The 137,500-nt window shown below is 44.6% G+C and overlaps 2 protein-coding genes and 1 pseudogene across 3 annotated transcripts in view; 2 read left to right on the top strand and 1 right to left on the bottom strand.

Moving 5' to 3' along the window:
- The window catches only part of LOC311232480 (uncharacterized protein), an 8,252-nt gene extending 5,709 nt beyond the window's left edge, over positions 1-2,543 (top strand). The window contains exons 4-5 of the mRNA XM_084319292.1: positions 1,184-1,397; positions 1,755-2,543. Of these exons, the coding sequence (XP_084175418.1) occupies positions 1,184-1,397; positions 1,755-1,992 (452 nt within the window). The 3' untranslated portion in view covers positions 1,993-2,543. The remainder of the gene's footprint in view (positions 1-1,183; positions 1,398-1,754) is intronic.
- Positions 2,544-70,300: 67,757 nt separating this feature from the next.
- On the bottom strand, positions 70,301-93,859 carry ndufs7 (NADH:ubiquinone oxidoreductase core subunit S7). The gene is made up of 8 exons (XM_084318773.1): positions 93,808-93,859; positions 92,663-92,702; positions 87,557-87,622; positions 86,191-86,311; positions 83,113-83,292; positions 80,318-80,364; positions 72,711-72,799; positions 70,301-70,582 (listed from the first exon to the last, which is right to left on the bottom strand). Exons 1-8 carry the CDS (start codon positions 93,821-93,823, stop codon positions 70,485-70,487), a joined length of 657 nt encoding a protein of 218 aa, XP_084174899.1. The 5' UTR covers positions 93,824-93,859; the 3' UTR covers positions 70,301-70,484.
- A 792-nt stretch (positions 93,860-94,651) lies between these two features.
- On the top strand, positions 94,652-121,203 carry LOC311231856 (solute carrier family 35 member D2-like protein; annotated as a pseudogene). Its single transcript, XR_014621064.1, has 12 exons — positions 94,652-94,884; positions 96,377-96,410; positions 96,701-96,787; positions 103,239-103,306; positions 103,799-103,870; positions 103,970-104,037; positions 106,432-106,533; positions 113,366-113,458; positions 114,155-114,222; positions 115,364-115,442; positions 120,944-121,026; positions 121,122-121,203. The product of XR_014621064.1 is annotated as a solute carrier family 35 member D2-like protein (transcript).
- The last annotated feature ends 16,297 nt before the right edge of the window (positions 121,204-137,500 follow it).

Below are 137,500 nucleotides of genomic sequence, written 5' to 3'. Positions count from 1 at the left end.
TAAACGCACATCCTTTAAGGCGCTGCCCGTCCTGATAGCTACGCTTGAAACTTAAACACACATCCAATTCCACTCAACGGTCTCTCTCTCGTATTTGTAGAAACGTTGCTTTACTACAGTGAGTGAAATGAGCTCACGGACAGCTCTGTACATAATGGTCAGGCCAGAGAAATAGCAATAAACTACTGCGCATGCTCTAAAGCTTCCGGCTTTACGAAGGACTACATGGAAAAAAGGGGCTGATGTCGGACAATTCCAGTGGTAGGTTATCACTCCTAGTACATCATTACGTGGAGGGTGTGATCATTTACTTCTTGTAGCTCTTGTTACCCGGGGAGAGAGTGGGAAGCTGATCGAGAGACGATCGAGGTATCAGGGAATTTGAATGACCCGCTCATTGTAGTTCTTTAAATTGAGTGAGGGTAGAGCTATGTCATTATGACACAACCACGCTACTAAACCAGCACATTCAGGGCCCAGTGTTCCTGAGCAGAGATCCCTTTGGCCGGCCACAGAGTTACGTTTGAGTTATTGAGTTATGCCTCAATCTGGTAAATAAGTTGAATGCTGGTGGAAGCCCCCTTTAAACCTTCTGGGCTCAAATAATAATAAAAGAAAAAGAAAATGTCAAATAAAAAAAAAAGCTTAGGAGGAGATTTGGCTCGTCTAGCGGCCGTGTCTTGGAATGCTTCAGTGTCTCGTCTGCCCTTCTTACTCCTTCAACCTCGAGGCAGTGGAGATCTTACTTGGACTCTCGGGGAGGACGATCGTTTCCCTCTTTTATAAATACAGTGGCTTTAAGCGAAACCTATAATAATGACTAGTCTCCATGGCGATGTCCTAATTGCCTCTTGAGTATTTTAATCATATCCCAACCGTTGCAACCTGAAGGAGAGGGCAAGCGCTAAAAATATCTCAAAAAGCCTGCCGAGACTTTTCTCCTGTGGTGTCTGAGGGCTCTCGGAGTTAATGAAAGTAACGCTGTGGCACGTCACGAGCCAGATGTATTTGGGTCACATGTCGTTTAATTGCCGGGTTGCTGTATGCAAATGAGGATATTAAAAAAAATAAAACGATGCTGTTGGACAAGTGAGGCGTGGGAGCGAGAAGTTAAGAGTTGTTTGTGGAAAGATGGCACGAATTCAAAAGGCTAACAGACTCACGACTCTGTCTCCCCTCTCAGCGATGCTTACGGGTGCAGTGTGCCAGTTCTGCACCGGCTCCTTGGATCCAGTCGGGCCGTTTCCCCAGAGACGGGCGCTTCAGCAGCTGTTCGTCACGGCGTCCTTGGAGCAGCTGTTCCTCTACGTGCTCAACCTCCTCGTCTTGACCACCTTCCTGCCACACGACCAGCTGAGGGTGGTGCCCGTGCTGGTCGCGGCTTTCATCGTCGCCAGGTAAGCCCACGGGGCATGTGAGAAGAGTTGAAAGAGTTGAACCCTTTCACTGCCATACCACAGTAGGTTAACCCTTTACTAGCACACTACATTGGAGGGTTAACCTTCTGCAGTGTGGCAGTGAAAGGGTTAAAAGTAACCTGTTGTCACGTGGCAGTGAAAGAGTTGAACCCTTTCACTGCCACACGACCGAAGGTTAACCCTTTACCATCACACAACCGACGGCGATGCTCCATCATTAGCATCATTAGCTCCGCGGATTTTAAAGGGCTAACCTTCTGTATTGTCACAGTGAAAGGGTTAACCGGCTGTCGTGTGGCAGTGAAAGAGTTTAATGGTGAACTTCTGTCTCTTCAGGTTGGTCTACTGGCTCTGCCTCTACGCGTGCAGCTCCTGGCGAGGCTTTGGATCGGGGCTGACCGTCTTCCCGCTCCTCGCCATGGTGGCGTTCAATCTGTACTGTCTGTACGACCAGGGCCTGAGACGGCTGCTGTTTGGCTCAGACGACACGCTCTATAATCAGGCCACCCCCTCCTCCTGGCCGAGTGGCACGTCGGATAATGCCTCCGCCACAGACATCCTGGACACGCAGTGAGGAGAAGAGGCGCTGCCCTTTATTCCTTCAAGAGAGAGAGAGAGAGGGAGGGCGGGAGAGAGAGAGAGAGAGAGAGAGAGAGGGAGGGCGGGAGAGAGAGAGAGAGAGAAAGGGAGAAAGAGAGAGATCTTTCCAGAAATAGCCCATTCCTGTGGTCTGCAGTTTGAGCAGCTACACAGACTGCCGCTAACCTCCAAGGCTACGACGGCTTAAGTTGTATTTTGCTCCTCGTATACAGAACTCTTTTATTTTTTTTAATGTGGATTCATGCTTATTATCTGAAACGCGAAAAGCCTTTTCTCCCACTAGCTTGCGGAGGAGGCCTTTGAACGGCGTTCTAGTCTTAAAGCGGTCGTCCTTTTAAGCTCTTCCAGTGCCTATATTTAATGTTTTGTACCGTACTTAAAAGCTCTGCTATATTTGGATGCATTTGGTTTGATCTACAAAAGCCACTTCAAGCTGCTTTGAAATCTTTTCAAGGAAAGCTGTATTTTTAACTGTCCAAACGTTTGTAAATGATGAAGGAAGAATAAAAATCCATTTGTACAACATTCATATTTTTTCTTATTTCTTTTTCTTTCTTTCTTTTAATCATCAATACATCTCAGCTCCCAGTACAGTTGTTTCTCTCGCCTTCATTGAGAAGTTAGTGGTGGGGTTACGTCATGGTGTACTCGCTGTCTATTCAGTAACTTGGGACTCCATGCCATGTGATGCTGGCTACTGATCCGTGGCTGCTCTTCTGATCAGCTGTCGTCCACTATCGCCACCTCTCTGAGCTCTTCACTGTTGTTGTTGTTGTTGCTGCTCACATCGTTGATGACCCCCATGCGACGCATGTACCGCCTGATCGCCGCTAACACGAGCACACACGTCAGCAGGGAACTCCCCATCAGCAGTGAACTCCCCATCAGCAGTGAACTCCCCATCAGCAGGGAACTCCCCATCAGCAGGGAACTCCCCATCAGCAGTGAACTCCCCATCAGCAGTGAACTCCCCATCAGCAGTGAACTCAGCAGTGAACTCCCCATCAGCAGGGAACTCCCCATCAGCAGGGAACTCCCCATCAGCAGTGAACTCCCCATCAGCAGGGAACTCCCCATCAGCAGTGAACTCCCCATCAGCAGGGAACTCCCCATCAGCAGGGAACTCCCCATCAGCAGGGAACTCCCCATCAGCAGGGAACTCCCCATCAGCAGGGAACTCCCCATCAGCAGGGAACTCCCCATCAGCAGTGAACTCCCCATCAGCAGGGAACTCCCCATCAGCAGGGAACTCCCCATCAGCAGGGAACTCCCCATCAGCAGTGAACTCCCCATCAGCAGTGAACTCCCCATCAGCAGGGAACTCCCCATCAGCAGGGAACTCCCCATCAGCAGGGAACTCCCCATCAGCAGGGAACTCCCCATCAGCAGGGAACTCCCCATCAGCAGTGAACTCCCCATCAGCAGTGAACTCTCCATCAGCCATGATAACCACATTGCCCCCCTAGCGTACGGCTTGGAGTGGTTGCGTTCCCAAGGGTACGTGGGCTTGCTACAGGTCCCTTGGTGAGAGTCCAAGTTGGAATAAGGAGGGCAATCTAGACAGTCTGTGCTCCACTTACCAGAGCGGGAGTGGCAGCTGGTGTGGCAAGGCACGCACCGTCGAAAGGCTTTAGTTCCGTTCCCCTCTGATTGGTAGTAATGTGGCGGACAGGAGACCAGGCAGACACTCTTGAACACGTACTCTGGAGAAAGAGCATTCCACTCTTCATTTGAGTGGTTTCCACACATTTACATTTTACATTTGACTTTGTCATTTAGCTCAGTGGTTCCCAACCTTTTTTGAGCACTGTACCCCCAAAGCATTTCAAGCCAACCTAAAGTACCCCCTACTACGCAATCAATCGTGGTGATCCCCAGGATATATAATTAATAGTCTCTATATTGTGGCAGACTGGCTGTGTGTGTGTGTGTCAGTGAGTGGATGACCTGGATAAAGTCACATGGTCACACAGGTTGGCAGTTTATTGAAGTAAAGTTTTAGTTCTGAGGTCTGACATCATCACCTCATTCCCATTGTAACATTAAGTTAACAAAGCACTGAAGACTCAAAACTAAGATAACATAAGATAAGATGAGATGAGATACGATGCGATATGATACAATCAGATGAAATATTCCTTTATTGATCCCCTTGGGTAAATGTGGGTGTCATAGCAGCATGGGGGAGGGGAGGTATAGGTATGGGCAGGGTAATAGCCGAAAGACATAAATATAGGCAATAGAATTAGATCTGAATATAAAAAGATGTAAATGGGATGGTTTCATGCTATTATTCGAAAGCATGTCGCCACAGAGGAAACACATTGGCTGTGGTTGCTCTGTAGTTGTGACAGTAAATCCAGAAAGCACATAATGTTCACCAAACTGACGATTCTTCACTTTCGCCGTTTTCTTTTTCTTCTGAATGGGTTCTCCTGATTCAGCAGTATCACCTGTGCTGCTGTTGCTGGATGAACCAGCTCGACTCAGCCATTGATCCATAATGTTAACAGACATTTTGAAAGAGGCTTGATATTTTGCTAACTAGCTACACTACAATGATGATGCTCGGTGTAACACCTGACAGTCCGGTGGGAAGCTGAACATTGCGCGATAGAACAAGTATAGCCAATAATAATATTATATCCATCAAATTATTACTTAATTTGAATTCCCCCAATTTTGGCATGCATTATTCTTTATTTGGGTACAGTTTTCCTGTACATACATTTTTTTCTTTTTTTACAGTAGGAAAGCAGGAGGTCTATTGGTTCATAATTTCGAACAGTTATATTTCTCTTTTATGCTCAGGCCGTCCGTTGCTAAGATGGTTCAATAATGATTCTGACATACCATGGGTGAATATGGAGAAGCACATTGTATTTCCATATACACTCAAATATATCCTCTTTTCTGGTCTATCCCAAAGCTTTTGCCGTACTAAATTCGGCCCAATTATAGCACATTCAATTTTATGTTTGGAAATATATTGCCGAAATGGGACAGTGGGACACAAAATGGCACATAGATACCCCTATTTTTGATAACAACTTCTTACTGTTGGGATGGAAACCAGCTACATTTCCCAATTGGCAAAGACAAGGTATTCACAAACTATCTGACATATACAGTGAATACGGTCTCAGATCCTTTCAAGAGCTCAAACAAATCTATAATGTCCCTAGTACATCCTTCTTTTTTTATTTACAGTTGCGCACTGCAATGCACACTTATGGTGTCCCATGGAATCAGCCTTTACCAGGTCACCCCTTAATGAATATAGTGAGTGGCATAAATGTTAAAAATGGTTTTGTTTCTGGGTTATATAATAAAATACAAGGACAACTAAACAGAACTACAGGTAATACCACTGTCTGGAACATAGATTTAAAGGATTACAACGCCTGCATAAATTGGCAGAATGTATGGGATAATATTCCGTTAACCTCTCGTAATTATAATAATCAATTAACTCATTACAAACTGGTACAAAGATTTTATCTGTCACCCAGGAAACTCTGTCAAATCAAAATTTTACAAAGTCCTCTATGTGCTTTATGTCCACAAAAAGTCATCGGAACATACATACATATGATGTGGGAATGTCCAGGAGTACTAGCTTTTTGGGCCAAGGTTGCATTATTTCTCACTAATATAACGGAGATAAACTTACCTTGTTTGCCACACATTATATTATTAAACGATGATTCATCTCTAAAAATCACAACTGCAAGCAGGCAGGCTACACATATGACTATACTGACGGACAATCTATATACTGAAAAGACACTTTTTTATGCCACTGTGGGAATTAATATGAAATGTTGATGTTAATGTCTCTTTCCTCTGAACTTGTTTAAAGAAAAAATATGAAAAAAAAAGTTGGTAAAATTAAATAATTTTTTTTTTTCTTTTCATGTACTCCCTGGGGACCACCCACGTACCCCCGGTTGGGAAACACTGATTTAGCTGCTGCTTTTATCCAAAGCAGCAGGACGGTAACAACTCTTTCAGCTAAGTAACATCAAACAGTGTTGAAACTTGGGTGCTGCAGTCTCTACAGTCTTGATGCTGCAGTCTCTACAGTCTCTACAGTCTCTACAGTCTCTACAGTCTCTACAGTCTCTACAGTCTCTACAGTCTCTACAGTCTCTACAGTCTCTACAGTCTCTACAGTCTCTACAGTCTCTACAGTCTCTACAGTCTCTACAGTCTCTACAGTCTTGATGCTACAGTCTCTACAGTCTCTACAGTCTTGTTACGACCCCGGTGAGTCTAAGGGTAAAGGGCTGTAACATAACAGTTGGTTGATAGAAATGATGGACCACGTTTGTAAACAACAATGATATTTATTGGTAAATGCAAAGGAAGCACATGTAGCTCAGGGGTGAGCCCAGGCCAAAACAACAAACAAACACCACTATACTCCAAATAAACACAATCTAATCTATGGTAAAAGAGATTACATTACCTAAACTACTCTTACCTAACCAAAACAGGAGAAAACAATGTCCAAAGGAAATGGCAGCTCACCCCATCTGTGCTTCCTGAGAAAGAGAGAAAAACACATTAATTATACAGAAACAAAAGCAGAATACATACAAAAACAAACTATAACTTAACAATGCTCTCTCTGCGGCCATACAATCACAAAGGCACTTTCACTATTACAAAGGCCTATAAACAAAAAGGGATATTATCAAAGTACAATGCCACAAAATAACACTAGGCCTCATGCCAGAGAGAGAGAAAGACTGAAGGGAGAAAGCCATGTTTTAACAGGTGTGGGGTGATCCATGATTGGGGGGTGTGGATTGAGTGTTGGAGTCTGGAAAGCCAACCACCAATCACTGCTGTGTTGCAATAATGGAAGGATTGGCCTGGCAGGGACCAATGGGGAAGGGAACAATGGCTGGAGGGAGGAAACAAAATGGAGAACACACACACATGGAGACACACACTGGGGAATATATACATTGGGATGTAACACCCCCATACATAAGACAAAAAACATGCCTACATAAACTACCAACTAAACATGTTTTTTTTTTCTTCTTTAACAACGAGATAACATCCCCGAGATAACATGCACTCCAAAACAAAGAGCTATGAAAAAACTAGCAGCAACACAAAACGAGTCCACAGCAACATAGACCGAGTAGACAGAAAAAATAGATCAAGTCGACAGCAATATACAGTAGAACGAGTCGACAGCAACAGACAACGAGTCGACAGCAACAGAGATTTCAACTACGAGACAGAGCATCCGCCAACACATTATCAGACCCCTTCTTATGCTTTATGCTGAGGTTATAATTTTGCACTATGAGCGCCCAACGCATGAGGCGCTGATTGTGGTTGTACATCCGCGACAGAAAAACCAATGGGTTGTGGTCGGTGTATACTACCACTGGTAATACGCTCGAACCGACATACACCTCAAACCAGGTCATCGAGATAGGCATTACAATTTGGAACACCAGCCAGGACTAGGGTCACCAGTCGCTGGAAAGTGGCCGGGGCATTACGCATTCCAAAAGGCATTACAGTATATTGCAAAAAATTGTCAGGAGTAACAAACGCAGAGATTTCCGAGGCACGGGGGGTCAAAGGGACCTGCCAGTAACCCTTTAACAAATCTAGTTTGCTAACATAGGTGGCAGATCCAAGGTTGTCAATACAATCTTCCATGCAGGGCAGTGGGAAGGAATCAGGCACGGTGACAGCATTTACCTTTCGGAAATCAGTACAAAATCTAGGAGTTCCATCCGATTTGGGAGCTAACAAGCAAGGTGAACTCCAGGGACTGCAACTTGGCTTGGCTAAACCATGTTTTAACAAATAGTCAACCTCCTGTTGCATCATGGCCCTCTTGGTGAGGTTAACACGGTATGCATGTTGCTTGATAGGCACAGCATTGTTAACTTTAATATCATGGGCCAATACAGAAGTACAGGAGGGAACATCACCAAACAGAGCCATGTAGGCCTGAATCAAATCTGTGATGTCCTCTCGCTGCTCCTCAGGTAAGTGTGCTAAGTGAGTGGGCAGGTTCAATAACATCTCAGTGTTGGACAATCTAGCACCCTGATGGGCTGCATTGCGCAACTCCAAGCCATCTACGTCCTCACCACTAACGTCAGGAGAGTCCGGAACTATTGGAGTTGAGGCAACAGCAGAGACGGCCAGTCCGGCTGTCTGGTCTGAGGTCTTCACCTGCACACTATCTCTGGAAAAATATGGTTTAAGCATATTGATGTGGCAAACACGAGAGTGACGTTTACGATCAGGGGTGCGAACCACATAGTCCGTATCACTTATCTTCTTGTCTATTGCATACGGTTCACCGACCGCTGGTATAGGACAGAGGGGAGCAGGTGGAATTACCTGGTTTGGCTTTCCGGTGATCTGACAAGTACTACAGGTACGACAGTACTGTGCTACATCGGACTTCAAACCGGGCCAAAAGAAATGTTTAAGTATTCTGTTGTATGTTTTAGTGACTCCCAAGTGTCCAGACCAAGGGTGGTCATGGGCCAAGAACAGTACATGCTGACGATAAACTGCAGGGACAACAATATGATAAACAGTGCTCCAGTCTGGTACCTGATCTGGTAGCCCTATCTCCGATTGTGCATGCTCTGCCAGTCTAGTACCATGGGACCTCCATGTACGCATCAAAACTCCTTCATCCACAAAATAAGAATGCAACTCTCTCCTCTGTTCTGTTTCAAGAGAAGAGAAACATTTTGCAAGAGAAGGGTCAGCCTTCTGGGCAGTAATTAGCATTTCACGAGTAACGGGTAACTTCAAAGCGTCGGAACTAGTTACAGTTGTCTGTGGGGGTACCTTACTATGAGTCGGTGGTTTGTCAGCGGTATCAGAAGTTGGAGCCAGCAACTCCTCCCTGACAAAGGCTGAAGCAAAAACAGAGTCAGACAAATTAATTTCATCACCTCTCTTTTTCAATTGAGCCCGAGTGACAACACTTGCAGAAAAAACTTCAGGGAAGTTCTGTGACAAGTCATCAGGCAGAGAATCTGTGTCTGGGTGATCCAACACTTCCAGCACAGCGTTCACCTGTCCTCCAGCTAAATCATTTCCCATGATAAAGGAAATGCCTTTAACTGGCAAGGAAGGTCTCACCCCTATTTTAAAGAAACCAGTGACCAAATCAGATTGTACATGAATACAGTGTAACGGGGCTGGCACGAAACCCATCTCAATACCTTGAACTAGGACACTAGAACCACAGGAAGATTTCTCAGACAGAGGTAGTACATCAGAGAGGATAAAGGATTGTGAGGCTCCAGTATCTCGTAAGATCTGAACTGTACACTGATCTTTTGGATCCCCTGTCAAGGAAACTAAACCCTTGGAAGTAAATGGCCTGAAACAAGGATCGAGAACATCCTGATCATTGTGCATCGGTTGATCGGAATCAGGTGCCATTTTAATCAGACCAACCCCTTTGGGTTGTCTAAAGTTCTGAGAGGACGGTTGCTGCTTACGTTTCAATGTTAAACAGTCAGAAATAACATGACCAGATTTATGACAGTAGTAACATGTCCGCTCCTCTTTTGAGCGTGGAGGTGACATTCTTGGTCGGGGGTGTGTGAATTCTGAATGGTTGGGGACAGAAGGTCTCTGAGAGAAATCATGGGGGGGAAACGAGTCACGCCTATCAACAAACACAGTTTTATGGGTTAGCGCAAACTCATCAGCTAATACAGCAGCTTGCTGCAGAGTGGACACTTTCTGCTCACTCAGGTAAATTACAATACGCTCTGGCAAACGATTCTTAAACTCTTCTAATAGAATGAGTTCTCTGAGAGAGTTAAGATCTGAGGCCTTGCTTGCTGCACACCATTTATCAAAGAGAGTTCCCTTCTCTCTAGCAAACTCTACAAAGGTCTGGTTGACAGCTCTCTTGTGACTGCGAAACCTCTGCCTATAAGCTTCGGGCACAAGCTCATATGCACGAAGGATGGCAGCCTTCACAGTATCATACAATAGACTATCTTCTAGGGAAAGTGTTGAACAAACCTCTTGGGCTTTACCAGTCAATTTGCATTGAAGCAACAAAGGCCAGACCTCTCTTGGCCAGCGCAATGAAGCAGCAATACGCTCAAACACATTAAAATAAGTATCAACTTCTGTCTCTCGGAACGGAGGCACCAAAGCAATGTGTTTACTTATATCAAAAGTGTGTGATGAATAAGCTGTGGAGGAGGACATACCCGGGCCTTGTGGAGGAGTCGGTGTAGCAGAGTTGGATCCACTCCTTAGGACTTCCAGCTCCAACCTCCGCAGTCTGAGCTCTTTTTCCACTTCATGCTCAAGCTCCAACCTACGAATGTTAACAGCCCTTTCATTTTCTGCCTCAAGCTCCATTCTACGAAGCCGATACTCCGCCTCACGTGCTTGTGCCTTCTCCTGAGCCTCCATCTGGAGACGTGCTATTCTAACCTTGACCTGGGCCCCTTCTCGAGACCCAGTTGACACAGGAGAGGTCAAGTGAAAATGTGGCAATGTGACGTTCACACCTGCCTTTTCAGCACCCTGGGCTTGCTCCTCAGAAGGCGGTGCTTCTGTAGGTTCACCAGGAGGACTTGCATGTTCATCAGAGACCGCAGGTAAAACAAGCGTCCCCTGCTCCAACAGCTTATCTACCACAAGACACCTGATATCCTGCTTAAGATGCTTTTGTTGAACCGAGAGTTGAAAATGTGTGGCAATCTCCACTAAGTCTGCTTTGCGGCAGCTATCTAGCGCTTCCCAAGTAGGATTGCTCAAGAATTTCCCCAGATCAAAAGTACTAACTGCCATTATTATCTTTTTACACAAATGCCATTTTTACACACAAATTAATAACTATACAAGTGTAAACAAACACAGTTCACCAAATCCATCAACCAACAATTGAACACGGGTTACAAGATCCCGGACGAGCCCCCATTTATGTTACGACCCCGGTGAGTCTAAGGGTAAAGGGCTGTAACATAACAGTTGGTTGATAGAAATGATGGACCACGTTTGTAAACAACAATGATATTTATTGGTAAATGCAAAGGAAGCACATGTAGCTCAGGGGTGAGCCCAGGCCAAAACAACAAACAAACACCACTATACTCCAAATAAACACAATCTAATCTATGGTAAAAGAGATTACATTACCTAAACTACTCTTACCTAACCAAAACAGGAGAAAACAATGTCCAAAGGAAATGGCAGCTCACCCCATCTGTGCTTCCTGAGAAAGAGAGAAAAACACATTAATTATACAGAAACAAAAGCAGAATACATACAAAAACAAACTATAACTTAACAATGCTCTCTCTGCGGCCATACAATCACAAAGGCACTTTCACTATTACAAAGGCCTATAAACAAAAAGGGATATTATCAAAGTACAATGACACAAAATAACACTAGGCCTCATGCCAGAGAGAGAGAAAGACTGAAGGGAGAAAGCCATGTTTTAACAGGTGTGGGGTGATCCATGATTGGGGGGTGTGGATTGAGTGTTGGAGTCTGGAAAGCCAACCACCAATCACTGCTGTGTTGCAATAATGGAAGGATTGGCCTGGCAGGGACCAATGGGGAAGGGAACAATGGCTGGAGGGAGGAAACAAAATGGAGAACACACACACATGGAGACACACACTGGGGAATATATACATTGGGATGTAACAAGTCTCTACAGTCTTGATGCTACAGTCTCTACAGTCTCTACAGTCTCTACAGTCTCTACAGTCTCTACAGTCTCTACAGTCTCTACAGTCTCTACAGTCTCTACAGTCTCTACAGTCTCTACAGTCTCTACAGTCTCTACAGTCTCTACAGTCTCTACAGTCTCTACAGTCTCTACAGTCTTGATGCTACAGTCTTGATGCTACAGTCTTGATGCTACAGTCTTGATGCTACAGTCTTGATGCTACAGTCTTGAGTGCATCGTAGTCATCAATCATCAAACCTTTATTTAACCAGAAAATAAAACCCCATTGAGACCGAGGTCTCTTCTTCAAGGGTGATCTGGCCAAGAAGGTGAGCATGAATGATGACAAAACATACATAACAAGACACAATACACTAGGGCTGACCTCCGAGATTCGATTTTAATTCGAAGCTTCGAGATACAAAAAAAAATATATATATATATATATATATATATAAAAAAAATGTAATACAATTTATTTTGTAAATTTCTTTTACTCCCATGCCCATCGAAACGAAGCTTCGAAGTATTTAAGACAGCCCTACAATACACATACAGTAGTAGACTACCATACAACCGATATTTTAAATGAAAAGTGTAATTCAGTTTAAAAAAATACAAGCACAATAAAACAATAGCAATCAACCACCTTTATTTTATTCAACATCAAAGCAGGGGCAGCGGGTGGAAAGGCTTTCCGATAGTTCTAGTTTAAAACAACACAAGGAGATCGGAGAGGCCAGTTTGAGACGTGTCTGGAGGTTCTTCCAGGCCCAAGGACCACAATAAAATAGGCTTCTTTTACATGCCTCAGTCCACAGCCAGAGGGCGCTGTGTACTGTGTTGGTTAAAAGGCCAACGCTTTAAAGTATAGGAATACGTGGCGGTGTTTGCAGGGCTAAAACCATATTATATATTATAGCTATGGATATAATACTATGGCCCATTTGACATCGAGTATCGTTCAATTTGTGAAAAAGAAACAAAAGATTTCATCCATACATTCCCGTTTTATACCGTGGTGAATATGAGTATAGTTTTAGAGTAATCCTGTCTAATCCCAGAAAACGACGCTATGCAGCAATACGTGCATTTCACAAAAAAACTTGCCGTTTCTCGCCTGTATACGCTACTATTTCGTTTTTTTATGCCATGATCGTCACCAACGGAATACGTTACACAGTACATTACACACATACGCTCCGATCGCAATGAAGGAATTATTGGATCAACGCAAGATTGATACCATATAGCCCTTACCTTGACTAGGATGTACCCCAAAAAGAATATTCCAATTATCTGATCGCCATTCCAAGTATTGATGTCGATCGTGTCCATAACATAATCCACCAAAGAACACGAATCGGGAGTGTTTGATTCTTATAAATCCATGCGTTATAACCGCTCGTCATGCCTGACTAGGAAAAGTCTGCCCAGACCTATATAATGGACGCACACCCGAATACAGAGAGTTTCAAATGATGTGCAGGTATTGGACTTTTGTGATCTCAGACCCGTTCCCAATGATAACACCAGGCTCCCTGGATGGATAATGAATGGAAATATCGAATAAAAGAAATAACAATGAAAACACGACTTTTCTCGGGTTTGCTGCTCAAGCGTCGGCGAGGTAACCCGACTTATCTCGGGTCTGGCCCTGAATGAGTTAAAGCACATCCAGGTGCTGGATCTGAGGTTGAGCGAGTTTTGAATTAATTCAAGCTTGGAACTGATGTACCATGGAAGTTTTCCAAGAACAGCCTTGTATATAAAAACATACCAGTGCTGCAACCTACGTGTAGCCAGTGAAGTGCATGGACCTCAGTGAATGTATTCCCAGTGTCAGAAATATTGTGTCTATTACTAGGCTTGCTTAAATTGTGATGAAACAAAGGAGAATATCAATTACGATTTTTCTTTTCATCTTTCACAGTGAATAACACCATGGTAAAAATGACCAGACATGAAAGATCATGTGTACAAAAAACCAACGGAAATTAATGAAGGGAAGATGATTAAACAGAAGGTTTTGTAGATACAGTACTGAATTCTCCCATCCGGACCAATGCAATTTGAAATATTATTATAGAATATAGAATAGCAGGCTTATAAATGACCTTATTGTGCCAAATCTTATATTTCAAATGCTCGAGTTCAATTTTGATTTAGTATCACCAGGCGTGCATAAGAACAGATAATGAAATCTACTGTATGTACAGTAGCTTTTTTATTTTTGCCAGGGTGCCACCATTTTGAAACAAATTTCAAATCTGATTGTTGCTACATGCTAGAAATAGGGGAGACAAACGAACTGCGCTCCCATATATGCCAATAACGATATGTTTTGTGGTTTATTATCCTGAGTAATAAGAGATATTAAAATATCTCCCCATAATATCTTCCCGAAGCCCCATAGAGGCCTTTGGGAAGTGTCGTTTGGAAAAATTCCAACGCTCATCGAAAGCTCTTGGTGTCCTCTTCAAAATGATAATGATAATTCCAGGCGTTAAATTTTTCCAAAATGGTCGACTTTCCCGACCAAAACAATAGAAAAATGGAAACGGAAATCTATCTAATAACACTTTAACCTATTGGTAAACTAACGTATTGATGATAATATACATTATAACTGCTGTTGTGACATGGTTATGATGTTTATACTTGAATACGATACTTTTGTCAGACAGTCTAGACAGATTGATTTATGACGTGATGTCATTTGCGGTCCGCCGATGGACCGCACGGGTGGAAGAGGTTAAGAGCCACTTTGAGTGCCACGCTATTTCCCCATCTTTGTACTTAGTGTGCCAGCGCTGTAAAGTATAGGGAATTTCACTGTGCATTGCGGTGTTTGCAGGGCTATATCTGCAAATCGCTTTACAACTTATGCCTCACACATTCCCACACCGACGGCGGAGGCGACCACGTGAGGTGCCAACCTGCTCATCGGGAGCAGTTAGGGGTTAAGTGTCTTGCTCGAGGACACTTCGACCTGCTGCCTCTACCTCCTGAGCCCGGTTGCTGTAAACAAGCAGCAGGACTTGTAATACGGTAATAGCTATTTGTTTTCAGTGATGACATAAGTACCCGTATGTTTTATACTGCTGTCCAAATGGCAAGATGTGATTATTGTGGCAACACCTAAAACCGGTGGAGCTCACTGCTACTCTGTCAACACACTCTTTAACCCTTTCACTGCCACACGACAGAAGGTTAACCCTTTACTATCACATAAAACCGACGGTCAGTTAACCGTATGTAGTTTGATAGTAAAGGGTTAACATTCTGTAGTGTGGTAGTGAAAGGGTTAACCCTTTGTCGTGTGGCAGTGAAAGGGTTAACCTTCTGTATTGTCACAGTGAAAGGGTTAACCATTTGGTAGTCCGGCAGCGTGGCTACATGGGTAGAGCTCCGGACTCATGATCGGAAGATCACTGGTTCGAGCCCCGGTCAAGGCTGCTGTCGGAAAGTGGTGTTGTTGTCCAGCAGGGGGCACTCTGTCCTCTGGACTTGTCAGTAATATTGCCTTCGGATGAGACGCCTAAGAGTATAGGGGGTTCCCCGACATTCCTGGACAAATTCCCAATCAGGTCTCTGACATCAAGGCCACCTAATCATCCCTTCCCCTTAATTGACTGATATCAATCCCTGTCTCCTGAGCCGTTCAGCCATTGTGTGTAGTGTGCCGGGTGCCAGTGTATGGCCTAGCCCAAGGTTGGGTGCTACCAGTGGTGGTGAAGGAGGCAATGTCCACCCTATATTGTAAAGCGATTTGAGTGTCTAGAAAAGCGCTATATAAATGCAAGTAATTATTATTAATTATTAGTGCGGTAGTGAAAGGGTCAAAAGGCCTACATAATAAAAGGCCAAATAATATCAAACTAATACTAGAAAGCATCCTTGCGTTACAAAACATAGATACGATGAGGAGGAGGAGTACAGAGCTGTGGTGGAGAGCTTCACAGAGTGGAGCAATGAAAACCACCTACAGCTCAACATCAGCAAGACGAAGGAGATGGTGGTGGACCATCGGCGGAGCAGGAGGAAGCCCCCAACTCCCATCATCATCCAGGGAGGTGGAAACGGTGGAGAACTACAAATTCCTGGGTGTTCTCATGAACAACAAACTGGACTGGACGGACAACACGAGGCCCTCTACAGGAAGGGACAGAGCAGACTGTTCTTCCTGAGAGGGCTCAGGTCTTTTAATGTCTGCAGCAAACTGCTGCAGATGTTCTACCAGTCTGTGGTTGCTGGTGCCCTCTTCTTCGCTGTGGTATGCTGGGGGGGCAACAACAACACAGACAAAATAAACAAACTGGTCAAAAAAGCAAGCTCTGTGGTGGGAGCGGACCTGGACCGTCTGGAGGTGGTGGCAGAGGGGAGGACGAGGAGGAAGCTGTATGCTATCCTTGAGAACCCCTGCCACCCCCTCTATGATGAGCTGACCGCAATGCGGTCCACGTTTAGCCACAGACTCATCCCCCCCCCCGACATACCACAAAGCGCTTTGGGCAGTCATTTGTGCCGGTGGCAATCAGGCTCCACAACCAGGCAGGGCCAGGACGCGTCTATGCTTTTACCAACGCGTTCGTGTTTCTGGGTTCCCGTTTTGCGCTCTGATTGGCCACTGACCTACGCTAGTACGCCCCCCTCGTAAGTAGAGAGTTGGCGCTGCACTCAACCAATTCATTCAACAGGAAGCGATTTGCGAGTACAATACACCATCACGCCAGAGTGGATAAAGAAATGCTCCAGAAATGAATATGCCTAGGGAAAGGCTTAACGAGTCAGCGCGAGAGCGCACACACAAAAGCACACACGCATGATATCTGATTTATTAATGCCAAATAATGGACGGCGACCGCAATTGGCACTTGAAAAGTGTAAATGTTGGATTAGTCTGTAACAATTCATGACAGCTTGTATAGCTCAACTGGTTAGTGCCCTGCCTGTGGACCATATGGTCCCCGGTTTGGATCTCTTGCTTACTTTTTTATTTTCTTCGTAACGTTAAATAATCTATCCACTCTGGTGTCCCAAAAAGGACAATAACACCACCTTATGCATACTGCACCTTATGTGAATACTGTGATACTGTGAATACTGTATATTTCAGTTGGTTAGATAGTCAATTCTATTGACTTATTTCGTTTACACTGCTTGTGTTGTTTTCACTACCTGTGTACCCCCCCATGCTACTATGATGCCTGAATTACCCCAAGGGGATCAATAAAGGAATATCTTATCTTATCAACCAGAGTGGATAAATTAATTAACGTTACAGAAAAAAAATAAGTATCCAAGAGATTCAAACCGGGGTCCATATGGTCCACAGGCAGGGGACTAACCAGTTGAGCTATACAAGTTGTCATGAATTGTTATTATAAAATACAATATTATAAAATCCTATCAGGAAGCGTGCCTCAAAGCATTTACCGGCATTTCTAAGCACTTTAAACTTACCAGAACTTTAGCGCACATAAAGGAAACAGCTGTTCCTGGAGGCAGTACTGAGATACGCATTTGCATTTCAGCGTCCTGCTACGCTCATAGCGAGGGGGGCGTACTAGCGTAGGTCAGTGGCCAATCAGAGCGCAAAACGGGAACCCGGAAACACGAACGCATTGGTAAAAGCATAGACAGCCGTGGAGTGGAGGAGCTGGGTTGTGGACTGTAACAAATTAATTTAATTATTTAACAACACATTCATGATTGGACTTGTTTCTTTTTCTTTTTCACCACTTTTTAGCTCTATTTTAGTCCTATTTTAGCTATTTTTATCCCTGTGTACTTGTCCATCTTGTTTTTAACACATACTAATAAGTGTATGTTATGTATGTTATGTATTAACTGTTTTTTAAATAGCTGTTTTTAAATTGCTGTTATGCTGTTTATGCTGTAAAGGACATCTGAATCTCCCCTCTGGGATAAATAAAGGTTTTCAATTCAATTCAATATAACACTAGATGGCTCCAGGCGGAGTCTCCCGCGGCCATCTTGCGAGGGTGGACCACTGCTTTAAGGTGATGATCTGCACAAACAAAAATACTCTTAACTCTTAATCTTTATTTTAATTTTTTTGTAATCTCTCTTTCTCCGATTTTTCTCTGTTTTCTCCCCGTCCCAATTTAGTCGTTGTGCCAATTCCCCCCCCCTCCCCTACCTGGTTGTTGTGCGCATGTTCTCCTACTGGTCGGTACAAGGGAACCCTGAAGTATCCGCACGCCTCCTCCTACAGGTGCGGCGACAGCCAGTGGCTCTCTTCTCACCTGGCAGCGAGGGCTCTAATTGGTGAAGTGTAACGTGTGGGAGGTCACGCTGCCTTCCTCAAGTCCTGCCTCCGCTGAGCAGGCGCCCAGACCTGACCTGTAGGCGTCACTGTCCACAACGCCAGTTTCCCACCCACGGCTCCCCTCCCCCTAACTCAGCCAAACGAGTTAGTATAGCGATCAGCCCAAGCCAAGGCAATGCTGACTCCGGGAGTCGAGACCGCAGCCTCTTGCATTGGTGACGAGCGCAATCTCCGCTACGCCACCTTACCGCAACTCGCTGAAATCTTGATGGATTTACAAACGGTTTGGTTTATTACAAACGATATTAACGTGGCTATGATTCTTGCTTGGAAAAAATAAATCTTTTCATATGAAAGTCCATTATAAGTATGCAGTCTGATAACTACATCTCTGACGTTCTTAACGCAAGATGGCCGCCATGTGGCAACGTCGGTCTCCGTTGGCCAGCAGTGGGGAATGAATGAATGAATGAATGAATGAATGGATGAATGAATGAATGAATGAATGAATGGATGAATGAATGAATGAATGAATGAATGAATGAATGAATGAATGAATGAATGAATGAATGAATGAATGGACGAATGGATGAATGAATGAATGAATGAATGAATGAATGAATGGATGCATGGATGAATGAATGAATGAATGAATGAATGAATGAATGAATGAATGAATGGATGGATGAATGAATGAATGAATGAATGAATAAATGAATGATTTTATTTTTTATTTTTTTATTTTTACAAAGCATCAAAACTAAAAAAATGTAATTACCGAAAAGGTGTAGGCTGAAGCCCAGCCTTATAATTGCCTACCCTTTTTAGTACATTACATTACACTATTTACATTACATTAATGTATTTACATTAGGCCTACATTACACTATTTACACACAAAAATAAAATACTAAAAAGAAACACAATTCAGTATATCATTTAGCAAAGGTTACAAACGTTTTATAGTTTTATGTACAAAACGTATACACATTTATTTATGTAAAAAAAGAAAAAATTTATACTTTTTCTTTTTATATATATATATGTTTTTCTTTTTCCCTTTGTCACTATTTGAACACAGCTATGTTTTAGATGAAATATAACTAGGATAATAATGAGGTTTTATATTTATGTATCACCTTATATTTGAATAATCTTTTTAAAGTATGTAGCGAACTACACATTTTTACTTCTTTGTCAAAGCTATTCCATAATTTTGCCTCTTTAATATATAGATATATATACATCAACTTTTTATATTTGTCCTTGCATTTGCGATATTGAATACACAAGTTCCCCTAAGTCTATATCGGCTCTCTCTAGTCTGGAACAACTCCTGAATGCCACTTGGAAGTGAGTGCTTATGTGCTTTGTACATTATTATTGCAGTGCTATCGACAATATCTTCCAATTTTAAGGCATTTGATTTAATAAATAGTGCGTTTGTCGGTTCATAGTAATCTGCTTGATTCACAATTATTTTCTTTTTTTTATCTACTTTTTTCTCCCCCTTTTTCTGTATTTTTCTCCCATCCCAATTTAGTCGTTATGCCAATTACCTTCCCTCCCTTCCTGGTTGTTGCGTGCATTTGCCCCCCACTTGCCGGTCTAGGGAGGGTTGATAGATACTATCACATGTCCCCTCCGATACATGTGGAGTCAGCCAGCCGCTTCTTTTCACCTGACAGCGAGGACTCTCACTGGGGGAGCGTAACGTGTGGGAGGCTCACACTACTTCCCCCAGTTCCCTTCCTCGCTGAGCAGGCGCCCCGACCGACCTGTAGGAGTCGCTGTTTACAACGACCAGGATACACACCCCGCCGGCTTCCCACCCGCTAACACTGCCAATTGTGTTAGTATGGGCGACCGACCAAGCCGGAGGTACCGCTGACAGCTGGATTCGATACCAGTGTCTCTGCGGTGGTAGGCAGGCACTTAGTCCGCTGCGCTACCCAGCCGCCCTTGATTCACAATTCTTATGGCTTTCTTCTGCATTATGAAGATTTGGTTAGTGTTTGTTTATGTGTGTTTCCATACCTCCACACAGTAGGTTATGTTTGGAACTATGAGCGAACAGTACAACAAATGGAGTGAGTTCTTGTTTAAGATATATTAAATTTTATATAATATTGCAATGGTTTTGGATACTTTTCTTTTTAAATTTTTTTTCATGTGATTTCCAGTTTAATTTATCATCAATTCTCACTCCCAAAAATGTATTTTCATACACACGTTCAATTTCAACATCATCAATCATTAGTTTCACCTGATTATTAGTTTTTCGATTGCCAAAAATCATATAGTTTGTTTTGTTTAGATTCAGTGACAACTTATTTATGTTAAACCACTTTTTTAGTGATCTCAGTTCCTTCTCCACTACATTCAGGAGCTGTTCCAAATTGTTTCCAGAGCAATACAAACTTGTGTCGTCCAGGCGGTCGGGTGGCGTAGCGGTCAGCTGCAGGGGTGGTAGTGCAATACCCGTGGTACGCTCGGCTGAGCGCACCACTCTCTGTAGGGCCTTCTTGTCCTGTGCCGTGCTGTTTCCATACCAGGCAGTGATGTTTCCAGTCAAGATGCTCTCTACAGCTCCAGAGTAGAAGGACTGGAGTATCTTCCCAGATACTCTGAACTTCCTTAACTGTCTCAGGTGGTAGAGGCGCTGTTTCGCCTTCTTTACTACTGAGTCTATGTGTGTTGTCCATGTCAGGTCCTCTGAGATGTGGACCCCCAGGTACTTAAAGCTGCTCACCCTGTCCCCGGTGGCCCCGTTTATCCTCAGTGGTGTGTGTGTCTCCTGCTGTCCTCTCCTATAATCCACGATCAGCTCCTTGGTTTTACCAATGTTCAGGAGCAGGCTGTTGTTGTGCTTAGTTGTGCTTAGTATCACATAGTTCAATATTCAATATTTGATCACCAAACCCCCCCCAAAAGCATAAAAAGGCCCCTCCCACCCAAAAATTTTCAATGTCCCAATGTTCAGGAGCAGGCTGTTGTTGTGCTTAGTTGTGCTTAGTATCACATAGTTCAATATTCAATATTTGATCACCAAACCCCCCCCAAAAGCATAAAAAGGCCCCTCCCACCCAAAAAGGGCCCCCAAAAATAGCACAGGCCCAGTGCCCTTTTCAGCCTTTGAGCACCTGCCCCTCTAAAGTCCTGTGCACGTCCCTGCGTCCTACGCCAACTACACTGGCTTCCCATTAAACACAGCATAGACTACAAGATCCTCCTCCATACATTCAAGGCCATCCACAACCTCGCCCCTCCATACCTGTCCGACCTCCTCCACATCAACATTCCCACCCAGTCCCTCAGGTCTGCCTCCTCCATCAACCTGACCGTCCCCCCAGCCCGTCTGTCCCCATGGGGTCAAGAGCCTTCAGCCTTTTAATTGTTGTACGGCGACCTTGAGTGTCTTGAAAGGCGCCTTATAAATAAAATGTATTATTATTATTATTATTATTATTATTATTATTATTATAAAGACATATGGTCAGGCACTCTACTACTGGCCCCTGAGCAGCTAACACTGGAGCGGTTAAAGCTGAGGTGCCTTGCTCAAGGGCACAGCTAGCAGGCACGTGCACACATAGAGCCCAATGGGTGCACAAGCACCTGCCCGTTTGTGCCTCATAAAAAAGTGCCCTTTTTATGCCAATTATTTTTACCATATTTTCTTTTTTACCTCCATATAGAGAGAGTGATCTGCAATCTGCTTGGGTTGGGGGTGCAATTCCTAACAGGCTCAACCATATGGATAAAAGTTCCCATATTATGTGCAAACTAAAAACAGATATTACATTACATTACACAAACTACAAACATATATTACATTACATTACACAAACTAAAAACAGATATTACATTACATTACACAAACTACAAACAGATATTACATTACATTACACAAACTAATGCACCACCTTTGGCTGATAGTTCAGTTCAGTAATTTTTTATTTCTGGCTTTCGACACATAACAACGGTCATTCCATAAATCACCACACTTTTACCAGCTGCTATTGCAGCATTGTCCAATTGTCCGAAAAGGGCTAGGGAGAAGCACTAGGCTTGTCGGGCCCTACCCCTGAAGACTTACGCTTAAAAAAAAAATCTTTTTTTTTACATACATACATAGTAGATACATATAGTACACATTTCAGTGCACACATATAGTACACATTACAGTACACATTACAGTATAGTATACCTGCAGTATATAATAGTATATATAATAGTATATAGTACATAATAGTGTATACAGCACATATATAATTTGATGTGAGATATAAAGTACATGATATATACAATACAATATAGTACCATAATATAATAGTACATACTGCAAATATAGTTCAATATAATATACAAATGAATTATAATATGATTATATAATGTGATATGATATAGCGCACAATACAGTATCATACGTATTTATTATTATTATTAATTGTTTTAAATATGCCATTAAAGCTCTTCTTCCCTTCTGTAATAGATTTTTTTAGTCTAGATTTGAATTGATTTATGTTTTCACAGTATTTTTGCTCATCCTGTAGCCCATTCCACAGGGTGGCTCCGTAAGAGGAGATACACATTATTTTCAGGTTGGTTTTCATCACAGGTTTTTTGAAGTTCAATGGTCCTCTGAGGTTGTATCCCCCCTCTTTATCCAGAAATGTGCTTCTTACATTTACCGGTAATTGATTATTTCTTGCTTTGTACATAACTTGCAGAGTTTTAAAGTTTACCATATCAATGAACCTCAAAATGTGTGACTGTAGAAACAGTGTGTGTGTGGTCCCGATATCCTGCATTGTTTATTACTCTTATTGCTCTTTTTTGTAGGATAGTCAATGTATTTATGGTTGTTTTGTATGTGTTGCCCCGTACCTCTGTGCAGTAATGCAGGTAAGGCCAGATCACTGCACAGTACAGAGTGTGCAATGAGTTGGGATGGAATACATGTCTCACCTTACTAATAATTCAGATGCTCTTTGCCATCTTAGCCCTCACATATTCTATATGGGGTTTCCAGCCGAGTTTATTGTCTAAAATCACTCCTAGGAATTTATTTGCATATACTATTTCTATTATATTATTATCTATTATGGCTGATAGTAATTTATTAATTTCTTAGGATTTATTTTGGTCTAATACATGTTTAAGGTTCTTAGATGGATCCCCTGCTGCCTCCTCCTCCTCTTCCTCCTCCTTCTCATCCTCATCTTCCTCCTCCTACTCTTCCTCCTCTCCCTCTTCCTCCTCCTCCTAATCCTCCTCTTCCTCCTCCTCCTCCTCCTGCTCCTAATCCTCCTCTTCCTGCTCCTAATCCTCCTCTTCATAATCCTGCTCTTCCTCCTCCTCCTCCTCGTCCTCCTCCTCATCCTCCTCCTCATCCTCCTAATCCTCATATTCCTAATCCTCCTCATCCTCCTCCTCCTCTTCCTCATTCTCCTCATCCTCTTCCTCCTCCTCTTCCTCCTCCTCCTCCTCCTCCTCCTGCTCCTCCTCCTCCTGCTCATCCAGCTCCTCCTCCTCCTCCTCCTCCTCCTCCTCCTCCTTCTCCTCCTAATCCTCCTCCTCCTCCTCCTCCTGCTCCTGCTCCTCCTCCTCCTGCTCCTCCTCATCCTCCTGCTCCTCCTCCTCATCCGTCTCTTCCTCCTCCTCCTCCTCCTCCTCCTCCTCCTCCTCCTCCTGCTCCTCCTCCTCCTCCTCCTCCTCCTCCTCCTCCTCCTCCACGGGGAGCAGCGTACTGGCTCATGTAAAATGGCAGGCCATGCATTATGCAGCAGCTTAGGCCTCTGCGCTGGGTCTTCATGTCCTCGGCTACAGTCCACTTGTCGCTGCTCTGGTCGTAGCGCTCCACCTTGGAGAGGTCGGTGGAGCCATTGCGGCCTCCGACCACGAAGAGCAGGTCGTCCAGCACCGCGATGCCAAAGTATCTGCGGGGGGTGAGCATGTCGGGCAGGGCGCTCCAGGAGTCAGTCAAGGGGCTGTAGGCCTCCGCGCTACGCAGGACGTGTCCACGGTCCTCCCCTCCCACCTGAGGACAGGACACATGAGAGGAATGTTTTAGTGTGTGGCTCAGGCAGGCAGACACTGTATTAATCCATTTAGGGAAATGAGGGCATCACAGAAGCATTGAAAGTCAAATGATATATCTATACAAATATCTAGTATAAAGCATTTGTCTCCGTGTGCACCTACTGCATAGATGTGTCCTCTGTATACAGCCACTCCCACTTCGTAACGCCTGCTGCTCATGGGGGCGATCAGAGTCCACTGGTCGGTGTCTGGGCTGTAGCACTCAGCTGTGAGCAGACACCCCGTCCTGTTGATGCCACCACAGATGTAAACCTGTAATAAGAAAGAATATTCTAATTTAAAGACATTTCTGATTTCTGATCTAACGTTCCTTGTGTTCATCTAGCACCCTGTGTCCCTCAGTTCCACCCACCTTGCCCTGGAGGGCTGCTGCCCCGGCGCGGCACCTGTGCTCCAGCATGGGTGAGATCAGTGTCCACTGGTCGGTTTCAGGCTCGTAGCGCTCGGCGGTGTTCAGTAACACGTGTCCGTCCCACCCTCCCATGGCGTAGATACAGCCGTCCAACACGACCACGCTGAGGTAACTGCGGCGTGAGTGCATGGGAGCCGCCTGCAGCCAGCTGCGAGTGACGGGGTTGAACCTGCGCACACTGCTGAGAGGCTCTCTGGGGCTCCAGCCGCCGACGCAGTAGACCAGACCGTGGAGATAAACGGTGCCATGGCCCCACCGGGGACTCTCCCCCTCAACGCTCACGTCCATCCATCCACCGGCTCGGATATCGTAAGCCTCCATGGTCATGCTGCCACCACCCAGGCCTCCGATGGCCAATAGGACCTCCTGGGGCAGGCGTGGGCGGGTCAGGGGGTTTGGGAGCCTGTCGGAGCCAGGGGGGTTCAGGACGCTGAGGATGAGGGGCCTGCAGTCATGGCTGTCCCTCACCACAGGGTTGTTCTGGACGTTGTTCCTGAAGTAGTCAGGCCTCATCAAGCCCATGCGAACCTGGGAAGAGACAAGCAGACAGCGGGTACAACTTAGACATCGGTTGTAGACGGTTTCTGTTGCTAGGGAACAGTTTGGACCCAAATGTTTGACAACCACTGTACTAGGGAACCTAGTGTTGTTTTAATGTAATGCACAGTAATACAATTCGTTTTTTTTAAATTTTTTATAAATGTTTTTATTTAATTTTCATACATAAAACAGAACATAACAGTACAACAATAATAATAATAATAATAATAATAATAATAATAATAATAATAATAATAATAATAATAATAATAATAATAATAATAATAATAATAATAATAATAATAATAATAATAATAATAATAATAATAATAATAATAACAATGACAACAGCGACGACAACAATAATAACAGTAACATGAATCATAATGACCTTGGCAAGAGACAGACAAACAAGGAAAAGTAAAATAATAAAAAAAAAAATAAAAAAAATGTGGCTCAGGCAATAGCAACCATGTTTGCGTATCCATAATACAATTAGTTACCTTGGGCAGCAGCAAAGGGATGTGTGTTTTACGCTCCTCACGGGAGTGGTCGATCCAACGGAGGACGGCCTCGAACACCGTCTCCTCGCTCTTCACGTTCAGTTCATCCCTCTCGATGATGTCCACCAGTTGCTGCAGGGACAGCTCCACAAACTCCTGTGAGACGTGCAACATCTCCTCAAAGTGGCACATGATGCAGAGATGGGCCTTGCGCCTCAGGTCAGGGCAGCAGTAGATGTCCGTGAACCTCCAGATGCCGACACAGTTTTCCAGAGACAGCTGGCCCTCTAGGAAGTCAGAGCATGCTCCTACTATGCCAGTGACGCGAAGCTGGTCTGCAGCCACCAGAAGCTCTTCCACGTTCTCTGCTGTCACCAGCACAAAGCGTGTGTAGGAGTACTCTATGATGAGCTGCATCATACCCGGGGACACCCCAGGGATAGTGTGGACTGCTTTCTCTGAGTCGCTCCAGCGAGTGAAGAGGGCTCTGTGGGACGCAGAGTATAGAGATATCTGATGAGTAAACAGTAAGCAACATTCTGTCCTGTGTAGTAATATATTTTCACTGTAGAAGTATAGGGTCTTAGCACAGTAGAAGTATAGTATCTTTTTAGGGTAGAAGTACAGTATAGTATCTGTTTACAGTAGAAGTACAGTATAGTATATGTTTACAGTAGAAGTACAGTATATTATATGTTTACAGTAGAAATACAGTATAGTATATGTTTACTGTAACTGAGGGGTACAATTCCCTGACTGTATTAATCAAGTATTGGTATCATTAAACCACTACCGTGTATGTACATTACTGGCCAATACCGTACACAGGTATATGATGAGAACTTCTCCACAATAACACGGTTTCCACACAAATACTTGTTTAGAATATTTATTACATAAAAGAATACAGAATATACTTTAATCTAGATGCGCTTATAAGGCAAGAATGTGCGTAGGCAAGTCAATACTGAATATTAGGAATTATCTAGGGAATAATGGTAGGGAGGTTACTACCGGTTGTAAGCCAGCAGGGGGAGGCAATGCTCTATACAAAGTCAATGGTTCCACAGGGCTTCAGCAAGGCACCTGCAGACGGTATATTACTCCCTGCAGCAGCGGATGAAAGGGCAGTTGTAATTCCAGTGTGCGCGCCGCGCAGGTGAAGCCGTGGAGTCTCTGCTCCGACAGAGACGGGCTCGAGTGATGTCCTCACGGGCATGTGTAGATCCCACAGCAGTGGGTGTAGACGGTTCTTCTCCTGGTCCAACAGCCTGGTCAAGCAATGAAGAATAATAGTAATCCTGCCGGAAAGTGGCTCTGCAATCACCGGTGTAAATCCTCCGTGGTGCGCGATGGTTCACAGTTGAACTTGACGTTACTACTATCCTATTTGCACGCGGCTATAAGTGCTCTATGTAGACGCACAATTACTCACTCCACGTGGTCTTTGACTCGTAATGAAGGCTTTTACTAGCAAGTAGCGAACGATACGTTGAACAAACGTATTAGGATATAAAACACGACTCTATTTGAGGCAATACGAGTCCTACTCTACCGCACGTTGCATAGTGTGGTCAGGCGTCACTTGGATAACTGGAACTGAACGAGACTGAACGGGACAAGGGACTAAGAGGAATTCTACATTTCTTGCGCCCTATTTATATGCACGGTGGACAAATAGTGCCGCTCTGCTTTCGGTAGCCGTATTCCTGCGCGGAGCTGGGGCTAGTAAGGGCATGTCCCGTCGGTAGCTTTCAAGTCGGCTCTAGGGGGTAAGTCACTGGCGCCTGGTGGCACGCCATCCAATAGGAGAATGAAATATTATGGGCTATAGTAACTACTAGGTTAAAGGGACATTCCGTGTATATGTACAAAGAATACACAAGGGATATCAAACGATATACAAATATTATGCAATATATATCAATCAATAAATACATATATTCGGTTTAATCTGACCCTTTGTAACAGCCGCCCCCTAATTAGTCCCACCTAATTAGCTAAGCAGAGACAGATTAACCGCACTGTCCACTACTCAATGTCCGTTGTGAGGGTAGGCAGGTCACAAAGTCAGGGGTCATGGTCGTCATTAAGCGAGTCGGGGAGCCTTGGCGACTCTATCAGCCTCGCCACGGGTCGGTTGTAGGTCCGCCCGTGGCCGAGCACTTCCGCCACTCTGACCTTTCCGTCGGCACCAGTGGTCACTTTGCTTACGCGGCCGGCCGGCCACGCAGCTCGGGGTAGTGACTGGTCTATGGTCATGACGACTGGACGGGATGAAGGGGGGCTTAGGAGGAAGCGGGCCTGAGACTGCTTTGATCTGTGCTTGGCTGTGCTTTCTCCTCCTCCGTCTGTTTCTCTTGTTTGCTCTGTACCCCATCTGAGGAGGGGCCGGTCCCGGCCGCCCCGTCAAGGAGTCGCTTGGGGTGCTGGGTTCGAGGTCAGCTACGTCTGGAGCGCAGCTGAGGGGGGTGGAGTTCCGAACTCCCTCTGGTGCCCACGGTTCTCTCACGGGCCTCTCGCTTAATGTCAATAGCCTCTGCTGTACAGGGGAGAGGCCGGTGTCGCTCGCCTCTGTGTGTAGGCAGCGTGTGGACGTGGGTTGACTGTCAAGTCCGTAGAGGGGGCCCTGGAGCGTCCATCCCAGTCGGGTCTGAACCGCGACTGGGCATCCTTTGGGTCCGACGTGGGCCGCCTCAATTGGGAGAATGAGGTCCGCGTGGTCGGAGCCGATGAGCAGGGTCGGTGTGGCGCCGTCGATAAGCGGTATAGGTAGTTGACGTAGGTGCACATACTTAGCCATCAGCTGTGGGATGGGGTAGGTGTACTGAGACAGGCCTATGTCGTGGCTAGTGAAGACGTTAGTTATACTATACTGCTTCTCGGGCTGGTCCACCGCTGCTATCTTGAAGGAGACCTTTTCACCCGTTATGGTCTTCTGGTCCCTTCTGATGGTGCGTATGGTCATTGTATCTTTGACACCTCGCAGGCCCAACTGGGCTGCTGCGGAAGCGAGGAGGAGAGTATTTTCAGACCCATCGTCCAGGACGGCGTAAGTGTCCAGGACCTTGTCCTCGTAGCTCAGGAGCACCCTGACCACTTTGAGGAGCACACGGGGGGTCCCGCTATGCTGGTCAATGTGGAGCACTCCTGTGGGTTGGTTGCCTTGGACCTTCTGGTGGGCTCCGCACCGTGCTGCGCGGTAAGCGGCGCCCGCCTGGGCCGCCCCTGCGTGGTAAGCGGCGCCCGCCTGGGCCGCCTCACGCCACTGGTCCACTTGGACGGGGTTCAGTGTCTTATATTCGGCGCACTGTGCCAGCCAGTGTCCGCCGTCGCAGTAGGTACAGTAGGGAGCGGTCTGGTGGCTCTTCGGTACTGGTGCCACCGCCTCGGCATGGTACATCACCGCGACGGGCCCACTCTGTTGTCCTGGCTGACGCCTGTTGATGTCATGCAGGACCTCCAGGTGGGTGCCACCGCACCTGCTGCACTTCTTCTTCAAGCGGCACTCAGCTGCTAGGTGGCTGCGCGCGCAGCGGAAGCAGCGGCGGTGGTCCTTGACCCACTGACTCACATCATCCGTGGTCAGCTTCTTGAAATCTTCGCACTGATACAGCCGATGTTCTCCCTCACAGTACTGGCACTCAATCTTCCACTGGTCCTCTTTCGTCGAGGGGGTGTTGTGGTTCTTGTGTGGTACTGATTCGGCTTGGTGCATAACGGTCACCAACCGGCGGTTATCCGTTTGTCCCCGAGGTCCGAGTCTTGGGCTTGGTCCACTCCATACGAACGTGTCGAGTCGTAGGCTACTGACCTCCCTGGCGAGGAACTCAGATAGGTCTAGGAGGGATGCCTCTGGACCGTTGGGGTCGCGGTAGTCTCTCTGCCGCCTGAAGCGCTCTTGTCGGGCGGGAGGGAGCTTCTCTAATATCCTCTCTACGTTAGAGTTAGCGTACAGTTCGTAGATACCCTTTTCCTTTTGGGACCCCAGCATCCCTACCAGGGACTGTACCTTGATAGACAGGTCATCTAGCGCTCTGTTGTCTCTGGCTGGGGGGAGACGGTCAATGTCTCTTATCTCCTGTATCACATAGTCCCATACGCGTCCATAACGTTGGTCGAGTGCTGCTAGAGCCGCTGTGTATGGGGTAGTAGAGTTGGCATAGGCCAGCGCTATATTGTGCGCTCGGGGCACCTTGAGGTGCTTCAGTAGGGTAGCATACTTGTGGCGTTCATCAGCTACATCAACCATCATGGTCTCTAAGCACATCCGTAGTTCCGTGTACTGTGCTCGGTTCTCATGGGTGAAGTCTGGAAACGTCGGTGCGCCAAGGTACGATGCCATGGATGACTGGCACATCGGTGAGCGTTGGGGAAGAGGCCTCCTAGGCGAGTCTCCCTGTGCGTGTCGTCTTGGGCTGGTACTTGGTGGGTACTGAAGGTCGGGTACCCAGGTGCTGTCCCTCGGGGCTGGCGGTGCGTCAAACTCACCCGTGAGTTGAGTCGGGGGTTTGTAGCGCAGGGCCTCAGGGCTGACTTCTGGGCTGTACTGGACCTCCTGGTCCAGAGTACGTTGCTGCTGGTCGGGGCTGTACTGGGCCTCCTGGGCCAGAGTACGTTGCTGCTGGTCGGCTTGACATTCCTCCTCTTCCTCCTCCTCTTCCTCTGCTAAGACCTGGAGTCTTCTGTTCAGTCTCTCGGCGTGGTCCGGTTCTTCCCGGTTGCTGGGTCTCGTATGGACCGGCTGGGGAGGGGGTTCGGAGACGTGGACAGGATCCTCCTGTTGGCGGGGTCCCGGGTCGCTTCATCGGGTAGGGGAATGTGTCCTAGACCCATGTCTTGACGATCTCTGAGAGCTCCGTGTGGAGTGAGGGGGTGTCGCCATGGCAACCAGTTTGTCCATCAGCTCCGCCTGCAGCCGGTCGCGCTCTGCCTCGCGCTGGGCATGGGCTGCGTCGCGCGCTGCTTCGCGCTGGGCATTGGCGACGTCGCGCTGCGCATTGGCGCTGGCCTGGGCAGCGTCGCGCTGTGCGTTGGCGGCGTCGCGCTGGGCATTTGCGACGTCGCGCTGTGCATTGGCGGCGGCGTGCTGTGCATTGGCGGCGGCGTGCTGTGCATCGGCGCGGCTTCTCTCAATGTTCTCTTCTGTCTGGAGGCGTCTGGTCTCCAGTCTTATGCGGTCGTCTTCACTCCTTTGTTGCGCCTGGAAGCGCTCTCGCTCGCCTGCAAAATGTTCGCGCTCGCGCGTCTGTTGCGCTTGAAGTCGATCGCGTTTGGTGGAGGCTGCCAGGGTGGCGATGAGTGCTTGCGCCAGCATCTTGTCCGCCGCGCTGGGGGAAGACGGCGTTCGGGGCGATCGGCTCCCGGCAGTACTTGTTGGAGACCCGTTCTCCTGTTGCGTACCGAGGAGATCCATCTCCTGGGTGCGCGTCTCTTCTTGTGGTGGGTCGGGTTCCATCCCGGGAGGGCTTTCTTTATCCTGGAGCTCTCCGGGGACTACCTTGTCGACGTTGTCGGGGGATAAAGTCGTGTCAGTTCCCTCCTGGTCCCCACCGTGAGCTTGGTCAGTTACATTAGAACCCACTAGGGCCTCTGTGGTCGGGGTATCCTGGTTGATGGAGTCGGACATAATTTTACTATCCGCTTTAGTTATTTTATCCGTATCTAATTTCCCTTTAAAGCTAGGTATTGGACTGACAGCGTATGCCTCTAGATAGGGAGGTGGCTGCCGTCTGCGCTGCGGGCGATCTAGCTTAGGAGAACCGTTTGTGGAGTGTTCGTCATCGGCCATGTCAATATTAATATTATATTAATATTACGCTAATTATTATCCGGGGCTCGAAGGACCAATTGTAACTGAGGGGTACAATTCCCTGACTGTATTAATCAAGTATTGGTATCATTAAACCACTACCGTGTATGTACATTACTGGCCAATACCGTACACAGGTATATGATGAGAACTTCTCCACAATAACACGGTTTCCACACAAATACTCGTTTAGAATATTTATTACATAAAAGAATACAGAATATACTTTAATCTAGATGCGCTTATAAGGCAAGAATGTGCGTAGGCAAGTCAATACTGAATATTAGGAATTATCTAGGGAATAATGGTAGGGAGGTTACTACCGGTTGTAAGCCAGCAGGGGGAGGCAATGCTCTATACAAAGTCAATGGTTCCACAGGGCTTCAGCAAGGCACCTGCAGACGGTATATTACTCCCTGCAGCAGCGGATGAAAGGGCAGTTGTAATTCCAGTGTGCGCGCCGCGCAGGTGAAGCCGTGGAGTCTCTGCTCCGACAGAGACGGGCTCGAGTGATGTCCTCACGGGCATGTGTAGATCCCACAGCAGTGGGTGTAGACGGTTCTTCTCCTGGTCCAACAGCCTGGTCAAGCAATGAAGAATAATAGTAATCCTGCCGGAAAGTGGCTCTGCAATCACCGGTGTAAATCCTCCGTGGTGCGCGATGGTTCACAGTTGAACTTGACGTTACTACTATCCTATTTGCACGCGGCTATAAGTGCTCTATGTAGACGCACAATTACTCACTCCACGTGGTCTTTGACTCGTAATGAAGGCTTTTACTAGCAAGTAGCGAACGATACGTTGAACAAACGTATTAGGATATAAAACACGACTCTATTTGAGGCAATACGAGTCCTACTCTACCGCACGTTGCATAGTGTGGTCAGGCGTCACTTGGATAACTGGAACTGAACGAGACTGAACGGGACAAGGGACTAAGAGGAATTCTACATTTCTTGCGCCCTATTTATATGCACGGTGGACAAATAGTGCCGCTCTGCTTTCGGTAGCCGTATTCCTGCGCGGAGCTGGGGCTAGTAAGGGCATGTCCCGTCGGTAGCTTTCAAGTCGGCTCTAGGGGGTAAGTCACTGGCGCCTGGTGGCACGCCATCCAATAGGAGAATGAAATATTATGGGCTATAGTAACTACTAGGTTAAAGGGACATTCCGTGTATATGTACAAAGAATACACAAGGGATATCAAACGATATACAAATATTATGCAATATATATCAATCAATAAATACATATATTCGGTTTAATCTGACCCTTTGTAACATTTACAGTAGAAGTACAGTATCATATCTGTTTACAGTAGAAGTGCAGTATATTATATGTTACAGTATAAGTACAGTATAGTATATGTTTACAGTATAAGTACAGTATATTATATGTTTACAGTCGAAGTACAGTATACTATATGTTTACAGTATAAGTACAGTATTGTATATTTTACAGTAGAAGTGCAGTATAGTATATGTTTACAGTATAAGTACAGTATATTATATGTTTACAGTAGAAGTACAGTATAATATATGTTTACAGTATAAGTACAGTATTGTATATGTTTACATTAGAAGTACAGTATAGTATCTGTTTACAGTAGAAGTGCAGTATAGTATATGTTTACAGTAGAAGTACAGTATAGTATTTGTTTACAGTAGAAGTACAGTATATTATCTGTTTACAGTAGAAGTACAGTATATTATATTTTTACAGTATACGTACAGTATAGTATATTTTTACAGTATAAGTACAGTATATTATCTTTTTACAGTATATATACAGTATATTATCTGTTTACAGTAGAAGTACAGTATAGTATATGTTTACAGTAGAAGTACTGTATATTATCGGTGTACAGTAAAAAGTACAGTATGGTATCTGTTTACTAACCAAGCTAACCTGAACCAAGCTAACCTAAACCAAGCTAAGCTGAAGCAAGCTAACCTGAACCAAGCTAAACTGAACCAAGCTAACCTGAACCAAGCTAACCTGAACCAAGCTAACCTAAACCAAGCTAAGCTGAACCAAGCTAACCTGAACCAAGCTAACCTGAAACAAGCTAAGCTGAACAAGCTAACCTGAACCAAGCTTACCTGAAATAGTCGCTGCAGTCACACAGGAGGGCCTTGTGGGCATTCAACTCAGTGCTGTTGACTTTAATAACCACATCACAGAGCCTTCCCTCCAGACGCAGCTCATTAAGGATTGTACAGGACATTGTTTCCTTTTCCATGTGGGGATTTTAAATTGTATCTACAGAATATATTCAAGCTTACAGACAAATAGCCAGGAACAACAAGTGAGATCTTCACTTGTCTTCTGAGATCTGAGAATTGTTGAATATATACTCTACACAAATGTTCTAGAATGTTTGATTATGACATCATACTGTGACATCACAAATGTTCTAGAATGTTCTATTATGACATCATACGGTGCCATCACGAATGTTCTAGAATGTTTGATTATGACATCATACTGTGACATCACAAATGTTCTAGAATGTTCTATTATGACATCACAAATGTTCTAGAATGTTCTATTATGACATCATACTGTGACATCCAGTGATGGGAATATTTTTCAGTAACGAGTAAACGGATTACTCTTCCAATCTTAATAACGCTGTTACCGTTACTGCCAAAAAATGCGGTGCGTTACTATGATTGAAGCTGTTTTTTTTCAGATCAGACAGATCTCTGCGCTGAGAAGCAATACTTTTTTCCTTGGTTAGTGGGCAGTGCACGATTGGCTGAGGTTGAGTAAAATGTCATGGTAAGCCAATCAGAGGTAGAGGTGGGCGGGTGTTCGAAATAATCCAGAGGCTGACACACAGTGACAACACAAGCGAGCAGTCAACGACAGACAGTCCATGAGCATTTTTTGTTCACTCTTGTGTTAGTTGTGTTGCAGCGCAGGGCACTACAGTAGTGGAGGCTACAGCCTTATCAACAGTGCTGCACTTCCTGGTTTAATAGCACAGTCTTCAGGTGCTCAGATATATATATGTATGTCATGCATGTCTTAAATGTCACGATTAGATTAGTTTAGATGATTAGATTAGATTCTTATATCTGTATGTTGTGTATGTCATAAATGTCATGAATTGAAAATGGGGGACCCTGATGTAAACAAGACGAAAGTCTCTCTGGTCCGCATCCCCTTAACAATTGTGTGTATTGAGCTGTACTGTACTGTACCCATTCTGCAATCTGTTCATTAAAATGTTCAATCAATCAGTATATATTTGTTATTTATTTTTGGTATAGTGCTTAACAAGCATAATTTAATCTTGCCCAGTTGTGGCCTGTTGAGGGGCAATACATATCAAAAGTTCCAAAACATCTATTGTGTTTGTATTTGTATGATCCACTATATAAACATAGTAATTATAATATCTACATACATGACATTTGATTGGAGGCTAGTCTCACTTTGTCCCACAGCAACATTCAAATAGTTTAGATTTGTGTATGTTGTTTATGTAAAAATTGTACTTGAAAGTAACACAATAGTTACTTTCTGAAGTAACTAGTTACTTTTATAATTTGTAACTGAGTAAGTAATTTAGTTACTTTTTGGAAGAAGTAACTAGTAACTGTAACTAGTTACTTTTTAAAAGTAACTTGCCCAACACTGGTGACATCACAACGGAACATGTTTGAGTACCATTTGAATAATTTAAATAATATGTTGACATTAAAAAAAGAACAAATAAAATGGAAAAAGAAACTACATAAAACAATGATACACATTATAATAAAATATTTAAGTAAAATGTATAGAAATAAAGAAAAATAAGACAATGAAATAAAGATAATAATTCATTTAAAAGCTATTTTAAAGAGGTACGTTTTGAGCAGTGCCAACCGAGTCTGCTGTCCTAACAGACTTGGGGTCTGTAGGGTAAGCACTTATTCCCTCCGCCCTGAACATTTATGGAGATGTATGGGCCTTTTAAGTCAGTGGTAAAAGTGTCTTTCAATGATAAGTGAGCTCCTGCACTGATTATTAGGACTGGAGTATCTTCCCAGATACTCTGAACTTCCTTAACTGTCTCAGGTGGTAGAGGCGCTGCTTCGCCTTCTTTACGACTGAGTCTATGTGTGTTGTCCATGTCAGTTCCTCTGAGATGTGGACCCCCAGGTACTTAAAGCTGCTCACCCTGTCCCCGGTGGCCCCGTTTATCCTCAGTGGTGTGTGTGTCTCCTGCTGTCCTCTCCTATAATCCACGATCAGCTCCTTGGTTTTACCAATGTTCAGGAGCAGGCTGTTGTTGTGCTTAGTTGTGCTTAGTATCACATAGTTCAATATTCAATATTTGATCACCAAACCCCCCCCAAAAGCATAAAAAGGCCCCTCCCACCCAAAAATGTTCAATGTCCCAATGTTCAGGAGCAGGCTGTTGTTGTGCTTAGTTGTGCTTAGTATCACATAGTTCAATATTCAATATTTGATCACCAAACCCCCCCCCAAAAGCATAAAAAGGCCCCTCCCACCCAAAAAGGGCCCCCAAAAATAGCACAGGCCCAGTGCCCTTTTCAGCCTTTGAGCACCTGCCCCTCTAAAGTCCTGTGCACGTCCCTGGGTCAGGTGGCGTAGCGGAGATTGCGCTCGTCACCAATGCAAGAGGCTGCGGTCTCGACTCCCGGAGTCAGCATTGCGTGCGGCTTGGGCCGGTCATCATACTAACTCGTTTGGCTGAGTTAGGGGGAGGGAAGTCGTGGGTGGTAATCTGGCGTTGTGGACAGCCTACAGGTCAGGTCTGGGCGCCTGCTCAGCGAAAGGCAGGAAATGGTGAAGGCAGCGTGACCTCCCACGCGTTACGCTTCACCAATGAGAGTCCTCGCTGCCAGGTGAAAAAAGAGCCACTGGCTGTCTCCACATGTGTCGGAGGAAGCATGTGGTGGACTTCAGGGTTCCCTTGTACCGACCAGTAGGAGGAACATGCGCACAACAACCAGGTAGGGGAGGGGGGGAATTGGCATAACAACTAAATTGGGATGGGGAGAAAAATAGACAAATCAGGCGGAGAAAAAGATAAAAAAAAAATTTAACTTGTGTCGTCGGCATTACGATGTTAGATGCTAATATGAAAAACGCCGTGATTTAATGTTCTATACCTTATCTTGACTTTATTTGGCTGCTATCTATTTTATGCTGGTTTTATATTTATTTTATGTCTGCACTGCTCTTGATCCTTTTGTCTTTTTTTACTGCTGTGAAGCACTTTGAGCTGCAATTCTTGTATGAAAGGTGCTGTACAAATAAAGTTTATTATTATTATTATTATTATTATTATTATTATTATTATTATTATTATTATTATTATTATTATTATTATTATTATTATTATTATTATTATTATTATTATATTATTATTATTATTATTATTAAATGGACTGTGTGTTGGTCTGTTCTGCTGTTCAGAGAGTTGGTCTGTTCTGCTGTTCAGAGAGTTGGTCTGTTCTGCTGTACGCTTCAGAGAGTTGGTCTGTTCTGCTGTACGCTTCAGAGAGTTGGTCTGTTCTGCTGTACGCTTCAGAGAGTTGGTCTGTTCTGCTGTACTGTTCAGAGAGTTGGTCTGTTCTGCTGTACGCTTCAGAGAGTTGGTCTGTTCTGTTGTACCGTTCAGAGAGTTGGTCTGTTCTGTTGTACGCTTCAGAGAGTTGGTCTGTTCTGTTGTACGGTTCAGAGAGTTGGTCTGTTCTGCTGTTCAGAGAGATGATCTGTTCTGCTGTACGGTTCAGAGAGTTGGTCTGTTCTGCTGTACGGTTCAGAGAGTTGGTCTGTTCTGCTGTACGGTTCAGAGAGTTGATCTGTTCTGCTGTTCAGAGAGATGGTCTGTTCTGCTAAACGGTTCAGAGAGTTGGTCTGTTCTGCTGTACGCTTCAGAGATTTGGTCTGTTCTGCTGTACGCTTCAGAGAGTTGGTCTGTTCTGCTGTACGCTTCAGAGAGTTGGTCTGTTCTGCTGTACGGTTCAGAGAGTTGGTCTGTTCTGCTGTACGCTTCAGAGAGTTGGTCTGTTCTGCTGTTCAGAGAGATGATCTGTTCTGCTGTACGCTTCAGAGAGTTGGTCTGTTCTGCTGTACGCTTCAGAGAGTTGGTCTGTTCTGCTGTACGCTTCAGAGAGTTGGTCTGTTCTGCTGTACGCTTCAGAGAGTTGGTCTGTTCTGCTGTACGCTTCAGAGAGTGGGTCAAAACAGACATGAGGAGGTTGGAGGTTTTCCACAGCGGATGTCTCAGACGAACACGCCATATGTTTCCCACAAAATGTCCCGACCACCAACTGTACAAGGACACCGGTCGCCAGAAAACATGGCCAGAGAAATCACACAGACGTTATGAGATGGCTGGTGGCCATGTGCTGAGGACGGAGCGGGACCGGAACCCCGAGAGCTGCCTGAAGACGGGATGCCACCGAGCCCTGGGAGGCCCAGAGCCACCTGGCGCAGAACTGTGCCCAAGGAGCAGGACAAGATAAACCTGTCGTGGGGAGAGAGAGAGAGAGAGAGAGAGAGAGAGAGAGAGAGAGAGAGAGAGAGAGAGAGAGAGAGAGAGAGAGAGAGAGAGAGAGAGAGAGAGAGAGAGAGAGAGAGAGAGGAGCAACATACTACCAAGGAAGGACAACATGCCACGTCCCATAGGGGATGAAGAGGAGGAAGTCATTATTCTATCATCAGGCTGCTCAATGTGGACTCTATGTAACTAACCCATCCATTCTACATCCACATGCACACACTCACTTTAAACATTCACTTTTTTTTATTTATTTTTTTATTCTTTTTGAGCATTTTTACAGCTTTATTGGTCACGCAGGACCGACAGAGGAGAGGGCGAACGGGAGGAGAGGTGGGGAGGACATCGAACCCTGGCCGGCCGCGTAGGTGCGCGAGGCACTATGGTATGCGCCACGAGGGCGCCCCTAAACATTCACCTTTAACATATTCTATCTATTTATAAGATTTGCACTACCTCTTCTACCTCATTTTTGCATTTTGTTTTCTATATTGTATATTTTGTATAGTGTTTGGTCTTTATTCTTTTACTCTTTACTGTACGAAGCACAATCTCAGGAGGCTCATACAGAACCAAGCATTTCACTGTAACGTACATGTGTCACAATCAGACTCCCGTCTTCACCCAAAGACTCATAAACAATCCTCTGCTGCCATCCTGTGGCCTGTCGGCGGTACTACAGGCGACCACCCTTTGTTTATCTGTAGTTATGAGTCTGTTGTCTGTCATCGCTAATCTACTCCCTGCTATCTGTCCTGTGTGCTCCCCAGTATGTTGTATTGTGATCCAGTCTAGTGTTGTCTCAGTGTGTGTTAGTATTCATGTGTTCTAGTCTAGTCCAGTGTTCCCAGTGTGTGTGTTAGTATTCATGTGTTCTAGTCTAGTCCAGTGTTCTCAGTGTGTGTTAGTATTCATGTGTTCTAGTCTGTCAGCCCCCAGCTGTCGCTCATCATCATTACCTCCTGTATATATATACGTGCCGCCTCCTGTTTACGTTTGTTGCGTCATTGATTCTGTTTACGCCGTTATCCTGCCGTGCTACCTCGTGTACCTTCCGTGAAGCTCCCTGTATTCCCTGTCGTGTTCACGTCCTGCCGTTCGCCGATTTATCCCTATGCCTTGTCTAGTAAGTGTATGTTAGTGTTCACGTTTTGATGCTCCTTTGGTTCGTTCTCAGTTCGGTTTTCCCTCCAGCCAGCCCGGCTGTGCCGCTACTACTTTGTGCCCTGTAACGTGTATCATTGTTTAGTTTACTACTACTTTGTGCCCTGTAACGTGTATCATTGTTTACTACTACTTTGTGCCCTGTAACGTGTATCATTGTTTACTACTACTTTGTGCCCTGTAACGTGTATCATTGTTTACTACTACTTTGTGCCATAGCTGTCAACCCTACCGTTTTTCCCGGGATTCTCCTGTTTTTTCGACCCTCTTCACGCCCTTTTCACGGTTCACGGATTGGCACGTATTTTGTACTTATTAATTTTTACAAAATGGCTGCAATTCTCCTCCGTGACGACAGGTGGCAGCAGTGTAGATTAGACCGTTATCACAGGAAGTCAGACCGTTGCGACCCGAAGAAGAATAACAGCGACGCGACCGGATAAAGCTCAGAGCTCAGGGGAGAGAGTAGACTGATGCACCGAGGGTGTCTAATCAACTTAGCCAGTGTCTCTTGATTGCCCACTCTGTGCCTTTTGTCTCTGGAACAAAAGGTTTGCAAATCTTCTGTGGATAAAACAATACAAAGTTACTGTATGTGATGCAGGAATGTGTAAATGTGTTGGTTGGTGAACAGCCGTTTGCTCTGCGCCTCCACTGTCCCCTCCTGCCATTCCTCCACGGAGAGCATGCCTTCACTGACGCCCAATTTCCTGAATGCGATTTATACATATAAATTGATCCGTTTTAAAAGTTGTCGTGAATTGTCATGGTATGACAAATACAGTTACTGGTAACTCGCAGGCATTGCAGAGATATTGAGGAAAAACACAAAATCGCATTGGCTTTTTTTCTATCTCATTTTTCTCTGTAGACACACACAGTTCCAAAAATGATATTCCCACTGCTAAATTAATGACCATAGGTATTTTTTATAGCTTTTTCAGGAACATGGCATGTCTTTTTTTATCATGCATATCCTGTTACCTATATTTTTTGCATTTTGCACAATCAATGCGGGCGTGACCACCTGCATTTCACTGTATGTGACAAATAAACCTCTTGATTCTTCTTGAGTTGTCGTATTAATATGTAGCCTACAGTGATGAAGGTATAAAGACACTGGTAATACATTGATTGATTGCTAACTTTAACAGATGGGTACAATACAGTATTGTGCAATACACAATTGTTAAGGGGATGCAGACCAGAGAAGGACTTCTTCCCCCATTTTCAATTCATCATAACATTTATGTATGAATTGTAAGATTTCAATAAATATGAACATGTTAATGCTACTACTACATAAACTGAATTTATACTGAATTTGTCTTACACTTAATGCAGGGATGTTCACAGCATTTCACTTTCAACCAGGTATCTGATTAATTTAATGTAGCAACTAGTTCACCCAGTCCTTGGTGGTTGCCTAGTGGAGATTTAGGATTCACTGACTGTAGACTGTAAGAAAAAAAGCTGCAAGAAAACTAAATGTCTGGCATCTATGGTTTCCAAATACTGTCAAATTACAGTAAAATCAAATGCATTTACAGATTACAACCTTTATTTAATGGTTAATATTTTGATAAAAGGTCATTTACTGTATTTTTATAGCATTTACACTCTACACAGTAGGAAAACAAAATAATACCGGTTTTGACCAGCAGATGGCAGCGACGAGGCAGCTCCATTGGGAGGGGGCGGGGCCGGGTGGGAGGGGGCGGGCTGAGGGGGCGGGCCAGGAGAAGGGGCGGGGCTAAAACCTGCACGTTTTTTAAAAACCCAATGTTGACAGCTATGCTTTGTGCCCTGTAACGTGTATCATTGTTTACTACTACTTTGTGCCCTGTAACGTGTATCATTGTTTACTACTACTTTGTGCCCTGTAACGTGTATCATTGTTTACTACTACTTTGTGCCCTGTAACGTGTATCATTGTTTACTACTACTTTGTGCCCTGTAACGTGTATCATTGTTTACTACTACTTTGTGCCCTGTAACGTGTATCATTGTTTACTACTACTTTGTGCCCTGTAACGTGTATCATTGTACCATGTACCTTGTTGTGAAGGGCCAGATTAAAGCTGAGAATCTACATTTGTTGTTTTATATACATTGTATATTATTTATATATACACGGTATATCCCTTTAAGCCTGCGTTCAAATCATAGTAATATTCACTTTCCTTATGGATAATGCCCCCTGACGACGGCGCCAGGCAGTCTCGCACTCAGACAGGTTTCAAGGGCGAGTCTGGGCTAGTCAGGACATGCCCTTGGCAGTGTATTGGTTCCGGGCAAGTGGTTAGGTTTGGAACTAGAAAGCCACTTAAGTATATATATCGGCGCAGGTGCGCACAGCAGCAGTTCGTCTAAAGTGTGTGTTCGGTAACAGTGAATTGAGCAACCGTGCGTCTAACAGAGCGTTGAGAACCATGTGCGAATTGAATAGTAAAGTGTCAGAGTTTAATGCAGTAACGTCAAGTTCGACCTAATTTAATGTGAAGTAAATAGTCGTTCATTTATTGTATATCGTGCCAACCACAGTTCGTTCGTGTGTAGCATTACCCAGCGGTTCGTTAGTGTTAGCTAGTGGACCTTAGCCAGTACGCGTGGACTAAATACCTTAGTACCAGCACACGAGGAGGCCTAGTCGGAGAACTTGCTGGACATGTGCACAGGAGAACCAGCGGCGGCGATTGCAGAACCATTACTGGTTGGATTATATTGATTGTGGAACGTGTTACCCGGAGAAGAGCATCGTTAAGTCCCACTGTCGTTTGGGATTTAACCTCGTGAGGATTTACATTCGGGCTGGCCTCATGGACCGAGGTTGGCTGGCTATCATCGTTTGCTATCGAGCATTGGATTACAGTTATTGCTTTTGTTGCTGATTGTTGGATTTACAAGGACTGGCTTCTGTACGTGAACCCCCTTATTCTTCATTGAATCAGACTGAGTATCCGAACATTCCTCTATCCTCCAGACCGTGCACCTCTGGGAGGAACCCAGTGTCTCCAGGCGGTACCAGCATTGCCTTCTATAATTGCTATTATACGCCAGGTGGCGTCAGCCTAGTACCCATCGTAGGAATCATTCTATTCCCAGTGACGTATGCTACTGACTGACTTTATGCATATTCTTCGCCATACAAGCGCAACCCTAATTCTCATTCTGTAACCTAATGTTGCATAATAATAAAATACCCTCAAATACTATTTCTTTGTCAATGCCGTGTTATTATGAGTGTCCACCATATCTATTCGATGTACTGGCCAGTAATTAAAGTACATACCTAGCAGTGGTTTAATCTATCACAATCTTTAATACAGTCAGGGTTTTGTAACCCCTCAGCCGGAGGGTATCAGTAATCTTTAATATCATATTAATATTGATATGGCCAGCGGTGGACACTCTCCAAACGGCTCCCCCAAACTAGAGCACCCGCAGCGCAAACGTCAGTCACCTCCATACCTGGAGGACTACGCTTTCGTTTTACCTCCTATCTTAACTAAAAAGACGTTAAGTACGGATAAAACTGATAGTTTAAGCATGCCCAATCCTATCAACTTGTCGGCCCCACCAGTAGAGACCCCAGTGGGTTCAAACGAAACTGACTTAGCTCACGGGGGGACCAAGCGGGACATGACGTGACTATACCTCAAGACAGCGCCACCGGGATAGACCCGGGAGCGCCCCAGGATAAAGAAAGCGCCACCGGGATAGACCCCGGAGCACAACCAACCCAAGAGCGCGCACCCGAGACAGACCTCGGCGCGCAACCAAGAGAAGAGTACCGCGCTCAAGAGATAGACCTCGGAGCGCGCCAAGAGAACAGGTCTCCACCAAGCCCTGTCAGCGCCCGATCACCTCCATCAGTGTCATCCCCCAGCGAGGCTGACCAGAGACTGGCGCAAGCCTTAATCGCCACGCTGACAGCTTCAACCGAAAGAGACCGAATCCAGGGTGAGCGCGACCGTCTTCAAGCACAGACGCTTAGTGAGCGCGAACACTCTGCAGCGGAACGAGAGCGCCTCCAAGCGCAACAACAGAGTGCGCGCGAACAGGCTGCAGCGGAACGAGAGCGCCTCCAAGCGCAACAACAGAACGAAAGAGAACGCATCAGACTGGAGGAGACGTGCCTCCAGACTGAAGAGAACATCCAGCGAGAACACGCCAATGCACAGCGCGAAGCGGAGCGCGACTGTCTGCAGGCGCAGATGATAGAACAATTGATCGCGAGGGCGACCCCCCCCCCCCCCTCCACATGGAGCTCCCGGAGATCATCACGACACGGGTCGAGGGCACCTTCCCCTCGCCGACAAATCTACACGGGACCCAGCCAACAGGAAGAACCTGCTTACGTCGCCGAGCCCCCTCCCCGACCAGTCTATACGGGACCCAGCCAACAGGAAGAACCTGTCTACGTCGCTGAGCCCCCTCCCCGACCGGTCTATACGGGACCCAGCCAACGGGAAGATCCCGCCTACGTCGCCGAGAAACTAACTAGGAGACTCCAGGACCTAGCGGAGGACGAGGGAGGACATCAAGCCCACCAGCACGAACCTATTATGGACCAGAAGGCCCAGCACAGCCCCGACCTCAGCCCCGAGCCACTGCGTTACAAACCCCCGACCCAACCCATGGGTGAGTTTAATACACAGTCAGCACCGAGGAGCAGCACCTGGGGGCCCGGCCTCTGGTACCCACCCAGCACTAACCCACGACCCCACGTACGGGGAGACTCGCCAAGGAGGCCTCTCCCCCTACGCGCATCGGTGTCCCAGCCATCCATGGCATCTTACCTTGGAACGCCGACGTTCCCAGACTTTACGCGTGAGGACAGAGCACAGTACACAGAATTACGCATGTGTTTAGAGACTATAATGTCCGATGTCCACGACGAGTCTTATAAATATGCCATCCTCCTCAAGCATCTCAAGGTGCCCAGAGCGCATAACATAGCGCTGGCATATTCGAACTCAAGCACCCCATACTCAGCGGCTCTGGTGGCCCTCGACGCGCGCTATGGACGCATATGGGATTACGTGATCCAAGAAATACGAGATATCGACCGCCTCCCCCCAGCCAAAGACAATAGAGCACTAGATGACCTCTCTATCAAGGTACAATCCCTTGTGGGGATGCTGGGGTCACAAAAGGAGAAGGGGAGATATGAACTGTATGCAAATTCTAACGTGGAGCGGATACTGGAGAAGCTCCCTCCAGCCCGTCAAGAGCGTTTTCGGTGGCAGAAAGACCACAGTGACCCCAACGGCCCAGAACCATCCCTCGCCAGGGAGGTCAGCAGTCTACGATTAGACACATACGTGTGGAGTGGCTCTGACCCGAAAGATGGACCGAGAAGGTTCAACGACAACCGCCGGTCTGTGACCGTGATGCACCAAGCCGAGGCTGTGTCACGGCAGACGAGCCACAACCCCCACAAGGAGAAGTGGAAGGCTGTCTGTCAGTACTGTGACAGTGAACACCAGCTGTCACAGTGCGACGCCTTCAAAGACTTAACCACAGCCGAAATAGGTCAGTGGCTTAAGGACAAACGCCGCTGCTTCCGCTGCGCGCGCGGCCACATAGCAGCCGATTGCCGCCTGAAGAAAAGATGCGGCAAGTGTGACGGCGCCCATCTAGAAGTCCTGCATGAGAGCAACAAACGTTCGCCAGGAATCCAAAGTAGGCCCGTCACGGTGATGTACCAGGCCGAGGCGGTGTCACCACAAACCCATCCTGAAACCACCCCCTGGTGTCCCGACTGTTGCAGCAGACACGGGGACCCACAGCACCACCCGTACTACCACGAGTCGGCGCCACCGCCGACGAATTACAATGGGTCCTTCGCTAAAGAGGAATGGCAGATCGCCTGTACTTACTGCGACGGCGGACACTGGCTGGCACAGTGCGACGAATACAAGACACTGAACCCCGCCGAAATTGATCAGTGGCATGAGGCGTACATGGCGGGCGCCGCTCACCGTGCATCACTGTGCGGGGCCCACCAGCGAAGATTAGCCCGACAAGGCAACCGACCAACAGGAGTGCTCCACATAGACCCCAAGCATAGCGGGAGCCCCCCGAGTGCTCATCAAAGTGGTCAGAGTGCTCCTGAGCTACGAGAACAAGGTCCTGGACACTTACGCTGTCCTCGATGATGGGTCTGAAAAGACTCTCCTCCTCGCGTCCGCTGCAGCCCAGTTGGGCCTGCGGGGTACCAAAGAAACAATGACAATCCGTACTATTCAGTGAGACCTGAAAACCATAAAGGGCAAGAACGTCTCATTCACAATAGCAGCGGTCGGGCAGCCCGAGAAGCGGTACAGCATCACTAAAGCATTTACAGGCCATGACATAGGTCTGTCAAGCTACAACTACCCCATCCCACAGCTGATGGCGAAGTACGCGCACCTACGCAGACTACCTATACCGCTCATCGACGGCGCCACACCGACCCTGCTCATAGGCTCCGACCACACGGACCTCATTGTCCCAATCGAGGCGGCCCACATCGGACCCAAAGGATGCCCAGTCGCGGTCAAGACCCGCCTGGGCTGGACGCTCCAAGGCCCTCTCTCCGGGCCTTCCAGCCAACCCACGTCTACACGCTGCCTGCACACAAAGGTGAGCGACACAGGCCACTCTCTCGTACAGCCCGTTGAGAGGCTATTGAGATTAGACGAGAGGCCTGTGAGAGCACAGTGGGCTCAAGAAGAGGGAGTTCCGAACTCCACCCCCCTCAGCTGCGCTCCAAGCGACGTAGCTGACCTCGAAACCAGCACCCCAAACTACCTCTTGATGGGGCGGCCGGAACCGGCCCCTCCTCAGACGGGGTACAGACCGAACAAGAGGAACAGACGGAGGATGTGGAGACACAGCCAAGCACAGATCGACCAGTCTCGGGCCCGCTTCCTCCTAAGCGTCCCTTCCAGCCCGTCAGAAGCGGGTCAAGGACAGGGACAACCTGAAGGTGGACACAGTCGTTATGATCATAGACCAGTCACTACCTCGAGCTATGTGGCCGGCTGGCCGCGTAAGCAAAGTGATCACTGGTGCCGACGGGAAGGTCAGAGCGGCAGAAGTTATTGTCCAAGGGCGGACCTACACCCGACCCGTGGCGAGGCTGATAGAGTTGCCAGAGCTCCCTGACCCCCCTGATGACGACCATGACCCACTGACTTTGTAGATTGACCTACTCCTCACAACAGATACTGAGCAGTTGACTGGACTATTAATCTGTCTCCCTTAACTAATTAGGTGCGGACTAATTAGGAGGCGGCTGTTGTGAAGGGCCAGATTAAAGCTGAGAATCTACATTTGTTGTTTTATATACATTGTATATTATTTATATATACACGGTATATCCCTTTAAGCCTGCGTTCGAATCATAGTAATATTCACTTTCCTTATGGATAATGCCCCCTGACGACGGTGCCAGGCAGTCTCGCACTCAGACAGGTTTCAAGGGCGAGTCTGGGCTAGTCAGGACATGCCCTTGGCAGTGTATTGATTCCGGGCAAGTGGTTAGGTTTGGAACTAGAAAGCCACTTAAGTATATATATCGGCGCATGTGCGCACAGCAGCAGTTCGTCTAAAGTGTGTGTTCGGTAACAGTGAATTGAGCAACCGTGCGTCTAACAGAGCGTTGAGAACCACGTGCAAATTGAATAGTAAAGTGTCAGAGTTTAATGCAGTAACGTCAAGTTCGACCTAATTTAGTGTGAAGTAAATAGTCGTTCATTTATTGTATATCGTGCCAACCACAGTTCGTTCGTGTGTAGCATTACCCAGCGGTTCGTTCGTGTTAGCTAGTGGACCTTAGCCAGTACGCGTGGACTAAATACCTTAGTACCAGCACACGAGGAGGCCTAGTTGGAGAACTTGCTGGACATGTGCACAGGAGAACCAGCGGCGGCGATTGCAGAACCATTACTGGTTGGATTATATTGATTGTGGAACGTGTTACCCGGAGAAGAGCATCGTTAATTCCCACTGTCGTTTGGGATTTAACCTCGTGAGGATTTACATTCGGGCTGGCCTCATGGACCGAGGCTGGCTGGCTATCATCGTTTGCTATCGAGCATTGGATTACAGTTATTGCTTTTGTTGCTGATCGTTGGATTTACAAGGACTGGCTTCTGTACGTGAACCCCCTTATTCTTCATTGAATCAGACTGAGTATCCGAACATTCCTCTATCCTCCAGACCTTACACCTCTGGGAGGAACCCAGTGTCTCCAGGCGGTACCAGCGTTGCCTTCTATAATTGCTATTATACGCCAGGTGGCGTCAGCCTAGTACCCATCATAGGAATCATTCTATTCCCAGTGACGTATGCTACTGACTGACTTTATGCATATTCTTCGCCATACAAGCGCGACCCTAATTCTCATTCTGTAACCTAATGTTGCATAATAATAAAATACCCTCAAATACTATTTCTTTGTCAATGCCGTGTTATTATGAGTGTCCACCATATCTATTCGATGTACTGTCTGGCCAGTAATTAAAGTACATACCTAGCAGTGGTTTAATCTATCACAATCTTTAATACAGTCAGGGTTTTGTAACCCCTCAGTTACATACCTTATATGTGACAAATAAAACAACACTTCAACTTGAACTAATTAATTCCTATCACTTCATCCCACAGCTTAGCCACACCCACCACTTCATCCCACAGCGTAGCCACACCCACCACTTCATCCCACAGCGTAGCCACACCCACCACTTCATCCCACAGCGTAGCCACACCCACCACTTCATCCCACAGCGTAGCCACACCCACCACTTCATCCCACAGTGTAGTCACACCCACCACTTCATCCCACAGTGTAGCCACACCCACCACTTCATCCCACAACGTAGCCACACCCACCACTTCATCCCACAGTTTAGCCACACCCATCACTTCATCCCACAGCGTAGCCACACCCACCACTTCATCCCACAGCGTAGCCACACCCACCACTTCATCCCACAGCGTAGCCACACCCACCACTTCATCCCACAGCGTAGCCACACCCACCACTTCATCCCACAGCGTAGCCACACCCACCAAGTCAAGTCAAGTCATTTATTTATAAAGCACGTTTAAAAACTCAAGAGCCAACCAAAGTGCTGTACAATCAGAGCATAAAATGTCATACTATAAATACAAAAATACAAAAAGTCTGTACATTGGAGGTGGGGGGGTTGGGTAGGGGACACTGCACACTGTACATTGGAATACTGACAAAACCTAAGTTTGGTAATTTACTGTACAACTGGGTTAGGACATTTGTAGGGGCCAGTTTCGAATTGCAGTCTCCCGTAGGTGTTCTTTGAGAGTGTTTTGTTCTGGACGAGTTGGAGGCGGTTTATTTATTTGTCTGCCACACCAGAGTAGAGGGCGTTGCAGCAGTCCAGTCTTGAGAATATGAGAGTGAGGATGACCCTTCTTACAGTTGTGCAAGCAAAACTGTACATTGGAATATTAATGAAACCATACTTGGTCATTTACTGTACATTGGAGGGGGTTGGGTTTGGACATTTACGGTGGCCAGTTTCGAATTGCAGCCTCCCGTAGGTGTTCTTTGAGAGTGGTTTTGAAAGTGGGTAGTGATTCACATTCCTTTACAGCTGTGGGTAGGGCTGGCTACCTGTCTTTGCATAACAATAGCTCAGGCCAATGTATCGTCGCAGCCAATGTAAATGGGGCAAGCTAATTAATTTGGCCTATCTGTCTCTGATCAGGGTCTTCAGATACGCAGCTGGCGTAGGTATTAACCTGTAAAGACCCTTATTTCAGCTGAAATAAAGCACCGTTCACCAATGGCAACTCTCCTCAGTATTCCCTGTATTCCTGCATGACGGAACACTACAACACGTTGAAAAGTGTTGTACCAGTGACTATACTACTATATGAATTGAAAATGGGGGACCCTGATGGAAACAAGACAAACGTCTTTCTCAGGTCTGCATCCCCTTAACAATTGTATGTATTGAGCCGTACTGTATTGTACCCATTCTGCAATCTGTTAAATAAAGTTTTCATTCATTCATTCATTCAGTAGCACAGAGCTGTACACTGGGCAACGCTGCCCTCTCGTGGCGATACCGCGGCACTGCACAGCAATTTAACTGGCACTGGTTCTCACTGTAGAAGCAACACTGGTCCAATTAAATAATGGTCACGCAGCAAACGGATGTCATTTGAGGATTTATTTAATTTATTTCTCATTTAAATCAGCAGACACTGTGAGAACTATAGTGATGCAACTCAAATTGAATTGCTCACACAAAGTGCCACATTGTCCGACTCCATATGAATGCACAATAAAATAAAAAACAATAACTCTGATTCACAATACAACTGAAAAAGGGCAAAAAAAATCACTGAAATATTACACTAAATGTTTACCCTTTAACCCCATATTTATATGATATTGTAATCGTGTTCAAGGGTACTACGACTATGCTTGCACCTCATGGTACCAAAACACCTCAAAGGCGCTAAAAGCAAAATTACAAACATCACAAAACAAACTGGTCAGACTACTGCTTGACCTTACTCCTAAAACCCACCTCACCCCTGCCCACTTTGACAACCTAGGATGGCTTAGAGTAGATAACAGAGTACAGCAACTTGCAATGGGCCTGGTCTACAAGATACACTACACCACTAAGGTACCCATGTACATGTCAAAATACTTCCCAAAGGTCAGAGAATACCACGACCACAACACCAGAGGGAGTTCCACAAATCATGTCCAACCCAGATTCGGCTCAAACAAGGGACTAAACACATTTTCGAAATTATGCCACAACAATGTGGAACGCCCTACCCACAGCCGTCAAATAATGTGAATCCCTACCCTCCTTCAAAACCGCACCTACGGGAGGCTGCAATTCGAAACTGACCCGGTAAATGTCCACAACCCCCACCCACCCAACCCCCTCCAATGCAGAGTTTCTTCCCCCTCGAATGTATATATTTATATTTTCTTTTATGATCTGTCTCTTAAACAGTACTGTATATTTGTATATCTTGTGTATGTCATAAATGTCTGGATGTAACAGTACTGTATATCTGTATGTCGTCATAAATGTCATTATGAATTGAAAATGGGGGACCCTGATGTAAACAAGACGAAAGTACATGTAAATTGAGTTATGTTTTGCTTTTGTTTAGTTATTATTTTGTTTGAGTTATGTTTTGATTTTGTTTAGTTATTTATTTTGTTTGTATTCATTTACATGTTCGAAATAAAGATTTTAAAATTTCAAAGTCTTTCTCTGGTCTGCATCCCCTTATTAACAATTGTGTGTATTGAGCTGTACTGTATTGTACCCATTCTATAATCTGTTAATAAAGTTTTCAATCAATCAATCCTCTTAGCAGTTGTTAGTATTGAGCTGTATTGTATTGATTTATTGATTGATTGAGAACTTTATTAACAGATTGTAGAATGGGTACAATACAGTACGGCTCAATACACACAATTGTTAAGGGAATGCAGACCAGAGAAATACTTTCGTCTTGTTTACATCAGGGTCCCCCATTTTCAATTCATAATGACATTAATGACATACGCAACATACAGATATATATCTTGACATTTCTGACATACAGGTATACAGTACTGTTACTTTTGTGACATACAAGATATGCAAATATACAGTAGGCCTACTGTTAGTCTAACAGAAAATCCTAACAGAAAATATATACATACGAGGGGGAGGAAACTGTACATTGTACTCATTCTGCAATCTGTTAATAAAGTGTTCAATCAATCAATAAGAGTGTAACACCAGTAAAATAATAGCAAATGGGTTACAATGTTAATATTGTAATGTTCTGGGGTTTTGTGTATAGCTGGGTGCTGTTTCCCCCGGGAGATATAAGAGTGACGGACCGGATGTTGACGTTCGTGTGAAGCTAGCGGGGAAGCGTGTAGCTGGGCGAGGTATTAACCTGTAAAGACCCTTATTTCAGCTGAAATAAAGCACCCTTCACCAATGGAAACTCTCCTCAGTATTCCCTGTATTCCTGCATGACGGAACACTACAATATGTAGCCTACACTCCTCTTAAAAATGTCAAAATCTTCCAAACGTTGAAAAGTGTTGTACCAGTAGCACAGAGCTGTACACTGGGCAACGCTGCCCTCTAGTGGCGATACCGCGGCACTGCACAGCAATTTAACTGGCACTGGTTCTCACTGTAGCAGCAACACAGGTCCAATTAAATAATGGTCACGCAGCATACGGATGTCATTTGAGGATCTATTTAATTTATTTCTCATTTAAATCAGCAGACACAGTGAGAACTATAGTGATGAAACTCAAATTGAATTGCTCACACAAAGTGCCACATTGGCCGACTCCATATGAATGCACAATCAAATAAAAAAAACAATAACTCTGATTCACAATACAACTGAAAAAGGGCAAAAAAATATTCATTGAAATATTTCATTTTGGTGTATTTTAGATAAATCTTTACCCTTTAACCCCATATTTATATGATATTGTAATCGTGTTCAAGGGTACTACGACTATGCTTGCACCTCATGGCACCAAAACACCTCAAAGGCACGAAAAACTAAATTACAAACATCACAAAACAAACTGGTCAGACTACTGCTTGACCTTACTCCTAGAACCCACCTCACCCCTGCCCACTTTGACAACCTAGGATGGCTTAGAGTAGACGACAGAGTACAGCAACTTGCAATGGGCCTGGTCTACAAGATACACTACACCACTAAGGTACCCATGTACATGTCAAAATACTTCCCAAAGGTCAGAGAATACCACGACCACAACACCAGAGGGAGTTCCACAAATCATGTCCAACCCAGATTCGGCTCAAACAAGGGACTAAACACATTTTCGAAATTATGCCACAACAATGTGGAACGCCCTACCCACAGTTGTAAAGGAATGTGAATCCCTACCCTCCTTCAAAACCGCACCTACGGGAGGCTGCAATTCGAAACTGACCCGGTAAGTTTCCACCCCCCCCCCACCCAACCCCCTCCAATGTACAGTTTCTTCCCCCTCGAATGTATATATTTATATTTTCTTTTATGATCTGTCTCTTAAACAGTACTGTATATTTGTATATCTTGTGTATGTCATAAATGTCTGGATGTAACAGTACTGTATATCTGTATGTCGTCATAAATGTCATTATGAATTGAAAATGGGGGACCCTGATGTAAACAAGACGAAAGTCTTTCTCTGGTCTGCATCCCCTTGAGCTGTACTGTATTGTACCCATTCTACAATCTGTTAATAAAGTTTTCAATCAATCAATCCTCTTAGCAGTTGTTAGTATTGAGCTGTACTGTATTGTATTGATTCATTGATTGATTGAGAACTTTATTAACAGATTGTAGAATGGGTACAATACAGTACAGCTCAAGGGGATACAGACCAGAGAAATACTTTCGTCTTGTTTACATCAGGGTCCCCCATTTTCAATTCATAATGACATTAATGACATACGCAACATACAGATATATATCTTGACATTTCTGACATACAGGTATACAGTACTGTTACATTTGTGACATACAAGATATGCAAATATACAGTACTGTTAGCCTAACAGAAAATCCTAACAGAAAATATATACATACGAGGGGGAGGAAACTGTACATTGTACTCATTCTGCAATCTGTTAACACTTTGATTGCCGGAAAACGCTTTTTCACGTCATTCAGAGCCATGCTAAAGGTGCAGAGGACGCCGTAACTCGTCTTTGATATCAATATTTCAAAAATCTGTGATCGAAATCATATTTTCTTTCCGGAGCCCTGAGATGTGCTTGTGGGCTCCCACCAACTGTCTAACGGTTCGAGAGCGCCATCTGGTGGCCGATCGGCAGATCGGCCAAGAGGGAGGGGCGCCCCAAACAGGAAGTGCTCATCCATATGAGCTCCGGGCACTCGCGTCCGGTAGCCGGACTCCATCTCAACACACTGGATGATCAATCGCTCGCCCTAACTCAATAAACAACGTTATTTGGACGTATATAGTATTATACAAGCTGGAAATGGTTCATCAGGATAAACATCCCATAATCGAAAACGGTCTACACCACGCTGATCGTCCAACGGCGCGAGGAAGATCCAGTAAGATTCAGCGTTATTTTTGAACGTGTTCCATATAAACTGTTATGATGAACATATGACCCACACTAGATGAATGATATAACGCTGCCCACGGAATTATAAACGATCCCCCGCCCATCCGGTCATCATCAGATCATACGTAGATCATTCTAGAAGTACGTCCAATTGAAATTTTTTATATCGCCCCGATTGCCATCAAACTGTATTTCATCATCAATATAATGCATTTGGGGCTATAGATCACGTTCTGGAGAAAGCTGCAGAAAGAGATGAAAACATACTTATACATTAGACCATACTTCACTATGAATATGTGAATGAAAAAGTTTAACGTTGCTACACAATGCACAATACATATAGGACTTTGAATGGGCCCTAATAATGGCAATGTAGCAATAGAATTTAAAAAGTTATAGCCATGCAAAGAAGGGGTACTTCTCCATAGACAAATAGAGCTGGCAATCTATGGTATATCATGAATTTAACCCATGGCAATCAAAGTGTTAATAAAGTGTTCAATCAATCAATAAGAGTGTAACACCAGTAAAATAATAGCAAATGGGTTACAATGTTAACATTGTAATGTTCTGGGGTTTTGTGTATAGCTGGGGTGCTGTTTCCCCCGGGAGATATAAGAGTGACGGACCGGATGTTGACGTTCGTGTGAAGCTAGCGGGGGAAGCGTGTAGCTGGGCGAGGTATTAACCTGTAAATACCCTTATTTCAGCTGAAATAAAGCACCCTTCACCAATGGAAACTCTCCTCAGTATTCCCTGTATTCCTGCATGACGGAACACTACAATATATAGCCTACACTCCTCTTAAAAATGTCAAATCTTCCAAACGTTGAAAAGTGTTGTACCAGTAGCACAGAGCTGTACACTGGGCAACGCTGCCCTCTCGTGGCGATACCGCGGCACTGCACAGCAATTTAACTGGCACTGGTTCTCACTGTAGCAGCAACACAGGCCCAATTAAATAATGGTCACGCAGCATACGGATGTCATTTGAGGATTTATTTAATTTATTTCTCATTTAAATCAGCAGACACCGTGAGAACTATAGTGATGAAACTCAAATTGAATTGCTCACACAAAGTGCCACAATTCGAAACTGACCCGGTAAATGTCCACAACCCCCACCCACCCAACCCCCTCCAATGCAGAGTTTCTTCCCCCTCGAATGTATATATTTATATTTTCTTTTATGATCTGTCTCTTAAACAGTACTGTATATTTGTATATCTTGTGTATGTCATAAATGTCTGGATGTAACAGTACTGTATATCTGTATGTCGTCATAAATGTCATTATGAATTGAAAATGGGGGACCCTGATGTAAACAAGACGAAAGTACATGTAAATTGAGTTATGTTTTGCTTTTGTTTAGTTATTATTTTGTTTGAGTTATGTTTTGATTTTGTTTAGTTATTTATTTTGTTTGTATTCATTTACATGTTCGAAATAAAGATTTTAAAATTTCAAAGTCTTTCTCTGGTCTGCATCCCCTTATTAACAATTGTGTGTATTGAGCTGTACTGTATTGTACCCATTCTATAATCTGTTAATAAAGTTTTCAATCAATCAATCCTCTTAGCAGTTGTTAGTATTGAGCTGTATTGTATTGATTTATTGATTGATTGAGAACTTTATTAACAGATTGTAGAATGGGTACAATACAGTACGGCTCAATACACACAATTGTTAAGGGAATGCAGACCAGAGAAATACTTTCGTCTTGTTTACATCAGGGTCCCCCATTTTCAATTCATAATGACATTAATGACATACGCAACATACAGATATATATCTTGACATTTCTGACATACAGGTATACAGTACTGTTACTTTTGTGACATACAAGATATGCAAATATACAGTAGGCCTACTGTTAGTCTAACAGAAAATCCTAACAGAAAATATATACATACGAGGGGGAGGAAACTGTACATTGTACTCATTCTGCAATCTGTTAATAAAGTGTTCAATCAATCAATAAGAGTGTAACACCAGTAAAATAATAGCAAATGGGTTACAATGTTAATATTGTAATGTTCTGGGGTTTTGTGTATAGCTGGGTGCTGTTTCCCCCGGGAGATATAAGAGTGACGGACCGGATGTTGACGTTCGTGTGAAGCTAGCGGGGAAGCGTGTAGCTGGGCGAGGTATTAACCTGTAAAGACCCTTATTTCAGCTGAAATAAAGCACCCTTCACCAATGGAAACTCTCCTCAGTATTCCCTGTATTCCTGCATGACGGAACACTACAATATGTAGCCTACACTCCTCTTAAAAATGTCAAAATCTTCCAAACGTTGAAAAGTGTTGTACCAGTAGCACAGAGCTGTACACTGGGCAACGCTGCCCTCTAGTGGCGATACCGCGGCACTGCACAGCAATTTAACTGGCACTGGTTCTCACTGTAGCAGCAACACAGGTCCAATTAAATAATGGTCACGCAGCATACGGATGTCATTTGAGGATCTATTTAATTTATTTCTCATTTAAATCAGCAGACACAGTGAGAACTATAGTGATGAAACTCAAATTGAATTGCTCACACAAAGTGCCACATTGGCCGACTCCATATGAATGCACAATCAAATAAAAAAAACAATAACTCTGATTCACAATACAACTGAAAAAGGGCAAAAAAATATTCATTGAAATATTTCATTTTGGTGTATTTTAGATAAATCTTTACCCTTTAACCCCATATTTATATGATATTGTAATCGTGTTCAAGGGTACTACGACTATGCTTGCACCTCATGGCACCAAAACACCTCAAAGGCACGAAAAACTAAATTACAAACATCACAAAACAAACTGGTCAGACTACTGCTTGACCTTACTCCTAGAACCCACCTCACCCCTGCCCACTTTGACAACCTAGGATGGCTTAGAGTAGACGACAGAGTACAGCAACTTGCAATGGGCCTGGTCTACAAGATACACTACACCACTAAGGTACCCATGTACATGTCAAAATACTTCCCAAAGGTCAGAGAATACCACGACCACAACACCAGAGGGAGTTCCACAAATCATGTCCAACCCAGATTCGGCTCAAACAAGGGACTAAACACATTTTCGAAATTATGCCACAACAATGTGGAACGCCCTACCCACAGTTGTAAAGGAATGTGAATCCCTACCCTCCTTCAAAACCGCACCTACGGGAGGCTGCAATTCGAAACTGACCCGGTAAGTTTCCACCCCCCCCCCACCCAACCCCCTCCAATGTACAGTTTCTTCCCCCTCGAATGTATATATTTATATTTTCTTTTATGATCTGTCTCTTAAACAGTACTGTATATTTGTATATCTTGTGTATGTCATAAATGTCTGGATGTAACAGTACTGTATATCTGTATGTCGTCATAAATGTCATTATGAATTGAAAATGGGGGACCCTGATGTAAACAAGACGAAAGTCTTTCTCTGGTCTGCATCCCCTTGAGCTGTACTGTATTGTACCCATTCTACAATCTGTTAATAAAGTTTTCAATCAATCAATCCTCTTAGCAGTTGTTAGTATTGAGCTGTACTGTATTGTATTGATTCATTGATTGATTGAGAACTTTATTAACAGATTGTAGAATGGGTACAATACAGTACAGCTCAAGGGGATACAGACCAGAGAAATACTTTCGTCTTGTTTACATCAGGGTCCCCCATTTTCAATTCATAATGACATTAATGACATACGCAACATACAGATATATATCTTGACATTTCTGACATACAGGTATACAGTACTGTTACATTTGTGACATACAAGATATGCAAATATACAGTACTGTTAGCCTAACAGAAAATCCTAACAGAAAATATATACATACGAGGGGGAGGAAACTGTACATTGTACTCATTCTGCAATCTGTTAACACTTTGATTGCCGGAAAACGCTTTTTCACGTCATTCAGAGCCATGCTAAAGGTGCAGAGGACGCCGTAACTCGTCTTTGATATCAATATTTCAAAAATCTGTGATCGAAATCATATTTTCTTTCCGGAGCCCTGAGATGTGCTTGTGGGCTCCCACCAACTGTCTAACGGTTCGAGAGCGCCATCTGGTGGCCGATCGGCAGATCGGCCAAGAGGGAGGGGCGCCCCAAACAGGAAGTGCTCATCCATATGAGCTCCGGGCACTCGCGTCCGGTAGCCGGACTCCATCTCAACACACTGGATGATCAATCGCTCGCCCTAACTCAATAAACAACGTTATTTGGACGTATATAGTATTATACAAGCTGGAAATGGTTCATCAGGATAAACATCCCATAATCGAAAACGGTCTACACCACGCTGATCGTCCAACGGCGCGAGGAAGATCCAGTAAGATTCAGCGTTATTTTTGAACGTGTTCCATATAAACTGTTATGATGAACATATGACCCACACTAGATGAATGATATAACGCTGCCCACGGAATTATAAACGATCCCCCGCCCATCCGGTCATCATCAGATCATACGTAGATCATTCTAGAAGTACGTCCAATTGAAATTTTTTATATCGCCCCGATTGCCATCAAACTGTATTTCATCATCAATATAATGCATTTGGGGCTATAGATCACGTTCTGGAGAAAGCTGCAGAAAGAGATGAAAACATACTTATACATTAGACCATACTTCACTATGAATATGTGAATGAAAAAGTTTAACGTTGCTACACAATGCACAATACATATAGGACTTTGAATGGGCCCTAATAATGGCAATGTAGCAATAGAATTTAAAAAGTTATAGCCATGCAAAGAAGGGGTACTTCTCCATAGACAAATAGAGCTGGCAATCTATGGTATATCATGAATTTAACCCATGGCAATCAAAGTGTTAATAAAGTGTTCAATCAATCAATAAGAGTGTAACACCAGTAAAATAATAGCAAATGGGTTACAATGTTAACATTGTAATGTTCTGGGGTTTTGTGTATAGCTGGGGTGCTGTTTCCCCCGGGAGATATAAGAGTGACGGACCGGATGTTGACGTTCGTGTGAAGCTAGCGGGGGAAGCGTGTAGCTGGGCGAGGTATTAACCTGTAAATACCCTTATTTCAGCTGAAATAAAGCACCCTTCACCAATGGAAACTCTCCTCAGTATTCCCTGTATTCCTGCATGACGGAACACTACAATATATAGCCTACACTCCTCTTAAAAATGTCAAATCTTCCAAACGTTGAAAAGTGTTGTACCAGTAGCACAGAGCTGTACACTGGGCAACGCTGCCCTCTCGTGGCGATACCGCGGCACTGCACAGCAATTTAACTGGCACTGGTTCTCACTGTAGCAGCAACACAGGCCCAATTAAATAATGGTCACGCAGCATACGGATGTCATTTGAGGATTTATTTAATTTATTTCTCATTTAAATCAGCAGACACCGTGAGAACTATAGTGATGAAACTCAAATTGAATTGCTCACACAAAGTGCCACATTGTCCGACTCCATATGAATGCACAATAAAATAAAAAACAATAACTCTGATTCACAATACAACTGAAAAAGGGCAAAAAAATATTCACTGAAATATTTCACTTTGGTGTATTTTAGATAAATCTTTACCCTTTAACCCCATATTTATATGATATTGTAATCGTGTTCAAGGGTACTACGACTATGCATGCACCTCATGGCACCAAAACAACTCAAAGGCACTAAAAACTAAATTACAAACATCACAAAACAAACTGGTCAGACTACTGCTTGACCTTACTCCTAGAACCCACCTCACCCCTGCCCACTTTGACAACCTAGGATGGCTTAGAGTAGACGACAGAGTACAGCAACTTGCAATGGGCCTGGTCTACAAGATACACTACACCACTAAGGTACCCATGTACATGTCAAAATACTTCCCAAAGGTCAGAGAATACCACGACCACAACACCAGAGGGAGTTCCACAAATCATGTCCAACCCAGATTCGGCTCAAACAAGGGACTAAACACATTTTCGAAATTATGCCACAACAATGTGGAACGCCCTACCCACAGCCGTCAAATAATGTGAATCCCTACCCTCCTTCAAAACCGCACCTACGGGAGGCTGCAATTCAAAACTGACCCGGTAAATGTCCACAACCCCCCCCCACCCAACCCCCTCCAATGCAGAGTTTCTTCCCCCTCGAATGTATATATTTATATTTTCTTTTATGATCTGTCTCTTAAACAGTACTGTATATTTGTATATCTTGTGTATGTCATAAATGTCTGGATGTAACAGTACTGTATATCTGTATGTCGTCATAAATGTCATTATGAATTGAAAATGGGGGACCCTGATGTAAACAAGACGAAAGTACATGTAAATTGAGTTATGTTTTGCTTTTGTTTAGTTATTATTTTGTTTGAGTTATGTTTTGATTTTGTTTAGTTATTTATTTAGTTTGTATTCATTTACATGTTCGAAATAAAGATTTTAAAATTTCAAAGTCTTTCTCTGGTCTGCATCCCCTTATTAACAATTGTGTGTATTGAGCTGTACTGTATTGTACCCATTCTACAATCTGTTAATAAAGTTTTCAATCAATCAATCCTCTTAGCAGTTGTTAGTATTGAGCTGTATTGTATTGATTCATTGATTCATTGAGAACTTTATTAACAGATTGTAGAATGGGTAGGGTACAATACAGTACGGCTCAATACACACAATTGTTAAGGGGATGCAGACCAGAGAAATACTTTCGTCTTGTTTACATCAGGGTCCCTCATTTTCAATTCATAATGACATTAATGACATACGCAACATACAGATATATATCTTGACATTTCTGACATACAGGTATACAGTACTGTTACTTTTGTGACATACAAGATATGCAAATATACAGTACTGTTAGCCTAACAGAAAATCCTAACAGAAAATATATACATACGAGGGGGAGGAAACTGTACATTGTACTCATTCTGCAATCTGTTAATAAAGTGTTCAATCAATCAATAAGAGTGTAACACCAGTAAAATAATAGCAAATGACAATGTTAATATTGTAATGTTCTGGGGTTTTGTGTATAGCTGGGGTGCTGTTTCCCCCGGGAGATATAAGAGTGACGGACCGGATGTTGACGTTCGTGTGAAGCTAGCGGGGAAGCGTGTAGCTGGGCGAGGTATTAACCTGTAAAGACCCTTATTTCAGCTGAAATAAAGCACCCTTCACCAATGGAAACTCTCCTCAGTATTCCCTGTATTCCTGCATGACGGAACACTACAATATGTAGCCTACACTCCTCTTAAAAATGTCAAATCTTCCAAACGTTGAAAAGTGTTGTACCAGTAGCACAGAGATGTACACTGGGCAACGCTGCCCTCTCGTGGCGATACCGCGGCACTGCACAGCAATTTAACTGGCACTGGTTCTCACTGTAGCAGCAACACAGGTCCAATTAAATAATGGTCACGCAGCATACGGATGTCATTTGAGAATTTATTTAATTTATTTCTCATTTAAATCAGCAGACACCGTGAGAACTATAGTGATGAAACTCAAATTGAATTGCTCACACAAAGTGCCACATTGTCCGACTCCATATGAATGCACAATAAAATAAAAAACAATAACTCTGATTCACAATACAACTGAAAAGGGCAAAAAAATATTCACTGAAATATTTCACTTTTGTGTATTTTAGATAAATCTTTACCCTTTAACCCCATATTTATATGATATTGTAATCGTGTTCAAGGGTACTACGACTATGCTTGCACCTCATGGCACCAAAACACCTCAAAGGCACGAAAAACTAAATTACAAACATCACAAAACAAACTGGTCAGACTACTGCTTGACCTTACTCCTAGAACCCACCTCACCCCTGCCCACTTTGACAACCTAGGATGGCTTAGAGTAGACGACAGAGTACAGCAACTTGCAATGGGCCTGGTCTACAAGATACACTACAACACTAAGGTACCCATGTACATGTCAAAATACTTCCCAAAGGTCAGAGAATACCACGACCACAACACCAGAGGGAGTTCCACAAATCATGTCCAACCCAGATTCGGCTCAAACAAGGGACTAAACACATTTTCGAAATTATGCCACAACAATGTGGAACGCCCTACCCACAGCCGTCAAATAATGTGAATCCCTACCCTCCTTCAAAACCGCACCTACGGGAGGCTGCAATTAGAAACTGACCCGGTAAATGTCCACCCCCCCACCCAACCCCCTCCAATGTACAGTTTCTTCCCCCTCGAATGTATATATTTATATATTTTCTTTTATGATCTGTCTCTTAAACCGTACTGTATATTTGTATATCTTGTGTATGTCATAAATGTCTGGATGTAACAGTACTGTATATCTGTATGTCGTCATAAATGTCATTATGAATTGAAAATGGGGGACCCTGATGTAAACAAGACGAAAGTCTTTCTCTGGTCTGCATCCCCTTGAGCTGTACTGTATTGTACCCATTCTACAATCTGTTAATAAAGTTTTCAATCAATCAATCCTCTTAGCAGTTGTTAGTATTGAGCTGTACTGTATTGTATTGATTCATTGATTGATTGAGAACTTTATTAACAGATTGTAGAATGGGTACAATACAGTACGGCTCAATACACACAATTGTTAAGGGGATGCAGACCAGAGAAATACTTTCGTCTTGTTTACATCAGGGTCCCCCATTTTCAATTCATAATGACATTAATGACATACGCAACATACAGATATATATCTTGACATTTGTGACATACAAGATATGCAAATATACAGTACTGTTAGCCTAACAGAAAATCCTAACAGAAAATATATACATACGAGGGGGAGGAAACTGTACATTGTACTCATTCTGCAATCTGTTAACACTTTGATTGCCGGAAAACGCTTTTTCACGTCATTCAGAGCCATGCTAAAGGTGCAGAGGACGCCGTAACTCGTCTTTGATATCAATATTTCAAAAATCTGTGATCGAAATCATATTTTCTTTCCGGAGCCCTGAGATGTGCTGGTGGGCTCCCACCAACTGTCTAACGGTTCGAGAGCGCCATCTGGTGGCCGATCGGCAGATCGGCCAAGAGGGAGGGGCGCCCCAAACAGGAAGTGCTCATCCATATGAGCTCCGGGCACTCGCGTCCGGTAGCCGGACTCCATCTCAACACACTGGATGATCAATCGCTCGCCCTAACTCAATAAACAACGTTATTTGGACGTATATAGTATTATACAAGCTGGAAATGGTTCATCAGGATAAACATCCCATAATCGAAAACGGTCTACACCACGCTGATCGTCCAACGGCGCGAGGAAGATCCAGTAAGATTCAGCGTTATTTTTGAACGTGTTCCATATAAACTGTTATGATGAACATATGACCCACACTAGATGAATGATATAACGCTGCCCACGGAATTATAAACGATCCCCCGCCCATCCGGTCATCATCAGATCATACGTTGATCATTCTAGAAGTACGTCCAATTGAAATTTTTTATATCGCCCCGATTGCCATCAAACTGTATTTCATCATCAATATAATGCATTTGGGGCTATAGATCACGTTCTGGAGAAAGCTGCAGAAAGAGATGAAAACATACTTATACATTAGACCATACTTTACTATGAATATGTGAATGAAAAAGTTTAACGTTGCTACACAATGCACAATACATATAGGACTTTGAATGGGCCCTAATAATGGCAATGTAGCAATAGAATTTAAAAAGTTATAGCCATGCAAAGAAGGGGTACTTCTCCATAGACAAATAGAGCTGGCAATCTATGGTATATCATGAATTTAACCCATGGCAATCAAAGTGTTAATAAAGTGTTCAATCAATCAATAAGAGTGTAACACCAGTAAAATAATAGCAAATGGGTTACAATGTTAACATTGTAATGTTCTGGGGTTTTGTGTATAGCTGGGTGCTGTTTCCCCCGGGAGATATAAGAGTGACGGACCGGATGTTGACGTTCGTGTGAAGCTAGCGGGGGAAGCGTGTAGCTGGGCGAGGTATTAACCTGTAAATACCCTTATTTCAGCTGAAATAAAGCACCCTTCACCAATGGAAACTCTCCTCAGTATTCCCTGTATTCCTGCATGACGGAACACTACAATATATAGCCTACACTCCTCTTAAAAATGTCAAATCTTCCAAACGTTGAAAAGTGTTGTACCAGTAGCACAGAGCTGTACACTGGGCAACGCTGCCCTCTCGTGGCGATACCGCGGCACTGCACAGCAATTTAACTGGCACTGGTTCTCACTGTAGCAGCAACACAGGCCCAATTAAATAATGGTCACGCAGCATACGGATGTCATTTGAGGATTTATTTAATTTATTTCTCATTTAAATCAGCAGACACCGTGAGAACTATAGTGATGAAACTCAAATTGAATTGCTCACACAAAGTGCCACATTGTCCGACTCCATATGAATGCACAATAAAATAAAAAACAATAACTCTGATTCACAATACAACTGAAAAAGGGCAAAAAAATATTCACTGAAATATTTCACTTTGGTGTATTTTAGATAAATCTTTACCCTTTAACCCCATATTTATATGATATTGTAATCGTGTTCAAGGGTACTACGACTATGCTTGCACCTCATGGCACCAAAACACCTCAAAGGCACGAAAAACTAAATTACAAACATCACAAAACAAACTGGTCAGACTACTGCTTGACCTTACTCCTAGAACCCACCTCACCCCTGCCCACTTTGACAACCTAGGATGGCTTAGAGTAGTCGACAGACAGAGTACAGCAACTTGCAATGGGCCTGGTCTACAAGATACACTACACCACTAAGGTACCCATGTACATGTCAAAATACTTCCCAAAGGTCAGAGAATACCACGACCACAACACCAGAGGGAGTTCCACAAATCATGTCCAACCCAGATTCGGCTCAAACAAGGGACTAAACACATTTTCGAAATTATGCCACAACAATGTGGAACGCCCTACCCACAGCCGTCAAATAATGTGAATCCCTACCCTCCTTCAAAACAGCACCTACGGGAGGCTGCAATTCTAAACTGACCCGGTAAGTTTCCACCCCCCCCCCCCCCCCCACCCAACCCCCTCCAATGTACAGTTTCTTCCCCCTCGAATGTATATATTTATATATTTTATTTTATGATCTGTCTCTTAAACAGTACTGTATATTTGTATATCTTGTGTATGTCATAAATGTCTGGATGTAACAGTACTGTATATCTGTATGTCATCATAAATGTCATTATGAATAGAAAATGGGGGACCCTGATGTAAACAAGACGAAAGTCTTTCTCTGGTCTGCATCCCCTTGAGCTGTACTGTATTGTACCCATTCTACAATCTGTTAATAAAGTTTTCAATCAATCAATCCTCTTAGCAGTTGTTAGTATTGAGCTGTACTGTATTGTATTGATTCATTGATTGATTGAGAACTTTATTAACAGTGACATGTCGTGACAATGACATGTCGTCAGCCTGTGACTGCAACTTGTTCCTGTTTGCGGACGACTCAGCCCTGCTGGTCTCTGACAAGAACAAATTGCAGGTTGAAAAAACCCTCAGCACGGAACTAGGCAAAATCTGCATATGGCTCGCTGATAACAAACTATCATTACACATGGGCAAAACAGAGTCCATTCTCTTCGGTTCAAATAACAAACTCAGCAAGACCGACGGATTCTCAGTTACAGTGGGTGACAATATTGTCACAAGGAAAGACGAAATTACCTACCTGGGTTCCATCCTAGAGGCAAATCTTTCCTGTGACAAAATGGCATCCAATGTAATAAAAAAAGTCAACCAACGAACTAGATTCTTGTACCGGATCTCCTCTCTGGTAAACAAGAATACCCTGAAGACTCTGGCAGGAGCACTCATTCAAGGGTACTATGACTATGCGTGCACCTCATGGTACCAAAGCACCTCAAAGGCGCTTAAAACAAAATTACAAACATCACAAAACAAACTGGTCAGACTACTACTTGACCTGAACCCCAGAACCCACCTCACCCCTGACCACTTTGCCAACCTAGGATGGCTTAGAGTAGACGACAGAGTACAGCAACTTGCAATGGGCCTGGTCTACAAGATACACTATACGACCGGGGTGCCCATGTACATGTCAAAATACTTCCCAAAGGTCAGTGAATACCACAACCACTACACCAGAGGAAGCTCAACAAATCATGTTAAACCCAGATTCGGCTCAAACAAGGGACTAAACACGTTTCGCAATTATGCCACAACAATGTGGAACGCCCTACCCAAAGCTGTAAAGGAATGTGAATCCCTGCCCACATTCAAAACCGCCCTTAAAGAGCACCTACGGGAGGCTGCAATTCGAAACTGGCCACCGTAAATGCCCAAAACCCCCACCACCTCCTAATAGACAGTCTCCTCCCCACCGCATGTATATATTCCCTCCCCGCCGTATGTATATTTCCCTCCCACCCACCCACCCCCTCCTAATGTACAGTCCCCTCCCCATCATATGTATATACTCTGTCAGGATCTAGGGGTAACAGTACTGTATATTTGAATACCGCCTATGTCACAAATGTATCAGTACTAAATACCTATATGTCCCTATGCCATAAATGTCATGTATGTTGTGTATATCATAAATGTCTATATGAATTGAAAATGGGGGACCCTGATGGAAACAAGACAAACGTCTTTCTCAGGTCTGCATCCCCTTAACAATTGTATGTATTGAGCCGTACTGTATTGTACCCATTCTGCAATCTGTTAAATAAAGTTTTCATTCATTCATTCATAGAATGGGTACAATACAGTACGGCTCAATACACACAATTGTTAAGGGGATGCAGACCAGAGAAATACTTTCGTCTTGTTTACATCAGGGTCCCCCATTTTCAATTCATAATGACATTAATGACATACGCAACATACAGATATATATCTTGACATTTCTGACATACAGGTATACAGTACTGTTACTTTTGTGACATACAAGATATGCAAATATACAGTAGGCCTACTGTTAGCCTAACAGAAAATCCTAACAGAAAATATATACATACGAGGGGGAGGAAACTGTACATTGTACTCATTCTGCAATCTGTTAATAAAGTGTTCAATCAATCAATAAGAGTGTAACACCAGTAAAATAATAGCAAATGGGTTACCATGTTAATATTGTAATGTTCTGGGGTTTTGTGTATAGCTGGGGTGCTGTTTCCCCCGGGAGATATAAGAGTGACGGACCGGATGTTGACGTTCGTGTGAAGCTAGCGGGGAAGCGTGTAGCTGGGCGAGGTATTAACCTGTAAAGACCCTTATTTCAGCTGAAATAAAGCACCCTTCACCAATGGAAACTCTCCTCAGTATTCCCTGTATTCCTGCATGACGGAACACTACAATATGTAGCCTACACTCCTCTTAAAAATGTCAAATCTTCCAAACGTTGAAAAGTGTTGTAGCAGTAGCACAGAGCTGTACACTGGGCAACGCTGCCCTCTCGTGGCGATACCGCGGCACTGCACAGCAATTTAACTGGCACTGGTTCTCACTGTAGCAGCAACACAGGTCCAATTAAATAATGGTCACGCAGCATACGGATGTCATTTGAGGATTTATTTAATTTATTTCTCATTTAAATCAGCAGACACCGTGAGAACTATAGTGATGAAACTCAAATTGAATTGCTCACACAAAGTGCCACATTGTCCGACTCCATAATGCACAATAAAATAAAAAAACAATAACTCTGATTCACAATACAACTGAAAAAGGGCAAAAAAATATTCACTGAAATATTTCACTTTGGTGTATTTTAGATAAATCTTTACCCTTTAACCCCATATTTATATGATATTGTAATCGTGTTCAAGGGTACTACGACTATGCATGCACCTCATGGCACCAAAACACCTCAAAGGCACGAAAAACTAAATTACAAACATCACAAAACAAACTGGTCAGACTACTGCTTGACCTTACTCCTAGAACCCACCTCACCCCTGCCCACTTTGACAACCTAGGATGGCTTAGAGTAGACGACAGAGTACAGCAACTTGCAATGGGCCTGGTCTACAAGATACACTACACCACTAAGGTACCCATGTACATGTCAAAATACTTCCCAAAGGTCAGAGAATACCATGACCACAACACCAGAGGGAGTTCCACAAATCATGTCCAACCCAGATTCGGCTCAAACAAGGGACTAAACACATTTTCGAAATTATGCCACAACAATGTGGAACGCCCTACCCACAGCCGTCAAATAATGTGAATCCCTACCCTCCTTCAAAACAGCACCTACGGGAGGCTGCAATTCGAAACTGACCCGGTAAATGTCCACCCCCCCCCCCCCACCCAACCCCCTCCAATGCAGAGTTTCTTCCCCCTCGAATGTATATATTTATATTTTCTTTTATGATCTGTCTCTTAAACAGTACTGTATATTTGTATATCTTGTGTATGTCATAAATGTCTGGATGTAACAGTACTGTATATCTGTATGTCATCATAAATGTCATTATGAATTGAAAATGGAGGACCCTGATGTAAACAAGACGAAAGTCTTTCTCTGGTCTGCATCCCATTATTAACAATTGTGTGTATTGAGCTGTACTGTACCCATTCTGCAATCTGTTAATAAAGTTTTCAATCAATCAATCCTCTTAGCAGTTGCTAATATTGAGCTGTACTGTATTGTATTGATTCTACAGTACTGTTATCCTAACAGAAAATCCTAACAGGTTAGAATGGTGAGTTCAGGTTAGAACAGTGAGTTCAGGTTAGAACAGTGAGTTCAGTGAGTTCAGGTGATAACAGTGAGTTCAGGTTAGAACAGTGAGTTCAGTGAGTTCAGGTGATAACAGTGAGTTCAGGTTAAAACAGTGAGTTCAGGTGAGAACAGTGAGTTCAGGTTAGAACAGTGAGTTCAGTGAGTTCAGGTGATAACAGTGAGTTCAGGTTAGAACAGTGAGTTCAGGTTAGAACAGTGAGTTCAGTGAGTTCAGGTTAGAACAGTGAGTTCAGGTTAGAATGGTAAAAAGACCGGTGTAAGATAAGAACGGGTGGATGGATCCATGCCACGAAAGTAGGGCTGCTGCATAGTATGACTTGATTCTACACAATGAAATATGGTTGTGAATGTTGTTGAATCATTGTTACACATGGGAATACGGTATCTGTAGAAACGAGGACAACATTCACCAGGTCACCACCACCCCAGAATATGTTGAATCACTAGATGGATAAATGATGCAAGAGTCCATAACACTGATTCTAGTTGGATACCTTCGTGGCATAATTTGAAAATGTTCACTTCGGTCATTGATATTTGCACCTGAATTGCACAAAGACTTACTAAAGAGCATAGGATCTCTTGTGTTTAATTGGCAGGTAATGGTGGCATTACCATTTGCATCTGATGCTAGCCATTGCTTTCCGTTCATGAACAGACAAGGGCCAGAAGATGCAATCCATATATTTAAGTGATACTTAGTGAATTGTATTCTATACCTCCAGCAGGAAGGCCCTGTGGGCGTGGCTCTGAAGGTCAGACTATACCTCCAGCAGGAAGGCCCTGTGGGCGTGGCTCTGAAGGTCAGACTATACCTCCAGCAGGAAGGCCCTGTGGGCGTGGCTCTGAAGGTCAGACTATACCTCCAGCAGGAAGGCCCTGTGGGCGTGGCTCTGAAGGTCAGACTATACCTCCAGCAGGAAGGCCCTGTGGGCGTGGCTCTGAAGGTCAGACTATACCTCCAGCAGGAAGGCCCTGTGGGCGTGGCTCTGAAGGTCAGACTATACCTCCAGCAGGAAGGCCCTGTGGGCGTGGCTCTGAAGGTCAGACTATACCTCCAGCAGGAAGGCCCTGTGGGCGTGGCTCTGAAGGTCAGACTATACCTCCAGCAGGAAGGCCCTGTGGGCGTGGCTCTGAAGGTCAGACTATACCTCCAGCAGGAAGGCCCTGTGGGCGTGGCTCTGAAGGTCAGACTCTGCACTGGACTGTAGCCAATAACAGGCTGCGGGGAAACAGCCTATTTTCTGTGGTCCAACTGCGCCACCTAGTGGCTCATAGTTGTCCAAATAAAACAGTGGGTGCACTCACAAAGTCATGGTTTATCCTGCCGTTACAGAACCAATTACATGGCTGACTTAAACAACCCCTCCACACCCGTTTAACACTTTAATTAAAACGTGTTGTATAATGAATAACAATTAGTTTGGTATGGTTTTCCTACCAAAAATGTTCAATAAACGACTGAAGATGTCTTGGAGCAACATCCCTACACCTTTGCCCTCATTGTGATCTATGAAGCCCCACCCCCAAGTTTTATACCATCACGGAGGAAAAAGCGGCTGGCAGCTAACGTTAGCTACGTTAACCTAGACAAATAGCTACATGCTGAGCTAACGTTAATTATATCATATCGAACAGATAGGAGCTTATCTTATCTAATCTTACGTGGATGTTTGATCGGGTAGTGGCACTGTTCGATATGATGTAATTAACGTTAGCTTAGCATGTAGCTACCACGACACCAGTCAATCAGGGGGAGCTTCTTTGACTCATCTCGCCTTAGAATCACCAGAAAGGCTTTCGAAATAGTGAAATGCCATGTTGGCCTCAATATTTTCAAAACAAAGAAAATGTTATGAAATGAACAAGAATGTGATAAAACATGTAAAAAACAAACAGAGCTCAACGCATGCATTTGATGGTAGAAATCCATTTGTTACCCTCACACCAAGATGGCGGCGGTCTCGTGACATCACAGTGTCTTCGAGAATCACACTACATCTGTAATCAAGTACAGTACGACAGGCGACCGTGGCTCAGGAGGTAGAGTGGTAGTCTGGTAATCAGAAGGTTCCCGGTTAAATTCCCACTCCTCCCCGCAGCATGTCGGAAGTGTCCTTGAGCAAGACACTTAACCGCCCAATTGCTCCCGATGAGCAGGTTGGCACCTTGCACGGTCGCCTCCGCCGTCGGTGTGTGAATGGGTGAATGTGAGGCATAAGTAGCAGACTATCATCTCATATCATAACCAAAAAGGATCAGACATCATCTATTAATCAAGTAGAACATATTAGCCACAACTGTAATGTGATGTGCAATGCTGAAAATAAGCGCCAGTACAAATGCTGCGAGTGATAAGAATGACTTTTATTAAACTCTTAAGTGTTTCTCTACAATGGAGGAGAAGCCAGAGCAGCTCCTGAAGCACATCATCATCATCATCATCATCATCAGAACATCTCACTGGGTGGGGCGATCCCCCATAAATACAACATTTACAATCAGCCGCCCAGACGTCAAGTCTCACGTCTCACTTGCGATACCAGATCCGCATCTTCTTTTCCCGCTTAATCTTCTTCTGCAGCTGTAGAGTCCCGTAGAGGAGGGCCTCCGCTGTGGGCGGGCAGCCTGCGGGAAGACAAACCAGAGAAGAAGAACGCTGAGCAAGCTCTTCTACTACCCTAACCCTCATCACACTGTAGTAAACCACTATATAGTGTTCTCATCACACTGTAGTAAACCACTATATAGTGTTCTAATAATCACTGTAGTAAACCACTATATAGTGTTCTAATCACACTGTAGTAAACCACTATATAGTGTTCTAATAATCACACTGTAGTAAACCACTATAGTGTTCTAATAATCACACTGTAGTAAACCACTATATAGTGTTCTCATCACACTGTAGTAAACCACTATATAGTGTTCTAATAATCACACTGTAGTAAACCACTATATAGTGTTCTAATAATCACACTGTAGTAAACCACTATATAGTGTTCTAATAATCACACTGTAGTAAACCACTATATAGTGTTCTCATAATCACACTGTAGTAAACCACTATATAGTGTTCTAATAATCACACTGTAGTAAACCACTATATAGTGTTCTAATAATCACACTGTAGTAAACCACTATATAGTGTTCTAATAATCACACTGTAGTAAACCACTATATAGTGTTCTCATCACACTGTAGTAAACCACTATATAGTGTTCTAATAATCACACTGTAGTAAACCACTATATAGTGTTCTCATCACACTGTAGTAAACCACTATATAGTGTTCTAATAATCACACTGTAGTAAACCACTATATAGTGTTCTCATCACACTGTAGTAAACCACTATATAGTGTTCTAATAATCACACTGTAGTAAACCACTATATAGTGTTCTCATCACACTGTAGTAAACCACTATATAGTGTTCTAATAATCACACTGTAGTAAACCACTATATAGTGTTCTAATAATCACACTGTAGTAAACCACTATATAGTGTTCTCATCACACTGTAGTAAACCACTATATAGTGTTCTAATAATCACACTGTAGTAAACCACTATATAGTGTTCTAATCACACTGTAGTAAACCACTATATAGTGTTCTAATAATCACACTGTAGTAAACCACTATATAGTGTTCTAATCACACTGTAGTAAACCACTATATAGTGTTCTAATAATCACACTGTAGTAAACCACTATATAGTGTTCTCATCACACTGTAGTAAACCACTATATAGTGTTTTACTACGTTGGAATTCAAAAAACCCACCTAGCACCACCTGAACCCACACCATGATCTTGTATCAGTCTCATGCCAGTGGGTAGTGAACAGACACCCTGTTTAAGTCTTGCACCAGTCTCATGCCAGTGGGTAGTGAACAGACACCCTGTTTAAGTCTTGCACCAGTCTCATGCCAGTGGGTAGTGAACAGACACCCTGTTTAAGTCTTGCACCAGTCTCATGCCAGTGGGTAGTGAACAGACACCCTGTTTAAGTCTTGCACCAGTCTCATGCCAGTGGGTAGTGAACAGACACCCTGTTTAAGTCTTGCACCAGTCTCATGCCAGTGGGTAGTGAACAGACACCCTGTTTAAGTCTTGCACCAGTCTCATGCCAGTGGGTAGTGAACAGACACCCTGTTTAAGTCTTGCACCAGTCTCATGCCAGTGGGTAGTGAACAGACACCCTGTTTAAGTCTTGCACCAGTCTCATGCCAGTGGGTAGTGAACAGACACCCTGTTTAAGTCTTGCACCAGTCTCATGCCAGTGGGTAGTGAACAGACACCCTGTTTAAGTCTTGCACCAGTCTCATGCCAGTGGGTAGTGAACAGACACCCTGTTTAAGTCTTGCACCAGTCTCATGCCAGTGGGTAGTGAACAGACACCCTGTTTAAGTCTTGCACCAGTCTCATGCCAGTGGGTAGTGAACAGACACCCTGTTTAAGTCTTGCACCAGTCTCATGCCAGTGGGTAGTGAACAGACACCCTGTTTAAGTCTTGCACCAGTCTCATGCCAGTGGGTAGTGAACAGACACCCTGTTTAAGTCTTGCACCAGTCTCATGCCAGTGGGTAGTGAACAGACACCCTGTTTAAGTCTTGCACCAGTCTCATGCCAGTGGGTAGTGAACAGACACCCTGTTTAAGTCTTGCACCAGTCTCATGCCAGTGGGTAGTGAACAGACACCCTGTTTAAGTCTTGCACCAGTCTCATGCCAGTGGGTACTGAACAGAATCCTACCTGGAACGTAAATATCCACAGGGACGATGCGGTCACAGCCTCTGACAACAGCATAGGAGTAGTGGTAGTATCCGCCCCCGTTGGCACAACTAAACAGACACAAGAACAAGGCACACGTTGGCACAACTAAACAGACACAAGAACAAGGCACACGTTGGCACAACTAAACAGACACAAGAACAAGGCACACGTTGGCACAACTAAACAGACACAAGAACAAGGCACACGTTGGCACAACTAAACAGACACAAGAACAAGGCACACGTTGGCACAACTAAACAGACACAAGAACAAGGCACACATTGAATCAGAAACATTTTTTCGAATGATTTATTCATCTCGAACACAACAAACGTGCAAATCACAGTAAAGACAAAATGTAAACAAACAAATGAGTCCGTCTTCATCCATAGAAAGACAAACGAGGAGGAGTTGAAGAAGCAGAAGGAAGCAGCGCTCATCTAGTCCTGCCCCCTTCTTACACTATCAGAACATTTAAATAAAACTCTTAAACTCTTACTTACTAAGAGAGAAAAATAATAAAATAATGTTAAAGACAAACCATTATTATTTGTTTTGAAGAAATCAATACATTCTCTGAGAGCATCTATCTATAGCTCCTCAGATCAACTATCTATAGCTCCTCAGATCAATACTCTCTGAGAGCATCTATATATAGCTCCTCAGATCAACTATCTATAGCTCCTCAGATCAATATCTATAGCTCCTCAGATCAACTATCTATAGCTTCTCAGATCAATATCTATAGCTCCTCAGATCAACTATCTATAGCTTCTCAGATCAATATCTATAGCTCCTCAGATCAACTATCTATAGCTCCTCAGATCAATATCTATAGCTCCTCAGATCAACTATCTATAGCTTCTCAGATCAATATCTATAGCTCCTCAGATCAATATCTATAGCTCCTCAGATCAATACTCTGAGAGCATCCATCTATAGCTCCTCAGATCAACTATCTATAGCTCCTCAGATCAATATCTATAGCTCCTCAGATCAACTATCTATAGCTCCTCAGATCAATATCTATAGCTCCTCAGATCAACTATCTAGAGCTCCTCAGATCAATATCTATAGCTTCTCAGATCAATATTCTCTGAGAGCATCTATCTATAGCTCCTCAGATTAACTATCTATAGCTCCTCAGATCAATATTTGTCTATCAGTGCTTTTTTGTATCCATTTTTGAACTGTGCGATGTTATGGCTCTGTTTCGTTTCCACTTGTAGTCCATTCCATAAAGCTACCCCACAAACGGATGCTTTTAAGAGTGGTGCAGACAGTAGGATCTTGTAAAATTCCCCCTTGTAGTGTGTATTATGGATGCATGATATTGATCATAAAAAATTAATATATAACGATATTTTGTTTCCCCTGCACACCGTGCTTGTGGTATGAATTGCAATATATGTGGACTCAGCCATTTCTTTTTCAGCTCTTAGGAAAAAGATTCAAAAATGTTTGTGCACGCCTGGGGGTCACCTGGGGGTCAGACAGTGCTCAAGTTTCACTTTAACACTTTGGTTGCCACTTGTTAATGTGGTAAAACCCTGTTAAATGCCAGCACCCACTTCAATGATAGCGTTGTGAACGCATAATCTCTGTCTTAAATTATGGCTATGTGTCTAATCTGCCCGTCGTTTATCAATGACTTGTTTGAAGTCAACATTGTCGAGATGGATTTTTTTTTCTCTTTTTTTTTTTTTTTTTTTTTAATCGGTTCATTTCCGTTTTATAGCATTTTGAAAAGCCCTCGTTTTTCAGGAAAATATATAGATTCCGTGATAAACGGCCTTTACTGGCATACACAAAAAACTGTCATTTTTCTGCCTATTTATGAATAGTTTTCAAATAAACGCTATATTATCGATAGTATATGTGTACTTATGCACGCTATAGAAGCGATCTGAAAAATATATTCTCATTTCCTGATCAACGCACACACACACACAGGGCACACGCTGATATATAGGTCAAAACAGATCCGATTATCCCAAGACTGGTAAAATAAATTGCTTACCTCAGATCAGATGTTATCCAAAAAGATTATTCCAATTCCTGATCGCCATTCCAAATATCGATTGCGTTTATTGATTCAGCATTGGGTACTGTAAATTATGTATTCCACGTGTTTTCCGGCTCGGCGAATCACTTGGGTCTCTTCAGATGCCTCGCCGGAGAAGTAACATGAGGAGGCTGCCCCCCCCCCCCCCCCCCATTATTAACGTTATTAGCTTAGCGCCCTGTATCTCACGTTCCAAGAAATACCCCAGAAAATTCTGCTATAACGTTCATATTCAAGACGCTATAAAATGGGAACGTATTGATGAAACAATTATTTGTTTAACACTTTGGATGCCACGCCTCCCCGTCTCAACCCTGTTGCGTGCCACCACCCACTTCAATGATAGCGCTCTCATATTTGCGAACGCATAAACCAAGGCTGTACATTGCGAGATATATGTTGCACGTGCTACACTGACGTCAGTCTGTGCGATGAATGGATTTACTTCAGTAGCACTGGTGCGATGGCCCGTGCGTGTGTTTACTTCAGTAGCACTGGTGCGATGGCCCGTGCGTGTGTTTACTTCAGTAGCACTGGTGCGATGGCCCGTGCGTGTGTTTACTTCAGTAGCACTGGTGCGATGGCCCGTGCGTGTGTTTACTTCAGTAGCACTGGTGTGATGGCCCGTGCGTGTGTTTACTTCAGTAGCACTGGTGTGACGGCCCGTGCGTGTGTTTACTTCAGTAGCACTGGTGCGATGGCCCGTGCGTGTGTTTACTTCAGTAGCACTGGTGCGATGGCCTGTGCGTGTGTTTACTTCAGTAGCACTGGTGTGATGGCCTGTGCGTGTGTTTACTTCAGTAGCACTGGTGCGATGGCCCGTGCGTGTGTTTACTTCAGTAGCACTGGTGTGATGGCCCGTGCGTGTGTTTACTTCAGTAGCACTGGTGTGATGGCCCGTGCGTGTGTTTACTTCAGTAGCACTGGTGTGATGGCCCGTGCGTGTGTTTACTTCAGTAGCACTGGTGTGATGGCCCGTGCGTGTGTTTACTTCAGTAGCACTGGTGTGACGGCCCGTGCGTGTGTTTACTTCAGTAGCACTGGTGCGATGGCCTGTGCGTGTGGCGCATTAATAAAAAAGAGTGACAGTGTTAAGTTGAATGGGCCACGGCGCCACGCTATATTCCACTTGGTAGTTGTAGTCTTGTGCGATTAAAAACAATGTCCCGTCTGCGTAGAGTCCATATATCAAACACCAAATCCCATAATTCCTAGCGAACAATATGCCAGCGAGTCACAAGCTCAATGTACACTGACTGAGTGACTTCGACAAAATGAAGCGCTATTTTAAAAGGTATTAAATCCAACAAAAGAAGGATTAGTACAAGATCAAAACCCCAAACGAGCCCGAGAGGGACCACCGATAATAGAAATGAGACAAAGGAGAAGATTAACAAGATGTACAGATATAACGCAGAGTGGAAAAATGATTTCCCGTGGCTAATTTTTAATGAGGAAGCGCAGCTATTATTCTGTCACTGGTGCCGAGAGGCTCCGGAAAAGATCCGATCAGAGAATCCCTATGGTAACAATATCCTAAAAAGGGATAACATTAATAAGCATAATACGTCCCATCGATACATTCTTGCCCGGGATGCCTTCAACGCTAAACAAACCCCTGAGCGGGCCGGCACCCTCTTGCACTCGCTGAGTAAACAGGCGACCAGAGCGGATGATGCTGATGAGATTAATGTGGCATATTGCATCGCCAAGGAAGAAATGCCGTTCACTAAAAAAATTGGCCAGCAGACATGATGCTGGAACTGTGACACGTGTGCATGCACACACTTGAATAATAATAATACATTTATTTATTTGGTTCCACAAATATGTACAGGTGTTTGTAGATTCAAGATTCAAGATTCAAGAGTTTTAATTGTCACGGCATACAGGTATACAATGAAATGCGGCTGGTCTTGCCCGCAACGATGTGCAATACAGTGGTACAACATATTAATAGAATCCAATAAAACAGTGCAATAAACAGGTACATGGTGTGCCATCTCGGTATCTGTACATTAGTATTTACAGAGCATATAGGACATGCTAGTTAGCTTTAGTAGTGCAATACACTGTTCCTGATGTTATACTACTTTAAGTGGCCTTTCCTCTGGCCATAAGTGTGCGTGTGTGCGGCATGAGTGTTAAAGTGGCTGCTAGTGTGTGAGCGTGCTCAGCGTGCGTGTCGTGTATGTACTTGTGTGTGGATAGTTCAGTTTCTGTGTCTCTCAATGTTCATTGTTCAAGGCTCTGATGGCCTGGGGGAAGAAGCTTAGCCTAAGCCTCTCCGTCTTAGTCTCTAGAATTTGCAGGCGTCTGCCTGACCTCAGCAGCTGGAACAGGCTGTTATTGGGGTGGTGGGGGTCTTTCATTATCCTGCAGGCTCTGGATTTGCACCTCTTGTTGTATAGAGCCTGCAGGGGAGGTAGCGCAATACCCGTGGTACGCTCGGCTGAGCGCACCACACTCTGTAGGGCCTTCTTGTCCTGTGCCGTGCTGTTCCCATACCAGGCAGTGATGTTTCCGGTCAAGATGCTCTCTACAGCTCCTGAGTAGAAGGACTGGAGTATCTTCCCCGATACTCTGAACTTCCTTAACTGTCTCAGGTGGTAGAGGCGCTGCTTCGCTTTATTTACTACTGTGCCTATGTGTGTTGACCATGTCAGGTCCTCTGAGATGTGGACCCCCAGGTACTTGAAGCTGCTCACCCTGTCCACGGTAGCCCCGTTAATCCTCAGTGGTGTGTGTGTCTCCCGCTGTCCTCTCCTATAATCCACGATCAGCTCCTTGGTTTTACCAATGTTCAGGAGCAGGCTGTTGTCCTGGCACCAACGTTCCAGTACCTCAACCTCCTCCCGGTAGGCCTTCTCGTCGTTGTCCGAGATCAGCCCCACCACCACCGTGTCGTCGGCGAACTTCACAATGGAGTTGGAGCTCCATGCTTGTATGCATTATATCTATTTGTTATGTTGGTTTCTAGGTGTTTCTAGGTTGGTTTATAGCTTTCCCTGTAATCTGAGTCCACACCAGCGCTGCCTGTTCTCAGACTGCTTCTGTTATATCGGTTATATGGTTATGTCCTTGTTCTTTTTGTTTTACATTATGGGAAAATAAAGAAAGAATTTGTCTGAAAGCATTTCTTGAAAAAGTTTGGATTTTGTGTGGATTTTTGAATAAATGAGAAACATAACGAATGCGGATGAAGTGTTTTCCTGCATTGGTTTGGGTCCTGAGAGGGAAGAGTCACTGTTATCCTGAGTGATCACCTTTCTCCTATGATAACACATGTCTAATCTGATAAAACATGTCTAATCTGATATCTAATCTGATAAAACATGTCTAATCTAATATCTAATCTGATAAAACACGTCTAATCTGATAAAACATGTCTAATCTGATAAAACACGTCTAATCTGATAAAACACGTCTAATCTGATAAAACATGTCTAATCTGATAAAACACGTCTAATCCGATAAAACATGTCTAATCTGATAAAACACGTCTAATCTGATAAAACACGTCTAATCTGATAAAACACGTCTAATCTGATAAAACATGTCCAATCTGATAAAACACGTCTAATCTGATAAAACACGTCTAATCTGATAAAACACGTCTAATCTGATAAAACACGTCTAATCTGATAAAACAAGTCTAATCTGATCAATCTGATGACAACGCCTCCATCCACAGGGCATGGGGGGGGGGGGTCACTAAATGGTTTGATGTGTATGAAAATAATGTGATTCATATACTATGGCCTTCAGTCATCAGATCTCAGCCCAATTGAACACTTATGGGAGATTTTGGACCGACGTGTTAGACAGCTCTCTCCACCACCATCATCAAAACACCAAATGAGGGACTATATTTTGGAGGAATGGTGTTCCATCACTCCAGTAGAGCTCCAGAGACCATGCCATGGCCCATTGAAATTGTTCTGGTGCCCAACACCTTACTAAAGACACTATGATGGTTTTTCCTTTGAAATCTTTATTTCGAACATGTAAATACAAACAATATAAAATCATAACAAATCATTGATCTCTATGAAATGAAAACAAAACCAAAACATAACTCAATTTACATGTTCGAAAAGAAGTATACACTTATTTAATCCTACACCTTTTCCACTACACAAATGAGTGTACTAATTTAAAACATTACAAAACAAATATATATATATATAAAACATAAAAGAAATAAAGAAATGTAAACAACCGTGAATGTCAAATCCCTTCATCATCCCCGTACCTCGTGAAAATAATTTCTTTATAATTCAGTTTGAATTGTCTCATGTTTGGACATTGCTTTAGCACCACATTCAGACTGTTCCACAGTTTCACTCCACATATTGAGATACAGTGTCTTCTCCTGGTAGTGCGTACACTAAGAACTTTTAAATTTAGTTCTCCCCTCAGATTATAACCCACCTCTCTATCAAAGAACAGTTCTTGAATGTTTCCTAGAAGTACATTACCTTTTGCTTTATACATACATTTTTTTTTTATCAAATTTTTTCTCCCATTTTCCATTTTTCTCCCATCCCAATTTCGTATCGTCCAATTCTACCCTCCCCTGTCTCAAACGCTGTTAGGCCATGCCTCCCACAAGCCGGCTGTAATGTGGACGAAGCCTTACATCACGTGTCCCCTCCGGTACTCGAGGAGGCAGCCGTCGCATCTTTTCACCTGCACAGCGCGATCTCTCAGCGGCGAGGGAGGGACACGCCGCCCTCGTCGCTTCCTGATTCTGCTGCGCAGGCGCACAAACCGACCTGTAGGAGTCGCTGTCCACAACGTCCGATCCCCACCCATCAGCTTTCACACCCCTAACACTGCCAATTGTGTTAGTATGAACGACCAGCCAAGCTGATAGCAATGCGGAGAGCTGGGCTCGAACCCAGCGTCTCCTGCATTGGTGGCGAGCGCCTTGCCCACTACACCACCTAATGCTTTATACATTAATTGTGCCATTTAAAATTCCACAAGATCATTTAACTTGAATGTTTTTGACTTAAAAAATTATGTTTGGTTTGGATGTTTTGCAGATGTGTTTTCAACAACTTCGGTGTGGGGGGATGGGGTGGGTATGAGGGAGGGGAAGGGGAAATGAAAGGGGAAGAAAAGAAAAAAAAGATGGAAGATGTATTATGTTGACAATTGTGAATGTACAAACTACTTTTCCTGTAATAAAGAAATTTATAAAAAAAATAAAAAAAAAAATAATGTTTGTGTGATCACGATAACCTGCAATGTGAACTATCCTTATGGCTATTTTTTAGAGTATAAAAAGTGGTTGTACTGTAGAATTATAAGTGTTTCCCCAGACTTCAGCGCAGTAATTTAAATATCGTAAAACTAGTGAACAGTAGAGAATGTAGAGTGATTTGTGATCCAGAATGTGCTTTACTTTACTGAAATGCCCACTCCCCTTGAGACGAGATCAAAATAAAGGGTTGCAGCTTGAGAAGAATCCCAATAAACTGCTGGGATCTAGTTCCTGTAGAAGTTACATTACCTTCCCATGGAAATGACATATCGAGGCTCTGGCATCTGGTCGTAGACCTGGCGGAAACAATAATGAGAGGTTTGTCACGTTTCCCAATAGCTGATGAATCTGTCCCTCCTTGTAGCTTCATGCTAATAGCTGATGAATCTGTCCCTCTCCTTGTAGCTTCATGCTAATAGCTGATGAATCTGTCCCTCTCCTTGTAGCTTCATGCCAATAGCTGATGAATCTGTCCCTCTCCTTGTAGCTTCATGCTAATAGCTGATGAATCTGTCCCTCTCCTTGTAGCTTCATGCTAATAGCTGATGAATCTGTCCCTCCTTGTAGCTTCATGCTAATAGCTGATGAATCTGTCCCTCTCCTTGTAGCTTCACGCCAATAGCTGATGAATCTGTCCCTCTCCTTGTAGCTTCATGCTAATAGCTGATGAATATGTCGCTCTCCTTGTAGCTTCATGCTAATAGCTGATGAATCTGTGCCTCTCCTTGTAGCTTCATGCTAATAGCTGATGAATCTGTCCCTCCTTGTAGCTTCATGCTAATAGCTGATGAATCTGTCCCTCCTTGTAGCTTCATGCTAATAGCTGATGAATCTGTGCCTCTCCTTGTAGCTTCATGCTAATAGCTGATGAATCTGTCCCTCCTTGTAGCTTCATGCTAATAGCTGATGAATCTGTCCCTCTCCTTGTAGCTTCATGCTAATAGCTGATGAATCTGTCACTCTCCTTGTAGCTTCATGCCAATAGCTGATGAATCTGTCCCTCTCCTTGTAGCTTCATGCTAATAGCTGATGAATCTGTGCCTCCTTGTAGCTTCATGCTAATAGCTGATGAATCTGTCCCTCTCCTTGTAGCTTCATGCTAATAGCTGATGAATCTGTCCCTCCTTGTAGCTTCATGCTAATAGCTGATGAATCTGTCCCTCTCCTTGTAGCTTCATGCTAATAGCTGATGAATCTGTCCCTCTCCTTGTAGCTTCATGCTAATAGCTGATGAATCTGTCCCTCTCCTTGTAGCTTCATGCTAATAGCTGATGAATCTGTCCCTCTCCTTGTAGCTTCACACCAATAGCGGATGAATCTGTCCCTCCTTGTAGCTTCACGCCACTCTTGACAATCCATCCATGGGTTCCCCATAAATAATCCACCCAAAGTTTAAAAAACACTCCGCTCTCATATCTCTAAGATCACGCATAAGAACATTTATTCACTTATAACCGACTACCCTTCCTGGACTATTACATTTGCACATATACTTAAAACTGTGAGCATCTGAACATGACACTGTTAAGTAATTTTTTTTTGCACAATTGCACAGCTCTGTTACATATTCTATTCCACTGTATTTTTATTCGAATTGTACAGCCCTGTCCTACATTGTTATATTGTATTCTTATTCTAAGTTTATATATTCAATGTAATTCTACTTTAATTTACAATTTTTAAATATATTATTACTTGCTGTGTAAGTGTTGATATTGTCTGTTAATGTTGATGCACCAAATGACCTAGATAAATTCCTTGTATGTGCAGCTTACTTGGCAATAAAGACTTTTCTGATTGCGATTCTAACAAAGCCTTCATGTCACGTGTATCACGTACATGTATGGAGGCACTAAACATCAACCAGTGTTTCCCATTAATTACCCGCCACAGTTTTATAATGAACCGAAAAGAAAAAAAATTATGAAGAAATATTTAAAAAATAAAAATGTAATATAAAGTTTGCCAATAGGGATGTATCAGTAGTATTGGCAGTGGTAGTAGTCGTAATAGTAATCCAGTATATCTTTTTATTTTCAAAAAAATAAACCAGTTCAACACAGGTAACCACTTTTGCTTCATTTCTTTGATGGCTCAAATGTCTGCTCTAGTCCAGTGGTTCTCAAACCTCTCCTCGAGACGCCCCAGCCGTTCCATGTATTTGTTAAATTCCACCACCAGCACACCTGATTCAACTAATAAAGGGCTAGTTAAGTTGAATCAGGTGTGCTGGTGGTGGAATTTAACAAATACATTGAACGGCTGGGGTGCTTCGAGGAGAGGATTGGGAAGCACTAGTCTAGTCGTTTTTGTGTTTTGAGCACAAAGTTCATCATAGATCTGGCCTCTTTATTTTGCTCTCAAAGTGCACCAGATTGATGCATTTAACTTTAAAATGTACAAAAAAGTTCTGGGGGGGGGGGGCATGCCCCCAGACCCCCCTGGAGGGGCCAAGGTTCACCCACCACAGTCTCACAAAATCCTGTGGGAAACACTTCATCAACATTTGTATTCACAAATTAGTAGGGCTGTCCCCGACTAAGGATTTGGATAGTCGACTATGATTGGCCAAAATAGTTTTACACAATCATTTTAGTAGATTAAAAAAATTAAAATAAAAAGTATACAGTTTTTTTTTTTTTTTTGTATCATTCCATTTGGGCTGTGGGGGGTGCTTAATGTCTGAAGGAGTCGACTGAAGGCTTCTTGTCCTCTGCAAAAGCATGCAATTGGTCCACTGATGGATACATCTTGATATTTGTCTAGTCTAGTGTGTTCATTAGATGGTGAAATCCTCTTTCAGTGCCTCTGTGCCTGTTTTCGTAGGCAAAAAGGTTTTCGTTTTTCTTTTGGAAAGAATGATAAAAAAAAATTAAAAATTATAATTTTCTTTTTGTACTGGACTAAGAGGTTGGCAGTATTCGACTACGGCTCCTTTCCACTGATTAGTCGACTAATAGGAGTCAGCCCTACAAATTAGAAATTTTATCAAATCCAACACAGTAAAACATCCCAGATGCCTTGTTCCTCATCGTGTCACGTACCTTCCGCAGCGCGGGGGCCATCTTGTTAGTCAGTGTTCCCGCCACGATCATGACGTCAGACTGCCGGGGGCTGGCTCTGAACACCACGCCGAACCTGTCCATGTCGTACCGAGGGGCCGCCATGTGCATCATCTCCACGGCACAACACGCCAGGCCAAACGTCATCGGCCACAGTGAACTCTGACCCCACACATACACAACACATGAGTTAGTGAACTCTGACCCCACACATACACAACACATGAGTTGGTGAACTCTGACAGGTACACACATACACAACACATGAGTTAGTGAACTCTGACCCCACACATACACAACACATGAGTTAGTGAACTCTGACCCCACACATACACAACACATGAGTTAGTGAACTCTGACAGGTACACACATACACAACACATGAGTTAGTGAACTCTGACCCCACACATACACAACACATGAGTTAGTGAACTCTGACCCCACACATACACAACACATGAGTTAGTGAACTCTGACCCCACACATACACAACACATGAGTTAGTGAACTCTGACCCCACACATACACAACACATGAGTTGGTGAACTCTGACAGGTACACACATACACAACACATGAGTTAGTGAACTCTGACCCCACACATACACAACACATGAGTTAGTGAACTCTGACCCCACACATACACAACACATGAGTTAGTGAACTCTGACCCCACACATACACAACACATGAGTTAGTGAACTCTGACAGGTACACACATACACAACACATGAGTTAGTGAACTCTGACCCCACACATACACAACACATGAGTTAGTGAACTCTGACCCCACACATACACAACACATGAGTTAGTGAACTCTGACAGGTACACACATACACAACACATGAGTTAGTGAACTCTGACCCCACACATACACAACACATGAGTTAGTGAACTCTGACCCCACACATACACAACACATGAGTTAGTGAACTCTGACAGGTACACACATACACAACACATGAGTTAGTGAACTCTGACCCCACACATACACAACACATGAGTTAGTGAACTCTGACCCCACACATACACAACACATGAGTTAGTGAACTCTGACAGGTACACACATACACAACACATGAGTTAGTGAACTCTGACCCCACACATACACAACACATGAGTTAGTGAACTCTGACAGGTACACACATACACAACACATGAGTTAGTGAACTCTGACCCCACACATACACAACACATGAGTTAGTGAACTCTGACAGGTACACACATACACAACACATGAGTTAGTCCCTGGGGGAGAACTGTGGCATTGTTGGTACACACAGCGATACACCAGATTACCAGGTTACCAACAACAATATGCGTGTGTTTGTGTGTAAATATCAACCCAAACTCGGCTCTCAGATGATAATGAGTCTGTACCATGTGAGCTGTGAGTCTGTACCATGTGAGTCTGTACCATGTGAGTCTGTACCATGTGAGTCTGTACCATGTGAGTCTGTACCATGTGAGTCTGTACCATGTGAGTCTGTACCATGTGAGTCTGTACCATGTGAGTCTGTACCATGTGAGTCTGTACCATGTGAGTCTGTACCATGTGTCCACGCTGTAGTGAGTCCAACAACCATTTTACTCGTAGCAGTTCCAAATTGGGCTTTTAAAGGATGTATACAGTAGACAATGAAGGTATAATGCTCTGTTAAAGCGGCTGTTTCCAAATTATTATTATTAATATATATATATATATATATTAGTGGTCAATAGATTTTTTTTTTACTAAATCTCACAATTTTCTGTAATGAATCTAGATAAAAAATGGCATTTTTCTACTTAAGACCGAAGCTTGTAACAGATATTTACTTGAGTAAAATCATGGAATTAATGTAAAATCAACACAAAGAAAGTATATTTCGATTCAAAGTAGGGCTGGGCGATATAACGATAACGATAAATATCGTGATATATTTTAATAATCGATATCGAATATCGAAATTTAAAAAAAAATCAAAAAAATCGTTTTTTTTTTATTATTATTATTTTTATTTTTTTTGTACCTGCAACAGGGCAGTTTTAAAACCAGAGACAGTGGACAGACTTGTCTTTCTTGCCTGCAACTTAAAGTAATGGCTTTGCTTGTCCAAATGACAATACTGACCAAATTGAGATTTATTTTTCTCTTGTCCATTTATTTTGTTTGCTTTCTAATTTAAAATACAGTTTGAAACCGTCTGTACACAGTAGGCTATGTGTGCTAGCAGAACTAGACTCCAGTCACGAGTCACATGTGCGGTGGTTTGTCCACCAACAAAGCGCCAAAAGATCGAAAATAAACTAGCAGAGCCAGAACTGTTCAACTAAACATACATCTGTTGTTTAAAAAAAAATAAAAAAAAAAAATAAAAAAAAAAAAAAAAGTACACTTATAACAATTCGATAATTATCGATATAGAGAAATATGATAACATTATCATATCGTTATCGCGATATGATTTTTTTCCATATCGCCCAGCCCTAATTCAAAGACTATTTTAATAGCTTTCTTTGAATAGTTTCTCTCCTGTGAAATACAAATGTTCAACAAAACCATCAACATTGACTCAGATAGACCTCTTTCTTATATCCGCGGCGCTAAAATTGAAGATTTTTCACTCCATAGATTCATCTAAATTAATGCCAAACATGTTAGAATGTTGCAAGAGTATCTCACTAAAACTTTTTCTACAGAGTGCAAGTCACAAGAGGCTATCATTAAAAAGACTAGCAGAATTCTGACAGGTTAAACATACGGGTTTAGAAATCCATGGCAGATAGACAAAACATTTAAACAATTTACACTTTAACACAGTTCCTTCTGTAACTACTGCCAATGTATGTGTAGCCAGATTTTAACCTCATCTGCCATCTATATAATGCGACACCCGGTATGAGTCTAACATCAGCCTCTACTCACCCTGTGAGTCTAACATCAGCCTCTACTCACCCTGCGTGTCTAACATCAGCCTCTACTCACCCTGTGTGTCTAACATCAGCCTCTACTCACCCTGTGTGTCTAACATCAGCCTCTACTCACCCTGCGTGTCTAACATCAGCCTCTACTCACCCTGCGTGCCCAGTTCACTAGGTCATCCAGCTTCGTGATGACATACTCTCCTTTGCTGGTCGCTACTGCTGCTGGTTTGGCCGCAGCCACCGCTGTGCTCTTCTCTCTGAATGGAACCACACTGGGACAGAAAGGACAGGAGATTGATCATGTACAGACTTGAAGGCAACTTCCATAGCTAGTCAAAGGAAGGAAACACAGCAAAACAACATACATAGATCTCAATACTCACACTTCTACTTTCACCCAAGGCTCTACTATAATTCGATTATAGTATTAAGAGTCTTGGGTAAAGGTAGAAGTGTCAGTATCAATTATGCCCATTTGGAATTATCAGCGCATTTCCACTTTGCAAAGTTTGAATTTCAGGATTCATATTCATAGCATCAAAACAATGGCAGTTAGAGAAGCTGGAAGTCAACACAGCGGCATCATAACCCAACTGTTTCCAGTTCTCAAACATATTGCTCCGAGATTGATAATGTGATGTAGTGAATCCTGAAACACAGACTTTGGAAACCTAAAATATCTAGGCACTAGGCATAGGGGTGGGAATCACCAGTTTCATCATGATACGATACGATATCGATTCTTTGGACAACGATACGATATTTGCCGATATCACAAAGTCTCTCACGATACAATACGATACGATTAGATTCAGGTGCCTGCGATCGATATGAGATGATATCATATGCCCATTTAACACAATCAGTAACATTTAGATCAACAAAAAAAAGGTAATGAAAATATCATTTGACATTTGTATTTTAGAGCTCTTCCAGACATTTAAAGGAAAAACAATCTATTGTTTTTAATACAAATAGACCTCCTGTTCACTGTAAAGTGCCACGTTTTTATATATTGAGCTTTAAACTTTAAGCTACATTTTTTGGAACTCAAAACTCACAACCTCCCTCTCCCAAACCGTTCCTACAACAATTTGTTGATGTTGCATGATCATGTATAGGCCTACATTTATTATGTATTATATTGTTTCTGTTTAAATAACATTTAAACATCAAACTCCTCTGACCTCATCTGGTCTTTCCAAAGACGCGCGCACACACACACACAGAAAGGGAGAATGCTATGCTGTAACATCTACACACACGGAGCTACTGCTGTTGTTCTTGGGCGGATATGAGACTCGCCACAGGATTTTCAAAATAAGAGTATCGATATGAATCGATCTTATTACATCGCATCGATCCGATTCGATTGTTGATAATTACATCGATGTATCGATCTGGATCGATGTATCGTCCCACCCCTAACTAGGCAGTGTTGCTATTTCCAATACATAGTATGTTCACCTAAGGTTCTACCAGATGAGATCGCAAGGACACCTCACTGGTAATCTCACCTTGTGGTGGCATTCTCGCCTTTAGCGTTTAGCCTCTTCTGGTGAATAGCGAATATTGAAATGGACCTGTGGATTGGAGAAAAAGCAGCCATAGAGTGAGAAACACAATCCACAAATAAGATCCCAGCAGCAAGGCAGACCCAGTGTATGTTAGTATTGGAATGTAGGAGATGAGAAATCACGACCAAAGAGAGTGAAGTTTCTTTGACCACACATCAGTGTGCATCATTTATTAGCATAGCCATGGATACCACAACAAACCAAGTCAAGCGTTAATATGGCCGCTCTAGATACCCCGGATGCCCCGTGTCCTTAAAGTGACAGTGTAGGTGGATTATGTCCCGTCCAGGTAAGTGTCCATGTAAGTGCCCACTACATATGTCCCCCCAGAATTCACCCTACTAACTCACAAAACGGGTCGGTAGACGGACCTCCCGACCATAACGGCTCCGAACAACTGGAGCCGGCATATGAGCTACCGTGGGACCCCCTGGGGCCTTGCGGTGGCGGGGAGGGCAGGGGGCAAGGTGCCTATTGGGCGGTGAGGGACTCATATTTTCAAAAAGTGATTTAGGGTGACGAGGTTTAACACGGGGAGGTCGCCCCCGCCGCGGGGGCTGAGCGAGTGCCACGGGGTGATCCACATCCAAGTGAGCTGGCTTAAGCCGGTCCACCGAGACATGTTCCGGTTTACCGCCAATGTCCACCACGAAGGTCTTACTTCCCGTCTGTAGGACCCGAAACGGGCCATCGTAGGGGGGTTGAAAGGACCCGCGGTGGGCATCGTGCCGTACGAACACGTATTCCGTCGCCTGGAGGCCGGGTGGAACACGAGTCTGTGGCAAACCATGCTGCGAGGTGGAGACCGGCACAAATGCCCTAGCGTTCTCCAAGTTTGAAACGCGCTGCTGGGTCGCAGACCAGGGGTCTGTGGTGTCAGGTACAAACTCCCCGGGGACCCGCAGCGGTTGGCCATAGACCAGCTCAGCCGACGATGACTGGAGATCATCCTTGGGGGCGGTCCTGAGACCCAACATGACCCACGGGAGCCTGTCGACCCAACTACCATCGCTAAGGGTAGCTCGGAGAGAGGCCTTCATGGACCGGTGAAACCGCTCACACAAACCGTTAGCCTGCGGGTGATAAGCGGTAGTGCGGTGCAGTCTCACGCCTAAGTTTCTGGCAATCTCGGACCAAAGCTCAGAGGTGAACTGAGGTCCGCGGTCCGACGAAAGGTCAGACGGAGCACCGAACCGGGCCACCCACGTATATATAAACGCCCGAGCCACATCAGTGGACGTTGTGGATGACAGCGGAACGGCCTCTGGCCACCGAGTGGTTCTGTCCACCATCGTGAGGAGGTATGTGAAACCATGCGATGGGGGCAATGGACCCACCAGGTCCACATTCACATGGTTAAACCTCCTTTCGGGCACGGAGAACTGGGCCAAAGTAGCTTTAATGTGGCGGTGTACCTTAGCGCGCTGGCACATCACACAGGTCTTAACCCACCCGCTCACATCCTTTTTCAGCCCGTGCCAAATGAACTTGGCTGCCACCAGGCCATGTGAGCGGATCGGAGCGTGAGCGGCGCGGGGCGCGGAGCGGGCGGTTTTGACGTGAGCGAGGAGTGGGTTTTAAAATGGGTCGGCGCGACGTCCGGAGCGAGAGTTCTCCTCCGCTCCAATCCACTCCAGGTCGCTCACAGTGGTTTAACACTGTTGATGTAATATACATGCAGTACAATGCCAAAGCAACAGATGGCGATGTACAAACATGAAGGCCATTTTCAACCAATGAGAAGGGTGAACCTGTGATATCCGGTTCAGGCTTTGTCACTGTAGAGACGCCCACACTCACTCCTGTTAGAAAACGTATCGACGCCATTGTTGTTGACGTTAGCTTACATGCTAACGTTAATGGCAGCGACCATAGCATTGTGGCTCGGCTAGCCTATCATCGCTTAATATAGCTAGTGAATGGATAAACAACGTTATTTAACATTGCAGAATGGGTACAATTACAATGCGGCTCAATACAAACAATTGTTAAGGGGCCCAGGGGGTGTAGACTGTTGTAGTTTGAGCTAATTTACACCATGCTCCAAAAAAAAAAAAAAAATCTGCCGAGCGATCTGGCGCGGGGCTCGATTCAAGGTGAGCGGGGAGCGAGCGGAGAGCGACTTGGGGGCGGGGTCAACATGATCGATTAGCGGAGCGGACCAAGCTTTAAAGAGCGAAGAACGGATTTCTCGGCCGCGCCGATCCGCTCACGTGGCCTGGCTGCCACCCGTTTGTGAGACGCCCTGTTTCCGGGGTGAGAGAGACCATGTATGATGTCAAAAACATGACGTCTCCAACTGCTGGGCACCACGGGTCGCGGCCGTCCCGTGGAAACGTCGCACAGGAGTGTGCCGTTAGCCTCATTAAATGCCACATCCTCCAGCCTGAGTGCTGTGATGGCCGTCCTGTAGGCCTGAACGTCCAGGTCGGAAACCTGGTCTGAGGCCATGCGTGCATAGTCCAAACCAACATGGAAGGCCCCGACCAAGGCCCGAGAGAGACAGTCTGCCACTAGATTGTCCCTGCCTGCGACGTGCTGAATATCCGTGGTAAACTCTGAGATATACGACAGGTGCCTCTGCTGACGGGCAGACCATGGCTCACTTACTTTAGCCATAGAGTGGCTTCTGGTCTACAAATGCCGTGAACGAACGAGGGCTGTCTTAAATACTTCGAAGCTTTGTTCGATGGCACAAGCTTCGAACATTAAAAAAAAAATCGAAGTAAAAAAAAAAAAAAAAAAACAATATTAATTCTTTTTTCAAAAAGATTTTTTTTTTTTCTTCGATTTGTGTGTGTGTGTGTGTGTGTGTGTGTGTGTGTGTGTGTGTGTGTGAACTACCCATCCCAGTTAGGACAGCCGAATCCCGTCCAATCTTTCGCCGTCGACTAAAGACTCACTTCTTCAACCATTATCTGAAATGATAAAAAAAAAAAAAAAAAAAATCTAACCCTGACTAACCTTACTGTCATGCACTTGTCCTAATAAACTAACCTACACTGTAACACGCAACACTTGATGAACATTGTTACTCAGCTGATAGAGTTGTACCCTTCTTGCTGTCTTGTCGTACAGAACTTGTAAGTCGCTTTGGATAAAAGCGTCAGCTAAATGACTAAATGTAAGTGTGTGTGTGTGTGTGTGTGTAGGTGTGTGTGTGTGTGTGTGTGTGTGTGTGTGTGTGTGTGTGCGCGCCTTGTAGAATTCCACACATAAGAAAGAAAGATACTGGGATGAATAAACAAAATAGGAAATAAAATGTAGAAATGCATGCAATACATAAATAAATATGAATCTCCATATATGAAATATAACATTTAGATAAGGTGCTATTGAGATGTTTTGGTGAGTTCTTTGTTTTTTTGTGGAAGTAGCCCTTCTTAAAATTGCATGAACATTCACTGATAATTGGTCTGTAGTGGAGTCTACAAGGTCTACATTGCCGGACCATGTAGAATCCGGACCTTGTAGACTGACATAATTCTGTGCATAGTTTAGTCTACACAGGCCTATTATTTCAAATAATCAAAATCTTACTTCATTCATCTTAAACATTCTTGATTTGGGGGATTGGTAGTTCCCATGAAATCTGAAGTTGTTCAAACGACAACAGCGATCCACCTTGAATTAAATCACACAGCCGAGTGAAACCTTGTTGGATGTGTCACAGTCACGAAAGGGGCTACTTAATTAATTAATCCAACCCACTTTATTTATAGAGCACATTTAAAAACAACAAAGTTTACGAAAGTGCTGTACAAGTCCCACAACATAAGATAAAAAAAATAAAAAAATAAATATTAAAAAAAAAATATAAAAAAAAAAAAAATCGAAGCTTCGAATTAAAATCGAAGCTCGGCCCCGAAGCTTCGATTGCCAAAAAAAGCTTCGAAGGTCAGCCCTACAAACGAGCCTCCAGCAGGGAACGGAAATGCCACACGGCCAGATAGAGGGCGAGGAGCTCCCTATCAAAAGTGCTATATTTGCAATCATTAGGACGAAGCTGTCGGCTAAAATACGCCAGTGGCTGCCAAGCCCCACTCACCCACTGTTCGTATACCGCTCCAACAGCATAGTCTGAAGCATCAGTGGTGATGGCAACAGGGGCGTTGGGAAGTGGGTGTGCCAGCCTGGTAGCATTGGCCAGGGCGGTTTTAGTATCGACAAATGCCTTGCGTCTCTCGTCCGTCCAGTCCACCACATGTTTGGCGATTTTACCCCTGAGAGCCTCGTAAAGAGGTCGCATTAGCTGAGCAGCCCGGGGGACAAACCGATGGTAAAAATGTACCATGCCAAGGAACTCTTGCAGAGCCTTGATGGTGGGTGGCAGTGGAAAATTTGCTATGGCGTCAACCTTAGATGGGAGGGGAACTGCCCCATCTTTGGTGACGTGGTGCCCGAGGAAATCGATCCCAGACAGCCCAAACTGGCATTTAGCTGGGTTAATTATGAGCCCATGTTGACTGAGTCGTGGAAAAGGGTCCTGAGATGGGACAAGTGCTCTGCCTTGGTGGTACTGGCGACTAAGATGTCATCTAGGTAGACAAACAAAAAAGGCAGGTCCCGTAACACAGAGTCCATCAAGCGCTGGAATGTCTGTGCTGCGTTTTTAAGCCCAAATGGCATGCGCAAGAACTCAAACAAACCAAAGGGAGTAATCACCGCCGTCTTAGGGATGTCCGCTGGGTGGACCGGCACCTGGTGGTAACCTCGAACTAAATCTATTTTTGAAAATATGAGTTTCCGGGCCAGGTGGGTGGAAAAATCCTGAATATGTGGAACCGGGTATCGGTCCGGTGTGGTTACCTCGTTAAGGCGGCGGTAATCGCCACACGGGCGCCACCCACCTGGCCCGGAAACTCATATTTTCAAAAATAGATTTAGTTCGAGGTTACCACCAGGTGCCGGTCCACCCAGCGGACATCCCTAAGACGGCAGTGAGAGAGGAGAGGACAGGAGAGTAATATGCTAATTGAGCTGCATGTGGGACACATACGGGGAATAATTCACTCAGAATCCTGTCCAAGATTAGGCTGTTCTTACCTCGTTGAGAAGCAGCCAATACTGCTGGTGAGGCGAGGAGCTGGAAGGAAGAGAATCACATTGGAGAGAAAAGCAATGATTATGAATGAAGTTCAACAAATATTGCGTTTTTGTATTGAAGTCACTTGATTTAATTTGTTTATAATTAAGTGAGCTTGGTTTTTAACCCTTTCACTGCCACACGACAGAAGGTCAACCCTTTACTATCACACAACCGACGGCGATGCTCCATCATTAGCATCATTAGCTCCACATCCGCGGAGCTAATGATGCTAATGATGGAGCATCGCCGTCGGTTGTGTGATAGTAAAGGGTTAACCTTCTGTATTGTCACAGTGAAAGGGTTAACCTTCTGTATTGTCACAGTGAAAGGGCTAACCTTCTGTATTGTCACAGTGAACGGGTTAACATTCTGTGTTGATACAGTGAAAGGGTTAACCTTCTGTATTGTCACAGTGAAAGGGCTAACCTTCTGTATTGTCACAGTGAAAGGGTTAACCTTCTGTATTGTCACAGTGAAAGGGCTAACCTTCTGTATTGTCACAGTGAAAGGGTTAACCTTCTGTATTGTCACAGTGAAAGGGCTAACCTTCTGTATTGTCACAGTGAAAGGGCTAACCTTCTGTATTGTCACAGTGAAAGGGTTAACCTTCTGTATTGTCACAGTGAAAGGGCTAACCTTCTGTATTGTCACAGTGAAAGGGCTAACCTTCTGTAGTGTCACAGTGAAAGGGTTAACCTTCTGTATTGTCACAGTGAAAGGGCTAACCTTCTGTATTGTCACAGTGAAAGGGTGAACCTTCTGTATTGTCACAGTGAAAGGGCTAACCTTCTGTAGTGTCACAGTGAAAGGGTTAACCTTCTGTATTGTCACAGTGAAAGGGTGAACCTTCTGTATGGTCAGTGAAAGGGTGAACCGGCTCCACCGATGCTAGCAGCTAACACAGCCTCATACGGTGCTGCAAGGTCGTAGACTAAACATTACGAATCAGACCAACGACACAAGTTAAACGGCCGGGAAATACACTCAAAGTGTGGTGTATTGGTTCATAGTTTGAACACAGCATTAGTCAAAGAACGTTATAAGTTATACGTTATACTGGACCAAAAACCACCACAGCGAAACATGTCAAAACATCACTCACCTAGCGACGCCGCCATCTTGGAGATTGTGATTGTTGTTCACATCTTCTTCTTCTTCTTCTTCTTGTATATTTCCGGCGGACTGCGCGTCTAGGCGTGTTGCCGCCCTCCACAGGACAGAGGGAGCACTGTAGATGTCCAGCCCTCTCTACTAGTCTACTGTTGATTGATTGCAAATGTTATTAACAGATTGCAGAATGGGTACAATACAGTACGGCTCAATACACACAATTGTTAAGGGGATGCAGACCAGAGAAATACTTTCGTCTTGTTTACATCAGGGTCCCCCATTTTCAATTCATCATAACATATAATATGACATACATGACATACAGATATATATAGACAGTACTGCTACATCTATACATTTATGACATACCAGATTTACAAATACAGTACTGGTTGTGATACAAAAAAGAGTTTAAAAACAAGAGAGAGTATATACATTTGACGAATATATATTCACTCTCTACTGTATATTCTGTTATACAGCCCCGAGGCGAGCAGGTTGTGTGATAGTAAAGGGTTAACCTTCTGTCGTGTGGCAGTGAAAGGGTTATTACAGTCCATCAGGACATGCTGCACTGACTCCGCCCCCCCACACCCTACTGTACACAACGTCTGATAAGCCCCCAGTGCCCCAACCGTAATCTACACATTATAACAGAGTCCCTTCTGCGTGGCGGCTGGGTGTGTCTTTATTACAGCACAGAGATTGTACCCATTCTGCAATCTGTTAAATAAACTTTTCAATCAATATAACCTGCCCTCTATCCCCACCAGGGGGAGACATTATTATCTTTGTTCACTGAAAGACGCCCCGCCCACACGCCGGCGCTCGTCATCATGACGTCAGTGATGGCGGAAGTGCGGCAGCGTCAACAACAGGAGCAACATGTGTCCAGAGATGAAACTGTCAGAAGATCTCGTAATAATAATAATAACAACAGCGGATCCACCAGATCTCGTAACAACAACAGTGGATCCTCTGTGTTCCTGAAGCTCTGCGCTGCTGCTCTTTATGGCGTCAGCTCCTTTGTGATCGTTCTGGTGAACAAGAGCGTCCTCAGCGGCTACAGGTGAGAGGGGGGGGGGGGGGGTCTGGGTGAACTAACTTGGGGGGGGGGGGGGGGTCTGCAGGACTCTGGGTGAACTAACCTGAGAGGGGGGGGGGGGGGGGTCTGCAGGACTCTGGGTGAACTAACCTGAGAGGGGGGGGGGTCTGCAGGACTCTGGGTGAACTAACCTGAGAGGGGGGGGGGTCTGCAGGACTCTGGGTGAACTAACTTGAGAGGGGGGGGGGGGTCTGCAGGACTCTGGGTGAACTAACCTGAGAGGGGGGGGGGGGTCTGCAGGACTCTGGGTGAACTAACTTGAGAGGGGGGGGGGGTCTGGGTGAACTAACTTGGGGGGGGGGGGGGTCTGCAGGACTCTGGGTGAACTAACCTGAGAGGGAGGGGGGGGGGGTCTGCAGGACTCTGGGTGAACTAACCTGAGAGGGAGGGGGGGGGGGGGGTCTGCAGGACTCTGGGTGAACTAACCTGAGAGGGGGGGGGGGGGGGTCTGCAGGACTCTGGGTGAACTAACCTGAGAGGGGGGGGGGGTCTGCAGGACTCTGGGTGAACTAACCTGAGAGGGGGGGGGGGGGGTCTGCAGGACTCTGGGTGAACTAACCTGAGGGGGGGGGGGGGGGGGGTCTGCAGGACTCTGGGTGAACTAACCTGAGGGGGGGGGGTCTGCAGGACTCTGGGTGAACTAACCTGAGAGGGGGGGGGGGGGGGTCTGCAGGACTCTGGGTGAACTAACCTGAGGGGGGGGGGGGGGGGGTCTGCAGGACTCTGGGTGAACTAACCTGAGAGGGGGGGGGGGGGTCTGCAGGACTCTGGGTGAACTAACCTGAGAGGGGGGGGGGGGGGGGGTCTGCAGGACTCTGGGTGAACTAACCTGAGGGGGGGGGGGGGGGGGTTGTAGGACTCTGGACTTCAGACTCAGCCTGATGTCTCTAGTGAAGGAATGATTGATTTACATTATTTAACAGATTGCAGAATGGGTACAGTTACAGTACGGCTCAATACACACAATTGTTGAGAGGATGCAGACCAGAGAAAGACTTTCGTCTTGTTTACATCAGGGTCCCCCATTTTCAATTCATAGTGACATTTATGGCACACATGACATACATGACATCATGATAATTATGGCATAGGGACATACATGACATCATCATAACATATATGGCATAGGGACATACATGACATCCAGGTATAGTAACCGGGGTTTGGACATATCGCATAATTATATAGCCTACTACACACACCATACAATAAAATCAAAAGACTGATCTAATTATGTTTTACAAGCTGGGGGGGGGGGGGGGGGGGGGGTGGCATGAGCCACGATCGATAGCTGTTCAGCTGACCAGTTCATTGCAGGCAAGAAGTGACTTGTGACTTGAGTATCATTTAATTATTAGAGTATCATTTAATTATTATTTCAACATCTGTTGAGTAAATCCATTGACTGTGATGCATTTCTTTTTTTAAATATCTTTCCTCGTTGTGCCTTCTGCAGATTCCCCTCGTCGACATGTGTTGGACTTGGCCAAGTAAGCTCCTCCCACATTACTGACATACTGACCCCACTGTACACATTACTGACCCCTACTGGACACATTACTGACCCCACTGTACACATTACTGACCCCTACTGGACACATTACTGACCCCACTGTACACATTACTGACCCCTACTGGACACATTACTGACCCCTACTGGACACATTACTGACCCCTACTGGACACATTACTGACCCCACTGTACACATTACTGACCCCACTGTACACATTACTGACCCCACTGTACACATTACTGACCCCTACTGGACACATTCTGCAGATGCTGGCTACAGTCGTTGTGCTGAAAACTGCAAAGGCACTCGGTGTCATAACATTTCCAGATATGGACAGGAGTACACCAAAAAAGGTGATTCAAATATATTTTTTTTAAATCTTTTTATGAATCTTTCTTTATGCGTTATGGGGTGTTGGGAGTGCTTCTATTAACCCTTTCACTACCACACTACAGACGGTTAACCTTTCACTACCACACTACAGAAGGTTAACCTTTCACTACCACACTACAGAAGGTTAACCTTTCACTACCACACTACAGAAGGTTAACCCTTTCACTACCACACTACAGAAGGTTCTGTATCGTTAGTGGCTTAGCTTGGCATCGCTACTGCACTATCTCGCGTACGTGCACGCGTACTGAATAAACCACAAATGTACCTCTAATACCAGTATTAGTCTGACCACACCCCTCATCAGCTTACCTTCATAAGCAGGTGTGTGGTCACCTGCTCTCCTCCTTCTCGCTTTCACCACAAGGAAGAGGTGCCTCGGTAGATCCCCACACTTGACACCATGATGGAAGAAATTGGATTAGGAACAGCTTGGGAAACAAGGATACGTTGACATCATATCTTTATTTTCTCTCTCACTATTTTCGAGAAAATACGGCGATATTGTCTTCGTACTGGAGTGTCTAGAAGATGATGATCATTCTAAAAACCCTCCACCGGTTTTCGTATTGGGAGCACGCCGCTGCATGCTTCTCAACTGCAGTTCCTTGCTGTGTTTGTTGGGGTGAAACCTGTCAGGCCACAGCTGAACTGTCGGACATGCCGCTGTTGTGAGGAGCGGTGCGTTCCAGGTTGGGTGAGTAGTGTTTGCTGGCGGGCTCCACTTGTCTGTTAGTGCTATGGGGGCTACTTGACAAAGTTTATGGAAACCGGCCCCAGGCTAGGGTCCTTTGTTTAGCCGCCTAGGCGACAGAAGGCCTTGGTCTGGCGACCATTATAGTTTTAACTAGTGGGCCGCGACCATTGACACTGGTGATCCCTGTGTGTTCTGGACGAGTGGATTCTCTCTGTCACCGTGTTAAGACCCCATCTTTCATATCCAAATGAGAGTATTCCTTCACGAGGGGATATGTGCATGTAATGTGCGATAGCGGCAGATTCATGTTCAAAGTCAGCTATACAGGCCGGTTGGTACTGTGCTGATTCCGCCGGACGTGGTAATGTCACCGTTGTGAAGCGGTGTTGACGTCTTGTTTTCTCTTTTCTCTTAAAAAGTGAGGAGGGGTTCAGAACGGCGGCCTGTCTGGGTGAGTGTTATGTCATTGTTTACATGTTCATAGCTTACGGTTAGCCGGTCAGTGGCCTGGCGCGGGGTAGCTTAGCTTCTCGCGCGCCGCCGGGAGCTCGCTTCTGATCGCGTGCGTCGTTAGATCGGCGTCTCGCGAGCGGAAGCAATAGCACCCGAACGGTTGGAGCAGCCGTTAGCTTGATGCTATTCTGTTGAACGTGCTTTGATTTTAACATGTTTTACACTCTTGACCACGACGTCATCCTTGACAGGGGATGTTCGTCGACCCTGCCTGAGCCTAGACGGGGATTGCGTCAACAAAGAGGACTGTAGCGACTGGTGGAGCGGCGACGCTGCCCGGATCGAACAACACAGGACGGCTGTGTTCTACGGTGTCTTGTGACTGCACTTCGCTGATCTGCGTTCCGGGTAGGTACGGGGTTGGCCAGACCTCATAACACGTCTTCTGGTTTTACTTTGCTAAATGTATTGTGGATAACGGTGTTTTTTCCCGAAACGTGTGTTGTTGCAATGCATTTGGGATACGTTGCGGGTTGTGTGTGAGCTGTTTTTGTCACTGGCAGTTAGCTTCTCCGTGCAGATCGTGATGTATTGATCTGGTTGTTGTGTGAGAAACATCATGGTGTTTATGTGTACCGTGTACTCACTACTAAGGCAACTAACCTATGAAGCTATGCTTGGTGACAAGTGAGTAAAAGAATGTTCTTTCTCAGACTGTAATGACAATGAACAGTGAGTTCACACATTAACAGGTTTTCCTGTTTTAACTGGCCGTATTGAGGGTAAAATAGGAGGATTGTGTTTTTCCCCCCCCGGTTCCCTGGGGACTTTATCACCTCCTATCAGACAAGTTGTGCATTAATTGTGTCTTTTGTGTGGTAGGGATACGATGTAACTCTTAGCTTGATTGCTGAGGTTGTGCTAAATCTGCTGGAGAAACTTATTTCCTAAAGGGAAATTGGTTTGGTTGCTGTCATGTGTGCTTAGCAAGGCCTGTGGTCGATACTAATCAAGAATGATGTATTCTCTCATTGTGAAAAAAACGGCGTTCCTCTGTTGAGTGTTTTTGCCATTTTTTGTAGGTGATGATGGGTTGTGTGTGTCATGTGACCTACAACTGGGTTGTACTGGCCACAGAAGCACATGTGTATGTTGGACCGGGGTTCTTAGAGCCTTCTCTATTCTGTGTTTTTCCTTAGTAAAAATCAGATAGCAGGTTAGCTCATGCGCTGTGTGGAGCTGTGAAACGCTTCATAGAAGCTGACTATGACTGTGTCATATTCTCTTTTTGTCGTTACGTCGTATCATGGGTGTGGGGTCGTAAAGGGGTGAACTGGTAACCTTTCCTCTCCCCATTGTTCTGTCGGTCAGGGGTACACCCCCTGTCCTTCAAGGTTCCCGTCACGTGGCGGTTCGGCACGTTACGGGGGGGGGGGGGGGGGGGGGGGGGGAGTTCCTGGTCCCACGGCCTGGTATATTGGGCGTGTGCACCGCAGGAATTCCCCCGCCATAGAGTACGTCACCGTGCGCGTCTCTGTTGGTAGGACTTCCGTGTGCTGTTCAGGTCCATGTGATGGATCTGTTTTCAGGGGGGGTGGTCAGGGCTCCTCCTCACCAAGCGCCTATTCAGGCCTTCTGTGAGTTCGGACTCCTTCTTCCATGTGAGGAAGCCTCCATCAGAGTACAGAGCCTTCCTCCTCAGATTGTCAAAGTGAGTGGACCCTCTAGAAGGGTCCTTTTCTATTGTATGTATATTCGATTCAATTCGTTTATTGAGTGTGTATGGGTTCAGTGCCTCTTCCCCGGAGGCCCTAAAACCAGTTTTTTACATGGCTCGAGGTGCAATATATTCTTTTCAATCTGTACAGCTCGCGTGGGAAGTCTCTCTGGGGATCCCCGTCTCTTTCCTATGGGAGGGTGGTGGGATGTAAAAATGTGAACATTTTTTACCCCGGCTGTGTAGACTGGGATACATACTGTTGATGCTTCCTTCTTTCTATTCCAGAAGTGTTGGAGTTAGGGAGTGTCACACCCCTCTTGTCGTTCCCCTGGGCGCCTTGGGGATTCAATGACAGGTCTAAATAGCCTGTTCATTGATGGGGGTGTGTCCCGACGCACGTATAGTGCTAGCTCGCTGTAAACAGGCGATTGACTGGCACGCCTTGGTTGCTTGTGGTTGAAACAGCGTTTTTATAAAGCAACTGAGATGGGGGTTTTTCCTCTTCCGGCGACCGCATCCCATGACCTGGGTGGGTTGTCGACGGATTCTCGTTCATGTCTGGGGGATGATGACGGGATGGATCTGAACATATGTAGTGGGGTCTCACGCCCTTGGGGTGGGCCACCAGGCGCGGTTCGTCCGAACGTCTGGGTGGCGCCTTCTTTTCATGTTAAGATCAACACGCATATCTGCCCTTCTCCTGGAGTAGGCATGTCGGCGTGGTTAGGGCACGGGACTGGTTCTGGTCACGCTGGTCCAGATCAGTTGAACCCGTTGTCCGCCGGGGATGCAGATCTGCTGTTCTGGTACCCTGAGGGACTTGGGCTTTTTTCAGGGGGAAAAATGCCAGGTCGGTCTGGGTGTCACAGGGTTAAGCGCTATGGAGACCCTGGTTGGGTATGTTTTTACTCAGCACTGTCGTCATGGCTTACAGCCATGCCATTCTGTACGCTCTCGATCTCGTCGGATCTCGGCCGCTACACAGGTTGGTCCTGGTTAGTACTTGGTTGGGAGACCGCCGGGGAATACCAGGTACGGTGTGCTTAGGGGCTGGTTCTCCATTATTTTTCGCTCCTCTCTCACGCATGGCGAAGAGGGGCCTGTGGGGGTGGTTTTTTGACCTCCTCTGGTGACCCTGTGCTTCCCGTACCGCCAGGCCCGGTCCGGAGTGATGTTTGCGACCCGTAGGCCTGGGTTAACCCTTTTTGGAAACTGAAACACTTGTACTGCGGTATAGCCGGTGTATACCCGCAGGTGTGTTTTGGAGTTTTTTCTTGAGGGGTTATAGGAACAACCACCGCATTGGGTAACACCGAGGTGGTTGATTCCCTGGTGTGTTGGAGCAGTGTCAACTCCCGGGTTCACCGTTTGAGGGTGCCCCTGCACGTTCATGACGTCTGCCAATCGTGTCAGCCTTCTCTGCCTCGACCCCTCTGGGTGGGGGTTGTTAAATGGAGGCTTGGTCATGCAACACCGCCAGCTTACGCTCCTTCCGCCGGGGCGGCTGTGTTCAGCTGTCCCCTCTGGCGCCTGTCTCGTCCGCAGTCTCCAGGCTAGGGTTAACAGCCTGTTGCCTGGTTTTTCCCCGGTGCGCTGCCTGCTTCCGTTGGTTAACCTTTTTTGTGTGCTTACGGCCATGCTGACTGCCTATTCTGCAGGGTCAGTGTGCCAGGCGGTGTACTATTGGGGGGACGGGGCCCGCTCGGCTTACGGCCATACCGACCTGAACACGCCCGATCTCGTCCGATCTCGGAAGCTGGGCAGGTTCTGGCCTGGTTGGTTCCGCCTGGGAATACCAGGTGCAGTAACTGAGGGGCCTTTGTCCGAATACGCTGGCGATGTGGGGGGCGGGGCACTACGTGCCCACCTGGTGGGGTCTTGATGCTGGCATCATGGACTTCTCCGGGCCCCCATTCTAGGGAGTCCAGTCCTTTTGGTGGGTCTGGGTCTTCCTTCGTGCTCCGCTGCTACGGCCTTGCCACGGGGTTGGGTTTGCCCTTGACCCCGTGATTCTGGGGGCAGTGACGAGGTTGTTCCTCCGTTCGTTCCCGGGTGGCATGCGGGTTGTGCGTGTGTGTAGTCGTGGGGTCAAGCCACGGTCTGCTCACCCTGTGCGTTGAGTTGCTTGAGTGCCTCTTCGCACGGTCGGGTCCGTCGCCCTCCCGTGACGTCCCTAATAGGGGGGCTACCCTCCATTAGGGGGGGTCGGGGGGGCTCGGCCCTCCCTGTTCTGATGGTTTTGGGGGGCTGTCAGCGGGGTGTATTTGTCAGCCAAGTGGCTCCGCTTGGCCTCCCTTGTGCAGTAGCGATGCCAAGCTAAGCCACTAACGATACAGAACGTTAGGTTATGACTATAACCAAGTTCTGTTAGTTAGGGGCGATGCTTGGCATCGGACGGCCGCTGCAGCCCTTGTCCTCACCTTGTGGTGAAAGCTTGGGAAGGAGGAGAGCAGGTGACCACACACCTGCTTATGAAGGTAAGCTGATGAGGGGTGTGGTCAGACTAATACTGGTATTAGAGGTACATTTGTGGTTTATTCAGTACGCGTGCACGTACGCGAGATAGTGCAGTAGCGATGCCAAGCATCGCCCCTAACTAACAGAACTTGGTTATAGTCATAACCTAACGTTAACCTTTCACTACCACACTACAGCAGGTTAACCTTTCACTACCACACTACAGAAGGTTAACCTTTCACTACCACACTACAGAAGGTTAACCTTTCACTACCACACTACAGAAGGTTAACCTTTCACTACCACACTACAGAAGGTTAACCCTTTCACTACCACACTACAGCAGGTTAACCTTTCACTACCACACTACAGAAGGTTAACCTTTCACTACCACACTACAGAAGGTTAATCTTTCACTACCACACTACAGAAGGTTAACCTTTCACTACCACACTACAGAAGGTTAACCTTTCACTACCACACTACAGAAGGTTAACCTTTCACTACCACACTACAGAAGGTTAATCTTTCACTACCACACTACAGAAGGTTAACCTTTCACTACCACACTACAGAAGGTTAACCTTTCACTACCACACTACAGAAGGTTAACCTTTCACTACCACACTACAGAAGGTTAACCTTTCACTACCACACTACAGAAGGTTAACCTTTCACTACCACACTACAGAAGGTTAATCTTTCACTACCACACTACAGAAGGTTAACCTTTCACTACCACACTACAGAAGGTTAACCTTTCACTACCACACTACAGAAGGTTAACCTTTCACTACCACACTACAGAAGGTTAACCTTTCACTACCACACTACAGAAGGTTAACCCTTTCACTACCACACTACAGAAGCTTAACCTTTCCTCAACTACCACACTACAGACGGTAGTGAAAGGGTTAACCTTCTGTAGTGAAAGGGCTAACCCTTTGGTAGTGTGGTAGTGAAAGGGTTAACCTGTATTGTTGCAGTGAAAGGGTTAACCATTTTGGTAGCGTGGTGGTGAAAGGGTTAAGATGCACGTTACAGTGAAGGATCTGTTTGTTTCTAAATGTCGTCGTGGTTCCAGATGTTTCCTCTGCCGCTGCTGTACGTTGGGAACCAGATCTCAGGATTATTCGGGACACAAAGACTGAAGTACGAGCTTCTCCTCACGCTACTGACTGATAATATCATGTGAGGAATCAATACATATACAGGACAGGTGCAGCTCGATAAATTAGAATATCGTGGAAAACTTATTTTATTTCAGTAATTCAATTCAAAAAGCGAAACTCTCGTAGATTATAGATTCATTACACACAAAGTGAAATATTTCAAGCCTTTATTTGTTTATTTTTTATGATTATGTCTTACAGCTCATGAAAGCCCAAAAGTCTGTATCACCAATAATTTTTTTTAAATAGATGTATTTTTCTTTTGTATATAGAAATGTCGGCCTTCTGAAAAGTATGTGCATGTATGTTCACTCAGTACTTGGTTTGGTTGGGGCTCCTTTTGCACAAATTACTGCATCAATACAGCGAAATATATAGACTTTTCCACGATATTCTAATTTATTGAGCTGCACCTGTATGAGGTATCAAAACATAGCTTAATAATGGTTTCTTGTTTCTTCTTACGCCCCAGTCTCCCAATGTTCACAGTTTTAAGGAGGTTCTCTATTGTGTTAACCATGATGTTTGAGGGGGTCTTACTGAAGTAAGTTTTCCTTATACCATCAGAATTCCATCAGTCCTATCAAATACTTGTTTTTCCTCCAACGTGAATGTTAATATATATATATATATATCTTCACAGAAAGACATTCTCTGGGTCCATCAAGTCACAGTGTTTGCCATGATCTTTGGTGCCTTTATTGCTGCAAGGTGAGTCCCCCCCGCATTTAAAAGTTAATTGGATCCTTTTTTTATTAAACTTTTTTTATTTTAGCGCTTTTCCAGCTTTGTTCTGCCGGGAGCGGGAGGCGAACCCAGGACGGCCGCGTGGTGCGAGGCACTGTGTTGTGCGCCACGAGGGCGCCCCAACTGGATCCTTTTTAAATGAAAAATAGTGCTTGGAAAGGTACTTGAAAGTCCTTGAATAGGAGTGAATAAGGGGGCGTCCGGGGGGGGGGGGGGGGGGGCACCACGATAGGAGTGAATAAGGGGGCATCCAGGGGGGGGGGGGGGGGGCACCACGATAGGAGTGAATAAGGGGGGCGTCCAGGTGGGGGGGGGGGGGGGCACCATGATAGGAGTGAATAAGGGGGCATCCAGGGGGGGGGCACCACGATAGGAGTGAATAAGGGGGTGTCCAGGGGGGGGGGGGGCACCACGATAGGAGTGAATAAGGGGGGGGGGGGGGCACCACGATAGGAGTGAATAAGGGGGTGTCCAGGGGGGGGGCACCACGATAGGAGTGAATAAGGGGGGGGGGGGGGGGGCACCACGATAGGAGTGAATAAGGGGGGGGGGGGGCACCACGATAGGAGTGAATAAGGGGGGGGGGGGGGGGCACCACGATAGGAGTGAATAAGGGGGGGGGGGGGGGGGCACCACGATAGGAGTGAATAAGGGGGGGGGGGGGGGCACCACGATAGGAGTGAATAAGGGGGGGGGGGGGGGGCACCACGATAGGAGTGAATAAGGGGGGGGGGGGGGGCACCACGATAGGAGTGAATAAGGGGGGGGGGGGGGCACCACGATAGGAGTGAATAAGGGGGGGGGGGGGCACCACGATAGGAGTGAATAAGGGGGGGGGGGGGGGGGCACCACGATAGGAGTGAATAAGGGGGGGGGGGGGCACCATGATAGGAGTGAATAAGGGGGGGGGGGGGGCACCACGATAGGAGTGAATAAGGGGGGGGGGGGGCACCACGATAGGAGTGAATAAGGGGGGGGGGGGGGCACCACGATAGGAGTGAATAAGGGGGGGGGGGGGGCACCACGATAGGAGTGAATAAGGGGGGGGGGGGGGGCACCACGATAGGAGTGAATAAGGGGGGGGGGGGGCACCACGATAGGAGTGAATAAGGGGGGGGGGGGGGCACCATGATAGGAGTGAATAAGGGGGGGGGGGGGCACCACGATAGGAGTGAATAAGGGGGGGGGGGGCACCATGATAGGAGTGAATAAGGGGGGGGGGGGCACCACGATAGGAGTGAATAAGGGGGGGGGGGGCACCACGATAGGAGTGAATAAGGGGGGGGGGCACCACGATAGGAGTGAATAAGGGGGGGGGGGGCACCACGATAGGAGTGAATAAGGGGGGGGGGGGGCACCACGATAGGAGTGAATAAGGGGGGGGGGGGGCACCATGATAGGAGTGAATAAGGGGGGGGGGGGCACCACGATAGGAGTGAATAAGGGGGGGGGGGGCACCACGATAGGAGTGAATAAGGGGGGGGGGGGCACCACGATAGGAGTGAATAAGGGGGGGGGGGGCACCACGATAGGAGTGAATAAGGGGGGGGGGGGGCACCATGATAGGAGTGAATAAGGGGGGGGGGGGCACCACGATAGGAGTGAATAAGGGGGGGGGGGGGCACCACGATAGGAGTGAATAAGGGGGGGGGGGGCACACGATAGGAGTGAATAAGGGGGGGGGGGGGGCACCACGATAGGAGTGAATAAGGGGGGGGGGCGGGGGGGGGGGGGCACCACGATAGGAGTGAATAAGGGGGGGGGGGGGGCACCACGATAGGAGTGAATAAGGGGGGGGGGGGGGCACCACGATAGGAGTGAATAAGGGGGGGGGGGGGGCACCACGATAGGAGTGAATAAGGGGGGGGGGGGGCACCACGATAGGAGTGAATAAGGGGGGGGGGGCACCACGATAGGAGTGAATAAGGGGGGGGGGGGGGGGCACCACGATAGGAGTGAATAAGGGGGGGGGGGGGCACCACGATAGGAGTGAATAAGGGGGGGGGGGGCACCACGATAGGAGTGAATAAGGGGGGGGGGGGGCACCACGATAGGAGTGAATAAGGGGGTGTCCAGGGGGGGAGGGGGGGGGGCACCACGATAGGAGTGAATAAGGGGGGGGGGGGGGGCACCACGATAGGAGTGAATAAGGGGGTGTCCAGGGGGGGAGGGGGGGGGCACCACGATAGGAGTGAATAAGGGGGTGTCCGGGGGGGGAGGGGGGGGTAACGTCCTGGTTGTTGCATGTCCTCCCCTTCTCTCCACCTTCCCGTCACTGTCCCCAATTAAAGTCTTTAAAGAAGTGAATAAGAAAAACAAGGCTGTGTATCTGATGCCTCGCACTCTTCTGTGTTGTAGCACTGATTTGACCTTTGACCTCCAAGGATATGTATTCATCACGGTGAACAACGTGCTGACGGCCGCCAACGGGGCCTTCGTGAAGCAGAAGCTAGACTCCGGGTGAGGGGATCAACATTCTGGTTACAGAGCGTCTGTCAACCTCGTTTAACCCTTTCACTGCCACCCTACAGAAGGTTAACCCTTTACTATCACACTACCGACGGTTCTACCATTTAAAGTAGTAAATGACCATTTTTCATATTTAGGACTCCCAAAATCCCAAACTCTTATTTAAACTTAACTATGCTGACATGGTCACAAAGTTAAAACTCAACATAGAGAAGTGGAGGACCCTGCCCGTATCTATGGTGGGGCGTATTAACGCAATCAAGATGGTGTCTCTTCCTAGATTCTTGTATCTATTTCAAAATCTGCCAATCTTCCTCACTGCAGCATTCTTTAAGAAACTAGACTCTATCTGAGACGCATCCTCTCACATGCACTATGGAGAAAGATGGCATCCCGATAGAAGATGCAGCAGATCGGTCTACATGTAACGTATGTACATCAGGGATATATATGCACAATGTATAGTAATGTTTTTTTTTTTTTGTACATGCTTTTTTAATTTCCATGTCAGTTGTTAATGTGTTTGTATGAGTCTTTTGTATGTTTTGTATGTTACAAAAAAGAAAAGACAAATCTTGGATGTTGCATATTATGCTGTGGAAAGATGTCTGGTGAATATTGGAAAGATTTGTGCAAAAATATCAATAAAAAAAGAAGAAAAAGAAACTAGACTATTATCTTCCCATTTGTTTGGGGGTATAAAACTAGAGGTGGGCATAGATAAAAATTCTAGATTAATCTATCTGCAATCCTGGATTTAATCTAGATTAATCTAGATTAAAATGGCTAAAAAAAATAATGACCAGAAGTAAGTCCTTACTTTTTCTTTCCTCCTTATGTTTCTCAGGCCAGGTGGCCCATTACACCATGAGCCCATCTCCCGTTTCCAAAATGCATTACAGACTGTTTGAAAAAGCTGTTTTGCTATGATAATTGGTAATGAAATATCAAAATAATGTTCAATAAGATGTACTTGTGTTTAATAAGTTGTTTTATTCAGAAGTTAACACAAATAAATAATATTACCAGTACAGTACAGTATCTAGCACTCTCAGGAGCAAAACAGAAAGAATCATTTCAAACTTGAACTATGTGACATGGCTTGAATCAACTGCTCCAGTGGAGTTGCTCAGTGGCCAATGGTGTCAACTGTGGTTGTACTGGGCAGCTCCCAGGTGTGAATGGAACTGTGTGAATGTGAAGCAGGGCGTTCCTGAAAAAGAGCTTCTGTGCTCAGCGAACCTATACCCTGGGTAATTAGATTAATCCGTTAATTATATTATCGCGCGATACTAGTATAGCGTTAACGCAGCACGTTAACGCTGTTAACGGCCCAGCTCTATATAAAATCCATCGCATATCAAAAGGGCATCTGCAGAAGCCAACACAGGAGGGAGGCCTAGGCCTGCCTGTATTCAGGAATTATTATTGGGCAGCTAATGCTAGAGCTCTGACCTACTGGCAGAGGGGACTCTCGGGTGAGACACCATCTAATAACTCCCCCCTGTGGCTAAACATTGAAGCCACAGCAGTAAAAGGCTCCTCTCTCTGTACTTTACTTTTTTCTAAAACAGAATCCCCTCAAAAGCTAATTGGTGACAATTTTATCTTAAGGAACTCACTTAGGATTTTGAATCAGATGAGAGGTGTTCACAAGCCGCCAAATGTCTGTATGTATACCCCTATATGTCATAACCACTCCTTTTTGCCATCTCGGACAGATGGGGCGTTTGCTGTCTGGAGGGACAAGGGACTCACGACCCTTGGAGACTTGTACATAGACAAACAGTTTGCATCATTCGACCAACCGAAAACAAAATTTAACATCCCTAACTCCCACTATGTCAAAGAAAAAATTCCACATTTTGAAACCATGCCAGAGAATTGCCCATTCTACGATCTCCTGAAGCTCCCTCCAGACTCCAGACTCCTGATATCTCGCTTTGTGTCCCTGTTTTCCACCTCTGTGTCCACTGACCATCTGAGAGATGCCTGGTCCACTGAGTTGAATCTAGAGGTGTCTGAGAACATATGGAATGAAGGTTTGACTAGAATCCAAACTTGCTCGATCAATGCTAGGTACAAATTGATTCAAATTTGAAGTCATCCATAGACTCCACTATTATTTTTTTTTATATTTTATTTTATTATTATTTTTTAAACATACACATAAACATAAACATAACAACATAAAATTAGATATACAAGCATTACTTAACAGTACACATCCAATGAAATCACCATTTAAATAAATGTATTATACGAGATATACACCTAATACTTGCTATCTAAAACCCTACACACATATGCTCTCTCTCGCTCCCCCCCCCCCCCCCCCCCCCCGGACCCCCAACTGGATAATCCATCCATTATCATTCGCTCCTAACCAGGCACTACAATTCATATGCTAGCTTTTATTCTTTCCACCACTTCTAACCACATTGCAATTTTGGATTCACTGACACCCAAAATTCTTGCTGTCGATATTTCTAGATAAATCACATCGAGATATGTAAGAATCCAAACCTTCCGGCAATTTTTTTCCGGTTGAAACCATCGTGATGCTATCAGCTTTTTAGCCGCTGTGATACCAGATAAAACTAATCTCTTTAGCTGTATAGGGACTGCAAACTCAAAAACATCATTCAACAGCAATACAGAGGGGTGTACAGGTATATTCAGAATTAAGAAATTTGATAATTGCTGGGCCACTTCTTTCCAGAATATCTTAACTGGTGGGCAGTCCCAGTACATGTGCATAAATGTACCCTCATCCCCATTTGTACATAAGGAGCATATGGAGTCTTGTTTAAGTCCCATTCTGTTCAGTCTTATAGGAGTCAGGTATGTCCTATGAATATAGTTGAGATTGATTTGTTGATGGTCCGGGTTACGTGACGCAAGTCGAACGTTTGCCCAGGCTTCTTGCCAATCAAAATTTATTTCCAGGTCTGGTATATCCCTCCTCCAGACTGAGTCTAGGTGGAGGATTCCGTACGAGGACGTTAGTAATTGATGATAAAAATCTGATACAAAACCTCTCGATGTCTCTCTTTCATAGAATAATTTGTGGTATCTGTGGTGTACAATTGGTATCCTTAATGGGACTCCATGAGCCTTCAAACATAACAATAACTGTGCGTAAAAATAACTACAAAAACCCCGTTTGTTGAAAACATCTCCTGCTTTTCCCATTTAGGGTATCTTATAGGTCGTTTTCCAATCAGGAGTGCATTGTTATTGAATAAGGGAGTATGATTATGCCATTTATGTGGGTTCGAATATTTTTTTTGTGTTTCACGCCATATCCGGATCGCATGAGTAATAATGGGGCCAAATTTCAATTCGCATTGCTTAATTGATAATTTGGTGTATACTATGTCCTGCAGTCTATGTGGTGCTACTATATTTACTTCAAAATTTCTCCAGGATACTGATGCTTGGGGATCAAACCAGGTTGTCAGTGATCTTAAAGTGTACGCCTTAAAATAGTGGTAAAAATCTGGAAATGCCATACCTCCGTCGGTTTTGTTTCTCTGTGCGGTGGATCTTTTTATACGTGGTTGTTTGTTATTCCAAATAAATTTGTATGCGGTAGAGTGTAATTTTATCCAGTAACCATCTGGAGGGGGTAACGGTAGCATTGAGCTAATGAAGTTGATTCTAGGTAAGACATTCATCTTAACTATTTATACTCTGGCCTGTACTGAGTTTTTAAGTTTTGACCACCTGTCAAAGTCGTATTTGATCTTATTTTGGATTTTTATGTAATTGTACTTCACCGTTTGGCTTATAGTAGGGAATACTTCAACTCCTAAACATCTGAAGTGTTTTACCATTGGTATTTCTTCTGGAAGGAGTATATTTTTTGCAGGGGCATTAAGTGGAAGGAAAGCCGACTTTGGCCAATTTATCCTAAATCCCGATAGATTGCCAAAGTCATCAATCAACTTGAGAAGATGAGGCATTGCGGTGTTAGGGTTTTGCATGAACAGTATTACGTCGTCCGCATATAAAAAAAATTTATGTTGTGTGCCCTTGATTGCGATTGGTTCTATGGATTGGGATTGTCTTATATATTGTGCTAAAGGCCAATGATAAATCGAATAGTCCGGGACTAAGAGGGCAACCCTGTCTAGAAGAGCGTGATACCGGAAAGATTTCGGAGGTGATTATACCTGTTGTATAATACTTTAATCATATCAATGAATCCTTTTCCTAACCCCATCCTTTCTAATACTGCCCATAGATCAGACCATTCCAACCTATCAAAAGCTTTCATCGCATCCAGGGACAGCATCGCCTTAGGTGTGGTGTCATCCTTGCTGGCATCTAGTACGTGTAGTAATCATCTTATATTATCAGTGATCAAGCGGCCTCTTATGAAGCCAGTCTGATCCGGATGAACTAAAGACGTCATATGCTTTTGAAGTCTGATGGCTAATACCTTAGAGTACAGTTTGATATCGGTTCCGAGGAGGCTTAAGGGTCTATAACTACCGCAATCGGTGGGGTCTTTGTCTTTTTTAAGGAGGACTGTTATGAGTGCAATATTGTCGTTCTTATGGAAGTTCCCCTCCTTGATTGAGTATAAAATCATATTAAGTAATAGGGGTCCAATTATGTCCCAACATGAGAGGTACATTTCTGGTGGGATACCGTCTCTTCCAGGGGCCTTACCACTTTGCATTTCAGATATGGCCTTCCTGAGTTCCTCTAGTGTAATGGGTGTTTCTAACTGTTTAGCGTCATCCTCTGTTTTGATCGAAGGTCGTTTCTGATTTATACAAGTTGGAGTAGAACTCTTTGAATGTCTCGTTGATTTTTTTTAGGGTCTGTAACAAGTCCTTGTTGTGCTTTAATTGTAGTTATATCTGCACATTTTGCGTTGACTCTTAATCGCATAGCTAGTAGGTGACTTGGTTTAGAACCTTGAGAGTAATGCTGTTGTCTTGTGCTACGTATTTGTACTTCAGATTGTTGTTTATAAATGGCATTAATCTCTTTTTTTAACACATTAATTTGAGTTTCCAGTCGAACCGAGTAGTTATATTGTAAGGAAGAAAATAACGTAGAGTAAAGCGTTTCCAGCCCTGCCAGTTTTGAGCAACGATTCTTGCGTATTTTGGAGGAAAAGCACCCGGTAAAATCCTTGATCAATCCCTTTACCGACATCCATAATATTCTGGGGTCCGGCACCGATTTCGCATTCTCCAGTAGGAATACTGAAAGAGCTTCTTTGAGTTGTGTAATGAATTCCTTGTTATTCAGCAATATCGAGTTAAATCGCCATCTTGGGGCTCGGGATGACAGTATACCAAATGATCCTTTTAGGAGTAAATAACAGTGATCTGATAATGCATTGGGTACCATTTCCACGTCATAGTTATCAAATAGTCTCGGGGATGCAAAAACATAATCTATTCTGGAAAGTGTGTTATGTCTTGCAGATCGACAAGAGTACTTCCGGGTCGTGGGGTTGAGTGATCGCCATAGATCATTTACACCTGTATTCTTCGACCAATCCTTTAACGCATTAGATGAATTTTTTTGTTCGTTGGAAAAGGTGGGATAAGATTTATCAATCCCAGGATCCCAAATGGCATTAAAATCTGCACCAATTATAAATGAGTATTCAGGAAGGTCTAACATTGTTCTGGTAAGTGTAGTGTAGAAATTAGCTTCGTACAGATTTGGGGCATATACCGCTACCAACGCTATTTTCCTATTCCTGTGTACAATCTTAGCTATGGTTACTCCATAGACTCCACTATTCAAAGACCAAACTACACAGAATTTATCCATCTCTTTCTCCATTATGTGACAGGTGTAAAGTTGCAGAGGGCTCCTTAACACATCTCTTTTGGCTCTGTCCTCATTTACAAAAATTCTGGGGTGAAATATTCCAGTGGTTTTCCAGGGTCTATGGAAAGGACATTCCACCTGATCCAGAGTTGGCACTCTTTGGGTGTTCAGAGACTGCCTTAAGGTACACGAGGGAGGAACAACAGACACTAATGCTCGGCATGGTAGCTGCAAAAAAAATTATTCTAACCGATTGGAAATCACCTACACCCCCGTGTTTCCAGAAATGGCTCAATGAAATGATCACAATCATACAGATGGAGAGGATCCGCTATTACAGATCCAAAGAGCACAACAGGTGTTCGGACATATGGAGCCCATTCATTGACTATCTGAAGGACAAATAACTGCATTCTGCAGAGACGCACCCCTGTATATCTCATGTTTGACCTGCACCTTGTAACACCTGGCTATACAACACACTTTAATGCTTTGAGTTAAGTCACACTGTTATTTCATTTTCCTGTCTGGCAGTCTTTTTAGTTTTGTTATGTCCGTTTATTTTTGTTCCGTCTCCTCCATTTTGTTTGTCTCTTCTTGTCTATAGTAAACTGAGAAATAAAGTATTAAAAAAAAAACTTCTGTAGTGTGGCAGTGAAAGGGTTACCATGCTGTAGTGTGGCAGTGAAAGGGTTACCATGCTGTTGTGTGGCAGTGAAAGGGTTAAGAGAGAGAGAGAGAAAACAGCCCTGGTTGGACAGCAAAGTCCTATTTTATTCTATAACTTATTCATACACAATCTATTTCATTATCGTATTGTTTTATTGATATTATTATTTTCATGCCCAGAGATGTATTGGTTAATATTGTTTGTTGAATCCCGACGGAATTTGTGTCTCCATTAATCTGTCTCTCTCTGTTTTCCAAATGTCTCAATAATGATAATAAACTCCTTTTAGGAAAAGAAAAATACATGATGTATTATTTTCTTTCTTATGCGTGCGGTCGTCCACTCTAGGAGCTGGGTACATATGGACTGCTCTACTACAACGCTCTAATGATGATCTTCCCAACGATGGCATACGCACACTACTCCGGGGACCTACACACGGTGAGGCCCGACGTCGTGGTGTTGTTCAGTACTACTCCGGGGACCTCCACACGGTGAGGCCATACGCACACTACTCCGGGGACCTCCACACGGTGAGGCCATACGCACACTACTCCGGGGACCTCCACACGGTGAGGCCATACGCACACTACTCCGGGGACCTACACACGGTGAGGCCTAACCCTAACCCTAACCCTAACCCATACGCACACTACTCCGGGGACCTCCACACGGTGAGGCCTGACCCTAACCCTAACCCTAACCCATACGCACACTACTCCGGGGACCTCCACACGGTGAGGCCCGACGTCGTGGTGTTGTTCAGCGACTGTCCGCGTTTATAATGTCGTGTTATCTATAAGCCCAGTGCCCCCTCTCTTACTGTCATCTGACTTTGTTCACGTTTTTAACACATTTTGAAAAGTGCTATGCAATTAAACAAGAGCATTGCTATAACTATTGTATAATGTAACTATAACAACTATAAAAATCACGAGAGCTATTGTATTAAATTAATCTGTCTGTCTGTCTGTCTGCCTGTCTGTCCCTCTGTCTGTCTGTCTGTATCTCTGTCTGCCTGTCTGCCTGTCTGTCTGTCCCTCTGTCTGCCTGTCTGTCTGTCTGTCTGTCTGCCTGTATCTCTGTCTGTATCTCTGTCTGCCTGTCTGTCTGTCTGTCTGTCTGTCTGTATCCAAGGCGATGGAGTTTGATGGCTGGTCTGACCTGCTGTTTGTCTCTCAGTTTGTTCTCACCTGTGTTATGGGGTGAGCCCTTTGTTATTTCTGTCTCTACGTATTAACCAGCTTCCATACATTATCATGGTGTACGGCTGGGTGACATAGAAAACATTTAATATCACAATATTCAAGAGGTATGAAGAATCACATGTCGGATAATCCAATCGATGTTTATCACAATGGACTGAATGGTAATGAGAAGTGCGATAGTCAATTGAAACAAATCTTTACCTGACATTCTCAAGAGTTTTTTTTTTCTCCCCCAATGGTCAACTGTTCTGGAATGTACTGCGTTTTACTTTGACCTCGAAAGTGCTTGAGTTTACAAAAGGTCCTTTGCGCTATATATATATATATATATATATATATATATATATATATATATATATATATATATATATATATATATATATATATTAATATTATTCCTAAAATTGCTGCACTTTGTTAAAAATTGCATTGATCTGTTGGTCTGTGTAGTAGCTATTACAGGATGTTGCTGCTTAAACGTATGTATAATGTATATTCATTGATTCACTCGTGTACCAAAAGCAGGGTAGCCGGACCAGCACTCTCAGGTTCAATAGTTTTAATGGCAGCCTGAATTGGAAACAGACATGTTTCGGAACTATGTCCTTCTTCAGTGATATGGCTAGCAATGGAAATACATTCAAGATGGTAGTTATATACACCTGGCAGGTAATGACATGACAGGAAATGACATCACGACGCAGGTGTGCCTGTGCAATGTGACCAAAGGGATGACCTATCAAAGTAGAGTCCAATCTTAAATCCACACATTATACATATTAAAACAATTGAACCTGAGAGTGCTGGTCCGGCTACCCTGCTTTTGTTATATTCAACTTTATGGGATTACAGCACCCAGTGTCAGAACTTGAGAGCGCGGTCTAACTTGACTATTCACTCGTATACCAAAATTTATTTGAAGTGAACATTTTTGCTTTTCGCATCAAATATTGATATGCGATTAAAATGTGATACATTTTTATTAATTAACTATAAAGTCTGGAATTAATTCGATAACCTTTTTTAATCGAGTCCCACCACTAATATATATATATATATATATTGCAGAGCCTTAGTTGGTGCTCTACTCTAACACTATTATATATATACTGTAACACGGCCTTTCTCTGCTCCACAGCTTCGTTCTCATGTACTCCATCGTGCTGTGTACCCAGTACAACTCTGCCCTGACCACCTCCATCGTGGGCTGTGTTAAAGTAAGTTACTGACCATCACCATCGAGGGCTGTGTTAAAGTAAGTTACTGACCACCTCCATCGAGGGCTGTGTTAAAGTAAGTTACTGACCACCTCCATCGAGGGCTGTGTTAAAGTAAGTTACTGACCACCTCCATCGAGGGCTGTGTTAAAGTAAGTTACTGACCGTCACCATCGAGGGCTGTGTTAAAGTAAGTTACTGACCATCACCATCGAGGGCTGTGTTAAAGTAAGTTACTGACCACCTCCATCGAGGGCTGTGTTAAAGTAAGTTACTGACCGTCACCATCGAGGGCTGTGTTAAAGTAAGTTACTGACCACCTCCATCGAGGGCTGTGTTAAAGTAAGTTACTGACCACCTCCATCGAGGGCTGTGTTAAAGTAAGTTACTGACCACCTCCATCGAGGGCTGTGTTAAAGTAAGTTACTGACCACCTCCATCGAGGGCTGTGTTAAAGTAAGTTACTGACCGTCACCATCGAGGGCTGTGTTAAAGTAAGTTACTGACCGTCACCATCGAGGGCTGTGTTAAAGTAAGTTACTGACCACCTCCATCGAGGGCTGTGTTAAAGTAAGTTGCTGACCGTCACCATCGAGGGCTGTGTTAAAGTAAGTTACTGACCATCACCATCGAGGGCTGTGTTAAAGTAAGTTACTGACCACCTCCATCGAGGGCTGTGTTAAAGTAAGTTACTGACCGTCACCATCGAGGGCTGTGTTAAAGTAAGTTACTGACCACCTCCATCGAGGGCTGTGTTAAAGTAAGTTACTGACCGTCACCATCGAGGGCTGTGTTAAAGTAAGTTACTGACCATCACCATCGAGGGCTGTGTTAAAGTAAGTTACTGACCACCTCCATCGAGGGCTGTGTTAAAGTAAGTTACTGACCACCTCCATCGAGGGCTGTGTTAAAGTAAGTTACTGACCGTCACCATCGAGGGCTGTGTTAAAGTAAGTTACTGACCACCTCCATCGAGGGCTGTGTTAAAGTAAGTTACTGACCACCTCCATCGAGGGCTGTGTTAAAGTAAGTTACTGACCACCTCCATCGAGGGCTGTGTTAAAGTAAGTTACTGACCATCACCATCGAGGGCTGTGTTAAAGTAAGTTACTGACCACCTCCATCGAGGGCTGTGTTAAAGTAAGTTACTGACCATCACCATCGAGGGCTGTGTTAAAGTAAGTTACTGACCACCTCCATCGAGGGCTGTGTTAAAGTAAGTTACTGACCACCTCCATCGAGGGCTGTGTTAAAGTAAGTTACTGACCATCACCATCGAGGGCTGTGTTAAAGTAAGTTACTGACCACCTCCATCGAGGGCTGTGTTAAAGTAAGTTACTGACCACCTCCATCGAGGGCTGTGTTAAAGTAAGTTACTGACCACCTCCATCGAGGGCTGTGTTAAAGTAAGTTACTGACCACCTCCATCGAGGGCTGTGTTAAAGTAAGTTACTGACCACCTCCATCGAGGGCTGTGTTAAAGTAAGTTACTGACCATCACCATCGAGGGCTGTGTTAAAGTAAGTTACTGACCACCTCCATCGAGGGCTGTGTTAAAGTAAGTTACTGACCACCTCCATCGAGGGCTGTGTTAAAGTAAGTTACTGACCACCTCCATCGAGGGCTGTGTTAAAGTAAGTTACTGACCATCACCATCGAGGGCTGTGTTAAAGTAAGTTACTGACCACCTCCATCGAGGGCTGTGTTAAAGTAAGTTACTGACCACCTCCATCGAGGGCTGTGTTAAAGTAAGTTACTGACCACCTCCATCGAGGGCTGTGTTAAAGTAAGTTACTGACCATCACCATCGAGGGCTGTGTTAAAGTAAGTTACTGACCACCTCCATCGAGGGCTGTGTTAAAGTAAGTTACTGACCACCTCCATCGAGGGCTGTGTTAAAGTAAGTTACTGACCACCTCCATCGAGGGCTGTGTTAAAGTAAGTTACTGACCACCTCCATCGAGGGCTGTGTTAAAGTAAGTTACTGACCACCTCCATCGAGGGCTGTGTTAAAGTAAGTTACTGACCGTCACCATCGAGGGCTGTGTTAAAGTAAGTTACTGACCACCTCCATCGAGGGCTGTGTTAAAGTAAGTTACTGACCATCACCATCGAGGGCTGTGTTAAAGTAAGTTACTGACCACCTCCATCGAGGGCTGTGTTAAAGTAAGTTACTGACCACCTCCATCGAGGGCTGTGTTAAAGTAAGTTACTGACCACCTCCATCGAGGGCTGTGTTAAAGTAAGTTACTGACCACCTCCATCGAGGGCTGTGTTAAAGTAAGTTACTGACCATCACCATCGAGGGCTGTGTTAAAGTAAGTTACTGACCGTCACCATCGAGGGCTGTGTTAAAGTAAGTTACTGACCACCTCCATCGAGGGCTGTGTTAAAGTAAGTTACTGACCGTCACCATCGAGGGCTGTGTTAAAGTAAGTTACTGACCACCTCCATCGAGGGCTGTGTTAAAGTAAGTTACTGACCACCTCCATCGAGGGCTGTGTTAAAGTAAGTTACTGACCGTCACCATCGAGGGCTGTGTTAAAGTAAGTTACTGACCACCTCCATCGAGGGCTGTGTTAAAGTAAGTTACTGACCACCTCCATCGAGGGCTGTGTTAAAGTAAGTTACTGACCACCTCCATCGAGGGCTGTGTTAAAGTAAGTTACTGACCATCACCATCGAGGGCTGTGTTAAAGTAAGTTACTGACCGTCACCATCGAGGGCTGTGTTAAAGTAAGTTACTGACCACCTCCATCGAGGGCTGTGTTAAAGTAAGTTACTGACCACCTCCATCGAGGGCTGTGTTAAAGTAAGTTACTGACCACCTCCATCGAGGGCTGTGTTAAAGTAAGTTACTGACCACCTCCATCGAGGGCTGTGTTAAAGTAAGTTACTGACCATCACCATCGAGGGCTGTGTTAAAGTAAGTTACTGACCATCACCATCGAGGGCTGTGTTAAAGTAAGTTACTGACCATCACCATCGAGGGCTGTGTTAAAGTAAGTTACTGACCACCTCCATCGAGGGCTGTGTTAAAGTAAGTTACTGACCACCTCCATCGAGGGCTGTGTTAAAGTAAGTTACTGACCACCTCCATCGAGGGCTGTGTTAAAGTAAGTTACTGACCACCTCCATCGAGGGCTGTGTTAAAGTAAGTTACTGACCACCTCCATCGAGGGCTGTGTTAAAGTAAGTTACTGACCACCTCCATCGAGGGCTGTGTTAAAGTAAGTTACTGACCACCTCCATCGAGGGCTGTGTTAAAGTAAGTTACTGACCATCACCATCGAGGGCTGTGTTAAAGTAAGTTACTGACCACCTCCATCGAGGGCTGTGTTAAAGTAAGTTACTGACCGTCACCATCGAGGGCTGTGTTAAAGTAAGTTACTGACCATCACCATCGAGGGCTGTGTTAAAGTAAGTTACTGACCATCACCATCGAGGGCTGTGTTAAAGTAAGTTACTGACCACCTCCATCGAGGGCTGTGTTAAAGTAAGTTACTGACCGTCACCATCGAGGGCTGTGTTAAAGTAAGTTACTGACCACCTCCATCGAGGGCTGTGTTAAAGTAAGTTACTGACCACCTCCATCGAGGGCTGTGTTAAAGTAAGTTACTGACCACCTCCATCGAGGGCTGTGTTAAAGTAAGTTACTGACCACCTCCATCGAGGGCTGTGTTAAAGTAAGTTACTGACCGTCACCATCGAGGGCTGTGTTAAAGTAAGTTACTGACCACCTCCATCGAGGGCTGTGTTAAAGTAAGTTACTGACCACCTCCATCGAGGGCTGTGTTAAAGTAAGTTACTGACCACCTCCATCGAGGGCTGTGTTAAAGTAAGTTACTGACCATCACCATCGAGGGCTGTGTTAAAGTAAGTTACTGACCACCTCCATCGAGGGCTGTGTTAAAGTAAGTTACTGACCATCACCATCGAGGGCTGTGTTAAAGTAAGTTACTGACCACCTCCATCGAGGGCTGTGTTAAAGTAAGTTACTGACCACCTCCATCGAGGGCTGTGTTAAAGTAAGTTACTGACCGTCACCATCGAGGGCTGTGTTAAAGTAAGTTACTGACCATCACCATCGAGGGCTGTGTTAAAGTAAGTTACTGACCACCTCCATCGAGGGCTGTGTTAAAGTAAGTTACTGACCGTCACCATCGAGGGCTGTGTTAAAGTAAGTTACTGACCACCTCCATCGAGGGCTGTGTTAAAGTAAGTTACTGACCACCTCCATCGAGGGCTGTGTTAAAGTAAGTTACTGACCACCTCCATCGAGGGCTGTGTTAAAGTAAGTTACTGACCACCTCCATCGAGGGCTGTGTTAAAGTAAGTTACTGACCGTCACCATCGAGGGCTGTGTTAAAGTAAGTTACTGACCACCTCCATCGAGGGCTGTGTTAAAGTAAGTTACTGACCACCTCCATCGAGGGCTGTGTTAAAGTAAGTTACTGACCGTCACCATCGAGGGCTGTGTTAAAGTAAGTCAACATGTGTATATATATATATATATATATATATAGTCTAAGCTAATTTCCAACACGTCCCTCTTCATTAACACTTTGGACGCCACAGCGATATGCGTAATGTGTTGTTTTAAAAGGCAGACGCTCTAAAATATAGGAATACGTGGCGGTGTTTGCAGGGCTATAACTATATTCTATATTATAGCTACGGATACAATACTATGGCCCATTTGACATCGACTATCTATCGTTCAATATGTGTTGAAGAAATAATTTCTTCATCCATAAATTCCCGTTATATACCGTGATGAGTGACTAGTTTTAGAGTAATCCTGTCTAATCTAAGAAAACTACGCTATGCAGCAATACGTGCAATTCACTAAAAACGTTGCCATTCTCGCCTGTACACGCTACTTTTTCGAGATCACATCTATATTATCGGTATTATGTTTCATCATGAATGCATGAAAGGGTGGGGGGGGGGTAGTTTTTTGATGCTTTGATTGTCACCAACGGCACACGTTGTGGAGTAAAATACACACATATTGTGATCGAAGTGAAGTCATGGTTGGATCACAGCAGGATTGATACCATATATGGCTTACCTTCACTAGGATGTACCCCAAAAAGAATATTCCAATTATCTGATCGCGAGTCCCAGTATTGGTGTCGATCGTGTCGCCAACATAATCCGCCACACATCATGCACTGGGAGCAATTCACGCTTCTCAATCCGACCACTATAACCGCCCCCCTTGCCCGACCAATAGAAATCCGACCGGAGACTTCTGATCGACCCACAGGCCAAGATATAATGTTTCAAAGGGTGCTCTATACTGCCACCTGGGTGGATGCGGCCGGTATTGCACTTTGACATTCTCAGGATGATTCCCCATGTTAACCCAGATGTCCGTGTGCCTGTAATGAATGGAAATATCAAATAAAAGAAATAACAATGAAAACCCGACTATCATTGTGTCTGGCGTCCAAAGTGTTAATAACTGACCTCTGCTTTCGTTCCCCCTCCTGCAGAATATTCTCGTCACGTATCTTGGGATGGTGTTTGGCGGAGACTACATCTTCACCTGGACCAACTTCATTGGTCTAAATATCAGGTGAGGGATGTTCCTTCAGCTGTACTGGTTGTTGTTGTTGTTGTTGTAATGACATGAGATGAAATATGGACCCTTGCCTCGTGTTTCCTCCGCAGCATCGCCGGAAGTCTGGTGTACTCCTACCTCACCTTCACAGAGGAGCGGGCGAGTGAGTCACGGCCCTTTGGTCTGTTTTAACTCCATGGAGGTGCCAGTACAGAGGTCAGGGGTCACGTTGAATAAGATACCAGTACAGAGGTCAGGGGTCACGTTGAATAAGATACCAGTACAGGGGTCATGTTGAATAAGATACCAGTACAGACGTCAGGGGTCACGTTGAATAAGATACCAGTACAGAGGTCAGGGGTCATGTTGAATAAGATACCAGTACAGAGGTCAGGGGTCATGTTGAATAAGATACCAGAACAGAGGTCAGAGGTCATGTTGAATAAGATACCAGTACAGGGGTCATGTTGAATAAGATACCAGAACAGAGGTCAGGGGTCATGTTGAATAAGATACCAGTACAGAGGTCAGGGGTCATGTTGAATAAGATACCAGTACAGAGGTCAGGGGTCATGTTGAATAAGATACCAGTACAGAGGTCAGAGGTCATGTTGAATAAGATACCAGTACAGAGGTCAGGGGTCATGTTGAATAAGATACCAGTACAGAGGTCAGGGGTCATGTTGAATAAGATACCAGTACAGAGGTCAGGGGTCATGTTGAATAAGATACCAGTACAGAGGTCAGGGGTCATGTTGAATAAGATACCAGTACAGAGGTCAGGGGTCATGTTGAATAAGATACCAGTACAGAGGTCAGAGGTCATGTTGAATAAGATACCAGAACAGGGGTCAGGGGTCATGTTGAATAAGATACCAGTACAGAGGTCAGGGGTCATGTTGAATAAGATACCAGTACAGAGGTCAGGGGTCATGTTGAATAAGATACCAGTACAGAGGTCAGGGGTCATGTTGAATAAGATACCAGTACAGGGGTCAGGGGTCATGTTGAATAAGATACCAGTACAGAGGTCAGGGGTCATGTTGAATAAGATACCAGTACAGGGGTCATGTTGAATAAGATACCAGTACAGAGGTCAGGGGTCATGTTGAATAAGATACCAGTACAGAGGTCAAGGGTCATGTTGAATAAGATACCAGTACAGAGGTCAGGGGTCATGTTGAATAAGATACCAGTACAGAGGTCAGGGGTCATGTTGAATAAGATACCAGTACAGAGGTCAGGGGTCATGTTGAATAAGATACCAGTACAGAGGTCAGGGGTCATGTTGAATAAGATACCAGTACAGAGGTCAGGGGTCATGTTGAATAAGATACCAGTACAGAGGTCAGGGGTCATGTTGAATAAGATACCAGTACAGAGGTCAGGGGTCATGTTGAATAAGATACCAGTACAGAGGTCAGGGGTCATGTTGAATAAGATACCAGTACAGAGGTCAGGGGTCATGTTGAATAAGATACCAGTACAGAGGTCAGGGGTCATGTTGAATAAGATACCAGTACAGAGGTCAGGGGTCATGTTGAATAAGATACCAGTACAGGGGTCAGGGGTCATGTTGAATAAGATACCAGTACAGAGGTCAGGGGTCATGTTGAATAAGATACCAGTACAGAGGTCAGAGGTCATGTTGAATAAGATACCAGTACAGAGGTCAGGGGTCATGTTGAATAAGATACCAGAACAGAGGTCAGGGGTCATGTTGAATAAGATACCAGTACAGAGGTCAGGGGTCATGTTGAATAAGATACCAGTACAGGGGTCAGGGGTCATGTTGAATAAGATACCAGTACAGAGGTCAGGGGTCATGTTGAATAAGATACCAGTACAGGGGTCAGAGGTCATGTTGAATAAGATACCAGAACAGAGGTCAGGGGTCATGTTGAATAAGATACCAGAACAGAGGTCAGAGGTCATGTTGAATAAGATACCAGTACAGAGGTCAGGTGTCATGTTGAATAAGATACCAGTACAGAGGTCAGGGGTCATGTTGAATAAGATACCAGTACAGGGGTCAGGGGTCATGTTGAATAAGATACCAGTACAGGGGTCAGGGGTCATGTTGAATAAGATACCAGTACAGAGGTCAGGGGTCATGTTGAATAAGATACCAGTACAGAGGTCAGGGGTCATGTTGAATAAGATACCAGAACAGAGGTCAGGGGTCATGTTGAATAAGATACCAGTACAGGGGTCAGGGGTCATGTTGAATAAGATACCAGTACAGGGGTCAGGGGTCATGTTGAATAAGATACCAGAACAGAGGTCAGAGGTCATGTTGAATAAGATACCAGTACAGGGGTCAGGGGTCATGTTGAATAAAATACCAGTACAGAGGTCAGGGGTCATGTTGAATAAGATACCAGAACAGAGGTCAGAGGTCATGTTGAATAAGATACCAGTACAGGGGTCAGGGGTCATGTTGAATAAGATACCAGTACAGAGGTCAGGGGTCATGTTGAATAAGATACCAGTACAGAGGTCAGGGGTCATGTTGAATAAGATACCAGTACAGAGGTCAGGGGTCATGTTGAATAAGATACCAGTACAGGGGTCAGGGGTCATGTTGAATAAGATACCAGTACAGAGGTCAGGGGTCATGTTGAATAAGATACCAGTACAGAGGTCAGGGGTCATGTTGAATAAGATACCAGTACAGGGGTCAGGGGTCATGTTGAATAAGATACCAGTACAGAGGTCAGGGGTCATGTTGAATAAGATACCAGTACAGAGGTCAGAGGTCATGTTGAATAAGATACCAGTAGAGGTCAGGGGTCATGTTGAATAAGATACCAGTACAGAGGTCAGGGGTCATGTTGAATAAGATACCAGAACAGAGGTCAGAGGTCATGTTGAATAAGATACCAGTACAGGGGTCAGGGGTCATGTTGAATAAGATACCAGTACAGAGGTCAGGGGTCATGTTGAATAAGATACCAGTACAGAGGTCAGGGGTCATGTTGAATAAGATACCAGTACAGAGGTCAGGGGTCATGTTGAATAAGATACCAGTACAGAGGTCAGGGGTCATGTTGAATAAGATACCAGTACAGAGGTCAGAGGTCATGTTGAATAAGATACCAGTACAGAGGTCAGGGGTCATGTTGAATAAGATACCAGTACAGAGGTCAGGGGTCATGTTGAATAAGATACCAGTACAGAGGTCAGGGGTCATGTTGAATAAGATACCAGTACAGAGGTCAGGGGTCATGTTGAATAAGATACCAGTACAGAGGTCAGGGGTCATGTTGAATAAGATACCAGTACAGAGGTCAGGGGTCATGTTGAATAAGATACCAGTACAGAGGTCAGAGGTCATGTTGAATAAGATACCAGTACAGAGGTCATGTTGAATAAGATACCAGTACAGAGGTCAGGGGTCATGTTGAATAAGATACCAGTACAGGGGTCAGGGGTCATGTTGAATAAGATACCAGTACAGAGGTCAGGGGTCATGTTGAATAAGATACCAGTACAGAGGTCAGGGGTCATGTTGAATAAGATACCAGTACAGAGGTCAGAGGTCATGTTGAATAAGATACCAGTACAGAGGTCAGGGGTCATGTTGAATAAGATACCAGTACAGAGGTCAGGGGTCATGTTGAATAAGATACCAGTACAGGGGTCAGAGGTCATGTTGAATAAGATACCAGTACAGAGGTCAGGGGTCATGTTGAATAAGATACCAGTACAGGGGTCAGGGGTCATGTTGAATAAGATACCAGTACAGAGGTCAGGGGTCATGTTGAATAAGATACCAGAACAGAGGTCAGAGGTCATGTTGAATAAGATACCAGTACAGGGGTCAGGGGTCATGTTGAATAAGATACCAGAACAGAGGTCAGAGGTCATGTTGAATAAGATACCAGTACAGAGGTCAGGGGTCATGTTGAATAAGATACCAGTACAGAGGTCAGGGGTCATGTTGAATAAGATACCAGTACAGAGGTCAGGGGTCATGTTGAATAAGATACCAGTACAGAGGTCAGGGGTCATGTTGAATAAGATACCAGTACAGAGGTCAGGGGTCATGTTGAATAAGATACCAGTACAGGGGTCATGTTGAATAAGATACCAGTACAGAGGTCAGGGGTCATGTTGAATAAGATACCAGTACAGGGGTCAGGGGTCATGTTGAATAAGATACCAGTACAGAGGTCAGGGGTCATGTTGAATAAGATACCAGTACAGGGGTCATGTTGAATAAGATACCAGTACAGAGGTCAGGGGTCATGTTGAATAAGATACCAGAACAGAGGTCAGGGGTCATGTTGAATAAGATACCAGTACAGAGGTCAGGGGTCATGTTGAATAAGATACCAGTACAGAGGTCAGGGGTCATGTTGAATAAGATACCAGTACAGAGGTCAGGGGTCATGTTGAATAAGATACCAGAACAGAGGTCAGGGGTCATGTTGAATAAGATACCAGTACAGAGGTCAGAGGTCATGTTGAATAAGATACCAGAACAGAGGTCAGGGGTCATGTTGAATAAGATACCAGTACAGAGGTCAGGGGTCATGTTGAATAAGATACCAGTACAGGGGTCAGGGGTCATGTTGAATAAGATACCAGTACAGAGGTCAGGGGTCATGTTGAATAAGATACCAGTACAGGGGTCAGAGGTCATGTTGAATAAGATACCAGTACAGGGGTCAGGGGTCATGTTGAATAAGATACCAGTACAGAGGTCAGAGGTCATGTTGAATAAGATACCAGTACAGGGGTCAGGGGTCATGTTGAATAAGATACCAGTACAGAGGTCAGAGGTCATGTTGAATAAGATACCAGTACAGAGGTCAGGGGTCATGTTGAATAAGATACCAGAACAGAGGTCAGGGGTCATGTTGAATAAGATACCAGTACAGAGGTCATGTTGAATAAGATACCAGTACAGAGGTCAGAGGTCATGTTGAATAAGATACCAGTACAGAGGTCAGGGGTCATGTTGAATAAGATACCAGAACAGAGGTCAGAGGTCATGTTGAATAAGATACCAGAACAGAGGTCAGGGGTCATGTTGAATAAGATACCAGTACAGGGGTCAGGGGTCATGTTGAATAAGATACCAGTACAGAGGTCAGGGGTCATGTTGAATAAGATACCAGTACAGAGGTCAGGGGTCATGTTGAATAAGATACCAGTACAGAGGTCAGGGGTCATGTTGAATAAGATACCAGAACAGAGGTCAGAGGTCATGTTGAATAAGATACCAGTACAGAGGTCAGAGGTCATGTTGAATAAGATACCAGTACAGGGGTCAGAGGTCATGTTGAATAAGATACCAGTACAGAGGTCAGGGGTCATGTTGAATAAGATACCAGTACAGAGGTCATGTTGAATAAGATACCAGAACAGAGGTCAGAGGTCATGTTGAATAAGATACCAGTACAGAGGTCAGAGGTCATGTTGAATAAGATACCAGTACAGAGGTCAGGGGTCATGTTGAATAAGATACCAGAACAGAGGTCAGGGGTCATGTTGAATAAGATACCAGTACAGAGGTCAGGGGTCATGTTGAATAAGATACCAGTACAGGGGTCAGGGGTCATGTTGAATAAGATACCAGTACAGAGGTCAGGGGTCATGTTGAATAAGATACCAGAACAGAGGTCAGGGGTCATGTTGAATAAGATACCAGTACAGGGGTCAGGGGTCATGTTGAATAAGATACCAGTACAGAGGTCAGGGGTCATGTTGAATAAGATACCAGTACAGAGGTCAGGGGTCATGTTGAATAAGATACCAGTACAGAGGTCAGAGGTCATGTTGAATAAGATACCAGTACAGAGGTCAGAGGTCATGTTGAATAAGATACCAGTACAGAGGTCAGGGGTCATGTTGAATAAGATACCAGTACAGAGGTCATGTTGAATAAGATACCAGAACAGAGGTCAGAGGTCATGTTGAATAAGATACCAGTACAGAGGTCATGTTGAATAAGATACCAGTACAGAGGTCAGAGGTCATGTTGAATAAGATACCAGTACAGGGGTCATGTTGAATAAAATACCAGTACAGAGGTCAGGGGTCATGTTGAATAAGATACCAGTACAGAGGTCAGAGGTCATGTTGAATAAGATACCAGAACAGAGGTCAGGGGTCATGTTGAATAAGATACCAGTACAGAGGTCAGGGGTCATGTTGAATAAGATACCAGTACAGAGGTCAGGGGTCATGTTGAATAAGATACCAGTACAGAGGTCAGGGGTCATGTTGAATAAGATACCAGAACAGAGGTCAGGGGTCATGTTGAATAAGATACCAGAACAGAGGTCAGAGGTCATGTTGAATAAGATACCAGTACAGAGGTCAGGGGTCATGTTGAATAAGATACCAGTACAGGGGTCAGAGGTCATGTTGAATAAGATACCAGTACAGAGGTCAGGGGTCATGTTGAATAAGATACCAGTACAGAGGTCAGGGGTCATGCTGAATAAGATACCAGTACAGAGGTCAGGGGTCATGTTGAATAAGATACCAGTACAGAGGTCAGAGGTCATGTTGAATAAGATACCAGTACAGAGGTCAGAGGTCATGTTGAATAAGATACCAGTACAGAGGTCAGGGGTCATGTTGAATAAGATACCAGTACAGAGGTCATGTTGAATAAGATACCAGAACAGAGGTCAGAGGTCATGTTGAATAAGATACCAGTACAGAGGTCATGTTGAATAAGATACCAGTACAGAGGTCAGAGGTCATGTTGAATAAGATACCAGTACAGAGGTCAGGGGTCATGTTGAATAAGATACCAGAACAGAGGTCAGGGGTCATGTTGAATAAGATACCAGTACAGAGGTCAGGGGTCATGTTGAATAAGATACCAGTACAGAGGTCATGTTGAATAAGATACCAGAACAGAGGTCAGAGGTCATGTTGAATAAGATACCAGTACAGAGGTCAGGGGTCATGTTGAATAAGATACCAGTACAGGGGTCAGGGGTCATGTTGAATAAGATACCAGTACAGAGGTCAGAGGTCATGTTGAATAAGATACCAGTACAGAGGTCAGGGGTCATGTTGAATAAGATACCAGTACAGAGGTCAGGGGTCATGTTGAATAAGATACCAGTACAGGGGTCAGGGTCATGTTGAATAAGATACCAGTACAGAGGTCAGAGGTCATGTTGAATAAGATACCAGTACAGAGGTCAGGGGTCATGTTGAATAAGATACCAGTACAGAGGTCATGTTGAATAAGATACCAGTACAGAGGTCAGGGGTCATGTTGAATAAGATACCAGTACAGAGGTCAGAGGTCATGTTGAATAAGATACCAGTACAGGGGTCATGTTGAATAAGATACCAGTACAGAGGTCAGAGGTCATGTTGAATAAGATACCAGAACAGAGGTCAGGGGTCATGTTGAATAAGATACCAGTACAGGGGTCAGGGGTCATGTTGAATAAGATACCAGTACAGAGGTCAGGGGTCATGTTGAATAAGATACCAGTACAGAGGTCAGGGGTCATGTTGAATAAGATACCAGAACAGAGGTCAGGGGTCATGTTGAATAAGATACCAGAACAGAGGTCAGGGGTCATGTTGAATAAGATACCAGTACAGAGGTCAGGGGTCATGTTGAATAAGATACCAGAACAGAGGTCAGGGGTCATGTTGAATAAAATACCAGTACAGAGGTCAGGGGTCATGTTGAATAAGATACCAGTACAGAGGTCAGAGGTCATGTTGAATAAGATACCAGAACAGGTCATGTTGAATAAGATACCAGTACAGAGGTCAGAGGTCATGTTGAATAAGATACCAGTACAGAGGTCAGGGGTCATGTTGAATAAGATACCAGTACAGAGGTCAGAGGTCATGTTGAATAAGATACCAGTACAGAGGTCAGGGGTCATGTTGAATAAGATACCAGTACAGAGGTCAGGGGTCATGTTGAATAAGATACCAGTACAGAGGTCAGGGGTCATGTTGAATAAGATACCAGAACAGAGGTCAGGGGTCATGTTGAATAAGATACCAGTACAGAGGTCAGGGGTCATGTTGAATAAGATACCAGTACAGAGGTCAGGGGTCATGTTGAATAAGATACCAGTACAGAGGTCAGGGGTCATGTTGAATAAGATACCAGAACAGAGGTCAGAGGTCATGTTGAATAAGATACCAGTACAGAGGTCATGTTGAATAAGATACCAGAACAGAGGTCAGGGGTCATGTTGAATAAGATACCAGTACAGAGGTCAGGGGTCATGTTGAATAAGATACCAGTACAGAGGTCAGAGGTCATGTTGAATAAGATACCAGTACAGGGGTCAGGGGTCATGTTGAATAAGATACCAGTACAGAGGTCAGGGGTCATGTTGAATAAGATACCAGTACAGAGGTCAGGGGTCATGTTGAATAAGATACCAGTACAGAGGTCAGGGGTCATGTTGAATAAGATACCAGTACAGGGGTCAGAGGTCATGTTGAATAAGATACCAGTACAGAGGTCAGGGGTCATGTTGAATAAGATACCAGAACAGAGGTCAGAGGTCATGTTGAATAAGATACCAGTACAGGGGTCAGGGGTCATGTTGAATAAGATACCAGTACAGGGGTCAGGGGTCATGTTGAATAAGATACCAGTACAGAGGTCAGGGGTCATGTTGAATAAGATACCAGTACAGAGGTCAGGGGTCATGTTGAATAAGATACCAGTACAGAGGTCAGGGGTCATGTTGAATAAGATACCAGTACAGAGGTCAGGGGTCATGTTGAATAAGATACCAGTACAGAGGTCAGAGGTCATGTTGAATAAGATACCAGTACAGAGGTCAGGGGTCATGTTGAATAAGATACCAGTACAGAGGTCAGGGGTCATGTTGAATAAGATACCAGTACAGAGGTCAGGGGTCATGTTGAATAAGATACCAGTACAGAGGTCAGGGGTCATGCTGAATAAGATACCAGTACAGAGGTCAGGGGTCATGTTGAATAAGATACCAGTACAGAGGTCAGAGGTCATGTTGAATAAGATACCAGTACAGAGGTCAGAGGTCATGTTGAATAAGATACCAGTACAGAGGTCAGGGGTCATGTTGAATAAGATACCAGTACAGAGGTCATGTTGAATAAGATACCAGAACAGAGGTCAGAGGTCATGTTGAATAAGATACCAGTACAGAGGTCATGTTGAATAAGATACCAGTACAGAGGTCAGAGGTCATGTTGAATAAGATACCAGTACAGAGGTCAGGGGTCATGTTGAATAAGATACCAGAACAGAGGTCAGGGGTCATGTTGAATAAGATACCAGTACAGAGGTCAGGGGTCATGTTGAATAAGATACCAGTACAGAGGTCATGTTGAATAAGATACCAGAACAGAGGTCAGAGGTCATGTTGAATAAGATACCAGTACAGAGGTCAGGGGTCATGTTGAATAAGATACCAGTACAGGGGTCAGGGGTCATGTTGAATAAGATACCAGTACAGAGGTCAGAGGTCATGTTGAATAAGATACCAGTACAGAGGTCAGGGGTCATGTTGAATAAGATACCAGTACAGAGGTCAGGGGTCATGTTGAATAAGATACCAGTACAGAGGTCATGTTGAATAAGATACCAGTACAGAGGTCAGGGGTCATGTTGAATAAGATACCAGTACAGAGGTCAGAGGTCATGTTGAATAAGATACCAGTACAGGGGTCATGTTGAATAAGATACCAGTACAGAGGTCAGAGGTCATGTTGAATAAGATACCAGAACAGAGGTCAGGGGTCATGTTGAATAAGATACCAGTACAGGGGTCAGGGGTCATGTTGAATAAGATACCAGTACAGAGGTCAGGGGTCATGTTGAATAAGATACCAGTACAGAGGTCAGGGGTCATGTTGAATAAGATACCAGAACAGAGGTCAGGGGTCATGTTGAATAAGATACCAGAACAGAGGTCAGGGGTCATGTTGAATAAGATACCAGTACAGAGGTCAGGGGTCATGTTGAATAAGATACCAGAACAGAGGTCAGGGGTCATGTTGAATAAAATACCAGTACAGAGGTCAGGGGTCATGTTGAATAAGATACCAGTACAGAGGTCAGAGGTCATGTTGAATAAGATACCAGAACAGGTCATGTTGAATAAGATACCAGTACAGAGGTCAGAGGTCATGTTGAATAAGATACCAGTACAGAGGTCAGGGGTCATGTTGAATAAGATACCAGTACAGAGGTCAGAGGTCATGTTGAATAAGATACCAGTACAGAGGTCAGGGGTCATGTTGAATAAGATACCAGTACAGAGGTCAGGGGTCATGTTGAATAAGATACCAGTACAGAGGTCAGGGGTCATGTTGAATAAGATACCAGAACAGAGGTCAGGGGTCATGTTGAATAAGATACCAGTACAGAGGTCAGGGGTCATGTTGAATAAGATACCAGTACAGAGGTCAGGGGTCATGTTGAATAAGATACCAGTACAGAGGTCAGGGGTCATGTTGAATAAGATACCAGAACAGAGGTCAGAGGTCATGTTGAATAAGATACCAGTACAGAGGTCATGTTGAATAAGATACCAGAACAGAGGTCAGGGGTCATGTTGAATAAGATACCAGTACAGAGGTCAGGGGTCATGTTGAATAAGATACCAGTACAGAGGTCAGAGGTCATGTTGAATAAGATACCAGTACAGGGGTCAGGGGTCATGTTGAATAAGATACCAGTACAGAGGTCAGGGGTCATGTTGAATAAGATACCAGTACAGAGGTCAGGGGTCATGTTGAATAAGATACCAGTACAGAGGTCAGGGGTCATGTTGAATAAGATACCAGTACAGGGGTCAGAGGTCATGTTGAATAAGATACCAGTACAGAGGTCAGGGGTCATGTTGAATAAGATACCAGAACAGAGGTCAGAGGTCATGTTGAATAAGATACCAGTACAGGGGTCAGGGGTCATGTTGAATAAGATACCAGTACAGGGGTCAGGGGTCATGTTGAATAAGATACCAGTACAGAGGTCAGGGGTCATGTTGAATAAGATACCAGTACAGAGGTCAGGGGTCATGTTGAATAAGATACCAGTACAGAGGTCAGGGGTCATGTTGAATAAGATACCAGTACAGAGGTCAGGGGTCATGTTGAATAAGATACCAGTACAGAGGTCAGAGGTCATGTTGAATAAGATACCAGTACAGAGGTCAGGGGTCATGTTGAATAAGATACCAGTACAGAGGTCAGGGGTCATGTTGAATAAGATACCAGTACAGAGGTCAGGGGTCATGTTGAATAAGATACCAGTACAGAGGTCAGAGGTCATGTTGAATAAGATACCAGTACAGAGGTCAGGGGTCATGTTGAATAAGATACCAGAACAGAGGTCAGGGGTCATGTTGAATAAGATACCAGTACAGAGGTCAGGGGTCATGTTGAATAAGATACCAGTACAGAGGTCAGAGGTCATGTTGAATAAGATACCAGTACAGAGGTCAGGGGTCATGTTGAATAAGATACCAGTACAGAGGTCAGGGGTCATGTTGAATAAGATACCAGTACAGAGGTCAGGGGTCATGTTGAATAAGATACCAGTACAGGGGTCATGTTGAATAAGATACCAGTACAGAGGTCAGGGGTCATGTTGAATAAGATACCAGTACAGAGGTCAGGGGTCATGTTGAATAAGATACCAGTACAGAGGTCAGAGGTCATGTTGAATAAGATACCAGAACAGAGGTCAGAGGTCATGTTGAATAAGATACCAGTACAGAGGTCAGGGGTCATGTTGAATAAGATACCAGTACAGAGGTCAGGGGTCATGTTGAATAAGATACCAGTACAGAGGTCAGGGGTCATGTTGAATAAGATACCAGTACAGAGGTCAGGGGTCATGTTGAATAAGATACCAGTACAGAGGTCAGGGGTCATGTTGAATAAGATACCAGTCAGAGGTCAGGGGTCATGTTGAATAAGATACCAGTACAGAGGTCAGGGGTCATGTTGAATAAGATACCAGTACAGAGGTCAGGGGTCATGTTGAATAAGATACCAGTACAGAGGTCATGTTGAATAAGATACCAGTACAGAGGTCAGGGGTCATGTTGAATAAGATACCAGTACAGAGGTCAGAGGTCATGTTGAATAAGATACCAGTACAGAGGTCAGGGGTCATGTTGAATAAGATACCAGTACAGAGGTCAGGGGTCATGTTGAATAAGATACCAGAACAGAGGTCAGGGGTCATGTTGAATAAGATACCAGTACAGAGGTCAGGGGTCATGTTGAATAAGATACCAGTACAGAGGTCAGGGGTCATGTTGAATAAGATACCAGAACAGAGGTCATGTTGAATAAGATACCAGTACAGAGGTCAGGGGTCATGTTGAATAAGATACCAGTACAGAGGTCAGGGGTCATGTTGAATAAGATACCAGTACAGAGGTCAGAGGTCATGTTGAATAAGATACCAGTACAGGGGTCATGTTGAATAAGATACCAGTACAGAGGTCAGGGGTCATGTTGAATAAGATACCAGTACAGAGGTCAGGGGTCATGTTGAATAAGATACCAGTACAGAGGTCAGGGGTCATGTTGAATAAGATACCAGTACAGAGGTCAGGGGTCATGTTGAATAAGATACCAGTACAGAGGTCAGGGGTCATGTTGAATAAGATACCAGTACAGAGGTCAGAGGTCATGTTGAATAAGATACCAGTACAGGGGTCAGGGGTCATGTTGTATAAGATACCAGTACAGAGGTCAGGGGTCATGTTGAATAAGATACCAGTACAGAGGTCAGGGGTCATGTTGAATAAGATACCAGTACAGAGGTCAGGGGTCATGTTGAATAAGATACCAGTACAGAGGTCAGGGGTCATGTTGAATAAGATACCAGTACAGAGGTCAGAGGTCATGTTGAATAAGATACCAGTACAGGGGTCAGGGGTCATGTTGAATAAGATACCAGTACAGAGGTCAGGGGTCATGTTGAATAAGATACCAGTACAGAGGTCAGGGGTCATGTTGAATAAGATACCAGAACAGAGGTCAGGGGTCATGTTGAATAAGATACCAGTACAGAGGTCAGGGGTCATGTTGAATAAGATACCAGTACAGAGGTCAGGGGTCATGTTGAATAAGATACCAGTACAGAGGTCAGAGGTCATGTTGAATAAGATACCAGTACAGAGGTCAGGGGTCATGTTGAATAAGATACCAGTACAGAGGTCAGGGGTCATGTTGAATAAGATACCAGTACAGAGGTCAGAGGTCATGTTGAATAAGATACCAGTACAGAGGTCAGGGGTCATGTTGAATAAGATACCAGTACAGAGGTCAGGGGTCATGTTGAATAAGATACCAGTACAGGGGTCAGAGGTCATGTTGAATAAGATACCAGTACAGAGGTCAGGGGTCATGTTGAATAAGATACCAGTACAGAGGTCAGGGGTCATGTTGAATAAGATACCAGTACAGGGGTCAGGGGTCATGTTGAATAAGATACCAGTACAGAGGTCAGAGGTCATGTTGAATAAGATACCAGTACAGAGGTCAGGGGTCATGTTGAATAAGATACCAGTACAGAGGTCAGAGGTCATGTTGAATAAGATACCAGTACAGAGGTCAGGGGTCATGTTGAATAAGATACCAGTACAGAGGTCAGGGGTCATGTTGAATAAGATACCAGTACAGAGGTCAGGGGTCATGTTGAATAAGATACCAGTACAGAGGTCAGGGGTCATGTTGAATAAGATACCAGTACAGAGGTCAGGGGTCATGTTGAATAAGATACCAGTACAGAGGTCAGGGGTCATGTTGAATAAGATACCAGTACAGAGGTCAGAGGTCATGTTGAATAAGATACCAGTACAGAGGTCATGTTGAATAAGATACCAGTACAGAGGTCAGGGGTCATGTTGAATAAGATACCAGTACAGGGGTCAGGGGTCATGTTGAATAAGATACCAGTACAGAGGTCAGGGGTCATGTTGAATAAGATACCAGTACAGAGGTCAGGGGTCATGTTGAATAAGATACCAGTACAGAGGTCAGAGGTCATGTTGAATAAGATACCAGTACAGAGGTCAGGGGTCATGTTGAATAAGATACCAGTACAGAGGTCAGGGGTCATGTTGAATAAGATACCAGTACAGGGGTCAGAGGTCATGTTGAATAAGATACCAGTACAGAGGTCAGGGGTCATGTTGAATAAGATACCAGTACAGGGGTCAGGGGTCATGTTGAATAAGATACCAGTACAGAGGTCAGGGGTCATGTTGAATAAGATACCAGAACAGAGGTCAGAGGTCATGTTGAATAAGATACCAGTACAGGGGTCAGGGGTCATGTTGAATAAGATACCAGAACAGAGGTCAGAGGTCATGTTGAATAAGATACCAGTACAGAGGTCAGGGGTCATGTTGAATAAGATACCAGTACAGAGGTCAGGGGTCATGTTGAATAAGATACCAGTACAGAGGTCAGGGGTCATGTTGAATAAGATACCAGTACAGAGGTCAGGGGTCATGTTGAATAAGATACCAGTACAGAGGTCAGGGGTCATGTTGAATAAGATACCAGTACAGGGGTCATGTTGAATAAGATACCAGTACAGAGGTCAGGGGTCATGTTGAATAAGATACCAGTACAGGGGTCAGGGGTCATGTTGAATAAGATACCAGTACAGAGGTCAGGGGTCATGTTGAATAAGATACCAGTACAGGGGTCATGTTGAATAAGATACCAGTACAGAGGTCAGGGGTCATGTTGAATAAGATACCAGAACAGAGGTCAGGGGTCATGTTGAATAAGATACCAGTACAGAGGTCAGGGGTCATGTTGAATAAGATACCAGTACAGAGGTCAGCGCTCTTAACACATTGACCACCAATAACGTTGTACGACGGGTTTGCTGGTCATGGGAAATCCGCCAAGCCACGGCGTATGACGTTATTGAGATCATATTTTTTTTTTTTGCCATGGTATTCATAATTCCGCCACCCAGCCTCTGCTGAGACAGTGGGACTCTGCACGGTTCCGTGCAACGCTTCAATACCGCCGCCTGGTGGATGATCGGGCGTGTTACACCCGGAAATGGATCTCTGGTGATCTCGTCTGGGAAATCCGTCCGGCAGTCACATATTGTTGCGGGACTCTAGACACACATCCGTGTATATGGATCACTGCCATAACTCTATAATCGATATGATTTGGGCGTTTATTGCGCCATACAAACCGGAAATGGATCTAGTCGATCGACGTCAAATAAGTGGGATATTTTTCCTCCAGTCTCATCGGCGAATGGTAAGAGGACAGTAACGTTACTTTCAGCTTGATTGTTTATTCTTTTCAATGCAAACCGCTCTGATCAATATATCACCCATACTACATAAAGCATTTACTGACGATCACGGAATTATAAACGACCCCCCCCCCCCCCCCCCCTTTCATCCGTGCATGATGAGTCATAACGTTTAGGATCGTATTCAGTTGGATTTTTTAATATAGCGTGTATCGCGAAAATAAACTGCAATCAATAATCTATATTATGCGTTTAGGCCTATAACTAGCGTTCTAGGAATTACTGCAGAAAACGATAAAAACATACTTATATTCTAGACGGTATTGAATGAAAAAGTATAACGTTCCTACATCCTGAACGATAGATAATCGATGTTGAATGGGCCATAGTAATGTCAATTTAGCAATACAATTAAAAAAGTTATAGCCCTGCAAAGAAGGTGAACATCTCCATAGGCTTAGACTGGTGGCAGTGATCATACATTGATGGATAGAAGCGTGGCAGTCAATGTGTTAAAGAGCACCTACGGGAGGCTGCAATTCGAAACTGGCCACCGTAAATGTCCAAACCCCCCACCCCCTCCTAATAGACAGTCTCCTCCCCACCGCATGTATATATTCTCCCCGCCGTATATGTATATTTCTCTCCCACCCACCCACCCCCTCCTAATGTACAGTCCCCTCCCCATCATATGTATATACTCTGTCAGGATCTATGAGTAACAGTACTGTATATTTGAATACCGTATATGTCACAAATGTATCAGTACTAAATACCTATATGTCCCTATGCCATAAATGTCATGTATGTTGAGTATGTCATAAATGTCAATATGAAATGAAAATGCGGGACCCTAATGTAAACAAGACAAACGTCTTTCTCTGGTCTGCATCCCCTTAACAATTGTGTGTATTGAGCCGTACTGTATTGTACCCATTCTGCAATCTGTTAAATAAAGTTTTCTTTCATTCATTCATTCATTCATTCATTCATTCATTCATTCATTCATTCATTCATTCATTCATTCATTCATTCATTCATTCATTCATTCATTCATTCATTCATTCATTTATTTTTTCATTCAGATGTATTGTCATGATACAGCACAAGTGCAGTACAATGAAAATATGTTTGGCATCCACATGTAACACTACAGTAAAGTACAATAGTAATATACAGTGTACAGGTGATTAAACAACATAAAATACACAAATTAGCACCACTGAGTGTAGT

The sequence above is a fragment of the Notolepis coatsorum genome (assembly GCF_963971535.1).
Source record: "Notolepis coatsorum genome assembly, chromosome: 7".
NCBI classification, from domain to species: Eukaryota; Metazoa; Chordata; class Actinopteri; order Aulopiformes; family Paralepididae; genus Notolepis; species Notolepis coatsorum.
Note: the sequence above shows the minus strand (reverse complement) of the source record. Positions and strands in the feature narration are given on the sequence as shown.

What these genes read in the sequence shown, in the direction of transcription:
- ndufs7 (XM_084318773.1), bottom strand. An exon ending in ATTGGCTGCTTCTCAACGAG is followed by an intron (nt 87,623 to 92,662) that starts GTAAGAACAGCC and finishes TCCAATCCACAG; the next exon opens with GTCCATTTCAATATTCGCTA. An exon ending in TGGCCCCCGCGCTGCGGAAG is followed by an intron (nt 80,365 to 83,112) that starts GTACGTGACACG and finishes TGTTTCCGCCAG; the next exon opens with GTCTACGACCAGATGCCAGA.